The 141,995-nt window shown below is 33.3% G+C and overlaps 17 protein-coding genes and 2 long non-coding RNA genes across 21 annotated transcripts in view; 5 read left to right on the top strand and 14 right to left on the bottom strand.

Annotated features, from left to right (window-relative positions):
- LOC125832379 (uncharacterized) overlaps positions 1-8,499 on the bottom strand; it is a 44,000-nt gene extending 35,501 nt beyond the window's left edge. Inside the window, exon 1 of the long non-coding RNA XR_007443225.1 lies at positions 8,360-8,499. This is a non-coding gene — a long non-coding RNA (uncharacterized LOC125832379). The remainder of the gene's footprint in view (positions 1-8,359) is intronic.
- A 71-nt stretch (positions 8,500-8,570) lies between these two features.
- Positions 8,571-9,711, bottom strand: LOC125832378 (uncharacterized). The gene is made up of 2 exons (XR_007443224.1): positions 9,184-9,711; positions 8,571-8,705 (listed from the first exon to the last, which is right to left on the bottom strand). It is a non-coding gene; the product is annotated as an uncharacterized LOC125832378 (long non-coding RNA).
- A 375-nt stretch (positions 9,712-10,086) lies between these two features.
- Positions 10,087-10,823, top strand: LOC125832491 (uncharacterized). Its single transcript, XM_049511643.1, is given in 3 exon segments — positions 10,087-10,114; positions 10,117-10,167; positions 10,303-10,823. Coding segments are annotated over 3 exon segments (600 nt in total).
- Positions 10,824-20,464: 9,641 nt separating this feature from the next.
- Positions 20,465-23,539, bottom strand: LOC125832631 (uncharacterized). Its single transcript, XM_049511828.1, has 3 exons — positions 22,893-23,539; positions 21,019-21,090; positions 20,465-20,770 (listed from the first exon to the last, which is right to left on the bottom strand). The coding sequence occupies exons 1-3, from the start codon at positions 23,481-23,483 to the stop codon at positions 20,768-20,770; spliced, it is 666 nt and encodes a 221-aa protein (XP_049367785.1). The 5' UTR covers positions 23,484-23,539; the 3' UTR covers positions 20,465-20,767.
- Positions 23,540-24,362: 823 nt separating this feature from the next.
- On the bottom strand, positions 24,363-31,017 carry LOC125832369 (protein ALTERED PHOSPHATE STARVATION RESPONSE 1). Its single transcript, XM_049511513.1, has 4 exons — positions 29,763-31,017; positions 29,343-29,518; positions 25,653-25,876; positions 24,363-25,284 (listed from the first exon to the last, which is right to left on the bottom strand). The coding sequence occupies exons 1-4, from the start codon at positions 30,841-30,843 to the stop codon at positions 24,495-24,497; spliced, it is 2,271 nt and encodes a 756-aa protein (XP_049367470.1). The 5' UTR covers positions 30,844-31,017; the 3' UTR covers positions 24,363-24,494.
- Positions 31,018-32,175: 1,158 nt separating this feature from the next.
- On the bottom strand, positions 32,176-37,465 carry LOC125832434 (uncharacterized). The gene is made up of 9 exons (XM_049511585.1): positions 37,269-37,465; positions 36,511-36,588; positions 35,464-35,537; positions 35,061-35,163; positions 33,955-34,005; positions 32,988-33,138; positions 32,715-32,853; positions 32,429-32,534; positions 32,176-32,336 (listed from the first exon to the last, which is right to left on the bottom strand). The coding sequence occupies exons 1-9, from the start codon at positions 37,399-37,401 to the stop codon at positions 32,176-32,178; spliced, it is 996 nt and encodes a 331-aa protein (XP_049367542.1). The 5' UTR covers positions 37,402-37,465.
- A 237-nt stretch (positions 37,466-37,702) lies between these two features.
- Positions 37,703-40,958, bottom strand: LOC125832433 (uncharacterized). Its single transcript, XM_049511584.1, has 6 exons — positions 40,675-40,958; positions 40,447-40,579; positions 39,734-39,837; positions 39,150-39,294; positions 38,899-39,039; positions 37,703-38,706 (listed from the first exon to the last, which is right to left on the bottom strand). Exons 1-6 carry the CDS (start codon positions 40,713-40,715, stop codon positions 37,840-37,842), a joined length of 1,431 nt encoding a protein of 476 aa, XP_049367541.1. The 5' UTR covers positions 40,716-40,958; the 3' UTR covers positions 37,703-37,839.
- A 6,874-nt stretch (positions 40,959-47,832) lies between these two features.
- Positions 47,833-51,492, bottom strand: LOC125832329 (G-type lectin S-receptor-like serine/threonine-protein kinase CES101). Its single transcript, XM_049511469.1, has 7 exons — positions 50,282-51,492; positions 49,756-49,863; positions 49,464-49,672; positions 49,188-49,398; positions 48,868-49,105; positions 48,634-48,784; positions 47,833-48,220 (listed from the first exon to the last, which is right to left on the bottom strand). The coding sequence occupies exons 1-7, from the start codon at positions 51,441-51,443 to the stop codon at positions 47,909-47,911; spliced, it is 2,391 nt and encodes a 796-aa protein (XP_049367426.1). The 5' UTR covers positions 51,444-51,492; the 3' UTR covers positions 47,833-47,908.
- Positions 51,493-52,466: 974 nt separating this feature from the next.
- LOC125832253 (mitochondrial arginine transporter BAC2-like) lies at positions 52,467-53,754 on the top strand. Its single transcript, XM_049511398.1, has 2 exons — positions 52,467-52,711; positions 52,947-53,754. The coding sequence occupies exons 1-2, from the start codon at positions 52,478-52,480 to the stop codon at positions 53,613-53,615; spliced, it is 903 nt and encodes a 300-aa protein (XP_049367355.1). The 5' UTR covers positions 52,467-52,477; the 3' UTR covers positions 53,616-53,754.
- A 224-nt stretch (positions 53,755-53,978) lies between these two features.
- On the bottom strand, positions 53,979-55,245 carry LOC125832251 (pyridoxal 5'-phosphate synthase-like subunit PDX1.2). The gene has a single exon (XM_049511397.1). It carries the CDS (start codon positions 55,022-55,024, stop codon positions 54,107-54,109), a length of 918 nt encoding a protein of 305 aa, XP_049367354.1. The 5' UTR covers positions 55,025-55,245; the 3' UTR covers positions 53,979-54,106.
- Positions 55,246-57,825: 2,580 nt separating this feature from the next.
- Positions 57,826-63,610, bottom strand: LOC125832382 (periodic tryptophan protein 2). 3 transcript variants are annotated; one of them, XM_049511525.1, is made up of 8 exons: positions 62,302-63,610; positions 61,672-61,923; positions 61,458-61,550; positions 60,921-61,292; positions 59,011-59,355; positions 58,608-58,835; positions 58,315-58,512; positions 57,826-58,140 (listed from the first exon to the last, which is right to left on the bottom strand). In XM_049511525.1, the coding sequence occupies exons 1-7, from the start codon at positions 63,517-63,519 to the stop codon at positions 58,342-58,344; spliced, it is 2,679 nt and encodes an 892-aa protein (XP_049367482.1). In that variant the 5' UTR covers positions 63,520-63,610; the 3' UTR covers positions 57,826-58,140; positions 58,315-58,341. The 3 variants fall into 3 exon arrangements, with proteins under 3 accessions (XP_049367482.1, XP_049367481.1, XP_049367480.1); XM_049511524.1 differs by having other exon boundaries at positions 57,826-58,068; XM_049511523.1 differs by having other exon boundaries at positions 57,826-58,055.
- Positions 63,611-66,151: 2,541 nt separating this feature from the next.
- LOC125832496 (pentatricopeptide repeat-containing protein At5g24830) lies at positions 66,152-69,702 on the bottom strand. Its single transcript, XM_049511650.1, has 4 exons — positions 69,608-69,702; positions 69,373-69,518; positions 69,111-69,269; positions 66,152-67,682 (listed from the first exon to the last, which is right to left on the bottom strand). Exons 1-4 carry the CDS (start codon positions 69,614-69,616, stop codon positions 66,257-66,259), a joined length of 1,740 nt encoding a protein of 579 aa, XP_049367607.1. The 5' UTR covers positions 69,617-69,702; the 3' UTR covers positions 66,152-66,256.
- A 3,587-nt stretch (positions 69,703-73,289) lies between these two features.
- LOC125832335 (cytochrome P450 734A1-like) lies at positions 73,290-76,726 on the bottom strand. The gene is made up of 5 exons (XM_049511476.1): positions 76,394-76,726; positions 75,829-76,052; positions 75,195-75,439; positions 74,625-75,003; positions 73,290-73,817 (listed from the first exon to the last, which is right to left on the bottom strand). Exons 1-5 carry the CDS (start codon positions 76,668-76,670, stop codon positions 73,392-73,394), a joined length of 1,551 nt encoding a protein of 516 aa, XP_049367433.1. The 5' UTR covers positions 76,671-76,726; the 3' UTR covers positions 73,290-73,391.
- A 13,097-nt stretch (positions 76,727-89,823) lies between these two features.
- Positions 89,824-93,421, bottom strand: LOC125832571 (uncharacterized). The gene is made up of 3 exons (XM_049511752.1): positions 93,298-93,421; positions 90,797-91,312; positions 89,824-90,478 (listed from the first exon to the last, which is right to left on the bottom strand). Exons 1-3 carry the CDS (start codon positions 93,374-93,376, stop codon positions 89,952-89,954), a joined length of 1,122 nt encoding a protein of 373 aa, XP_049367709.1. The 5' UTR covers positions 93,377-93,421; the 3' UTR covers positions 89,824-89,951.
- Positions 93,422-98,684: 5,263 nt separating this feature from the next.
- Positions 98,685-99,188, top strand: LOC125832315 (protein AGENET DOMAIN (AGD)-CONTAINING P1-like). Its single transcript, XM_049511454.1, has one exon. The coding sequence runs from the start codon at positions 98,685-98,687 to the stop codon at positions 99,186-99,188; it is 504 nt and encodes a 167-aa protein (XP_049367411.1).
- Positions 99,189-99,844: 656 nt separating this feature from the next.
- On the bottom strand, positions 99,845-103,804 carry LOC125832596 (boron transporter 4). Its single transcript, XM_049511787.1, has 13 exons — positions 103,698-103,804; positions 103,241-103,323; positions 102,953-103,145; positions 102,722-102,860; positions 102,321-102,486; positions 102,066-102,232; positions 101,813-101,986; positions 101,614-101,709; positions 101,396-101,512; positions 100,900-101,228; positions 100,294-100,573; positions 100,051-100,185; positions 99,845-99,923 (listed from the first exon to the last, which is right to left on the bottom strand). The coding sequence occupies exons 1-13, from the start codon at positions 103,802-103,804 to the stop codon at positions 99,888-99,890; spliced, it is 2,022 nt and encodes a 673-aa protein (XP_049367744.1). The 3' UTR covers positions 99,845-99,887.
- Positions 103,805-111,449: 7,645 nt separating this feature from the next.
- On the top strand, positions 111,450-116,364 carry LOC125832145 (uncharacterized). Its single transcript, XM_049511294.1, has 7 exons — positions 111,450-112,104; positions 113,637-113,772; positions 114,058-114,139; positions 114,796-114,971; positions 115,255-115,392; positions 115,496-115,635; positions 115,822-116,364. Exons 1-7 carry the CDS (start codon positions 111,987-111,989, stop codon positions 116,100-116,102), a joined length of 1,071 nt encoding a protein of 356 aa, XP_049367251.1. The 5' UTR covers positions 111,450-111,986; the 3' UTR covers positions 116,103-116,364.
- Positions 116,365-117,361: 997 nt separating this feature from the next.
- Positions 117,362-123,983, top strand: LOC125832144 (BRAP2 RING ZnF UBP domain-containing protein 2). Its single transcript, XM_049511293.1, has 12 exons — positions 117,362-117,645; positions 118,331-118,446; positions 118,536-118,644; positions 118,767-118,881; positions 119,509-119,606; positions 120,427-120,533; positions 121,689-121,938; positions 122,073-122,126; positions 122,297-122,446; positions 122,586-122,650; positions 123,455-123,509; positions 123,611-123,983. Exons 1-12 carry the CDS (start codon positions 117,499-117,501, stop codon positions 123,641-123,643), a joined length of 1,299 nt encoding a protein of 432 aa, XP_049367250.1. The 5' UTR covers positions 117,362-117,498; the 3' UTR covers positions 123,644-123,983.
- A 284-nt stretch (positions 123,984-124,267) lies between these two features.
- On the bottom strand, positions 124,268-128,650 carry LOC125832134 (uncharacterized). The gene is made up of 7 exons (XM_049511276.1): positions 128,317-128,650; positions 127,448-127,755; positions 126,476-127,153; positions 125,877-126,005; positions 125,393-125,596; positions 124,776-124,976; positions 124,268-124,657 (listed from the first exon to the last, which is right to left on the bottom strand). The coding sequence occupies exons 1-7, from the start codon at positions 128,582-128,584 to the stop codon at positions 124,538-124,540; spliced, it is 1,908 nt and encodes a 635-aa protein (XP_049367233.1). The 5' UTR covers positions 128,585-128,650; the 3' UTR covers positions 124,268-124,537.
- Between the last annotated feature and the right edge of the window lie 13,345 nt (positions 128,651-141,995).

Below are 141,995 nucleotides of genomic sequence, written 5' to 3'. Positions count from 1 at the left end.
ATACAAGAACCTCCATTATCAGCAAACGTAAATTTCTCCCTCTGCCTCTTTTTTTTTTGTTGCTTTTGTGTTCTATATATATATATCACCTCTTCAATGAAATGGTATAATGCGATATACATATTCGCTCAATATAGCTTTTCTCTGGAATGAATGTATTTTTTTCATTTTGCTTTTTTTTAACACAATGCCTATTTTTGGTTATGTTTAATTAATGTACCTACCTCTTATTTCTTTATTATTTGTGCATATCTGGCTGAATGTGTTTGATTTCTCCTATTTAGTACTCATGTTATGAAGAAAAAAAAAACAGTGTTTAATAGATGGATTGGCTGTATGGTGATATGATATGTACTGTCATTGGAGAAGAAATGTTATGGTATGTTTATCTGTGTATCGCTTTAAGTTCAGTTTGTTTTTTTTGTGGTGACTTCAAATATCAAAGTGAAGAGAGCATAATCTTCGAATTTCGAAAATGTTGGAGAAAGAATCTTATTCCAAGCTATACTTTTTTTCAATGGTGTAACAATAATATATGGATGAAAAAAACGTTTTGAGTAATTGAGGCAGTTGAGTTCGGCAGAGAAAATATTTATTTTGCATTTCCTTATTTCATCAGCCTTGGTACTAGCTGAAACTGAAATTTGATTATTGCTATATGTGTTCTTGCGGAACATCAAGTTCCTTGAGTCCATTTTGGGTTTTTGATATAATAGAAAACAACTATGCACGCATGTTCATTCCGATCTAGTTGCTTATTTATAATACTAGCTACAAGTTTCTGAATTTTTAAGTTTTATTTTCAACAAATAAAATGGGATTCGCCTTAAGACATTTATTAAATTGATCATTGAAAAGCAAAAAGAATAGTATAATTTGTATTTTCATCAGTATTGAAGTAATTGTGTACGTTGTTATCATTGATTTCTTTTACCCTTGCTTATTCTCTTAATAATTTTTAGATTGCTGTTTTTTCTTCTTTTTATATAATGCTATTTTATTTTTTTACAGTTAATTACTACCATGAATTTTTTGTATCCAGTTGAAGACTATGGAGTGGCCATTTCCGTTGCCGTAAGATATTTACTAAAACTCCAAATTTAAGTTTAATTGTTGTTAACTTAATACTAATTTTTTAAATTTTTTTTTGAGCAACTTTTTTGTTTGGCTTTATCTTGTAGGCAGAGCAGTCCTTCAAGGGCAATAGATGCATGACGCCAGTGTCCCATCAATTTGGCATTAGTAAGTAGCTGCTAGTCTTTGCATAACACATTTTATTAATGAATAGTACCCACGGGTATATATTATTATCTTTTTAACACAAAAAAATCCGATAGTTTAAAGTTTCAGGTTAATTGTGCAACCTGAACGAGTTAATACGCACACAAAGAAAACTCGTTGACCTTTGAAAATTCTCGTTCTTAGAATAATGTGTTTAAATTGATATATTCTGTGTATTTGTTATAGGCTCGTGTGTGCCATTTGTCGTCTGTGACGCAGTTAGTGCAGTATCTGCACTGGAAGTTCCTGGTCGTTTACCGTGGAATGCAATTCCACTCTCTAAGCAGGAGTTAATGGATTGCGTTCCGGTTGAGGAGGACGGGGTTCATTTTGAACATGTTTATAATTACGTAAGACAAAGAGGTTTACATTCAGAATTCAACTATCCTTATAGGGCTCAGTATAGACTTCCTTGTCTGTGTTTTCCGTTACTGGTAAGTATAAAATAAATAACATTTTATCTTCAAAACGCTGATATAAATATATAATGATTTTTTAATATATATGTCTATCAGGAAAAGCACAAAGTCGGTATTTTGGGTTATGAACCGCTCTTGAGCGATGCAGCAGTCATAGATGCTTTAGATACTGCTCCTGTGACCGCAACAATTTGTGTTTATGAAAGCTTTTTAAACCGTGGTCGTACTATGATAAGTATCTAAATACTCAGATTATATTTTTCATTTTTTTGTTGAGGAAATTTAAATCAATCCAAGTTTCTATTCCTCACTAATTATTTCATTTTTTGTTTACTTTCCTATGTTACAGGATGTTTATACCAATTTGGAAGGTGAACAACCAAGGTTGAATGCACTTGGGGGTGCATTAACACATGCCGTACTAATAATTGGTCATGGCATGTACCAGGATAAAAAGTATTATATAATAAAAAACTCAATGGGGATTCAATGGGGTCTTAACGGCTATACACGCGTTTCACCACATATGCTATTTCATTTTATTTGTCCGAGAGGTATTGTAATGCTGTAGTTGTTTTAGAGTTTTTTTGATATATTTAAAAATATCTTTTTTTGAGTTTTTATTATTTGAATATAGGTAATTTAGTGCCGCAATTGTTTCTCCTTTATAATTGGGGGTGTTTAATTAGCATGGTAATTAGATTTTAACTTTTCAAGATGAAATTGTATTTACCAGAGATAGAATTTATCAAGTTTGCTCTTGCCTCAATCAAGTAATTTCTTGTTCTTGATTGTTGTTACTGTTCCTTTTCTACCAAAGTAATTCACTTACACTACAAATGAGAAAATCTCGAGCAAAATTACATAATCTACAACTATAACTGTTAATATTGGAGATTTAGTGAATCAGGAAACTCCATTAATGGAGAATATCTGGAACTCGAAGTAAGAGAGAAGAGATGGTTTGTGAAATTTCCAATTCTGATTGATTCTTACTGTACATCAATATTTATACATAATACAAAAGGAAGAGTAAAATATCTAAAACTCTAACTAACTATTAACTAACATGACAGCTGTACATAATAATAAATTCGGTTAACTAACTGACTATACTTTAATCTCAATAATAACGATGAAATCTCAAATGGTTCAAATTACACTAGCAAAAAGAAAAACAAATTACACGGGAGCCTTGAAATTGTCTATATGTGCAGGTAATTTGAAAAGGCCGATCACATTTTTATTGGGCCCCCAACTAAAAGAGAAATCGGCCGAATATGAAACAAGCCTGGAACTCGTCGTATAGGAGGTATACCCGGAGAACACGACACATAGCACAGAGAAAGAAGGGTCTAATTTTTATGTTTCTAAATTATTACTACAGTAATGTTTCTTTGGATTTGGTTATCTCAAATATCTTTACTGTCAATATTTTTATCACATCTTCTTACTCTTTCATTTCTTTCAAACCATTTTTTGAAAAACTCATAGACTTATCAGAAACAATGTCTCTACCTCATAAAATAGAGATAAAAGTCCAAGTACAATACTCTCCCTAAAACCCACTTAGTTGATCACAACCTCAATTTATTTGTTAATAATCATCAAAATTACACTGTTCCATACATGTATCTTAATTTTCAAAAATCACAAGGGGTCTGCAAGATACCCCTTGCATGTTATAGTTTACCAAACAAATGAATAACCAGTGTTAAGATGCTGCCTTCTCTTTTGTGCAGCCTTGGTGCTGATGAAGATAGCTTTGGTGAAGATGATGTAGTTGCAATTCATACGAGGTATTAGAGATACAAAACTTTCCTTTAATATAGATGTGTCATCTCCCTTTGATGTGCATATGTGATCTGAGAGAACAATTGACGACTTTTAACAGAATTTTAGTGGGTAAAAACAAAAAAATGCACCTTAAACTCTGTGAAATCACTGTTCATGTTCTGTTTTATCTTGAACTACAATGTTGATTGTTGCACCAGGACGTGGAATGGGCCTTCTTAAACGGCAAGCAATTTCAGTGCATCTGTTCGTATCTCTGTGATGTTGTTCTGCAAAAGCAAAATCGAATACGGGCTCCTTACCTACTCATATAAAAATAGGTAATACATCAATATACATGATGTGAAATTTTAAGTCATCCTAGGCTGCTGAACTGGGAGACTTAAAACTTAAAAGTAATGCATCCTAGATTATTTACATTAAGATGAATGCCAATGAGAGGATCTTGACGTGGAATCTTATCCATCAACCTGAAGATATCTCAGACACCGGGATGATATTGGGACTTCAGACATAAGATGGTATGTTTTTCCTTTCTTATTTTATAAGCAAAAAATGATAAAAGTTGGTAAATATAGATAAAACATGTTGTTATGGACAAAGTACTCTAATGTCATGGGCAGAAGAATATAAAGTTGCTTACTTTGATACGTCAGACCTCAAAACCTCATAGACATGAGCAAAAGCCAATTCAAAAGACAACTGAAGACATATAATGCTCAGTAAAACATGGCATCATTTCTGAATCTCATGAAATGACCAAGCCATTCCTCTCTTTGGAATGCTTCTTTTCCTCTTGGCTTATCAGTTTTGTCAGCTCCCTGTTTCTTCATGAGTTCCACAGGGGACTGAAACTGAAACCATTCACCTTCCAAGAATTTAGATTCATTGTCTACACCAGCCGGATATTCATCTGCCACCTGCACTCCAGGCAGTGAAATACGAAAGGAAGATGCCAATCCAAATAACTTCAATAGCAGATACAAAAGATGTGACAGAAACGAACAGAATAATCATGTTGAATGTGTCACCTGACAAGAAGCGCCGAGTTTTTACGTTTCCAGAATTGGAAAAATAACACAGACCAGGAAATTATGCTTATAAAGAAAGCAGAAAGGACATACAACTGCAATGACCTGGAGAATATATAAGAGCCTGTTCAGAATCAGAATTAAAATTAAAACAAACTTCGAAAGTAAAAAGGAATGGAAAGTGGGATTGACCTAATCAAAATCCACTAACTGCACTGTAAGTCCAAATGCAGCTGTGAAGAGCATCCATCTTGTGTACATCCCAAAAAATGCGAAATAGGAAGCTATCTATTGTTGACATTATGTATTGGGTGTTAAGCAAGTAGAAAATGTACATCGTAGAGAACATGGACACAAATAACAGTGGACCATAACATAATTAGAGAATGGCAAAAGACTCCTCCAAAAACTTCACCTTCGTTCCATAATAGTTACAAATATCATCTATAGGTTGCCAGTAGAGTCCCACCAGTTCAATGCTCAACTTCTTAGAAGCTGCTTCCTCTTTGTTTCATCTGCAAAGTAAATTTTAATCTTCTATGGATGTTTCTAGACCACTGTTAACTTGAACATATCAGAGAAAACATACCATGTACAGGGAACACTTCTTTTTCAATGCCCATAGACTCCAATGTTCGCAAAAGAGGCTTTCCTGGCTCCCAGTGCACCTCATTTCCATCAGACTTTAATATAACTGTTGAGGTGCTTGTGTTCACCTGTAATTTTGGACTTAGCAAACATGAACTAAAAATATGTGGAGGAATACATTGAGAGATATTACATAACAAAAGAATTTTTATATACCAGTTTAGATTGCAATTAAGACACAGACAACTCCTTTTTTGGAATAAATTAAGACAATCAGATTTATTTCTGATAAAGGGAAAGGAAATAACAGTTGCAAAGATGGAACAATTAAAGAGCACTGGAAAAGTTGGCTTTAGACTTGCCTAATCTGATATAGACAATCAAATGAAGGCGGGAATAAACTTATGCATCCATTAGGAAAAGTATTTACAAGATCTAGAGTAAGCTAGAATTCCAGTTAACTCACAATCCCATATATTATGTGACGGTGGCAACAGTAGCGCTCAAACCAACTAAACAAGGAGCCATCTGGCTGCCTTTCAGATGCTTCAACCTTATCCCAGTGAAATTGCAAATCCACTGCTGAAACCAAAATTGTGTGCTCAGAAATAAGCAAAAGCCTGTAATTTTTTTTGATAGGTGAATCGGCCAGTAATTACTCAATAAATACATAAAAATGAGCAACTAGTATTTTTTACGGTAAAAGAACCTATTGTGTTATATGCTATCGTTCAAACTCTTTAAAGTAAGAATACTAGTTCTTAGCTCGTGACAACTATGAGTGTTTGTTCTCAATCTCACGGATCCAAAATTCAGTTCTAAAGTTTTGGGATCCTTTCTATCCCACAAAGAAAGACATTATGTCTACCACCCTAATCTATGTGAGCCAAGCGTAATACTATGGTCTATGCTATTCTTACAAGCTTGCTTATCATTTTTGTTTTATTTTTGAGCAAGGTAAAGTTCTTGCTTATCATTTTTGTTGCCACTAAGAAGACGACACTACAAAATCCCTACTAAAACTGGAGTATATCAGCAGGGCAGCTGAACTCTATTTCAGTTCTTGCCCATGAACCCTCCATCCATTCGGGATATCTGATATAATTCTTTATTGTTACACACAACAATAGCATCATACCCAGTAAGAATCCCACAAGTGGGTCTGGGGGGGTTAAACAATGGTGATTTCTCTAGCAGTACTATTCAAACAAAAAAACAAAAATTGATCTAATAATAATGGAAATCGATCTCCTGTAAAGCTAAGCACAACCGTAACGTCAACCACAGTATATTACAGCTGTATTTAGAAGAAAGTTGCAATGCACCCTGAGGAATTCATTCTGAAGGCCAACAACTCTGTCAACAATTAATCCCGCTTTTCGAAATTCATTTTGCCCAAGTTCCATTCTACTTCACTTTTAAGCAACTGTTTGAAAAGGGAATGTTGAATTCTCTGGATTAGTATAACGCTTTCGATAACCTAATTAGCCCTCTTAGGTTATTTTTAACGTAAGAAATACAGAATAAGGAATGTGAAGTGGGATAACTTTTGAATCTCTACTGTAAAAGAGAAATAAATTATGAGATATTGAATGCATCTAGGAATATTGTAGAAAATAACAGGCTTGCTAAACCAAACTGAGCACAACCTAATGATGTAGAACGTGGAAGAGGCTATACATAAAACTTACCCTTCAACAAGCAACTCATATGTTTCCCCATTGACATCATTTTTATGATCTTTTTGTTGTTCTTTGTTCACCACAGCCCTTTGAACTGTAGTAATACCCTGACATCCCAAGAATATTTACAAATGTAAGTCAACAGAGTAGTTCAGATAAAACTGATTAATCAATTCTCAACTGAAAACCCACAGATTAAATCAAATTCAAATCTTGATGATTGTCATACCTTCACAACAACAGCAGGCAGCTTATTTTTCAGTCGGTGCAGTTCATCTTTTTTAGCCTGAGGGAAAACTTCCAGCTACCTGGGATTCAGAACTTTTACTTGCTGCAGAAAATAGGAATTTCACTCAGCAAGATGCCATTGATTGATAAGAAGCAGAAACAGAAACACAACTTATCTTACATGTTCCTTCAATTTTATTTTTAAGGTCTCTTTATGACTTTCTACTAACTCAATCTTCTCCAACAACTTCTATCTCCGACAACTCCTTCCCATCTATGGAGCTCAGTGACATTAGGTTAGTACTATACATATCAGCTTATCCAATAATATGCTATCAATTTGTGGAATTATTCTTGGACATGATATTAATGACGTCTTAATCTTCCCAGCCAAATATTAGCACAAGGAAAGGAAAAAATCAAAACTTTTATGATCATTGAAATGGTTTGAGGTGATGAATTTGGCTTCATCTTTACTTCATTAGTAACCATGCGGGGTATACTAGCCCCAATGGAGACCAGGACAGCAGAACCAGCTTTAGCTAAAAAGGCAAGGGACCTAAGAGAGGGGATAGTTGAAGGTCGTGCAGCTCCGCAAATGCTTCTCACCATCACCAGGTAATTACAGAAGATCTTCAATTTCTTCAAGCTCGGGCAAACGCATAGAGCCAAAAATATTAGGTACTAGGAAATCCATTTTTCCATTAATACATACTTGTTAAATGTTGGTCGTACATACAAGGGTTAAACAACATAGAAAGACAAGGCCTCAAAAAAATCAGAAAAAAGATACTTATATACGAATGCTGGCTAAAGAAAATGCCGCATAACCTTTTTCATTCCCAGCTTTAGAATATCAAATACTTCAATTAACTAACATGTCAGATCATTTCTCAAAGTAAAATACAGAGATTGAAATGTTCTCAACAAGCACTAACTAAATCTAAAAAAACCATAGTCCAACGGCTAATAATTCAGATACTTCAATTAACAAAGGGGTAAACTACAAATGATAAAATCTCAACCAAGAGCCAAGTTACATAATTTAAAACCATAATGATGAAATCTCAAATGGTCCAAATTATGTAACTATACTTCTTCAAGTGCCTTTTCCTTTTCTCCCTGGCACGCCTCTCCTCGCAGCTTACGAAGACAAAGATCGCAATTTGCCAAACCAACAACTGCCTGTGAATTAGTTTAGAGAAAGAAATCAAAATTAAAGTTAGTTATCAAGTAAGTGCATTGTTCATACAAAGAAAAATGTAATCCTTATTAGGTGTTCACCTCTCTCTTAGGCTGACAACAATAGATTGCTTTTCCACCATCATCGCGACACCTTTTACCAGCATGAATTTGGAAAGTCTCAATAGGAGTAACAAGAGTGAGATTTCTGACTTTCACAGTCATAAAATAATCAAAGTAATCTGTCACCGTAGAATTCACTTTTTCAATCTTCAAAACCTTGTACTTGAAAACCTGTAAGGAGAGTTACTAATTATCACTTAAAAGAGGAAACCAAGCAGGAAAAAAAAGAGTCAGGAGCATACATTACACTCTCTCTCGTTATATTCCTGAATGGCGCGGTTAGCCAGTTCCATCATTAACTCAGCATCTTCATTGAAGTTATATACTAATACTCCAGCACCCAAAGACGAACCGGGATGGACATCAATGTCAAAACACTATAAAACAAGCCAACAGGGATGAAACTACACAAATTGAAAGAACAAGCCAACATGGATGAAACTATACAAACTGAAAGAACAAGCCAACAAACCAATTGGGATGAAACTATACAAACTGAAAAAACAAGTCAACAGGGACGAAACTATACAAACTGAAAGAAAGAGGGGATCATAATGGAATATCAAATTCGAGCGGGGACATCACGGGAATCAAAGGTTTAATGACAAAGGGAACCAAAACAATTCATAGGTAGTAGGATCAACACTTTACCCTCCAATACATATATGAAAATAATTAGTGAAATAGATTGGTTCAACTTTGATAAATTTGACATGACAACATGAAATTATTATTGCACCTAAGAGATTGATTAGCAAGGAAATTGATACGTACAAAATTAGTTAGCAATTACTAAAAGATATATGAAGCTACACAAGAAACATAAATCAAATCGATAAATAAAAGGAAGCAAACATGGGTTTGACGAAGTTGACTGATGTAATGGAGCCAAATAGGGACATAATGATCGGTATACTCCTCCACAGCACCCATGGGAGTATCAAGAGTGAGTTTATCGAATCCAGGGCATGGGTGTGAAGAGCAATTGCAATAGGGGTCTAAAGACATCCCTTTGATGCACTTTCCTTGTTCAAATTGCCTCTTTTCCGGTGGCACAATCACATGTTCTTCTTCTCCTTTTACTTGTGCTAGTTCTTCTTGAGCTCGTTTGATCTCAAGAAGAATGTATGCTTCCCACTTGTCTTGTTGCACATCCTCACATCCTTGTTCACTTCTTTCTTGCTTAGCCTTGTCGAATTGTAAAGCAATCCATTCTAGACTAGGTTCTTTAGTTTTTTCTGGTTCTGCTTCAAGCCGAGGTTTTTGCCACTCTGGTAATGGCGTCGATGCTCCTTCTCCTCCCCCGAAAGGTGAAGGTTTTGCCTCTTCGATTCCACCATTTTTTCCAATTGTTTTTCCCAAGTGTCTTCAAGTTCAAATAGGCCCTATTTAAATTTTATATAATACTAGTAGGATGCCAAGTTAAATTAGGAACCAAATTGCTATATAGTAAGTTTTTGTCTACTTTGTTCAATTATATTCCAAAGTTACAAGGCATAGGTATTAGTTGACGACAATTTAAGGAAATTTTTATGTATTACTCCTATAGCTAATTAATACCAAGATTAAACTTGCAAAAAAAATAATTAAACTGGGGCCTTGAGATTGTCGTAATTTGAAAAGGCCGATCACATTTTTATTGGACCCCCAACTAAGAGAGAAATGGGCCCAATATGAAACAAGCCTTCAACTAGTTTGTAGAGGAGGTATACCCGGAGAACACGACACGCAGCACAGAGAAACAAGGGTCTAATTTTTATGTTTCTAAATTTTCTAGATTGAAAGTCTGTCGAGATAAGTTTGATATAATGGAGATTCATCATTCACATTTATCATCAGGTAATGTAATAATCTTCCTTTTCATATGTTATCATGAAAATGGATTATGGGAATTTAATTTGCTGAAATATGGAGTATTAAATATGGGATCATAATGAAGAAACTAAAATCATCCTATCTAATGGGGTTTTGCAGCTAGCTTGGAAGATGATATTAATGAAATTTCTCAACCAAATATTTCTGGTTTACAAACTGAAGAAATATCTGCAAAACAGAAGGAAGTAAAATCATCAGCTGATGTGGTTCCAAGAAAACGCTACAATTTCCTTAGTTTATTTTCTCTTAGAGATATCAATTCTTGCATTCTGATTTCGGAGAATAAACGAGTAATTTGTTCTGTCATGATTTCGTTATTAGTTGTCCTGTCTTATGCCCATATACCACTTAGTATAGCGAGGTCAAATAGCTTTGTTGCCTCAAGGCCACTTTACATATTGTTGCTAACTGATTTTACAATAGTGATTGCACGAATAGTTCGCAAGGAAGTAGTTCCTGATGAAGAAAGGGCCAAAGACACAGAACGAGGGAAGGATAATTGGGATGGAGCTCTATCCATATTGGAGTATGGTTTGGTTCTCTATCAGTCAATTCGATCAATCTTCATAGACTGCAGTTTCTATTTGGTCATTGTAATATGTGGTCTGTCTCTCATATAGCTAGTCTTTGTAATTCTTTTGAATATGGTGAACGAGTAGTCCAACAGAATTTGCTTTTCACCATTTATTCACTAATTTTTTGCTTCTATATCTATAATATGCCATGAGACCTCGTGTATAATACACTCAAATAGTATTGTTAATACAGACTCTTCTAAATTCACATATGAATTGTTCATAGAGGTGATTCAACAAGGTCTTTTTGAATTTTTACTAAGGGGTTCAAAATATGAATAAATAAACATATGGAGAAGTTAAAGGATTCAATATCTAGTATATATGTAATTTTTTTCTAAAGGAGATTCAGATGAACCCTCTTGACCCTACCTAACTCCACCACCACTTGCCGTATCTTGCATTCACAATTACGAGTATATGACATCTGTGAGGTAGTGTACAGTGGTGGATCCAACCACAGGTTATTGAGTTTTGTAGAATTCACTATTTTGAGGTAGTATCTTATATAATATGTGAAAAACACAAGCATATATATAGTTGGATATACATTTTCTCAATTCTAAATTTACAACGTCTAAATTCTGCCTCTAACGCCACTGGTAGCGAGTCAACCGTTATTTTTTGCGCTTGAAGAGTTGTTGCTACGTAGTGTACTACTATATGATGAATTGATAGATCAGATTGGTGGGTGTCAGGGTTAGTTGCAAGTGTCAGAATTGTATAAGAGGACAATATTGTTGGTATTATTTCCAGGTTTCATTAAATGAAAAGGGGACCATTAGAAATTAAATCTGTAGGACGATTCAAGTTGAAGAATGTGTACATATATAATATATTACTACTTTTTTTTTTTACATATATATTAAGTTTTTATTACTTCTATTGAAATAGTTATCTTATGTGGAAATCTAAATAGATGACTGATGATATTGATAAAAGGTGGGAAAATGGTGACATTAATGCGTGTAAAGTTGTTGGTGAAAAGTAGAATAACAAGTTCACACATATAAAAATGCCTCGACAACAAAATATAATAAGAAGATCACATATTTATTCTTGGTTAAGCAAAGTGCAAAAACATTTCCCTGGTGACATGTGATGTTTTATTATCTTAGGACATGAATGTTAAAAACACATTTCAAGGGGGGAAAAGGGGGCAATCAAAGCCTTATCTCTAGCCACATAAGGCTGAAATATATATGAATACTTTATCATATGATATAGATATCTTTTTAATGATCGAAGGTTCATCAGAAACTATATATCTAAACTTTCACAAGGTAGGGATTAGTAAGGTTGTGGACTTGTGGCACATACATTCTCTTTCACCGACTCCACTTATGAGATTATACTTGTATATTATTGTGGTATCTTTTATCACTTATCATAACTAATTAATATGTTTTTGCATCCAATTATTACTTAATCATGGTCAATTCATGTGATTTAGTGTAAATCACCTGAATATGTACTACACCAACCCAACATATACATAATATACGTACGTCTTTGATAACATGATTATCGCAAAGTTATAACTGATGAAGACATATTTTTACCTTGATTTCTCAAGTTCAAATTGATTTTAAGATGCATGAATAAAGAGATTGAGGATGTCACATCTTATCAAGATTGTTACCTAGTAGGTTGATAAATGATTAAATATAAGAATTTTCTTAACAAGAATTAACACTGGGGTCATGTCTAAATAGTTGAATAAACCTATTCTCCAAGGAAAAGGTCAAGTTAAACTGAACTTTTGTTTGTTGCCTGTTGGTCCCATTGTGAAACTGAATAACCCTTGTCATATATAATACACTTGTGTTTTTTATCCCTTCAATACATACCAATTTCCTCAATTTGAACCATCTTTGTGACTGGTCATCTCAACCTCAGCCACCTATTTTGTCACTGCCCCCCCCCCCTCCCCCCAAAAAAAATAATAATAATATCAGTGTTTGATACTTGGACAAGAGCTGAACTCCCCCCAAAAAAAAATAAAATAATATCAGTGTTTGATACTTGGACAAGAGCTGAAATTCCTGATTTGTGCAGGATAGAAATCCGCTCAGGTGAAAGCGTTCTCTACAAAAATATTTTCATACTCAGGACTTGCACCGAAACCTTTGATTAAGGAAAGACCAACCCCATTCACTGCACCACATCTTTTGATGGTGTTCGATTAGTCAATTAAGTTGCAATTCCAAATTATTTTCTAACCGTTTTACTTTATTAGATGTTTAATCTTTTAAAGCAAACTAGGAATTAATAAAAAACTAAATATTCTCTAAATTTACTAACAACCAATTTTTCTGACTCTTGTTAGATACTCAAAGCTAATGTCAGTGTAACAAGAACAACAATAACTAAGTTTCAATCTCAAATAGCTAGTTAATCTCATTTTTTCCTATTATGTATTAACTAATCTATGATTTTATCTTCGTGAAACTAAAATGATCGAAACGTCATACTATTAATACTTTCATTTTCAAACTCTTAATTATAGTTAGTTAACTATATGCTATAGTGCCACTATTAGATTAAAGGGGATATACAATTTAGTTAAAGTTCCTCACATAGTTGGTTGTATGTGACGTATTTTAACTTAAGAAATTAAAAAAATAAGAACAAATTAAAATTTTATGAACTCATATAAAAAAAAAAATCAAAAATGTAGCAAACTATCTTTTAATTTTGTGACTTGTAATACATCCCAAATTGTTGTATTCTTATTTTTTTTGGTCTTTCAATATGGCCTTCACATGCATACAAGCACTTGTTTGGGATGAATTTGCGGCTTGGAGGGCCCACCTTGTCCCTTCTCCATTAGCTTTCTATGGGCTACTACTAATACCTATAATCAACACCAACTATAATTGAATTCTCAATTAATCATTTTTTCCAGAAGAATTCATTCCCCTCTTAATTAAATTAGGCTCTATCCTATATGACTATGAGATAAAACTAAACAAATAGCTTAGATTAATACAAAATTAATCACCACGACTCGTGAACGAAAGATTCCATCATCACCTAATCTTGTTGAATACTTAAAAAATAGGCAACAATTCTTCTTTCCGCCGGATTAGTATTCCTTCTGTTTAGATTTCAAAATAAGAAAATGAAAGTGAAAAGGCGGATGCCGATATCTAAATTATCGATTCTCGTGAATTCAGTATTTTTTTTCTCTAAATTATATGATAAACGAAGTTTTTCATCATAATTTTTTATAAATATCTTGAATAATAATTATTATGATTTATAATATTATTTACGAAATTCTCAAATATAAATCTTATATTTAAATATTATTATCAAATTAATGATGACTCTCGAAATTAGGACTATAACATATAAATTAAGATTAAGGAGTAGTTTTAAAAAATTACTAAAAAATTATATTATAGGAGTATATATTAACTTAAGTTCGTATTGAGAATATAAGCTTTAAAAATATCTCATTGACGTTATGAGTTGGTACCTTTACATAAATTAATATAAAGAAATGTAACGACCAAGAAATACGGTGAAATCTACGTGATCACTTGACCGAAAGGAAAAACTAAGGAGTTGTTTTCATCCTTTAACTGATTCTACACTATACGAATACGAATTTGGATTACTCTATATGAAATTGAATTAATTGAACTAATTAAATTTAGATTATAGAAATTTGAATTAATCAAACTAATCAATTGAGAGGAAGAATTAAAGATAAGAAGGCCAAGTCAAATGTCTGTGTAAAAGCATCGGGTGGTAGTGCATGAAGACAAAAAACAGAGAAATCAAAAGCAAGATTTTATCTGCAAAGCATCTTTCTTTACTTGTGAATTAAGTACCTCCACCACTAAAACATAAACAAGTAAAACAGAGTCAAAACACATTTTCTAAAATATTCTCATGTAACACTGAAATTAAGGAAGAATTACATTTTCGGTAAGTTTGTAACAACAGAATAGCAAAATAAAACCTCTAATTACTTCATTCATTTTTTGCTCCATTAAGCAACTAAGTCATTTTTGGGGAAGATTCTAGAAGGAACAGCAAACCGAGCAGAGAATGATCTAGAAAGTTCATCTTCATCAGCAAAAATAGAACTCTGATCATCGAAATTCTGGGAATAAGAATGAGGATCATAAGTAAACCGCATTGAATTTGAACAATCGAAAACTCGCCTTTTCTCTTTTCTGATCTTCCTCCATAAAAATCTCCAGATCGGTCCTTTGCTCGATCTGTTCACCGGCAACTTATAGGAGACGAACGGATCGTAGTCTCTGCCGGAGTAGCTCCGCCGCCAGCTGATGTTTCCGGCGTCGGAATCGCACCATGAGCCGATCTCCATGAGAGTAGACAAAACAGAGTGAGATTTTGGGGATTTATGAGTTATGACTTGTGAGTAAGCGTTTTTTTATGGCTTATAAAAGAAGGTAAATGCAAGGTGGGGATACAAAGTAGACTATTTTTAAAGAGGAAAACGATGTATCTCTACAGTCCAACTGTATAGTTGTTGTATAAAATGGTCCAACTCAAAAAATGGCACGTGACATGTTCAGGGGTAATATAGTCATTTCGGTTGGTTGTACTGGGTTCGTTTGGTTTAAAATAAGATTATTTTGAAAATATAATCAAACTTACCAATCTTCTATATAAGATTAAGATAAATAATCTCATAATTGCAAATATAAATTTTATCATGTTTATTGATATCCTCAGCCAAACACAAGATTAAAATATCGACATGAGTAGATAATCAATCCACTTAGTCCTCCTTACCAAACGATACTTTAGGAGTAATTATTTTTTAATTAAATCAGCTGTAATAAACTGATGATTAGTTTGCTGATTATTTTAAAGTTGTTGAGTTTTAATAGATCTATTATCGCTAATCATGTAGATATCATGCAATTAATTGAGATGTTTGACTTGATCATTTGATGAGATCACATGGTCTTTAATTTAGATAACTCAAATTGTGCACTAATGTTTATGTTCCTAACAATATCAATACTATGTCTCGGTCTAATTTTTTATTTTATTTTTAATATAAAAATAGCTTTCATATTTTTCCCATTTCACTTGAGCTCATAAATATATTAATAACCAAAGTTATCTAGTTGACTCTATGAATTTTCGCAATTTGTATCACTTCATTTAGCTCAAGCTGATTCTGATGCTCAAGTTGATTCTCATGATGCTAAAATATTCGAGAAAAGAAGTATTTGTATCCTGCTACTATTATCTTCTAATTTAAGCTCTTGAATTTTTATTTTTATTTTACTATTAAATTCAGAATAAATCTTCTAAATTGTTCGGTCTCTAATACAAATAGTCGAATACATAAAAATTCAAAAATAACACAATAGTTGAAACGGAAAAAGGTCAAAATTGCCTCCGAACTATATGAAATAGACCATTTATACCCTTCGTTACATTTTGGGATCAAAAATGCCCCTGTTGTTTTCCTAAGAGACCACAAATACCCTCAAGAGTTAACACCCCAAATTTTTGTTGACGTGGCAAGTCACGTGGGACTAATCCTTCTACCTAAGCGTTGCCAACTAGGATTCACTACAAAAGAACTAGATCTTTAGTGGCAACAACAGTTGCCACAAAAGCCTAGAAAATCGTCACTAAAAGTTTTTAACATTAAATTCTAATTTTGTGTTTTTTTCTTCATTGTTTTTAAAAAACCAAATATGAGATCGATTAAGTAGGAGTTTGAAGACATTATATATTTTATTTTTATGTCATATGTAAATGTATAAAATGTACAATGATGCATTATATATATATATAGTAGGAGATTTGAATCGAGAAGTAATTTTGATTATTTTTCGTAATAATATTGGATGTTTTTAATATGGATATTGCAAGTTATTTATTTTAGAAAATTAGGTCGCAATCGAAAATTAATTATCATATTTTTTTGTTGAAAAATAGGTTTTACTAGCGAATGGTTGTTGGAGCCTTAGTTGCCACTAAAAATCACTCATAACCTTTAGTGGCAATATTTTGGAATTTTGTGGCGACTTTGTCACCACTAAAAGTCAAGTTCTTTTGTAGTGAATCTTAGTTGGCAATGCTTAGGTGGAAGGATTAGTCCCATGTGGCTTGCCATGTCACTAAAAAATTGTGGTGTTAACTCTTGAGTGTATTTGTAGTCTCCTGGGATACTTGCGGGGATATTTTTTATCCCAAAATGTAATGAAGGGTATAAGTGATCTATTTCACATAATTCAGGGGCAATTTTGACCCTTTTCCGTAGTTGAAAAATTGAATAGGCCAGCGGACGTGGTCCCTTGCAGAGAGCAGAATGCATCAAATCAAAGTAGACATAACAGTAGCAAAAATAATTGTTATGTGGGCTGGTGAGAGGTGGGCCCAAATGAATTTAATAGGCTTTCTCCTACTTACCTGTGTTTAGGCCCATTATCAGCATATGAGCCACGGTAAGATTTGCATATATAGCATGTTTCAGTAGTAATTATTCCTACTAATTAGATTTGTGGTTAGTATTAGGTAGTAAAATTTCAACGAACGCAAAAAATTTAAATTGATAGATAAAACTTGCCTTAAACTAAAAATTATCAATTTTTTTGTTAAATCCTTATGACTTGCCAGAATTTGACCACAAATTCTGATGATTTCAAATTGATGGGCAAAACTTATTTTAGCAGATCACTAGGATTTATGGTCAAATTTTAATAGATTGCCATAACTTTGACGAATCATCAGAATTAGTTGACTACAAAATTTTAATGGATTACCAAAAATTGGATCACAATTTTGACGAACCATCTGAAGTAATTGACTATAAAATTTTAACAAATCACCAAAATTTTGACCACAACTTTGACAAATCATCAGAACTAATTGGCTACAAAATATCAATAGATCACCAAAAAATTTGACTGTACCAATGGATTGACTCTAATTTTCTTTAACCAACTATAAAAAATAGAATAAATTTATCATCCATTTAAATAGATTTCAAATACATACTTCTCATTAAAAAGTATATCCAAATTTAAACAATCTACAATGAACTAATTTACGTCGTTTTTTTGACACGTTAAAAAAAGACAAAATAAATTACTTCAAAAATATTTTCTTAGGAAATAATTTATCCATCAAAATCTTTTTATGTATTACTTACTTAATACTCAGACATATATCCAACACAAACTTGTATCAAATTCTAAACTAATCAGTCCTATCGATTGTATGTATGTTGCTCCCTCTGTTTGAATCGATTTGCTCGATTCAACATCTAATATTATAATTAGAATGTTTAAAATATACATAAACACTTAGATTATTATTTATTAAATTATATACCATGTAATGTTTTATCAAGGATCGGATAAGCACGTGACTACCCTCTAGATCGTACAAAGTTACTATTAACAGAGCACAAACGAATATAAAACAAGTGGTTGGAATCTTCGGCAGCCGCGTCACTAAAGATTTTCAGTGCCAAACAATCGAAACCATGCCAAGTGTACTTCAAACAGATAAGTCTTCTTAACAAAAAAAGAAGGCACTTGATGATTCCATTTCCATAGTCTTTTTCTGTAGCTAACAAAAAACAAAACCATATTTCCCACTTGCAAAAGCTAAAGAGAAAAAAGCAAACCGCCCAGTCCTTATCCGTGATAATAAATAGGAATCAATCTAAAGCTTCTTTTAACTAAATTTATTTAGTAATATACGTTTCCACTTTTTTTCTACTTTTCTTCTCATCCTTCCCTTTCCTTTTTCGATACTCTATAGTTATATATTCGTTAAATGTCAGTCAGGAATTTCATCATCGAATAGAAGATGTGCTACTCAGGGATTCCTTATTGGATTGAAAAAAGAGAACGATATGTTCTTATTGCAAGGGAACAGGTTCCTCTACAGGCAACTGCAGAATCATCAACTGGAAGCAGAGGAGTAGTTGCTGGTGCTGGAATGGCGAAGCAGTGTATTTGTTCACCAACAATCCATCCAGGATCGTTTAGGTGCAGACATCATCATGCTGATTATAAATGGGTTGTTCCACTAGGAAATAAGCAGAATCACTTTGGTGCTTCTGTCGCCAAGGCTCTATGACAATTCTGCTGTACACATTCGAATTGTTTTTTCGTTTTTTAATAAGATGTAGATGATCTTGTTCGTACGTCTCAAATATTTACTATGTAGAGATTTGCAATTATTATTGTTGTGATATGTGAATTTAGTGTTTAGTGTTCAGTGTACAACCTCTCAAATAAGAGAGGGGCCTCACAAAATTTTACAAAAGGATTTAAGAAGGTAGGGACAATAACGTTGTGCTCATCATTTTGCATTGGTGAACTACTGAAACAGCCCCCACCACCACTAATTTCTTTCTGCTCAACTTTCGTAAGCTAATTCAACTTTATGTTCCAAAATTGTTGAGCAGCTGGAAGAAAACATTAAAGTTATAAACATATTGAACATACAACAAGAGTAAGCAAAAAGAAAAAGGAGAAAATAAGTCAAGATAGTTATTCTAAACCTCAACTTCAATTTCTTCCAAATTTGGAGAGTTTCTAATCAAGCAAAGAATACATCAAACTTCAGAAAATAAATTCCTTAATCCGTGAAAAGTATGAATCAATCTAAAGCTTCTTTTTTTAGTTATACGTTTCCACTTTTCTACTTTTCTTCTCCTTCCTCGCAAATTACGATACTAACATGGTTATATATTGTTGGTGCTGGTGAATTATTCTCCACTATTTCATCATATACAAGATGTGCTACTCAGAAGTTCCTTATTGGGATGGTAACCTTGACAAAAGAGAACATCGAGGACGATATCTTTCTCTTGTGCAGGCACAGGTACTTATAAGTAGAGACGGATTCAAGATTTAAATTTTTTGATTTCATATCTAATATTTATTGGATTTTTACACATAATGTGTATCCGGTCCTGCAGGTAAGCATAAGAGGAGCTGGAACGAAGAAGTTTGAATGTGTTTGTTCCCCCACAATCCATCCAGGTTCATTTAGATGCAGGCATCATCGTGACGATTATAAATGGGTTGCTCGACTCAGACACAAAGCCTAATTACTTAGGCTACTTCTGTCACAATTTCGCTGTACAAATTAAAATTATCCTTGTAATTTTTCGTTTTGGATTTCATTGAATTGAACTTTTTTAAAAATTAATCAGACACTCTTTTTAACTTTTTGTAATTTATTTATTGAATTGAAGATATATCAGAAAAATAAGCTCTTAAAAGCCTGTTATAGATGTTGCAAGATTTTCATTTAGGACATGTGAGTTAATGTTTGTGTACCACTTGCCTAACATAGAATCATCTCAATAGGAGAGGGGCCTCATGGAATATTGTAAAGGGATTTAAGAGGGTAGGGGCAATGTCGTGCTCATTGTATTGCATCGTACCCTCAAAGCAGAGTGTACTACCTCAAATTATCTATCGTGATTTTAAAAAAAATGTACCTTAATAAACCTTAATTAGGAGGAAGTTTAACTATTTTATCCTAATTGAACAATCATAACATCACTGCATAATTGAGGTATATGTAGTCTTCAAGTACAATTACTATAAAGGTGAAATCATGAGAAACATGATAAATTATCTTGAACTACTAAAATGATAATTTCAGACGATTACTTTTTAGAAAGTACGACAAATAATTTGAGACACAGGGAGTATTATGTCGTTATATTGGCATGGTTTTCCTAGAACAAATGGTACATGCTACTAGTATTACAGAAAGAACACGTCAGACGTGTGAATGTTGTTCCCCACAAACACGAAAAGCCTTGATAATTACAATAATGGGGAGCCCAATATGCAGTTCACTAAAACTTGGGATAATCGAAACCCTTGAAACGTAATCAAACGCACACCAATTCCATAAAGATCATAGAGCATTTACAAGGCCTCGAGCAGAGTTTGGATACTTGTCCTCTTATCCATTTCCATTAATTCACAATTCCATCACAAATCGAGTCACTGTTAGCAAAAGACAAACAATGTTTATTTCCGGGCAATTACATTATAAATATGATGGTACATGAGCAACAGCTATCGTACATTTTGGCTTTCACATAACAATGTGGGGTTCTATAAGATAGCAAAGAGTACTTGAGCAGAAACTTCTGGGAAGTAGCTAAAAGCTTAACAGTAATACTCCTATTTTGATTGATCTACGACAAAACAAATACCAGCTAGACATTAGGACACAGAACAAAATATCATACCTCAGGGTAGCAGTTCTGATGAGAAATTGTTTCATTGCGTGTGTCCACAACAATTTCACACACCACTTTTCCCTGAAAGAACACGATGAAAATATATTAAAATCTTATTTTGATTTACAGACTAGAATATCTCAATGAACAGTATTGACATGCACTTTCAGGCGTGACTGTGTCCAACTGACCATCACCTGAATACTGCATTTAGAAGAAAGGGAGCTTTGGAAACTTGGGTTCCAACCAAAAAGCGATCCCTCTCACCAGAAAAAAAGTTTTAAGAGCTTAGAATATTGCATAGTCAACAAGTTTAGGAGCTTCTGATTTGCCAGAATCTAGAATACTTCTTTTTCCCTCCTGATAACTTGCATGTCTGTTAGTACTTAGTAGCATTGGAAGAATGTGGAAGTCCATTACTCTTCAGTTCTATTAGATTCTTATGCTGGGACTAGATTACTACTGTAGAGAAATGAGATGAAGGAAATTCCCCCTTACTAGCACTACAGAGCAGAAAGCCTGTCAGAGACGGAGTTTTCAAGATCATCAATTAACTGGTGATCCAAATATAGTTTATCATTAAGGATGAAAATTCTCGCTTACTGGCACTAAAGAGCAGAAAGCCCATCAAAGACGGAGTTTTTTCAAGGTCATCAATTAACTGGTGATCTCGATAGCATTCATTGTTCAAGATGAGATATTTGAAAGAGAAATCGAGCCAACAGCAGCGAAGAAGATGCAGAATACAGAATACCGACATGAAACAACCATTAATCCTGTTAGAATCAGATCCATAGAAGACATAAATCTTACGACCATTCTCTTGTACCTAGTACTTCTACAGTCAGTAGCATAGTTTATCCTCCTGATAAAGCTATTTTCTTAGTTGACATCAAGTAGACAATGATAACATGTGGGTTCACTACAGTATCTCAAAACAATAACACCATTAACCATGGGAAACGAGAAATTTTAGAAATTAATATGTCATGCAAGGAAATGATCAACCATGCTACCATGTAATGTCAAGTATCAAATCACTTCTTCTGGTGCAACAAGGTTGTTCACTTCTATTATGCATGACTATTAGGAGAAGGGTTAAAAATATGAGAATTTTGGTATTAGTTGAGAAACACATAAGGGCGAATCATGGTTTTTATTGTAAAATTTCATAAAAGATGAACTTGTATGGAGAAAAAGTTAAATGAGGCTCTTGAAACTTTTTTTAATGGTACTTGCATATGCAAAAACTTTTCTTTTAACAAAATTAGACAACAGCATGGGATAAAGAACATTTTGGGACAAAGAGAGAATACAGGAACAAGGGATCTTTTAGAAGACAAAATAAGCATTTATCAGACTGAAGAGTGCCATTCTCAAGAAATACCTCAGATATCCTAACACACGAAAACAAAATCATGTATTGACATAGTTCCCCGATGTAAATTACTCACTAAAGTTTATTCGCTGTCTTTTTCTTTACCCATGTATATCTACACATAATGAACTTCCAATCCCGTTAACCCAAAAGACAGTTTCTCCACGCTAACACTGTCTAATTTTTTCTTTTGATATACGTGGTATCCAGGCCAGTTAGCACGCACCCTGACTGATTCCAGGGATACGTGCCACCTCCCACCACAAGGCTAGGACAGATGGAAAAATCCACCTAGTGCTTTTGTCACTGTTGGAATTTAAACTTGAGACCTCTTGATTCTTTAACCCACATCATTGACTACTAAGCCACATCCTTGGGTGCTTCGGGTATATCATTTATCAAGCAAGTTTACACAGTAGCTAAACTAATATCCAATCCGAAAAAATGATGGAAAGAGATATCAATTAAGTTATGCAATGGCAATAGTAGAGTTGAAAGAATATACCTTTATGGGAATATCAAAGAGGACCAAGCCAAGCTCACCACCAATCTGAGTAACAGTATCAAAAGTAATAGAGCCCCTAGCCAAATCCTCAATCAATGGAATTAAATCAGAGAAAATGCTAATATCGGTTAGCTCAAGCGTAGCGTTGACATAGGAAGATGCCCTAGCCTTAATACGACCATAATCAGATATAACGTGCCCGAGCTGCTTACCCCTATACCCGATAGAAATCACTACATAACGGAAATTGACGGAATAAAAGTCCTTATTACGAATCTTAGCAGTGACATCCAGGGTAACGTCGATTGCAATTTTGGGGAATGAATGGACTTTAAGGTGCCGGAGCTTGAGCCGAGCAATGGAGAGTTCCGGATCAGAGGGCCATAGAAAAAAAAGTGCGGCGGAGAGGAGGATGAACACGGCGGCGCAATAAACGTAGCGACGGGTAGGTCGCCGGAGGAATTGTCGAGGGGTACGGTAGTATTGAGGTAGAACGATAATGTATTGGGGTTGTTGGTGTGGTTGGGGTGGATAGGAGGGGAGGGGGTCGTAGGGGATAGGGGGTTGATCGGAGAATTTAGATGAAGCCATTGATGAGGGGTTTTAGGAGTTCAAGGAGAGAATTAGGACCGGAGATATAAGGAGGACGAGGAGTCTTGTATAATACAAGAAGTTAGTATTTTACCCAACTCATGTTGGCTGTTGCGTGGTGGTTTAATGATGTATGCCAATTGAAATTAACTTGCACTGATCACGGAATTTAAGAAATATGGAAAGATTTACATGTTTTAAAATTACCTTTTAAAAAATAAGAAACATAAATATGCGTTAGTCGGATACAGCTATCAGCTATTATAAAAGGATAGGAGAAATGATAAAATAAGATTGTAAAATAAAGTATAGTAAAAAATGAGAAATAAATAAGATAACGATATGATGATATACCGAATAGATCGTTTTACATTACAAATGATGGATTTAACGATATAAACAATTAAAACAAACTTTGCGCAATACAATCTGATGTCTAAGTTGCTTTCACATTTTCTTTTTTCCTTTTTGCAACTCAACATCAAGCACATCCATCATTTGTGGCATAAAACTGGCAAAATCCAGCCTTCAAAACCAATAAACCATGATTAAATCAAATCAGCCTGCATCTACCTGAAGCGAGAGGCAAGAAGATAAAGTTTCCTTAATTAGAAATCTCTGTAATTTTACATTAGCTAATCAAAATTCTCAAGCATTTATTTGGACCTCTAATTTCTATAACTTTCACATCCTTTGAGATGATCTATAACAAGAATATTTTAGGCCAACGTCATATAACAAGAATATTTTAGGCCAACGTCATTCATAAACGAGAATGGTGAAGTTCCTGTTGCTCTTTCAAGTTCTTGGTAGACTTGAATTGGCACAGCTGTGTCTACCGAGAGCACATAATTTTGAACTTGCTGGGTTCTTGACAAATTCTGCCGTAAACTCAAATCTTCTTTGATCCATATACGAGAACAGTACAAGCAATGAAATAAACTATCAATCAAAGGGCAATGCAAACGAGTACACGGTTTATACTACAACTTGTATACAGTGTCATCAAAATCATGTGTTGCCATTTCTATTACGATGCTTTGCGATAGACCTTAAGTCTCTGTACATATCTGCACAGGCAAGAGAAAATTCTGACATTGCCCCGAAAAGCTCAGGCAAGCGGCTTCTCAGGCTTGTCAAAGACTTATCTCTCACCTGAAGACATTGCCTCTGGTATGAGTCCTCCTCGTCCTCAAGCCTCTTCCTCAGCGCCTCTAATTGTAGCTGCCGATCAACCACAAGAGTATCTTCCTGCGCCGATTCTGGATCTATTTCATCTGGGGTTCTACGCTGCATATGCTTGCGATACCAATCCTCATATTGCCTAGTCTTCTTGTTGAGCTCTCTCCGAGTATCCTCACACCTGTCCCTCAGCTTCATCTCCTCCTTTTGGTATTCAAAGATGGTATTTATGACAGCTGAAAAGTTATAAATAGCAGTTCTAGCCAACTCATCAGGAAGCTTCTCAAGATAATCGTGCCAGGCATGTATAAGTGCCAAAATTGGTGGATTTTGGGGTCTTTGTGGCGATGAAACCTTTTCTTTCAGATTTGTGTCTATAGGGATAAGATTTAGCTTTAACCAACTGTTAAGAGCTTTGATATACTGTTTTTGGTAGATAACCAATTTGTCAAACTGTGAATGCCACTCTTGGACAACAACATACAACTGCAAAGTTCGTTCATGATGGTGCTCAGTTGTTTCTTTAGGGGATTGAGATATATCCAAAGACTTCAGCGCTTGCACAATCTTAGACTGACTTACATGATATCCTTTCATGGTCTCCCACATTATAGCCATCCTGCAATTGATAACAAAAATTTTCAGGACAACCTACGGATTAATCTCTGAGTTGACAATTTTGAGTGGCCAAAGTGGAGAACTGAACCAACATTTAAAAAGAACAGCTGCAACAACCGTCTCATTTTTATCGACACAAATTACAATTGTTTGGGGACATACTGACATGGTAACGGATAATAGACCTTGACTCAGAACTAGCCAGTCAGCCTAATCATCTCAGATGAAAGAGCTTTTTTAAAAAAAATTAGAGAAAGTTCAATGGAAGAAAATTTTGCTTTAGGAAACAGATTGTCAAATAGGCGACGTTCCATCAAGAACAACAGATTTCAATATGGCTTTGCCTATGCACACATCTAAAAGACTTACCCATTAACCAAATCAACCAATTTTGGATAAAGTTGCTCATCACGTAACCGATTTATCTCTGAAACAGTAGAATCCATCGACTGCATGTCGACAATGTATCTTGTGTGTAGATGACTTACTGTAGCTTTCACTCTCTCCAAGCTTTCTGTATTTGTACCACGTTTCTTGAGCTTATTCAATGAAGCGACCTTTCTTTGATATTCAAGTTTCATTTGTTCTCCTGCCTGTGGAAGGATCACCAGAAATCCATGAGAAACATGCACATCAGCTAGTAGAGTTCAAACCCAATAGCATTATATAATTTCCTTTGAAACCTTCATAATATAATTTTAAATGCCATAAGTAAACTTGAATTCACTAACTTCCGCAAAACCAAAAGAAGAGTTCCAACACAGAAACAGGATCATGACAAATAAGGGAATATGTCCTTGATGACTGAGATGCTAATTTAAGTAAACACACAGCACCAGAGGACATTATCCTAATCCGAAGGGGCTTCTACTAGGGTACTTGACAGAAACCAAAGATGATTCTGAAGTGACAGTTGATAAAAGATAATTTGTTGAGAAGAAACTAGTTCAGAGAACGACAATTTGTTGAGAAGACAGAGTTGAAGGAGAATTATGCTTTACAACATCGTCTTTGACATTCATTCAGGGCCTATCATACTCATTCAACATCTATGAGTAAAGGTCAAGTTTGCAAAACCCCCAAAAAGATTAGTGACTAGGTCAAAACTTGTTCTCAGAAAAATTGCACCTCACAAAGAAACTTTCAACAGTGAAACCATGACAACTGTTGGAAGTTTCTTCCTTCATTTCCTACATCTCCACATTACCAACCCAGAAACTCAAGAGATATTTAAAAGAAAGTGCAATAATAAATAAACATCAGTTTTGCAGGGTTTGTTGGATTCCTTGGTAAAACAGATGCAAACATAGAAATTTCTGCTGGAGAGAGAGAGGCAGTGTTTTGGACGGCGAAAGGCGACAAGTGTCTGCCTCAGCGCACGCCTTTTTGAAGTGCAGCGCCAATTAATACCAAAAAATTATAATATTTAATTGAAAATATAAATAATCAAAATCTCAATAGCAATAACATATTAGCAAATATTTCAATTCCAAAACTGAAAATAGATTGTACATACCAAAAGTCTAGAACTTGAATGAGAAAAGAACATAACAAAAGCCAAAACAGTGAGAGATAAGACAGAGGTAGAAGTAACTCTGAAGAAGAAGGAAAAAGAAACAGAGGAAGAAGAAATCTGAGGAAGAAGAAGAAGAAATTAGAAGAAGAAGAAATACGTATAGGTTGGACTTTGGAGTCGCCGGAAAAGTCTAGCTGGTCGCCGGAGAAGTCTAGTCGAGACGACTAGTTGGAGTCACAGTCGCAATCTAAGAGTACAGCCGTGCAAATTTGGAAAGAAAACCCTATAATTACCTTTTAACATTTAAAACCCTAAATTGGTTGCCTTTTTAAAAAAAAAAAAAAAAAAATACAAAAGGTGATGCCTTTGTCACAATGGTCGCCTCTCACCTTTGTCGGCATGGCATCACCTTTCAAAGATTGCCTCACCACAAAGCTAAAAGGCGATGAAGGGTCGCCTCGCCTCGCCTCTCGCCATTGGCGATGAGGTGATCGCCTTTCACAACAGAGCATTATTATTCTATGCCTTATTGCTGTAGTAGATGGATTGAGCAATAGATAATTGTTTCACTTGTTCACTGCATATGCTAACTAATTCCAGATTTGAACTTCTCTGGAAGAAGAAGGGTAACAAAAGATAAGCCTTTGTTTAACTCTAGTGGTTGCTATTCTAGCCATAATTCTGAACTTATCCGGAATGGGAAGGGTACCATAAAGAAGACTTTGTCAACTCTAGAGGATGCTATTCTAACCCATAATTTTGTAACCCTCCCAATCCATCCAAAATAGGGCGGGTTGGGCGAGAAACTATGAGTAGATGGATCAAAATAAGTGAACTCAAAATGACCATCAAACTATTGGTTTTAATGGCTTAACCAATGTAAACCAAGGATTAAAAACCAACTAAAACCCTATGGGTTAACCAACCACCCAGACCCAAATTTGTCTCCATCAGTTCATCCCATCATTCTGCAGACCAGAGCCAATGCTTTCTCTTCCAGTCTCTATCTCTCTTCTCAAATTCCTCTGATGACTCCTATGCTTGCCTCACTTCATCATCTTGATGAAAATCCTGGTACATTTTCTTTAAAAAGTATGGTAGCAGAACTCAACTCTTCTTCTTCAACAATTGAATTGCACAGCCAATTAGGTTTTTGACTGGTTAAAGGAGCAGACACTTAAGACTAGTGTCTATATTTAGTTAAAGTAGGATACACTGCAGTTGGAATTCAATCTGTGTTGTATTAGAAGCACAGTTTTCTTTTTAAAGATTCTAGTTTGTTTATATTAATAACTTTGGTCTGAACTGTAAGGTTAAGCTTTGATCATCTTAAGATCAATACTTAGAAATTTAACGAGAGTCGAGAAAACTTTATGGTCCTTCCATTTTAATATGATTAGGTAAGTCTTAGAGCAATTGAATCAGTAAAGGACAACTCTGGAAACTGTTGAGAACATTCTCAATTCAGGACAACTTTTGAAAGCACAATATTGCTGGTATGACCACGTTTATATGGATATATTACATCATTCTTTGAAAGTACAACTATATATAAGATTTCTGCATGTATTTCGCTTTAAGGCACTCACCTAAACCCAATCAAGCCAATAATATCTAACAATTTGTTACACTACTTGAAATTTTTTTCCTCATACAGTTACAACTTACAAGACTTTCAATATGCTTCATAGTTCATACACAAGTTGATTGAATTGTTCACATTGGCTATCTAGAGAGATAATATGCCGTTATGGGGGAGAACTCTTGAATAGGAAAGAGGGGGGAAATGGACGACGAGATCATTTTAGAAAAAAAATAATTGAAAAGATGTTTTAGGTTAGCTGGATTGGGCTATAACCATTGTTTAGCCCATGTTACCCCAAGCAAACTTTGGGATGGTTGGGTCATTGACCCGTTTATTAACTTAGCCATTCTGTCCAGCCTACATTTGGTCCACCCTCCCATTTTATACCCCCAATCCCACCCCCACCCCCACAACATAAACTCTGTGTTCTTGGATACCCAGATATAAAGCACTCTATACAGTATCAACCAAAAACAGGATAGCAGCTTTTGGAAATAACTCTATGTGCTTTATATTGAGTATCATTACCAGAGGCCAAAGCATCAAGCTGACCGGGCATGTTCAACCTCAATATAACAGCTAAGAATATATTTGAGTGGAGCTGCTTCTTCAGATCTTCTATTAGGATACCTTAGTTTAGCAGGAACTCCATGCTACACAAATGCTTCATTTAGCACTTATCAACACCATGGTGTAACTCATATACCCCAATATTGATGTGACACATAATAAGAAGTTTCAAATTCTTTGAAATGTTGACCAATGTTCTCGAGTCAGAGGTCTTTTTAGTTAAATTATCACCTTGAGGTGCTTTACAAGTGTGTATAGACTCCAACAAGAAACATTCAGAAAAATACCCCTAAAATCTCATAGATGAAGCCACCTGGAGCTGGGAGGGAAAAAACGAGGATCCAATGTATTCAGACATTGCAAACCAGGAAGTGATAAATAAACACACCTTCACTTCATCATACAGTTTTTTCTCCCAGGCAAGCATCTTGTCTAACACAGTAGCATGAGTTTCATGTTCTTCTGAATCAAAGTCATCCAACTCATCATCGGCATTTGGCAAACCTCTAAAGGACCTATTCCATGTTATGACGCGCATGACCCTTGCAGAATGATCAATGTGTCCTAAGAAGCAAATATTACAGAGATTTAAGCAACAACAACATACCCAATTGTGTATTGACAATCATTGAGAAAGTAAAACATCAAATTTTGTGTTTAAAATCACACTAAAAAATAGCCCATAAATTAACCACAACTTGATCAAGGCTTGCAACTTTGGGAACATTTGAGTAACAATGAAGCCAATCCTGCATAAAAAGAAACTACTAATTAAACTGAATATTTCTTAGAGAGATCTTGAATGTACCTCTATTATCCGCAAAATTTGAGTGATAATGCAATCTATTTGCCTCAAGCATCTTAGATACTTCGTGAGCACTCTGGGACGCCTTAAGGAAACAATCATCCAGCTCAGAGAATATCTGAAGAAGGTTAAATTGGCCTCCTTTCTTTTTACTCTCTACTGGAACAACATTTTTCACTCTTTTCACAACCTTCGTAGCAGCCTGAGGCGGAGGAGGTGGCTGTGACAGAGGCTCCTCTACTGTTTCCATCACCTCTGCCTCCTCTGGCATCTCATTTTTCCTTGCTCTTTCACTTTCATCAGTGCGGCGATTGTTTTCAGTCCTCTTGGCCCTTTCCTCCATCATCCTCCGCTCAAGTTCCTCTCTTTCCATCCTACCCTCGTCTACCTCTTGTAGAGTTGGCCCTGGTACATTTTCCATTGAAGGAAAGAAGAAATCCCATGACATGGAGGCCATCTCTTTGTTATCTGGAGGTGGTGGGGGAGGCGGCGTTCGATTATTCTGCGGCAGTGTCCGAGGTGGAGAAGGAGGCGTCGGCAATTCTTCATCCTCGATTCCCTGTCGATGAGATGCTGAACCTCTGCCCCCAATTCCGCCGCCGCCTCCGCCGCTACTTTTACTACTACGATGCCTTAAACTATGCGTGCTTTCAGTCTCCATATCATCTTCGTTCTCCTCCTCGATAATCATATCGGATCGTTTCGGGTCGGGCGTGGGGATAGAGATTTCGGGCATGGTGGCCGCACGCTGTAGAGGAGAAGTTGGGAAAGAGGTGTTGGAAAAAGGCGGTAAGGGAGGTGGAGGAGGCATGTCTATAGGGGCGGAAGAGAGGGGAGGAGTACCACCGGGGAGGGGAGAAGAAGAGGAGGAGGCGGCGGCAACGGCAGCAGTAGAGGGAAATTGAACCTCACCGTGAGCGTAATCGCTGAGGGCAGCACCAGTGTTCTTAAGGGACATAGTATAAGCAGAGTGAGCTGCAGCAAAGGCGTTGCGGGCAGATACAGCCTCTTTCATGAACTGCTTTCGCTCTTTGCATCGATTAACAGTTTCTTCATTCTCGATCTTCGATTGCGTACACCCCATTGTAAAGAAGAAGCAAACAACACTAACACTCCATATATATGCAAGAATTTACAGAAGAAGAGATTTCACGAAGAAGATGATACCTGAAGTGGAGAGAATTTAGATCGGATCAGCTCTGAAGAATTGTGCAGAAATTGAAAAAAAGAGTAATAGACATGGAAATTCTGTACACAGAGAGAGAATACTCTTTTGCTTTTTGTTTCTAAAGAAAAGGCGAATCCATTAAGCAAAACTACATAAGAAAAAAAATGAAAATTTCACGTTTAACGGCGCCGTCTACTTAATCCTCAACAGCGACTTCCCCGTTTACGTATCGGTGATTTGTTCGGTAACCCAAAATAAGCTCCCTTCTATATAGTATTTTATATGACTTCTTATAGATACGTATCAATTTTTTCGACATATCTTTTACATAAAATGAGTTTTATTTTGGGTCTGATATGTTTAATTGTTAAGTAGGGAAAATGGGACCTAGAACTCAGTCACTCACTACAAAAGGCAAGAGGGCAGTTAAGATTAATGAGTCTTGGGCTCCAGTTGTTCAACAAATATAGGAGCAACACTTTATCATAAACATGTATTAGAACAATACATGTTTTCTACTTTTACTTCTCTTTTCCTTTTAATTACTTTTTCTAGTGTTGGAGGGGTTGAGCAGAAGCTTTCAATACAAGTTTAGGTAGGAATATAATAGTGCAATTATTTAAAGAAGCAATTCCAGTATTTGCATGCAGTTGTTTTGTTTATTAGTATATAGTTGAAAATTTGGACTTAACTTTCCTTTTAGTGACTCAAGGGACACCTTAATCAATTGGCGATTATTTTAATTCGGCACTTGTGCCGGTGGCAAGTACATAACTAATACCTTATACAATAGTCGAGATATATACAAATTGGCTCGGAATTCTGCTTTCAAATAAAAAGGACAAAACTTCCCTTAGTAAGTAAAGACAACAACAGAAAGGAAAGGTGAGGATTGGATAACTTTTTGCTAGCTTTTGCACATCAAAAGTATAAAGTTGGTTCTCAATTAAAAACAGCACCATTCAAAGATTCTAATATTGCATGTGACGCGTCTTCGAACATCTCAATTCTATAATAAAATACTATGGAAAAGTCGAGAAGTCATATTTCTGAAACCACTACTATTCTTATTATACCTGCAAATTGCTTGCTTGGTGCTTTTTTCCCTTTCTCCACATGAACAAACCACTTGCCGGTATACCAATCTGTTTTACAAAATTGACAGGTGATGCTAATAGAGCGTGAATATGAATTTCAAGTTCATTGCTGCTGAAGATGAATGTAATCAATAAGAGGTGTTTACGCAATTCAGGAGAGTGCTTTATGATTTAACTTAATTTTCCAAAGTTCAACGTCATTCCCTCTATTGTAATTCCGCACATAACATGGAATGTATCTCAAATCAATCTGTTCACCAACAAAGAAGGGCTCGGATGCACTATCGAGCTGCTTACATCCTGCATCATCGGCTGCATAGTAACATATCATAAACATATATTAGTGATGAATTACCAACAATTAGTGAAAAGAACTTTTTATCCATTTGCAGCTTCGTGCTGACCTTGTTCAGTGATCAGGTAACTACGGAAGTGTGAATATCCATTTGCAACAACATCAAGATCATCAAGGGAAAAGTTGTAACGCTTTTCCATAGCCAAGTATAGCACCTGAAGTAAAGGCCAACAACACAATCAGTCAACCAATATGCTTTTATGATCTTCCACTCTTGAAGGTGCCAACAACATAATGTTTAAAAGGTTTTGGATGACTAGAGGTACGTGCAAGTTGGTCCCGACACCACCATCACCAAAAAAAAGTGCAGAGTACTCCTGATTCATTCATGGTACCTTCTCCGGGTTGTCTAACATTAATTTCTTCAAGATGCTGAAGAATGCATCAGTCAGATCATCACTGTAAATGACATCAGCAGCCAGAAGCAAAGAAGCTTTCTTGAGTTCTTCGATTTCTGATTGGGTCCAGCTGTACCTGGACAAATTTGGCTAATCTGCTTTAGTGCTTATATTCTAGTTATACTTATCATTGCTAGAACCACCCAAAAATGTTAGCAAAAGGTAGTTATCAACTCTAGCTGTCTCTTATAGTACAGACAAATCAATTACCTTCCTTTAGATGGTGAAGTATTCTCCTCTTGAGGAGGCCATGAATCTTTCCAATCAAGTTCACGTACATGAACAGAAGCCTTCCCATGGAATATTTCAGCATTAAGATCCACATTTTTCTCACAGTTCTCAAGTACTTTGTCTCCATGGTCTGACACATACAACTTGGGGATTAAACAGAAAATGTGACAAAAGCATGCCATCCTTAGTGCTCTAACTTAAGGATAGACGGTTCATAGTGCTCTAACTTAAGGATAGACAATTCATAGCAATTGCAACAGAAAAAAGAAGACAACGATAAAATTGATGGTGACTGGTGTAAATTCCAAAATATGCTAAATGAAGTTCTGATAGCAGATGGCCTTAAATTAAAGGACCTATAACCAAATAACATTTCTATGCCTGGAGCTCTCGCCACCTACATGTATTGCATGGGAAGTGCCAATTACTAAGTCTCACTTATTTACTTGCACAAAAAGATAAAATAATAAGCAGCCCCCTAAAAGCAGCAATAAGATTCACCCTCCACTGTCGCTAAGTTCTTCATCACCAAGGTCGGCAACCTACAACTAGACGTAACCGCAGCCTCAGAGTGACAAGGATGAGAAATCATAACAATGATGGTGACCACTGCAAACTTTTGAATATGTGAAATTAAGATTAAAAAAAAAGTTACCGATGATAAAAAAGTAAAATGCATAGTCACACAAAAATGTAGGATAAAAAAAAAAAAGTTACCTATCTCCCAAGTGATTATATATGGGAATCCAAGTAATATGCTTGAAAAAGACATTAATGCTTAGAAAAGCTTCTGAAGCCATTGATAAGACGTATGGAAAAAAAAAAGAATCTACAGAGTAACTTGAGAAAACATGCTGTGCATGACACTACAGACCATAGCACATTGATAAATTGTTATCAGATGAAAAAAAATAGAATAGAACTTCAGCATTTCAATGCTGTATACCTGTTATGAAGACAGTTTTAGCAACACGGGCAAGCAAAATACCAACTAACCCTGATAAAAACATTGAAAGAATATCTTGTCATACAGCAGATAATAATTCTTTAAATTTGAATAAATCTAGATACTTGAGGTCAGTCCGAAATTTTTTGATGTAGCTACAAGCAAATGAAAACCTTAAGAATACAATTTCAGTTATTCAGTGGTAGCGATGGCAGCAGGGAAGGTATCACCAAATAATAATGACTCTAAATCCAAAAGGATACCGAGCTGATCCCGATGTTTCTGGACCCAATAAGATACCATTTATTGATCCCAATATGGTTTGCAATAAGAGGTACCTGATAGGCTCTGGGATTTAACACCAGGGTCCTGCAACTGCAGCCACATATCCTTTTCTTATCAAGACCCACATGGTATATCATACTGTATTATAAGGAGAAATTTAAGCATGAATTTGTTGATAACTGTTTGATAAACGGGAGTACATACTATGTGATTAGGTGTCCATTAATTAAAAACATAAACAAGGTAAGAAATGAAATGGGTCCACAGGAAGCGGAATGGAGAGTGAGATACATATAGCCCACCTCAACTAGCTGAGAATTGAGGCATTATAGTAGTTGTTGTATTTTTGGAAAAAAAGGTACCCCAAAATCCAAGGCTTTGGTTCAATGGCAGAGAGTACAACATGCCAGGCATAGTAATGTGCACACTGCACACCACATGTTCGAAACCAGGTTGTTGCATCAAGCTAGGTATTAGAGTGGAGAAGGGTAGAAGGCTGGAATGATTGTCCTCAAGTATCAAGTTGAAACAGCACTCTTCGTCATCAAAATAATTCAAGAAAAAAGGTTTAGGAAAAAAAATATGACCAGAAAATTTGAGTTTCTTTTTTGTCCTAGAGTTTTTGAAAAGCAATATTAACAATTTATTTGTCTTTTCCATATTAATTGTTAAATTGCTTATTATGGTTTTAGGAAACTTTTGTCAGGCAAGTACAGATCTTGGCATCACTACTCTGTAAAGTGGGGACGTTTTCAATGAGTAGAGGTAGCAATGCTGATACTATAAACAGAACAAAACAAATTAAAGGTGATGAAACTTACCTGTACCAGCCCCAAGCTCCAATGCAACAACTTTATCAAAATCAGATGATGTAGACATAAGATGCAACACAAAATCAGTAAGCACTAGTTCTGCTCTCCAAACCTGAATAGGAAAAAAACAACTAAATGAATAGCACATAAAGCACTCAACTTGAGATAGCATAATGAGGATAATAGTGATTACTGACATTCGGGACATTTTACACTTACGGAAAAGAGAAGATGTGCTCACACAGTTTTCAGCTATTGTATTTCCTCGTACAAATTGAGGAGCAAAAGCATATGGAAAATGTCATAGACTCATAACATACTTCTTTTAAATATTGGGGGGAGAAGCTGAATGGAGAAATGGTAGATGAAGACAAGACATAAGGACCAACGAACTCTGAATTTTTTTGATTACCTGCAAACCAACTCTACGAATCGATGAAGTGATATTATGCTGGATGGTTAAGACAAGATTATGGCTAGGTGGTTCTGCAAGTAGAAGGAAAACGAGGTATTACGTATATGGCATTTGATATGAAATGTTGGTGGAAGGAGTGATGAGAAGCTTGGATACATAATCAGTGACTCCATGTTACTATTCAAGCCATGTAGATGTGATTTTTTCTTAAGAGCATTCATCTGAAGGTAATTTAGGAAATTCAATAAATATCCCCAATTTTATTATAAAACCACTAAGAGAAAAATGCACTTCTCGTCTAGGAAAATTTTGTGCCTTCTCTCAACTCTTTCTTCTGAATTCCCTGAGCATGGTTGAATACTGAGGAAATCAAGAGAAGAAAACATGAGCTGCTGCCTATTGGTATTAGTTAGTTTGTGATATTAAAGTAATCATGGAATACATTGCCATTATTTTCAATATGGACTAAACTAAACAGTTAAAACAAAATGTGATGAAGGGAGTACTTTTTCATGATGGTCTTGTTCACTCTACTTATAAGGAGGGAAAAGAGAGAGCTTATGTCTGTTCACTTGAGATGAACTTCAGACGCTTCTATTATGATCAACATAGATCAAAGGTTCACAAACTCAATGATTTTCAAACCGATCGCAGAAATAAAGCCAGAAATCATTTACTTGTAGGCTAAATCAGCTTAAGTTCACATTAACTACAAATTTTCATGTTTCGTACAGTTCCATTGGAATACCTCCACCATTTTAATCATTAACCAGTAATACTGTTAGATTACAAAAGCAGATGAAATAACATGAAAGAGTACGCACCGAGATGAAAAGCTCATAAACAAACACTGATTGACATTAAAAAACAACTAGTAAATAGATATTAAGATGAAATACGACAATGGCTTAAAAGTACAAAACCAAATGAAGGTGCTGAAAAGACGGGTGCATTGTGTAACTTTTAATATATGGTGGACAAAAGTTACACTTACAAAAGAGAGTTCTTGATAAAAGCCTTCCTTTTTAGGTGCAGATAACTTACTTTTGCGCCGTGTTAGAATAAGATCACCATCTTCATCCAAGTCAAACATGGTAGATGCAGAAATTGACATATCCTCAACTGCATCAGTATTTCCTCTCAAAATGGAATTTTCTACAAAGTCGAAAAAAATACAATTTCTTTTAAAAGTTCTTATACTATCAAGATCCTTAACACAGTATTCCTAGTATGTACATACACTCCAACAAGCTTCTGCAATCGCTTCAGATTTTTAGGCTACTCTAACAACAAAATTAATAGTGCTTCCAGCTCTCCATTTCCTATAAGAAGCCAGCACACGAGTTAATTTCATCCCCTGTTACTAATTGTTCAGATCAAACAATCCACTCAGTTCAATAGTCACTCTAATTTGCAAATTACAAATGACATCCGTGATGCTTACTATTATCATTTAAAATCACCAGTTTAATATTATATAATCAAAAGAAAATAAAGAAGAAAAGTGTAAAGAACAAGTAGAAACAAAGGAATTTCAAAATTCTCCAAGTAAGTTAGACATTACTGTTGACTATTCGTGGAGCTAAAAATTGGAAATAAGAGTTCCAATCAAAATGAAACTTAATAATCTAACACAATTACGGACATTACTGTTGACTGTTCACTGAGGATGTGTTTCATTCGAGCAATTGTCATGACAAAAATAATACAGTAGTAGACATTTTGCTGCTATGAATTGTTCGTCGGCGGCTCATGTTCAACTCGGAGCTAACTGAAGAAGAAAATAGGGAAATTCGGCTTACCGTGGCGAGGCGGTAGCGAGATGGTAAAATGGGAGAGATGGGGACCGGAGTGGTGAGGAGGGCAGCCGAGGTGAACTTCACTCATCACTTGCTCCGACGACAATGGCTGTTGAACGCCGTCTTCGCGCTCCATCGAATCAAAATTGTTGTAAACGACGCACCCACTTGGGGGTTTTCCAAACGTTATTTTGGCTATAGATGATTTCACTTCTATATATTTTAATTTAAGTACTTAATTACAAAATAAAAATATAACCCTTTTCGATTTTGACTACAAGAAAATGACTTTTTCCGACCTTATATGTGTAAAATGAATATCTCTCCGTGATAAAATTACAAGTGTCTCGAATCTGATTAGTGAATTAACGGGATGTAAATAATCAGAAAATTCTACAGAAGGACAGTATATATTAAAAAAAAGAGTTTATTTAGCTGTTTATTTACAATAGCATGAGATGGGCTATTTATATACTGCTTACAAACAACAATCCTAACATGTAAACGAAGAATATGATGACAAATGAACTACGAAATGTAATATGCAGGAATATGAGTTCATCTAATTAAATATCTATTCTCTTGATTGTTCTCTGAGAGACGCTAGTCGAGCCACAAAGTCATCATAGTCTGGTAGCTTAGGATGGACATGTCTATTTGAACCCAACATATCAGGTTGAAATGAATTTGTTCGAGCGTGCCCTCTTCTTTGATCCCTTGGACTTGTTTGTTCCCTTTCTGCTGGAAGGGATAGCGTCCTGTTCCCCATACTTCTCCGCCTTGACACTTCACTAGGACTGTCAACTGCAGCTTCTTTTGGTGTGTTAACTGATTGTTGGTACTTTTTCCTGCTTAAGTACATCAATAGCCTGTCGATCAGTTTTTCCTCTTCATCCTGAGGTTCCTTATCGTCACCAGTTGTGACTTTTGTGCCACGTCTCGTCCTAGCTGATCTTGGCTTGTCCTTGGCTTTTTCAGCTGCATCATCCTTGCAATTTTCTTCTCCAGTGGAGCTAGTAGGAGAGACAGTATCTGAAGTGTTTTTTGTTAAACTCGGTTTGATATAAGGAGGGAGAATTGACCTATAATGCAATGGCTTCTTGTCATCAGACTCTTCTTCAGGAGCAATCTCAATCTCTGGTTTATTTTGTTGCCTTTGGATCACTTCAATATCTTTGACTGGAGGCAAATCGTCAGTTTTTCTACTAAGGCTATCTCTTCTCCTTCTGTTACTTCTCTCCCTCCTTCTCATTGACGAACTATGTTCATCATCAGGGACTACCTTTCTGCCATAAGATGAATTATGCTCCAATTTATCCTTGGACAGTTGCCTCGCGTTCTCATGATCAAACTTAGCAACTTCAGAATCTTTCTTCCGAGGTGATTCTTCCATCTTACCGTGCAGATTGTACTTCTGATCATTCTGACTCTTGGTCCAGTCCTGCAAAAGAATCAAAGAAGATCCAGATGAAGCCTGATTAAACGTGAAACTCCAATCAGAAAGGATAACAAAATGTAAAAAATTGAAACAACTTTCAATTCTTTATATATCAAACTTACTTTTAGCAATTCAAATTTCAAGTTGGCTTAGATGCAAAAATGAGGATACTATGAGGTTCTATTGAAGGCTTACTTGTTCAGACACTAGTGGATTGTATAGCTTCTGCTCCAAAGCCTTTGAATTCCATTCTATACCAGATTCTGATGCTATATCTTTCATCAACTGAAGCTTCATCTCCATTGTAGGTGGCACTGACTTTAAGTTCTGGAGAAACTGTATAGAAGAGAACGCGTTTATTTTCCAGATCACGATAGAAAAAGTAAAGTTGCATTTGTAAATTTTGTAGACAAATATTATCTGATGGAGAAAACATGAGTGACTACCTCTTTATTGACATGACATTCTAGGAAATTTCCATATCTCTCAGTAAATACACTTCTTAGTTCGCGTAATTCTGGCACATCCGCAAATCTTGCTGCTGCAAAGATCAAAGACGCCACAGCTTCTCTGCACTCCTCAGGACATTCCCTATAAGTAAAAATTACCCAGAAATTGAGGAATACTCGTTTGATCACACCATATTCAGCTCAAAATATCTGAAGGAAGCTATGTGTAATGTTTCCTCTCATCTCGCAATTATAACATACATGAATGAAATGCTAATAGAATGTTATATTGCTCAAACTCCCCAAAAATATCGCCAGACTCGTGTCAGATCATCCAAAATGCACAAGATTTGAGGATCTAACATGCACCAAACAACATTTTTGAAGAGCCGGGCAATGTTCAAACAACTGCACCTAATTGGCCTAATTAAACAATCTTGACAAGCCAACTAATGTAAACACATGTATCAAGTAAACAAACTGCCAGAAGATTAGCAGCAACTAACATGAATTTGAGTACACAAAAATCAAAATAGCACAGAAAAAAGCAAGATATAAATAATTATTTTAAAAAAACATACCTCTGTTTATACATTACAGATAGATTATTTAAGATGTGTTCACAATACTGCTCCAAGAAATCATAACATCGAGAGAGATTCATCTCAGCCAGGAGGCCTTCAGCCTGTAGCAAATAACAAAGATCACAAATTAGAAGAAATTGAGCTATTCACACTTTGGGGAAGAAGAAGAAATTCAATAATTAATAGACACTTAAATTTCTAGACTCGCGATTACATGAAATAAATTTAACTCTGCCAACTTCAAGGCAATCACCGGTTCATCCTACACAACAATTTTTCCCTCCAAAATCCATGTTAGCAGTCATATTAAACCCCTGAACAGGTACTCAATTTCGTTTATAGATGCCAAGTGAAATGCAGTAAGACGCCGAGCGTGTATGGGAAACAGCCTATCTACCCAACATAGGTTTGATAAGATCAGCTTAGGCTACTTGTGGGATTACAATGTGTATGTTGTTGTTGTTGTTTAGTATTTTCTGGACGGAGATCTTCATTATATTTGATGAGAGAAAAATCCATTACATCAAAATAAGATAAGATGCTGATCACAACAACAACAACATCCCTGTGAAAGTCCACAAAACAGAGTTTCGGAAGGCTAGACTGTACGAAGACCTTACGAGAGGCTAGAGGCAGATTTCTTATACCAAGATACTTCAAATTTCAAGGTTCAAATCTCAGAACTTAAAGAAAGGGAAAGAAAAACTTACCCTGCTATAGGCGTTAACATCCAATCCAGTTTTAAGGAGGTCGGCTATATCATTCTTCAAATACTTCAACATTGCATTCCTCTTCCTTTTCACCATCTCGATTCGAGTCTTTGTGAGCTTTATTGTTGATTTGCTGTACCACATAAAACAAAAAAAAAAAATTACGAACAAATTCAAAATCCAACCCAGAAAAAAAACAGAGCCTCCTTGCAGAATCATGGCTATTACCTTTTAGCATAGAATTTGCTTTTCAGCCATGCATCTAACATCTTGAATTTCTTCAAGTTCCCCAAACGAAAGGGATCACCAATTTATACAAGATGAAAAAAAATGCAACTGAATTCACGATAAGAATCAACTTCGAAAAAAGGTAAAAGAAAAGAAGCTGCTGCTTTGTTTTGATAAAAGGGAAAAGAAACCTTTATGGAGGTGTCTAAGTCTAATACAAGTTCCTGCTTATCCGAAAATTTTGAAAAAAAGAATAAAATTTATCTTGCTAAGATTGAGGCCTTAAATATAAACATACACAAGAACTATATTTATGGAGAAAAAAAATAAGAAAGAGTTTATATATGAGTAAATGTAGCAGCTGGGTGCTGATTGCGAATCTTTAGGTGCCCCGTCGGATTTTACTGTCAGTAATAATCGGGTCTGACAACGGTAAATAATGAGGAGTGGGGCAACGTTGTGGCGTAACATGCGCGTATAGAATACGAAATTGGCGGGTTCTTAAATATATACAGGAGGAAATGAATGATCCACCTTTTTTATTTTCACCTTAATTATTACTCTAAATTAGCGGGTTAAATTAGATATTTATATCAAGTCAATAAAATAATATGTATTTGTGCATAAACTTTTTAACATTGTCATCACATTACATTACTTAATTAAAGTGAATTTACACGATTTAGTGTAATCATCTAATGCGAGTAAATATTTATTATTTCAATAGCGGTTCAATTAATGTTGGTGAAGTTGTTGGTCAAAGTAATTAATAAACGGCGTTAAGTTTTTTATTTAGAATATCGAGGAATAAATGAATTGAGGGTAGCTACAATCATTCAAGGTTGATCTGTTGAAAACAATTTTGTCAAAAATAAATAAATTATATAAATGAATTAAATATGGATTTAATTTAAATATTTTAAATAAAATTTCTGATTTCACTTTTGTAAACAATTGACGGATTGTATTAGATTTTATATCAAGTCAATAAAAAGTATGGTATGTGTTTGTACATAAAACTTTTTATGTCTAAGCATGTTAGTTTTCAAGCATTATATTATTTAATTATAATAAAATGGCCTAATGAGTATAAATATTAACAATTTTTTTATTGTTGTAGTAACAGTTCAATTAATGTTGATGAAGTTGTCCGTCAAAATAATTAATAAAACGGTGTTAAATTTATCATTTAGAATATCAAGGAATAAATGAATTGAGGGTAGCTACAAATTATACAATCATTCTAGGTTAGTTTTCATGTATTGTCACCACATTACATTACTTAATTATAGGTAAATTTACACGTCATGTGTAATCACCTAATGCGGGCAAATATTTACAGTTCTTTTTTGTTGTTGGTGTAATAACAGTTCAATTAATGTTGGTGAAGTTAATGGTCAAAATAATTAATAAACGGTGTTAAATTTATATTTGAAATATCAAGAAATAAATTGATCGAGATAATTATAATAATTCAAGATTGATCAATTGAATATAATTTTATCGAAAAAATAAAGTATACATATAAGACAAATACGTATTAAATTTAAATATTGTAAATAAAATTTCTAATTTCACTGCTTAAATAAATATATGTAATTTTAGGGTAGATTTAAAAACTACATATACCCCAAAACTACAGTAGTAGATGTCTATTGAGGAATATTTTATTTTTAAAAAAAAAAAGATGTCTATTGAGGAAGGAATTAGAGAAAGAAAGGGTCATATAGACTCATAGGCGTAGATGTAGAGATTCTAATTTAGTGGTAAAAAAAGATTTATCGATTGTTTTTAGGAGAAAAAATAGAGGTGTTCCTTGTTTTAAGGTACAAAATACAAATTTGTGAAAGAAAATGGTCTTTATTGTCCCCACCGTTTACTAGCTTAAGTCCTAAGCTTTAATACTATACTAGTCCTAAAATGGCAATTTTTTTCTCCAAAAAAATACCTTTATGTTGAGTTGTTTTGCGTGTTTGCTCACGGTTTGTAATGGCAGAATTTTTAATTTCTAAAATATGAGTACACCATTATAAAAGCGAAAAATGTATAAAGTTAAAATTTATTCCCATTCCATTATATAAATAACTCAATTAACTGCACCATTGTTATAAAAAAATATTAGAATAACTAGTTGTTTAGTTATGGAAGGAGTGTAATATTTGATTTACTAGAATATTCAGTTCTAAGTTATAGTTTGAGTCAAATACTTCAATTATAGGAGTATAATACTTTGTTTTTGCAATTTACATCCATACTTTAAATCTTGATGCTTGCATCTTTTTGGACAAGTTATTTGATAGGTGATTGAATCTGCAGTATTTGTCTTTAAACCATAGAAAGATTAATATATGTGTGAGAAGTTAGATATTGATATGTCATTGAATACTAATTATGAAATTTTGAAAGTATAATAAACTTATATTTTTTGACATATATATAATTCAACATATTTAACCTGAATTAAAATATATATTTTGGTCTTTCAGGTAAGAAAATATATATGTTATATTTAGACTGAAATATGAAATAACAGTACAAATATAGCATACCAATAATTACTTAAAGGTTTAATATGTTTAGGTAGATATCACATGAACTACAAATAAAATTTACCAATAATTAAGAGACCAAAAATATAACAAACAAAAGGAATCAAGATCGGCAAGAAATTAAACGCAGAATAATTCAGTTATTCCCAACTGCGATGTCCAAGTGGCCCACTGCCTTGTTTCGTAACTCGTAAGCAACCAAGCGCCGCTGCCAAAAGGCATTCCTTTTTTTTTTTAAATCCATCTGATATCGGATAGAGTCTAACTAAATTTAAATTTATATATTTTGAAATAACTGTTTTTAATAAAATTCTTTTCATTTTCAAAAAAAACTTAAATTTCTTGATTAAGAGCGAAAGAATCTTAATCATCTCATCAGCATGTGTGATAACCTTCCTTGACTTAGTGACTAACTATTTATGATTGTGCCAAATAGAAAGGTGCAGAATATTGGTCACAGCTGTATATGATTAATTAACTGAGCTGTACCTAAATACAGTTGTTTCCCGTGTTAGATTTCCTTCAACTTTACAAAAAGTGTGACCCTTTTCTTCATTTTTTTAAAAAAAAGGGACAAATAGAAATTGTTGTCCATCCTCTTCTTTTTTTTACGATAAATTGATTTTCAGAGTGATGATATTCTTGTGATCTTATTTAATATATCCAAAGAACTTGGAAAATAAAATTTAATTGTTTCATAGCATAAATTGAAGGGATAAAGGTCTGAAAAATATCTCAACTTTGGTTGAATTTGTTGTTGCGATACTAAACTTTCATGAGGATTTATTACCTCCCTAAACTATTTAATACCATATTTTAAACATATATATTTGTCCACATGGAAATAAAAAATAATGCAAAATTATAAATAGTAATGTGTCCACGTGAGCACATATATACCTTTAAAATACACTATAACATAGTTCAGGGGTAAAAAATACGATATTAAATAGTCTAGGGAGGTAATAGGTCTTCATGAAAGTTTAGTATCACAACAGCAAATTCGACCAAAGTTGAGATGTTTTTCAGACCCTTATCCCTAAATTAAATGATAAAAAGAGAAAGTCACTTGAAATGTTTGTTTGGTTATGTTTTGTGTCATCATATGCAAAATTATAAATCTTAGACACACATTATTAAAAATTCACTATTTTCTTATTGAAATTTTCCACCGAGAATCATAGTAGTATTATAAATATTAGAGAAGTGATACAATTTCAAACAAGCCCCATATTCGTTTGTTTGATTATAAGAAGCATAAAAAAAATATTCATTGTTGATGGACAGAGGTTTTATGGTCAATTATATTAGTCAAATGATAAAAAAAATTAAAAATTTATATCCAGCCTTCCCTATATTATACACGCATGATCACTTGTTTTAAAGTGTTCTGTGGTTAGTAGATATCCATGTGCATTGTTTGTTCATTTGTAAATGCTAATGAAGATATATTGACGGCAACGAATTGAGAATTTAAATTTTTTAAATGATACATAATAATAATAATAATCATAATAATTAAATTCATAATTAAATATTATACAAAATTTGGATAAAAACTAGTGAGTTCAGATGTATTCACTGATAAAAGGCTAGATCCTTGCCTCAATTTATAGCTTGTTTAGTTAAACTTTTAAGATTTGAAAAAATGTTTTATGTAAATTGTTTTTTCGAAAAAATATTTTGAGAGTAGTAGATTGTGTTTGGTAATTAATTTGAAAAACATTTTCTCCAGCATTAGAACAACAATTTGTTTCTTATAAGGTTCGAAAAATACTTTTGAAGATAAACTATTTTATTCAGTCTCCGTAACTACTAAAAATTACTTATTTTTCCTAATAATTTGACCAAATACATCAATATTTTTTTATTAATAAAAAGTAAAAAAAGTTAATTTTCTATTTTTCTAGATGCTTGGCCAAACGAACTATTCATAAATATTATAAGCATGGATTAGAGAATCTCCTTAATTAGTCCAATCTATTAGTATTACTTAAACGCCAACCGTTCCTTGTATTGCTAAAGTGATGATTCTATTCTATCTTAGCATGATGGAATTATTATAATTATTAATATTGACAACCATTAATCATAAGGAGAAAAGTAAATTTAAATATAAAAGTATGGTCATGTTCTCCCTAAATGAATATATACTTAATATTCTTTTTTCCCAATCTTAAATATATGGTAATAAAGTAGTAGAATTTTTCTAGTTGATGCTAATCATATACATTAAGATCTACCTAAATTCTCCACCATACTCATTTAAGAAATTCACTTTCTACCCCAAAATTCCATAAAATAGATAGAAAAAGGAAAAGTAACTAATTATTTATTCTTTCAACGCTAACTCTTTCTAGTGCGTGTTAAAAGTGATGATTCTAGCTTCCCAGTATAGAATTATGACTGGCAGCCATTAGCTTTAAGCACAAAAAGAAAATTAAAATATATAATATTTGTTTTAATCAAATAATTAAACTAATCCACCCAAGGAAATAATGATTACTTTTTAGCTTAGGATAAGGAACTGGTTTGATCAAACAGAGGTTTTGTTAAAGAGTTATCGTCGTATTATCATAATTCATAACGCGTTTTAAATCTCCATTCAGTCTTCCCCCACTGAATCTCGATTAGTTGAAATCCTAATAATTATTACAAAATAATCTATAAAATATCCATCTTGTTGGAAAAGAGTGTGTTACTGCTTACTGGATCTGTCTAACGTTGATCTGAATTAGTCCAGTGAATTTCAAAAACCTAATTACTAGTAATACTTAATTAAACAAATAATATTAGTTAAATTTGTTGTTTCTCCTATTACTCAATATGACAGTGGGCCAATGGACACTAATGGAGAGGTTAAACCAATTTAATTCATCTGGATTTATTTGGAGACAAATAAAAGTACACCGACTTTTATTCTAATTACTATTATAACCAAGTCAATGGCAATAATGCATAAGGAATTGGTTAACTGTGAATGAAATGACACATTATATTATTGGTGGTTTTGGCGACATAATTTGTTTACCTGATGGAGTTCTCTGTAAGAAACAAATTAATTAACACAAAGAAGATGGTACATTCACAACAAAATGACTAGTAACGTAACATTATTGTCCCATCAATTATTAGCTAAAGCTGTGAAATTAAGCATTTCCAAGTGATTTTGGTCACTCTTTTGTCGATTGTGGATGTCCACGTACAACAACTTGATGAGCTGCCTAAAACTCATTAAGAATTTAAGATAATTACCTTTTGCAAGAATATATTTTTTTGACGAGTTTACTTGTTTATCTCATGTATGGGTTACTATGAAAAAAATAAAGCAAAATATGTTGACAAAAAGAGCTAGTTTCTGGCGCTCAAATTAGTTGTGGCTGTATTTTAAACGTTTTGCAATACTGAGTATTTCTAAATGTCAGAGAAATTAAATAACGTTTACTAGTCATTTTTGAAAATATATTATATATGATGTGTCATATTTTGTTATGTCTTTTTAATTTATGACATAATGTGTACGTGGGATACTATGATACAAACATATAAATTTAAGCTGCAAAAAATATTATTTATTTTGGTGTTTGGCATAGGACATAACTTGTTATGCTGCAATAAAATATTATTTGTTTGTCATTTGTATGGCATAACTTGCAAAAAAAAATTATAATACGAAATATCAATTTATGTTGTGCAAAAAATTGTTTGTTATTTTGAAGGGATATTTTCGATCACTTATTCATTACTTAAAAGTGCTGTAAAGCAAAAATTAAAGACCATAATTTTAAGGAGCAAAAGCTAAACACCATCCCAAAAATAGGGCATTTGCGAGAATGAACCAAAGTTTAACAAGTTATACGAGGCTTGTTAAATTTTGAACAAGTGTATTTGTGGACCCAAATATCCCTCAAGATGTGTATATTTGTGGACCCAATTTCTCTCTTCCTCCTTTATTTTTTTTTTGGAAAAAAGAAATTGTGAAACTTAATGTATTTTTCTTGAATTATTAGATTAAGTTTTTCTGAATTTACATAAAGTCCGATTACTAAATTTGATTTTGTATGTTCACATTTGGATTAATTTTAACTCGTTGAGTATAACCAACTTCAACTTGAAGAGTTGAGCAGAGTGTTGTTCTTGTCATTATAATTAATACTCTTATTGAATATTCACAATAGAGTCCGTAGACACTATTCTTTGGATGCATGTGAGGTAAATTTGCTCCAGTGTAGTAGAAGCCCACAATTGCACTAGGCAAGTCTCATACAACCAAGAAAGTGTGTAGGAGGTTCATTTGCATGCGTCTAACTATTTTTACGCAGTATAGTTTGGACAAGCAACAAAGGAACGTGGGAAACATCTATTTGATTTCTAGTGTACAGATACTAATCATCTTTGCAAAACTAGTAACAATTACTACATTTATGAGTTCTGATTTCAGTAACAATTGATACTCTGAAAACTCATTTGCATTCAAAACAAATGTGTAAAAATTGTTTAGACACAGTATAATCTTCAAAAGGCTCTAACAAGCTTACTTTATTTTGTCAACAACTCATACTTAATATCGACGCTAGATAAAGTAAAATCTGGATGAAGGAGACAAGCAGTGGTTTTTATTTTTTATCATTAGGGAGATTGCATATTACCATTTTTTACAATTTTGAGGGGTGCAATGATGAAAGTCATCTCGCTACCATATCTGAAATTGATAGCCCATTTGTGGAACAATGTCCAACTTCTTCGCGAGTTTCAGTCTCAGTCATAGCTGTCTCAATGAAAAATGCTGGTTGCTTGGGGACGGGTAGTTGTAGGCTATCATTTGTGAGCATCATAACCACATTTGACATGGATGGCCTGTCCATAGGATTGACTTGAACACAGAGTAATCCTACATGAATGCATCTCATCACTTCGTTCGTTGGTGTTGATTCATTTGTCAATACAGGATCTGTTAGTTCTTCAAGGACGCTGCCTGCTTTCCACAATTCCCATGCCTGAGACAAATTGAGCATATCAAGTTTGAAATTTCCTTGTTCAACTCAGTGATCATGCCAGGGCGGATCCAAAACAATGTAAAGTTGACAGGTTGAACCTTTAAAGTTTTTAGAACTAGACTCATTATACTTCAGAATTTTATAATTCAAGTGATTTTCACATGTAGCTCAATGTTTCGTGTCTTGAGTCGAGGGTCTATTGAAAACAGCCTATCTGCCTTTACTAGGTAGGTAAGTCTGTGTGCACACCGCCCTCCCAGACCCAACTTGTGGCCTGTGGGATTCCAATGGGTATGTTGATGTTGTATATTTATGTTTTGTTTCTAAAGTATTGGGTTTAGTTGAATTCATTGAATAAACACTCCATCCGCCTCTTGATCATGCTATATTGATATTTTACGAGAGGAACTTACATATCCGATGAGGTTTAGTGGGCGTTCTAAATGATAGCAGCTGTTGTTTCTTTTGCCACTCAAAATCTCGAGTACTAGAACTCCAAAACTGAATACATCTGTCTTCATGGACACAATGCCATTCATGGCATATTCTGGAGACATATAACCACTGAAAAGGTAGCAACTTAGCACATAATAAAAAGGACACAGTGAATCACCATTGTTAGATAATTATATCTATCAAGGACTTACTAGGTACCAACAATTCGCTCCGTGTTTGCTTCAAATTCTTGCATTCCAAATATCCTGGCCAACCCAAAATCTGAGATTTTGGGGTTCATATTGTCATCAAGCAAGACATTGCTGGCTTTTAGATCTCTGTGAATCACCCTCAGCCTTGAATACTTATGGAGATAAAGTAGTCCCTGAGCAACTCCTTCAATAATGTTCATACGCGTATTCCATTTTAGTGAATCTTTTCTGCTAGGATCTGTTCAATCAAAATGGGAAGGGGTATTAGTTATCAAATATGATTAATTAAGCAATTTAGGCATGAAATTGGAAATCCATACCAAATAGGAAGAAGTCTAAGCTTTTGTTCATCATGTATTCATAAACTAATATCTTCTCTTCCCCTTCAATGCAACATCCTAAAAGTCTGACAAGATTAGTGTGCTGGAGTTTAGCAATCAGCACAATTTCGTTTTGAAACTCAACCAATCCTTGCCCTGAACTTCTTGAAAGTCTCTTGATGGCTATCTCTTGCCCGTCGAGAAACATCCCCTGAAATTTTTGCTACTTAGCAAATCTAAAAATCAGCTTAAGACAAAAAGCTTCTAAACTTTTACCTTATAAACAGGTCCATAACCGCCCTGTCCCAACTTATTGGAAGACGAGAAATTGTTTGTGGCCATATTCATAGTTTCTAGGCTGAATATGTGTATATCATGCCTGAACTTCTTCCTTAGTCTAGCAGTCTTGTTAGTATTGTACTGGCCAGAAATGGTCTTAGGATCTTCAAGCTCGTATAATATTTTCTCCATTTGTCTGACTTTGCCTAGGTGACAAATGCAAAATTGAAGATTTCAAAGACAAATAAGTGTCACCTTAGACTAATGCTAGAGCAGATGTATTGCTCACCTCTTGCTCTGAGTTTTCCTCGTATCAGACAGAATAAGGAGCAAATAAACCCAAATACCATTAGGGACACTGCTATTGTCAACCATATCCACCATTTCCGCTTCCTATCTGTCAAAATTGCAAGTCAGTGTTTATGACCAAAATTCCACATATTTACCTTGGGAATACACTATGATGCTATCATAATTGTCGGTATTCTAGAAATACCAAAAAATAATAATTTAATAGCCTCCAAAACAAGATTCTCTATGGTATGGTTGTTCATTTGCTCGAGTGTATTTTTGAAATGAAGATGACACTCTTATTAACTCAAATCCTGCAGCATCGCGATCGGAGAAAATTGCTTGTTCGAGTACTAGTAATTTTTTGAATGACGTGCAAATGAGAGTAATGCAGATTGGTGATATTAGTGTGATACCCTCACAAAACAATTTATCTTGAGCTGGATAAAGTAATCATAATATGAGATGCAACATTATTAACATGTCCTCTCACTCTATTGAATAACTTTGTACTCAAGAATTACCTTTTCTTGTAAGAAAGAAAACATCTCTGGCTAGACTGTTTTGTGCTGTCACAAAACTCGTGTCATTCCCCCAAATTTGACAGCCAATTCCGGTGTCACTATCGACTGAGGCATAGGCAACACACGAGCAGTCATTCTCACACTTGGCCTTGCAATCAGAGAGGCTCAAAGTATAGTTCTCATCAAATTTAACGCTGTCTCCAAACATGTAAACTTGTCTAAGCTCAAACCAGTACTTTTTAGCTGTCCTGCACTGGGGCAATACCTGCTTTACGCAGCCAGCATGGGGAGTCTCATTACTACAATTACCAAACGCTGCATTTCCTTTAAAATCACCCTGAATTATTCCAAATGGACTCACAAAGTATCTTTGATATTCCAATTCAACAGTATACATAAAGTATTTCTCATCCTCATTTGAGACATATTTAAGAGCAAGATGGCCAGTAGGCCACGGGCCACTCTTCCAATAGACCTTTCCCATCCACAAGATCATCAGCTGATTTGTACCATTAGGGTCAAGACCAAAGGTAAAAGACCCTGAAGCAGGTGCTTGATCATTTACCCATGAAGTCAGTGACCATTTATGCCCCGTTCGCAAGTTAATCCCAAGCTTCATTCCAGGCAGAAGTGTATCAGTTGGATAATCAAAGCTTTGCCACAGCTTTCGATTTACCAAGCTATTGGTATTCAGTTCCCTCAGCACAAAATTCCCATTTTCGAGTAGTATAGCAGTTAAGTTAGTGGCTGTTGTTGGTGTAGCACTGAACAAAGTAACATTACCTTCTTTATGAGAAATTATTAATCTGCCATCAGGAGCTATCATAAGACTTCCAGATGTATCCGTTATCGGATCGTCTCTGTTAGCTATCCATAAAGCTTTTTCATCTCCTCCTCCGTTAACATCAGAGTACATATCAAGACTTGGCCGAGTGTAAAATATACCCAAGTAGCGGTTCCTTGACTTGCCTGGACTGAAAAATTGCATTTTGAAGAAGCCATTTGCTGAGACCAGCTGTTGGTAATCAGCTAAACTTTCTCCCTTCAATATTGAGTTGAAATTAGCAAAATCTGCACGCAAAAAGTGACAGGATAACACGAGGATGAAAGCAATTAGAATTCTGTAGGTAGCCATATGAGAGAAGCTCTCTAATCCACACATGAATGTTTTCAGTCAAAATAGAATGACCAAAACAGAGACAAGCATGCTGTTGGCTTTGATTTCTTTTGTTGACCAGGTTTTTTTCTATTTGCTTTAAATTTCAAACCTGTCACCCTCTTTTAAGTGGAAACTTCTTGTATAATTGATTACTAAGAATTTTTAACAGTTGACTGGGTCATTCTGCTGTTTTGGATTACTCCAAATATACCACTTTTTATGATTTAGTTTTACATACAAGAGAAGGATCTATCGGAAACATCTTCTCCATCTCTATGACGTAGGGTAAGATCTGCATATACTCTACCCTCACCAGATTGCACTACCGTCTACAATGAGTATATGTTGTTGTTGGATTTAGTCTAAGGAAGTTATCCATTTGTTTATTTGAAAGAGCAGTCTTGGGGATATTTTTCAGGTCAAAACTATCAGCTTGGGCTCTTACCCTCGTTAAAGAAACGAAAGTCTCTCTCAAGTTATTTTTCAGCCAACTTTACAGTCCTCATATAACTTACTTCGTAGCTGGTTATCAATTGCAAAATTTTCTGATTGATTTTCAACTTACGATCATTAAGAAATGACATGCAAAATTAAGAATGATAAAATATTTTTAAATTGGACGTTCAAAATTTGCCAGCTCTGCTAACCTTGATTGTATTTGTTACAGGTGGTATAATAGTGGATTTCCTAAGAAAGAGGTGGCTGGCCGCTTCATTTAGTAGGCCTCTACCAACAAAATACCATTGGTATTTGGTGGCACTAAAAGAAAATCAGGTTGCAATGTCGCACATTTTCAAGATTCAAGGCCTCATCTCTTTAACTACCAAACAGAAAGGTGCAATGCATTTTTTTATATCACACATATTTAAGCAGAGGTCAATTTTTGTATTACAGAGATATTCAAGGAGAGGTCGTTTCTTATACTAGCAAAATTGGGAAAACACATTGATTGCTGTCCAGAAGAGAAAAAAAATATTAAATAGATTTGAAGGAGGAAGTAAGGTATTTGTGGGTGGGGTCTTGGGGATGAAGGGGGCATGGATTTTTGGCCAGAGTTTCTTGCAAGTAGTTGGGGAAAAGATTTTGTGGCTGGTGGATTTGGAGGAATAGCTGGTCTCATTTCTGGTTATCCACTCGACAGCATCAGAGTTCGCCAGCAAAATTCGAAGAGTGGTTCTGCTTTCAACGTTTTCCGCCATGTAGTCGCCAAAGAAGGCCCCCTGTCTCTCTACAGGGGCATGGCGGCTCCTCTAGCATCCGTCACTTTTCAGGTCATTGTTGTATTCCTCCATTTACACAACTTCTGTTATAGAATATGGATATGATTTTCTGTTATCGCGATGATTTATGAGATTAAATATATAAATGTACACTTGATTTGAAGGAATCATCGGAATCATAAGGCAAAAATAAAGTAGATTCCTACTTTTGGCAAATATCGTATCAAATCAAAGTTTCAAAGTTCATTCCTACAATATCAAAACACTAGTTTGCTCCCTATTGCAGAATGCCATGGTATTTCAGATCTACGCAATGCTATCCCGAACATTTGACAGACAGATCCTAGCAAGCGATCCACCCTCATACAAAGGAGTGGCTTTGGGTGGCATTGCAGCAGGAGCAATTCAGAGCCTAATTATCAGCCCTGTAGAACTGGTGAAAATCCAACTACAATTGCAAAGCAGGACCAATCAATGCAACAATCAAGTAACTAGACTCAAGGGTCCAAGAGATGTCACAAGAAGAATTGTCAAACAGGCAGGTTTGAGAGGAATCTACCGAGGATTAACTGTTACTGTCCTCAGAGATGCACACTCTCACGGTCTATATTTCTGGGTATATGAGTATACTAAGGAGCAACTTCATCCTGGCTGTCGCAAGAATGGCCACGAGAGCTTCCAAACAATGCTCCTAGCAGGTGGTCTTGCAGGGTCTGTTAGCTGGATAAGCTGCTACCCCTTAGATGTTGTTAAGACCAGACTCCAAGCTCAATCACAGTCTAAAACTGCAAAATACCATGGTATTGTTGATTGCTTCAGGCAAAGTGTAAGAACAGAGGGATATGGTGTGCTTTGGCGAGGCGTGGGAACTACAGTTGGCAGAGCATTCATAGTGAATGGGGCTATATTCACTGCCTATGAAACTGCACTGAGGTTCCTTTGCAAGCCACAATGACAATGATCATACAAATGTCCAATCTGAAAATGCAATTATAAAACAGGACTAAAGAACTTCTTTAATATGCATCATGTTGTTGAAAGAGAAAACATCCTGAGTAGGGCTCTGAAATACTGATCATTCGTTCATTATGATAGCAATTATTTAGCCAATACATCCAAATGCAAGAATTGACTGGATTCGATTTGATCATCCGTCGTCTCTATATTCATTACAACACACAACTATAAACATGTAAACAATATCTAAACAAATTGATCAACATGCCTTCACAATATTGTAATATCCAGAGTCATTTCAAGTCAATGTTGCCATTTTCTTCTGATGCCACAAGCATGTAAACAAGCCTAAAACATGGTATGTTAAACTCATCATCAAGTTATTGCAAAAGCAAAACCAAGAAAAGATATTGTTCACAAAAGCTGAACTGCAAAATACATGATACTATGATCAACAACAGACACAAAAACAGACTCAACTTGATCTCATCAGTAGGTCTCATCACTAACAAATCGCTCGACCCTGTTTTCGTTCAGATTTAGACCGCCCATTGCTTCCTCCAAACCACTGCTAGCCGCGGCCAAAATATGGGGATCGTTATAGTTCCTGACAGCCTGCACAATTGCCCTAACTTTCTTGTAAGGATCAGAGCAATTGAATATATCCGAACCAATAAACACACCATCACAACCCAGCTGCATCATGAACGCTGCATCTGCAGGCGTGACGATTCCACCAGCAGCAAAATGAACCACAGGGAGCCTACCCATCTGCTTCGTCTGTGCAACAATATCATAAGGTGCACCGATCTTCTTTGAGAAAGTGAAGACCTCATCATCATCCATGTTTGATAGAATTCTAATATCTCCCATCACTTTCCTCACATTGTGGACTGTATCAACTATACTGCCCGTACCCGCTAGATCCCCTTGGGTCCTAACCATGGCAGCGCCTTCTCTGACTCTCCTTAACGCTTCTCCAAGATCTCGACATCCACAGACAAAGGGTGCCCGGAAATTATGTTTGTTGACGAAATGATCTTCGTCTGCTAGTGCTAAAGTCTCGCTCTCATCTATATAATCAACTCCAATAGCTTCAAGGATCTGGGCTTCAACAAAATGACCGACACGGGCTTTCGCCATTACAGGAAGCGCAACTGCCTGCTTGATCTCCTTGATTAGAGACGGGTCGGGCATACGCGAGATTCCGGGTCCTTTAGGCTCCGAAACTACAAGACAACAAACTCCGGCCGACTCGGCAATCTTCGCTTGGTTGACGGTGGTAACCTCCGCAATCGCTCCTCCTCTAAGCATTTGAGCAATTCCAACTTTGATCGAGAACGTATTCTTCTTGGTATCAGTAATGGCGCTGCCACTGTACACTGTAACGGCACCGTCTTCTTCCATTTGCAAAAACTGTTTGTGAAAATGCCTGAACCAAAAGTAGATAACAATTTCTCAAAACAGTAAAACTACGCCGGCGAGATTGGAATATGTTGGTGGAAAAATGATGGTGAAGAATGATATAAAGAGAGGTTCGGTGGGAGAATAGGAATGGGGCGGTGAGATTTAGTTTGTTCTAGAAACTGCTAGTAGGTGTCTGCGTGTTTTGGTCGAAAATGTAAGAAAGTTCGGATGGTTTCGATTCCACCGTATCAAATCTAGGCTTCTTTTACTTATTATTATTATTTCCGTAATGTGTGGGGTTGGCTCAACATAATTCATACTCCGTTAGTCTATTTTTAAGTGTTCAATATTGATTTGATATATTTTTAAAAAGGATAAATTGAATGAGTATCATTTTGTTTCATTACTTTTGGAATATAATAAATTAAAATGTTCTAAAAATTGACTATAGTTAATATTCTTTCCGTCTCAGAAAAAATAATCAAGTTTGATTGGCACGAAATTTTAAAAAAATAAATATAGAAGACTTTTCAATCTTGTAATTTAGAATTAAAGTTATGTTAAATATAATAAAATGTCTTTTAATTTTTTGTAGTCTTGAACATGTTACGTAAAACTGAAATTAAAGTGTTATAAAAAAGAAAAGGTTCATTTTTTTAAACAAACTAAAAAAAAAGTAGGTCTATTTTTTAATCAGAGGGAATCACAAAGATAAATTAGAAACTATTCCTAAATAATAAATTATAAGATAATTACTACTAAATTGGAGGAACAAAAGTAGACATCTATTTATAATATGTGATAGACGGACATAATAAAAATTAAGTAAACAAGATTGGTGTATCTTATGATAAGGTAGAATTAAATGAGTGATAAGATATTTAGTTAAAACGACAGTTAAATTCGAGCAGAAATAACTTTATAATAATAATATATAAGTGCAACTTTTACAAATAAGATTTTAGAAAGATATTGTATACACCATAGTTATTCTTACCTTACGAAGGTAAAAGAAATTCAATAGACTCTCGACTAGGGGCAGCTCAACGCAATCAGAGGCCTAAAGCGAAATTTCAACTAAAGGCCGAAAATCTAAATAAACTTCATATGTATTAATTTTTTTAAAAAAAAAAAATCTTACACTTTTAAATGCAAAGTATACTTAATAGTTTTTTATAAATGATTTATTCGATTCCTTTTTCAATTATTAGCTTTAGATAAAATTTTATCAATTCAACATTGAAAAACATTTTCTTACTCGGACAATTATTATATGAATTGTTAACATAGAATTTGATTCAAGAAGTTGCTAATTTTGTATACCCCACATTTTACTATGCTTGTTGTAATGCTTGAAAATCTAAGAATAGAAAAAGAATTTATAATTCACTTTGTTCAACACTTTTCGACTATTGATTCATATTTTTGATAGAATATTACTCTAACTTATCAAAAATTTAAAGAAAAGAGTGTAAAAGGAATTAAAAAGAATAAAATAATGTGAATATTAGCATAGAGAATGTAAGAAAATAAAACAATTTTTTTGATTTCTTCTATTTAAATGAGATTAAAGAGAATAAAATATTGTTTTAAAAAATATATATTTTATCATAAATAATTAATCTTTTCTATAAAAAAAATCAACACATAATTTATTATTGTTAAGAAATTGAGGCCCCCTAAAATTGGGGCCTAAGGCCAATGCCTTATTCAAGGAAGCATAGAGCCGGCCCTGCTCTCGACTCAAAATATTAGTAACTTATCTTTTCAAAAGATATTTATCGAAATAAACATATTAATTGGTCTGAAAATCATGATTATCAAAAAATTAAAGTAACATTTCTATAATTATATTTTCTTTTATTCTATTGTTTTTACTGAAGACACTAATTGTTGTTTTCTTTTGATTTTAGATTTGTTCACTACGTATTTTTTGCACTAAAAATTTCATCTTAGTGGTCCCAAGGTCAACTGATAATTGCTTTGAATTTTGTACCGTCAAAATTTTGAAGTATATAGAAGATCAGAGTATAAACTCAAATTTATATCGTCTCTTCAAACTCCATTTATAAATTACATATATACTCTGCTCTTTTCGGACTCCTTTCGTAGATTACAATAATGTTGTAGTATATTATATTACTACAGTTTGTCGCAGTTATTGTTACTACAGTTTTACCCGATGATTCAGCCATTTGAATCAAATAAAAATAAACTGTGATCACTTATGGACCTCAAGTTACTGTCAAATTTTGACTTGACACACCTATTAAGAAAACAATAATTAATATAATAAATTACTATTTTACCCCTCTTAATTAATAGAATCCCAAACATATTTATGCACTTCATTTTTCGAAGACTTTAACTCAATGTTAATAAATTGAGGGTCTAATAGAGCAATTTTTTATTATTATTTCTTGATTTGTCAAAAATGGCAAGTAAAAAGAAATCAAATTAGGAAATATTAGATAAGTAAATCCGAATGGAGGGAGTAGTCCAAAAGGGAATGACTCATAGATGTTATTTGCCTTAAAGAAACGAGATTGCTTTAGTTAGCTCATAAACGAGAATGAATAAATAAGATTTTGAATTAACTTGGGCATTTCAAGAAGTGCCCTAATCTAGTATACAATGACTCATTCCACATCCTAAACTTGAAAACCAAAACTTCCACATCTAAACCAAAAACAAAAAATGGCATACAAATACAATGCCCAAAATTTTCATTTCTAACTAAAACCAAAAAAATGAGACTGCTTAGGCAAGCTGGTAGTAACTCAGACCATCTTCTAAGACAGAATTAATGTGCTTACCATGTAGGTCCAATGAACGGTTCACGGTTGAGTAAGCATCATTGTCTGAAGCTTGATTTTGCAATAGTGGATGAATTGTGAGCCTCAATTATTCTCCCACCCAGATACATGCATCTGTCTCCGGTATAAGACAATAGTGTGGAACTGGTTGTCTTCACGTCACTTAACTCTGGGAAGCATAATCAAATTGTTACAACCAGATTTCCAACGTAGTCCTGCAATACGTCACTAGAACATGTTCACAGTGGTTTCAATGACACCAACAGAAAGATTCAGGAAGCATCGAGATTGGCCAAACAACTGGACAGGAGGCAAATGAAATCATATATAAGCTATTGAAATATCCTGAAACTAGTGAGCATTCTCAAAATTGAGGTTTCTAAAGCTATAGTACTTCATAAAAGCAATTGTCATAAACATCCTACACTAGTTGACGAACAAAAGCAAAAATCCTAGAATTTAGAAAGAGCTTACCAAAGAGCAACAACGCAAAGAGAACTGTCACTTTGCATCACTTGCAGAACACAAATATCGGAGCATATATTCATTAGAGTTGCATGTATCAGCCAAATCTTGATGCAACCTGGTAATTGCCTTCTGTAAGGATTTTAGAGCAGGAAGCAAGCTTCTGGATTTCTGCTGAATAGAATTGCCGTGGATTTTGCAAAGTTCCTACCAGACATGCAAAAGGATTAAAAGCTGACAAATGTGTACAACACTTGTCAAGGTAAGAAAGAGCAAAGAGGAGGTTGTATTTGATAGGAAACCTGACACCATCTGAGGATAAACTCCATGTGTGGGCAGTTCTCCAGCAGAGATGCTAATGCCTCAACTAATCTCTGAATATATTTAACAGGGACTGAGGATGCTACAGCTGGTATATCTGCAGGACTGACACCAATAATGCACTTCTTAATCAAACTATCTTCATTTAAACGTAGACTAAGAATCACTGCTCGACTAGTCTGATTTTCCTTTAGTGCTGCATCAACAGCCTGTAAAACAAAGTACATACATAAGCGTATGGAAATGTGTCTATGCACAGATGCCATGATGTTTTTAAATTTGGAAAAGTCAAGAAACAAGAAATCTAAAAGTTACTTCCTTCAATCTCATTCCATAACCAATTCCTGGGTTTCAGGACTTTATTCTAATTAAACAAGGGCTTACTTCTGGTGTAAGATCTATGTCTAGATCAGTCGGGTCAAAGATAAAAGACTCATCCATAGAATAAATCAAGACCCCTTCTGTAGTTGCAGCTGCCCAACTCCTGCCAGTCGGGGCAATTCTCAAGCATTTTGTTCGAATAACTGCTCTTCCATGGTTGGGCATTGACCCGGGCAAGTCATATGCCAATTTATTTCTCACTTGCTTATCAACACCTTCTTCAGTGTCACTATTATCATCATCAATCAGATTGAGTGGACCACTCTCTGTCATGTTTTTAGAGTTCAAAACATCCAGCACCCCATCCAAGGAAAGATTGTGGGTTATCTGGAAGCGACGCAGCAACACCTGCAAGGCAATATGTTTTCTTCTTTTGGTCAAGCAATGATGCACTCGAAAGCAAGAGAATAAATTTTACAGCTTCATGGCACAAAAATACCAAATCGGCTAGAAAACAGTGGGACCAAATAAGGAAATGTATAAGGGAAGATTCCATCCATCTCTAATCACTAGTGTAGGGAGAAAACTTTTCATAGTTGTACACAAACCATCAACTATTAGAACATTATAATGATTCTCAAGCTTTCTGATTTTTAGAGCACTGATGTGAAGAAGGAAGTGTTGCGTTACTGTGAACATCATGATGACTACAAAGACTATCTCCAAGAACAAACAGACCAACTTTTACGAGGTCATCACTGTTAATTATACAATAATGTAAATCTAACAAGAGCTAACATGTGTTTTAAGTTTGATCAGTGGAGTCCCTGTAAAACTCATTCACCAGTACCACCCAATAACTACAAACCCCAGAATTTTCCTAGGAAGAAGATCAGAACCATTCCCCCTGTTTAACTATTCACCAGTAGCTCAAGTACATGGAAAATAATTAAGCATCTCAAGTGCAGGTTCTTATAAAAGAAGCCAACACTGTTCATGTTTTTCACTTATTCACAGTTTCTAGGATTTAGAATGTAGGAGATACAATACACAAAGTAAATTAAAGGAATCCAACTTAAACTACCGAAAGAATATGTTACAAAAGAGCCAATTTGCATTTTTTTCAATTGGCTATATTGTCTGCCATTTTTTCCCATGACCAGAAAAAATATAAAGAACTATCCCATGTGCTCTTATTCATTATTTGAGAACATTACCAAAATGGTTCCAAGGGGAATTATCTACTTGTTTGCTTATCTAGTTGCAGCAGGGGATACTGATAAAGATGCCCAAGATTACAGGAGGTATTGACTTTTGTGTATCACATAATTCATTTTCTACCAATTAATTAGGTATTTGTTCAACCATGCGTGATGCAATTATCATTAATCAACAAAGTCATACTTTAGTACAAAAATATTCTACTCATCTACTGTAACCTGATGAGTGCCATCGCATAGCAAATCACAACACAATTATGTATTGGGTCAGTGAAATGGCCAAAATAATGGATTGTAGATATACCAATTCAATGGCACCTCAGCTAAAGAAAGAGTACTGTGATATGAAGCTCCACTAGAGAGATCCATCTCTTTTTGTTTTCTCTTTCACGAATACCCATTTCTTTCATTCTACAAAAACATATTTTCTGCTTTCGACCTTATTTAACTAATGTAAACTATAGTTCATTTTACTGTAAACACCAAGTACACTCAAAGAGCAACATATAATCAAAGAATTTACAAACTTTTGAGTTCAAGTTCAAAACAAACCCACTTACGAGATGAAGATGAAACTAACTCACCACCAAATCAAAAGAGAGAATGAATGCAATCAATAAAAAGTGTTATTTTTTATGTCACATAAAAGCATATTACTAATTAGGAGAGAATCGTAATTCACCAAGAGCACACATTATATGTAATACCAGCATTCCTAAGCAATAATACGTAGCATTGAAAGAAGCCACAGACCTGATCAGCAACATCATACATACAAATATATTTACTATTTCCACCAGCTAATATATAGCTCCCATCAGCGGAATAACACAAAGTTGTGAAGCACTTCCCAGATGTCGAGTTAGCTGCTGATCGACGATCAGTCATGAGACGTCCACCTGCAATATCCCTACGGCCTTCAATTGTGTACATCAGCAGACCCTCAATTGGATCCCAGAAATGAATATGTCCATCCAGGGTGCTACATGCCAGCTGCTTGCCATCAGGACGATAAACAACCGTGAGGACATCATGAGTGTGAGGAAATGTTTCAACTGCTCCTTTTCCATCAAAAACATCCCACAAGCGGACAGTTTTGTCCCATGATGAGGAAGCCAAAGTAGCCTATAGAAAACCAGAAAAAGTTAACCAAGCTCTACAAAATTGTTTGACTATATTGATTTATGAAGCTTTAGTATAATGTTGTCAATGCCAGTGTAGAGGATTGAAAAAGGGAAGAAACCTGACTTAAATTATTTCGGGAATCTTAAAAATTAGATAAAGACTCACATTAGTCGGAGAAAATACTAGCCCATGAACAGGACCCTCGTGACCGCTAAGAATGTCTAGCAATCTGCCCGTCTTCATTGACCAGACGAAAATCTATGAAGAAAAACAAAGATAGTATATTTGTATCAACAGCGAAGTAGAAATTAGTATTATAATCAATTAACAACAAATGATGGTACAAGATATGATCAAAATACAATCAGAACTGCACTACCTCAAATGAGTCAAGGGTTCCGGCACATATCACTTCACCACTCTGATCAGCTGCTAAAGAAACAAATTGCTTAGATGTAGGGGTAGTAAAAGTTTTAAAGTTTCTATATCTCAAGAGATCCCATGCACGAACTGTCCCATCCAAAGAGGCGCTTAAGAGACAGTGGTTGCCAGGCATGAAATGGAGTGCTGTAACTGCATTTGTGTGCTCGGAGAATGTTACAAAGCAGAAACCGGATGAAACAGTCCAGACCTGCAAAACATAGACAATGAGTTTTTCTGCTTTAGCGAATACCAATGTTAACTGAAAATGAAGATGCGGAAAAATGGGAACTTTTTTTTTTCCGGAGAAGTGGTAATTATTAGGTAAAAAGGGAGGCATCCAGCAATCTACAATAGATACAAAGTCATCCAGTATAAAAAATTTCAAATTATAACCGGTAAGAAACAGTTGCTTCAGTAACTTGATGTATTGAACTCTACATGAGCTTATAACTATGGTGTCCCTAGCAGAACTGAAATAGATGCAAACTTCCAAGTTTTGCCTAAGTGGTCATAATTACTACTTCTGAAAACCTTTAGTCAACTTGCATAAACTAGTTCACATAAAAGCAACTCTAAATCCTCTTACCTTAATTTTGTTGTCATCTGCTCCTGTGGCAACGAGCTGAGAATCTGGTGAATATGCAAGGCAGTTTACATCAAAATAGTGTCCCTGTTGCTTCAGTATGTAACTCTCTGACTTCCACTCCCATACAAGCAACTGTCCAAGCCTTGCACATCCGAATGTCAACCAATTCCCAAGATCATTAAAAACAGCCGTAGTTATCTTCTCTCTCGAGATGGACAACAAGTGAATGCACACAAAATCAGGCATTTGATAAAGCCCAAAAATGCCATTAGAAAAACCAACTACAGCCATATCAAGACCCCTATGATAATCACAAGCTGTTAACTTTGCTGGTGCTTGCATGAAGAAGTCTTTCTTTATCAACTCCCATTTCAGTTTGTGCAACTGAAACCTATCATCTAGGTCCAATGTATCATCTTTCCCATCAAAGTTCTTTCTTTTTTTGACCCTGCTATCACTATCACCTTCTGCATTGTTCCCTTGCCCTTGCTCTGGTGTACCTGGTGATTCTGGCTCTGAAGCAAGTGATGGTTCATCAAAATTTCCATCCATTTCACTATATCCCCAGCTAAAAATGGCACCATCTCGGGATATGGTATAAACTCTACAAACCTTATTAGTTTTCTTATCAGTTCCAAAGAAAGCACCTACAATCACATCCCTATGGCCTAAAAATAGAAACGGCTTGATATATTTAGTTGATTTTTTCAAACAAAAAAGCCTAGCAGTTAGGTCTTTAGACCCCGCCAACACATAACCAGAATCTGGGCTCCAATCTAGTGACGTAATTCTATCATTACAATCAGTAAACGTCCTGATCAACTCAAACGGAAAGAACTCTTTTCTAAAACCAGGTGAGCGCCAAATTTGCAGGAGCTTACCGGCGGCAACCGCAATAAGTTGTCCATCGGGGCTAAACTTGGCAGCCGCCACAGGATGCTTGAAGGTGATGCGATGGAGGACGGCGCGGCGGAGGAGGTTGATAAAGAGGCAACGGTTGTTTTCGTCGATAGCGAGGAGGAATACGCCATCAGGAGAGGCGGCGATGCGGCGGAGATTGGTGGAGGACTGTGAAGGCAATGTAATAGTTTCGGATTTGATGAGGTCAGTGACGGCAACACGGTTACCGATAGGGGAGATAAGAAGACTATTGTTCACTACTAAAGCGTTGCCGCCTCTGTAAGGAGCTCCGAGGAGATTCTGGAACCTGTAATTCATGGCTATGCAGTACTTGCAGAGAGTGTAAGAACGAAGACAATGGCGAGAGTAGCTCAAAACGAGGCCTTTCTTAAATCCTGCAAGAAGATGGGCGTTTCTTAAACCCTAAAAATTGCCGGTCCTGTTTTTGTTATTTTTGGTCTTTTGGGTCAAATCCGGTTTTTCCTCAGTTGTTATTTTTGAAGTTGAATATTATAAATAAATATTTAGCCTGCATTGGACATGCAATTCCATATAATAATAGTTTGAATCATATTTCAAATCAGTGAAAAAAAATAGAGCATGATTTGAGATTTTAAATTATAATTTGATCTTATAAATTTATATTTGAAAAAAAAAATCTACCATTTAAATCTTACAAAAAAAAATCAATGTTTGGCATTGACTAGTGATTAAGCATGTGTATTTAAAAGATACGTAATTACAATCATTTAATTATATAAAGAATATGGAGATATGTGATTTCACAATTCATTGTCTTACAATATTTTGAAATCTTATTTATGAAGTATGATGGCTTATTTGTTAAGATTGAAATTTTTTTTGGTTGTATTTATGTTTATGAGAAAAAAAAGACAACTTAAAAAATTAAAATTACATGTCCGAATAAGACTTTTAACTTCATAATCATATTAACTTAAACTTAAATTATGATTCCATATCACATGCCAAACGGACCCTTAGGAGCCAATTTTACCATGAAACTTTTTCCCTTCTTTCCGATTCTTAAGTTGATGCTGTAAGATATATGCCACGGTTCCTTCAGTATACAGAACACTTGTTGTGCCAATCAAATCAACTAATAAACTATGGCTTGTATAACCAAATTTTACATCAGTCACTACTAAAATTCATGATATAGTAGTATTTCTTTTAAGAAAAAAAGATGACTGGCTAGATTAAAATTAGAGATAAAACTGGACAGAAGAAGCACAATTTTCTTGAAAAAACGTTAACATATAAAGATGTCCGCAAGTAAATTATAAGAGAACCAGAACCAGAACTTTATCTTGTAGAATGTTTCCAAGTCCTAGCATTCACCAAAGGCATCTATCAACCACATGAAAAACTGCGCGTGTACTTCTCCTGTATAATCGTATTCCCATGTTCTTGTCAGGGGTCAACTTGAACATGAAAACGTTGTGGAGTTCATCATCTGGAACCCTCAAGTCTGAGCCTTGGACTTAACCAATTACAGATCACGTGCATCTCAAATGGCACTGTGTAATGATCTAGCCTGGAGAAGAGGCTAGTAATATACATAACACTTCCAAAGCCACGAAAAAACGACTTTGAGAAGAGAAACACAAAAGATACCCGTCATAGTTTCTTAGTGCAAGATTCTGAAACTAGCTGCAGACAGGACATAGATAGACATCTCTCCATATCTATAAGGAACAACTTCATCACCTATAAATGATCAATTAACTAGTAAACATAAGTTCAGATGATGTACAATTTGTTCGTATTACAAGCTGAAAGCAACAAGAGTCCTTTTTTCGGATCAACATCAACATAGCTTTGTTTGTATGAGTTCAACGACTACTTGAGATGTCTGGTATAAATAAGTAGGATGCACCAAGAATGGAAAGGACAAATAGTTTCAACCTGATAGGCCAAGTTTTTAGTCTGGTTTCTATAAAGACGAATAATTCCAAATTTAAGAGTTTTATATCCTTCACAGAGTAAGAACACTATAAAATGCAGTTTCTTCATCAATGGTATCTCTTACGTGGTATGAAAGAGTGAAAAGGAGATTAAGGTAGACTCAGGGAATTATGTATTTGAGAGCAGAGGTTAAGACCCTAGAGAATTCAAGTCATACCATGAATGAGGTAAGCATAATGAACAAGGTTGCAATACTATAAATAATTAAATGGTTGATATCAATAACTGCAAATACTGACATATTCCATGACAGAAGAACTGGCAAAGATACAGCCTGTATTGAGGCCTCGTGTGATCCATCAATTTTAATCTTCTAGTTCCTACAGAATACTAGTTATGTACTACATACCAAGTATGTTAATCTTCTCAGAGCAAGAAATTAAAAAAGACCAACCAAATTGACTCTCTGTGTGTGTGTTTTTATCCATTTTTATAGCTATTGAAGAGCAGGTCATCCAAAATCTCTCCAAAACTTATTAGTTAGACAAATATCTGCATGATCCGTAGAGTAAATTTGCATTATCTCGTGCAGATAGTACACACATCACTACTTGGATAAAAGAGAATAAAGATATATGGGAAGAATTATTGTTTTAGAAATAATTAGAAAGCACACCTTCAACTTGGAAGCCAACCTCTTAGACATACAATAGCCCTTAAGTTGATGGGGTACTGGTTTCCATTTCCATATTTTCCCTAGGCAAAGCAAGTTGCTACGTAGCACGTTCAGTTGACAACAAGCTCGCGACATGTGAAACCAAAGCATTTAAGCCATCGAAATCTGTCATCAGAAAGTTGTCCTACGTCAAACCCTGGAATAAGATGCAGACCATGTCAGAGTTTTCCAGGTTCAATCTCACATGCAGTGAAGGGAATCCAACGTGCAATGCAAAGGTAACAGCAACTAAACATACCTCCGGGAGACAAAGACAGCTGCTGCTACTAGGCCAATGCTTCTGGACATTAAATCTGTAAGCCAACTAGGTGCAGAAACCAGAGTAGCTTTCTCTTCTGGAATAAATATATTTAGAGTCGCCCTTAACATCATAATAATTCTTGGGGAAACATCTCATCTGGGCATTGTCACTAACCACTTTTGGTGAAGGTCAAAGACTTTATTAAATTCTCCCATTCTGCAGTATCTTTTCATGAGTACCAGAAAGGGAACATGGTCAACTGCTAAACCAGATGCCATTAACTTGCCAAAGAGCTTGTCTGCCTCTCTCATCATACCTTGTACACAAAACACCTTAAGTAGTTCCGTGTAAGTAATTACATCTGGCTGACAACCTTTTCTCAACATTTTATCATGTAGTTGAAGTGCTGAGTGAATCAGGCCAAGATTACAAGCAGCACCAATCAACAAATTGTAAGTGACTGAATCAGGGGTAAGACCATATAAAAGCAACTCCTTCTCCAAGGACTGAGCTGCAGAAAGATTTCCTGACTTTATCTGAGCATAAATTAATGCATTATATGTATATATGTTTGGTAGAACACCACATGCAACCATTTTTTCTCTAATATATGAAGCTTTTTGTATATCTCCACATCTTCCATAACCATTAATTATAACATTCCAAACAAGTGGTTCAGGTATAATGGAATTCTCTAACATGTAATCAAGAAAACAATTGGCTCTATCTATCTCCCTGTTAATACATAGCCCCTGTATTATCATTCTGTACGTGATTTGATCTGGTACGACACCCATTCCAGTCATAACATCGTAGATATAACAAGCATCACTGATCTTTCCTTGTCTACAGAGTGCTCCAATGAGAGTGTTGTAAGAATAAACATCTGGAACAAAACCAAGTTTTAACATTTCACAACAATACTTATATGCAGTGCCCAGGTCATGGCTCAAACAGAATCCATGGACAACAACATTGTAAGAAACTTTATCAACTTGGATACGCTCTAATAACATCCTCTCCCAAAAAGCAAGAGCTTGATCAGTATCTCCATTTTTAAAGCAGCCATCCATCATAATGGTTGATGTAATCAAATTTGAGCTCCCCCCATTATGACTTTTGCTTAATAATTTGTGGAAAAGATTTTTTGCCTCCTCCAACAGCCCCTTCTTACAAAGCGCATGAACAAGGATGTTACAAGTTACTCTGTTTGGTACAATTCCATGGTTGGCCATGGTAGAAAAGGTGTTTAGAGCATTATCGACATCATTCACCACGCAATAACCTCTTATTAAAGAGTTGAATGCAGCACATGTGGGAGAAGGACCCCTATATAGCATACCTCTAACAATCCATTCTGCCTTCTCTAACTCACCGTTTTTGCAGAGTGCATTGATGAGGTAATTGTGTGTGATAACATCAGGAACAATACTATTCTGTATCATGTTCCACCAAAGCGATAAAGCTGCTCCCAGTTGACCATCCAGACACATGGCTCTAACAACATATGCATCTTTATTGAAATTTATTTCCCAGGTGCAGTAATCAATGCCTGCTTCAGCCGACGATATTCTTTCCCTGCAAAGTTCAGGGCAATTACCTTTAAAGATATTAGGGACTTTAAAAAGAAGCCAACAGGCTCAAATTCAACAAGAAACAGTCTACAGGCACTGGATAGACGTTAAAGTTCCATTGACATTACAAAACAAAAGAAAGTAAATTTTCTCTCACATTAACGACTTGTCCTCCGAAAGAAATGAGAAAAGGTGAAATGTGGACTTAAGCGTCAATACAGAACTAAAAAAAAGTTATATGGAAAAAACACAACAAGTCAGTTGTTTAGACATCATAAGCATATTTAATACAAAGTCTAGTCAATGCAAGCAGCAAAGGGGAGGGGGGACAACTCTTCCATGAGCCCTCCTCTCTCTAGCCAAAGCTCGTGGAAAGTAGTCAGGATGACATTGTTGCTGACATTGTTGCTGATGTTTTCACTAGCATCCAACCTAATGGATTACTTCCCTTGAGAAAGTCAATCACATTGACACCACTACAGATTTATTTCCTAGGGGATCATCCTTGAATGCTTTCTTCAAGAATTTGATATACAGCTGCTGGTAATGTTAGTTCTCTGAATTATCCTTTCTTTTACATTTTGGATTTATCGACATGACTTTAAGTGGATAGAGCCCATTGTTAGAGTTTAACTCCTTTAGCCACTTAACTACTGCAGAGGAAGCTAATAACATCCAAAGGTAGCTTTTGGCAGGGAAAAAACACAAGTGAGGAATTAAATTCATGCTGAATATTTTAACTTATTTACTCTAATGCTACAGTGCAGTAGACAAGTACTTAACCAACAAAATTACTTGTTTGCATCTAGTATATAGTTTATGAATGTTATTGTCCTAATAAACTATGACAATATTAGAAAGTAAATCTGGAAATTGTAAATCTGGAAAAGTCATTTCTTCTTAATTATCAGTTTGTTACTCTTTTCAAAGGTCTCACTTTATGATCAGGCGAGATACAGTCATGTGACAGGAACAAGAAACAAAAAAGCATAGATTTTAAACAAATGATTCTTGTTACATTTGCATTATCAAGGATATGAAACCCAATATTCACTTGCAAACTCTGTGAACTAGGAAATTATTATTTTGCTAAGCATCTTTGTGAATTCGTTTAAGAAATTTGCCATCCTTCAAAATGTATTATTTAATGATCAGCTTAAGCAGGGCACATAAGAAATGACAGGAGAAAACAAATGATCCCACATGTAAGTTAGCACATCAACTCAATCAATCACCAGGAGAACTCACATTGACAACTATACAGTTGCCTAATATCCATGTTCAAACTTCAGAAATATTCTCATATTCAAATCGTTGTGATATGTGCAATCATATGCACTTGAAACCATCAATCATACAACAACTAGAAAGAAATAATTTGCCCTTTAAGGCACAAAAACTAGTCTATTCTGACTCTAAATACAAATCAAACCTCATACTCTTCAGACGATCCAAACTGCGCTTTAACATTGTATCCAACACACTGAAACCCGCTGTCGAATCACCTTCTGGATTCGAATTGTTCCCCTTTGATGACCAATCTTTGGATCCCAGCTCGTCCCGGTTCACACTATGCATTACATTATCTTGTCTACACATAAAATTACAAAAATAAAATATCAACATTTGTTAAAGCAAAATGAATTGGAAAAAAAAAAAAGACGATAGGCATAAGTATATAATGGAAAAAACACCTCATGTCAATAACATCCAAATTCGCTTTCGAGCAGAATAAATTGGCAAAATGGTGAAAAATGCGGTCCTTAATGATGTCTAGGGTTTGAAAACTCCCGTTCAGTATCCGAAGAAGAAACTGAGATTCCTCCGAGACGAGTAATAGCTGAAAAATAAAAATAAATAATGAGGGCAAATGTATTTTAAGGGGAAAAACTGAGTATTGAATGAAATTAGAGATTCTAGAGGACTTACGGGCTGCATTTCCCGATGATTTGGAATCGATGGGCGGAGGACGGCGGACTTAGTACTAAAGTGCCGATAGACAAAAGTGAGCGACGACCGGAAAGCCGCCTGAGACGGAGAAAGTGCAAATGAAAATAAAGGACAAATTGGACCAGAAAAGGAATACAAAGGATAAATAGGTCAAATACTTTTTTTTTTTAATATTAACAACAAATATATTTAAAATTGTTATAGGAAATTAAAATAAAAAGATAAAATCATAAATCACAACTAAGGTTTACGTGTAGCAGTTAAATTTGGAAAAAAACATATGTATAAGTAATTGATAAAAAATAATTATGAAATAAATAATAGTACACGCTTCAAGAATATAGGAGTGTCGTTGGTACAAGCTAGAGGAAAACTAGAGCCTTATTTTTCTTTGTTTTTATTTTATACTTTATTGGTATATTCAAAGTCTTCAAATCACGATTTAAATTACTATTATATAGCGATATGATAATTATATTTATTAATTATTAAGATTATGATCAATTCAAAAAAGTTATAATTTAGTATGCACAAAATTTGTACTTACCTCAAGCGGTAGTTCGCTTTTTTACATAACTTTTATGGTTGATGAATATATGTGCGAATACATTAGATATATTAATGGTAGTGCGACATTATCAAACGTTTTAATGTTGTAGTATGACTATGAATCTTTTGGTAGAAATGTAATGTCTTTACCACTTCAAACAAAATTGGCAATTAAGTATATAACTTTTACATATTTAATTTTTTAAATTATTAACAATTAAATTATAAACCTTATTCACATTTAGCACTTAATTTTTTTATTTAATTTTTTCAAAAGAGCTTAAAGTATCTCATAGATTTTTTTAAAATTTAAAAAATTAAAAATTGCAAGTTTAGACACGGGCCCATCCGAAAAAATGGCATAGCATGACAACCTATAGACTTTATTGGCAATAAATAGCCCATTTAAAATTATTTAGCCAAAAAAGATTTTTTTAATATTTATTTGCCATTAAATAGCCACATTCTTTTTTTAAAAAAATGATTTTTTTCTGATTTTCTCTCTATTTCCTAGCAGTTACAGAGAGAAAAAATTTCTCTCTCCTTATATTTGTTCCTTTTTTCTTTTTCCTTATAATTTGTCAACAAATTTTTTTTTACGTGTTTTTCAATTCTTTCTTTCTTTCCTTTTTTTTTCTCCTTCTTTCAAGTTTAGGATTTCTATCTTCTTCTTTGAAATATTTTCATTAAAGATCAATCACAATAGCAACTTTTCACAACAAGTAACTCAAATCATACTAATTTTTTTTATATTGATTGTCTGGGTTATTTTTTAAAAAAAGTTGAGATTTCTACATTTTTTATCTTGTAGTTGAATGCAAGATTTTTTCTTTTTACAAATTTCCGTATTTGTATTATAATTTTACAACTTTTCTTCTCCCAAAAACTGCAACGTTTCGTGATTTTTGGAATTGACGTTTTTTCAATTTTTAATAAATAATAAATTAATATATTTATGACAATTTTTTGAAATATTGAATTTTGTTGATTGAATTTGATAATGAATATTTATTTTGTCTCCAACAAATGCATCTAAATTTATTAATGAATACAAACGAACATATAACAATGTAAAATTATCTAATTTGTTAATGAATTTCGTCGATTGCATCCCAAAATAGTAATGCAAACAATTGTATACCTATGTAAAATTAGAAAGATACTAATGCAAACAAATGTATACCAATTTATAAATGAATATGAACGAATGTATCCAATACAAATGTATACCAATGTAAATTTGAAAGATATTAATGCAAATAAATGTGTACCAATTTATTATGAATAAGAACAAATGTATCCAATACAAATGTAAAATTAGAAAGATATTAATGCAACCAATTTATAAATGAATATGGACGAATGTATCCAATACAAATGTATACCCATGTAAAATTTGAAAGATATTAATGCAAATAAATATAAATGTATACCAATTTATTATGAATACGAACAAATGTATCCAATATAAATGTATGTCAATCTATTAGATGAATACAGATTAATGAATACCAATGCAAACAAATGTATACAAATTTGTTAAATGAATATGGATTGAGTTCAAAGGCAAAATAATTGGCAGGTAATGAATTCATAGGAATACCTTTGAAATAGGAATAATCATAATCAAAATATTATTTGCTAATTTTAAGAAAAATATAATTCTAGACAGTACTTTGCTAGTTTTAAGTGAAAATGGTTGGAAGATAGAATAGAGATGACATTAATTTTCTTTTATTATTTTTAAAAATACGAAATAATTTGAAAGGAGAGAGTTTTGAATATTTTTTGCTAGTTTTAAGGAGAAATGGTTGGAAGTTAGAAGAGAGATGAAATTAATTTTCTTTTATTATTTTTAAAAACACGTAATAATTTGAAAGAAGAGATAATTCTAAATAATCTTTTGCTAGTTTTAAGGAGTAATGATTTGAAGTTAGAAGAGAGATGATATTAAATATCTTTTATTATTAAAAAAAATTGAAAAAATGTTGATATATTACTTTTAGGCTAATATGTGCCAATTTTTTATTTGTTTATTAATTGCTAATTAATAGTGGGCTATATGTTGCCAATTGTATGTAGCACTTGTCTATCTGTGTCAATTCCTCGGGCCATCCTAAGGCCCACTTATAAGTGGGCCTTGTATTTTTAGTCCCTTTCAAATGAAGAGCTAAGCTGGGCTAGACTGTTGATGTCTTCAGCCCGCTAGGACTGGGTTTGGTTAGGTTGGGCCAGTAGTTTTGTGTTTAATGGGAAATTTTCAGAGGATACCATTCTTCAAAAAATTTACTTTACCATTTTCAAATTATACAAATCAAACAAATATTATATTTTTCTGATTTATATGTAGGTAAGTTTAACTGCATTTTACCCTCAAATTTCCAGAATTTATCATCTACATTTCGGAATGCTTTGGTAATTCACGTAATTTAATTTATTTACGCATTTTTGTCTAGCAAAAATTATTTGTTTCCTTTTGTTGCTAATGAGAATTTGATTCTCAGACAAAATAGATGAATGATTAAAGTTGACGAAGTTAAAGACGAAAGCTAAACTATTATAAGTGGGCTCTCTGGTCAGGTTCAAGAAAAGTCAATAAATCTATCCTATTTGCCGGGACTCAATTATTGTAACATTTCATTGCAATATTTTTCATAGATTCAAGTCCCCATATAATTTTTATGTTTCTATCATCGGGACTATTGAGGGGTAGACAGTGCATAGCCACCCTTATGACAACAATATAATGTAATCTAGTGATTCCAAGCGCCTTGAAAGAGTAAAGACACACGAACTTAAAGTGTTTGTGTGTTCGAATCTCACTAGTAAGTAGTAACAATTTTCTTTCACTTTTTAAGAAGAGCGGGTTCACTTTAACACTTGGACACCCTTCATGAAATTTCTGGCTCCGCCACTGAAGGTAGATACTATTTTAGAGTCGTCTTAATAGGCTTAGCCTGAATTGACCCGTTTTGATAGCTCTACAAAATACTAGTAGGGTAGGGGCTCTCTTGTTGTTCCATATATATGTGGGACGGTTAGGGCCTACTAATTGAGGCATTGAGACTCTGACATTGCAAAATAATTGGACTACTATAGTTTACTAAGAAAAAAGAAATTGTATTGTAGACACAAAACATTTTTGATCTGGAAAATTTTGTTTTGTACAAGCATGCACATACTATATATTATATATAAGGATGCATGTCTACCTCTACAACTTTTGGAATATAATAGGAGCACCATATTGTGGACATAAGAGCATCAAAATAGTAGGAGCATGTTGGTAACTTGGAGAAAGATCAAACGAAAACCGCTGCAAGATCATAGCTATTGCTAATTTAGCTTGTAACACTGCTAAATTTTGGCCAACGCATCGTCGGGCGCCGAGGCCAAAAGGCATGAACGCCATGGGGTGTTTTGCTGCTTGTGCCACTCCTAGACCAAATCTTGCTGGATTGAATTCGTTAGCGTCTTGTCCCCATAGTGTTTGATCATGATGAATTGCTATGATTGGTATAAGGAGTTCAGTCCCTCTAGGTAATGTGAAATCCCCTAATTGTGTATCAACTTTGGCTCGTCTGATTGCTGCCACTGCTGGTGGATATAGCCGGACAGATTCGTTAATTATCATTCCTAGCTGCCAAAATCAAAAGTTGTACTACTTTAAATATGAGTGTATTAATAAGACTAGTTAAGATATAGAAAATTATAACACAAAAAGTATGCATTTAATTAATTTAATTCAAAACACATACAGTTAATTTTCTTTTACATTGTTAGGTCCATGCAGTTATGAACCGGTGGTATCAGCTTGTAACAATTAGCATGGATTAGTAACCTTCAACTTTTGAAAAGTAAAATTATACGTATAGGATATATCATATAGGGAGCTCTAGGGATTCATACAGAATTTGTGAAACAGGTGTAAATTAGTCAAAGTATAGAGTAATATCTCGAAAGGGCACTTAATTATGGAGGATCGTGAATGTATAACTTTTCGTAATTGAAGGATCTTTTGAGATATTTACTAGTTAAGTAAATTGTGAAACTTGATAATTCTACTTTACTCTTTACATGTAATAAATATTTAAAGTAAGAATTTTACTTACAATCCTATACATGTGTATAATAAATATTTTTACCCTATCGGTGTGGTTAAGGATATATAATATGTTACGTCGATATAAAACTCCCCTTCTTAAACTAAAAGGCTAAATGATTCTTAGTATATAAGACAAAACACATAAAAAGCTTCTCTAAATTAAAGTGAAAAATTATCTGATAGAAACATTCACCATGCCTACGAGGCATCGAGTATTATTATGTTATCGAAGAACAAAATTAAAGTTGGTTCGGTTCTTTTTGCCTTTATACCACATGCATAATAATGTTTAGTTGTTTAAGAAAATGATAATTACGGTGAATAAAGTAATTAATAACATACCGTCTTAAGCTTGGAAATTTGGTGTTTAGATGGAGGATCACGTGCTCCACAGACAGTTAAAACTTCATCACGTGCTAATTCCTGCCACTGAGGATGCATGGCGAGTAAAATGGTGGTCCACGTGAGCAAATTAGACGTGGTATGTTTGCCTGCAAAGAAGATGGTCTTGCATTCTTCGACAATGTCATTAACTGTGATATTATTTCTATATTCATCATCACTACCTGCTTTGATCATTACTTCCAATAAATCATTCGGACATTCTTCTGACAACACCGCCTCATCTATTTTTCTCCTTTCTTCAATCAGCTTCCTCAAAGATTTACGCACTTCTTTATCCAATCTCCAACATATTCTATTCTTTTTACTAGGCAAAAACCTGTCCAACACAATACAAAAACATTCAAGATTCTTGCACAAACCACTAACTACCAAATCATACATAACGCGTTATTCTCATTCATTAATATGATTATACTACTATATTTATAAATAACATGAGATATAACACGGAAAATCAATATATAGGTATAGAGGATGATTATTACAGAGAGATTTAACGATATAGACCTGTATCCGGGGATGAATACTTTTTGATAAGCTTCGGTGGCATAAACCATTTGTTGTGCTTGTAACTCAAAGATGGCTTTACCATCTTCGTAGCTGTTTCCGAACACAATACGCGTAATGACATCTTCTGCTAATGTTGAGAACATTTCTGACACTTCGATCTCTACTTTTCCGCTGGCGTTTGACATTTTTGACCATTTGTCTAACATCTCCTTCATGCTCTTTCCCATCATGGGAATCATTAGCTATATGTAGGAAAATGAAAGATAAATAGGAGTTGAAATTTTTCTATAAAATAAATAGTGATATTGCTTCGATTTTTCAAAAATGTTCTACTTTTTGAAAGAACTGACACAACCTCAACAATATTTTTAAAGATTCCAAAAAAATAGCAAACAAATAGAGGTGATTGTACATAAATGTAGAATTAGCAATAAGTTAAAAAATAGAGTTTAATTTTTCAAATGATCACTCAGTTAATAGTTATTATCTTAAAATCACCTTTCTTCTTGACTCCAATTTTCTTTAACAAAAAAGATGATAGTTGAGTGATCATTAGAAAAATCAACCTTTCCGAGTACAATAAAAAACCACAGTGTTAAAATTCAGTTATTAGTCGATATTTAAGACTTACCCTGAGATTTTCTATGTAGAATGTAGGAGTAATAATCTTCCTATGGTGAGCCCATTTTTCACCTTTGAGACTAAGCAAACCATCACCTTCAAGCTTCTTGACAAGCGCGGGCGACTCATTTTTCTCAAAATTATCTGATTTCAGAACGAATATATCCCTAATTAAAGCTGGATCAGAAATGGTGACACGAGCCGTTGGTCCAAACCATATAACAAATATTGAACCTGATATACACCAAAAATAAGTTAGTAGTAGAAAATTAAATTAAAAAGATGACAAGTACTTGACAAAAGTCTATTTTAAGCTAGAAAACAAACAACGTAAAACGTTATTGGCGTGAATACTCCCCAACTCAGCCAATTTGAATATATCGAACCAAACAAAGGATTGTGAATAGTTAGTTAATTAGCTTCCAAAATATGCATAGAGTGATAGAAACGGAAAGAAAAGTTGAGATAAAGGAGGCGTTAAAGTTTGAAACAAACATCTCACATATTCCGGTAGATATGTTTCAGATAAATATTATTTATACTGACGATATAAATTTGAAAAAATAGGTACGTACCATAGATTTTCTTCCAATGATGGTAGAAGGGGAGAACATTGGGAAGAATGTCATGAGAGGTAAAAGTGGAAGGCCAAGATGGAGTAGTGAAACTTGCAATTTCTTTGAGGTTACCAAAGAGAAAATGATATTTAGGACCAGTGATTCCTTGCTTCTTGAAGTGTTTTTGAATTATTTTTGGTGTCCACCAAAGATGAACAAACGCTTTCTGTGTAAACAACAGTAACACATATGAAAATACAATAACACATAACCATTGAAAGCAAAATCCTTCCATATCAGCTAGCAATTGCCTCCTCTTTTGGCTGGCTCTAGAGAGAGAGAGCTCTTTAATTTGTCTCTCTTGTTTATAAGACTACAAGGTGAAATATTGAGGTTGTCCGGTTTTATAGCTCAATATTTCAAATTAATTAAAAAATTAGTCAAGTTATATATGGAGTTTAGTGAGGGTAGTACGTAGTGTCTATGTCTAGCGAAGTTAGGGAGGTTGTTCACAATAGACCCCTGACTCAATTAAAGCATATAAAAACAGTATAAAAATGAAATACAATAATTAAGATGTCATTGGAAGAAGTGGAGAAAAAAATAGTATAACAACAAATAATATAAAACACGGAAAAAAACAAGTAATCGAATTCAAATTATATACATGTACGTAATATATAAATATATATATATACACATACTATCAGACCGTTTAAAGTATATTTATATGTAAAATTTTGAAATTATAAAGATTGCTTACTAAACAAAAAATTATCTAAAAATATAAAATTTTCTTATACTAAAAATGTATATAACTTAAATTCAAACTTAAAACAATATGCCTGTCCCAATTCGCATGCGAGAAGCCGGGTGCATATAGGCTCGTTTAAGATAATGTGAACTAAATGCAGTTCAAATTGATTTATGATTTTTTTTTAAAAGTACTTAAATAAATTTTTTATTTGATTTATATTTAAAGAAGATTTTTAAAAATTGAGTTAACATGATAGTTAAATAGATAATGAGAAAATCAAATTTGGTAAAAGTTAGAGCGATTTGCACGACTGATTATTTAGATCATCTTAATTTAATCGAACGATTTATTTAAGCTCAATTAACTTTTGAAAAAGAGTTGAGTAATGATCAAACCTGCTCAAATTTAGTCCAAACCGTTTTAACAATTTAGGATGTAATCCCAAATTTAAGCAATGTTAACAAGGGGCACGCATTGACCCTAGTTCCAATAGCCAATAGGGGGTTACGTTCCGCATTTTCAGAAAGGATCATGTGATTCTTCATCCTTATGCGTGCTAGTAATACAGTAGCGCCTCTAGACAACTTTCATGAATCATTTCATTTTCAAAAAAAAGAAAAGGAAGAAGATATATATGAAATATGAATCAATTATTAACTAGGGGTACTCCACATATATATATTTCTCAATCATTTTCATTTCATTTCATTGAAACTACTACGATGACTTTAGACCTAACCTATTATCCCCCACATATTATTGATCACCAATAAAAAATAATCCCTCGAATAAATTCTTTACCTACCTAATTAATTAAGGTTTTGAACCCTATTCCTAGAATAGTAGGCAATGTTTCAAGTACCGTAAACAAGAAAAATATACTACTAATATACTAGCTATCACAATTATTGATCAAAAGAGATATCATTTGCATTTATGCACGCAAAAGCAACTGACATCTACTACTACTATACAGTTCACTTTCACTTGATACATGAACTTTTATATAATTTGGAATTTGGATTGTATAGTGTGGGGTTACATGGAGGTAATATCCAATTTATAGTCAAAATGCGGGACCATTCATGTGGATATATATATACGAGAGTTTCACGAGGATAAATAAATTTTTATCAGTGTTGTGGTATAGTGGTAAAACTATTTCACCATTAATTAGAATTCTCGGGTTTCAATCCTGGGTATGGAGAAAATATTGTTTGGAGCGTCAACCCTTAATGGACCCTACAGTGTGCAATCTGGATTTGATAGGTTCAATGTGAGCTCCGGACACCGGAGAAACAAAAAAAATTAAAAAAAATCTTCATGAATTCTAGCAACATTATGTTTTATCCCTTTTTTACGTTTGAGGCATCACACCCTTTTTTCTTCCCTGTCTCCCCAAAATCCATAGAGCCAATGCTGCTATAAGCCTGACGGGCGGATTAAACTCTTCACGTACGAGTTCTCGCGAACTTAATAGCTTTTGCTCAATTTTATATCTGATTATATAAACCCAATTACTATTATAAATTAATTTGAGATTACTCTAGAAACACAAGAACTTCAAATTCTAAATTTGTCTATAATACTTAAGCCTCACAGGAAACTACAATTATTACGTGTATCAATTCTAAATAATTTTCATTGATCAATTGTTTCATTTAATAAGACTCACAGGAAACTACAATTATTACGTGTATCAATTCCAATTAATTTTGATTGATCAATTATTACATTTAATCTCATTTGAAACCCGCAATAAAATACAGTACTTAGTATCAACACAATTCTCGTAGTATTTTGTTCTTCAATTTTTTGTTACCACATGTGTTACTTATGTTGCGGTTATCATATTATTTTATTGTTACCATTTTTTTTTCCTTCTAAATTAATAGTATTGCTTTCCAGATCACATTTTTTCATTCTTGTTACTATTTCTAACTTTGCATCCTTTTTTCCAACTGCTTTGAAATGGTTTACTCAAGTTAGGATCTATAAAAAATAACTTCTTTATCTCAATAGGCCAGGTAAAGGTAAGATTTGCATGCGTACACTCTAATATCTCCATACCTCACCTAGCTATAGAGTTACGTTGCACTATATATGTTGTTGTAGAGTATTAGAATAAGGAAAGTTCTGCATATTTTCTACCGCCAAATAAATCTCAATTAGGACAAATTGAAGTCTCTAGAGGACGTATAAGACCTACACATGATCAAAACATAATTAATCTCAACTAAATGTACCAACATGATCTCAAAAACATAATCTCAACTTGTTTTTCGATTAATTTAAATGCATTCATAGTGATTATTGGTATTTTGAGACAATTTCCATATCATGATGATGAAAAACAAAGGAACAAAGAAAGGTTTCAATTTGGTTTTATTCGAAGTTAGTTTTTGGTTGAAAAGGAGCGAGGTAGCTGGCTGAGGGGTGAGGGAGGAAGAATTGGTTTTTGGTTTTGGAAGTTTGCACATAAATTTGGGCACATGGAAAAGAAAAAAAGGCTGTCTTTTTTAATTAGCACTCGATGTTAGAGGGGGGATATGCCTTGATTGTAACAAACCATAGGTGCCCCACTCTATAACGTTTCCCTTAATCTTGTCTTGGTAGTAGCAAGCCATGTTGGGTCCATTTACTTCTCATTGGTCCACCTCTCCATAATGTTCTTTTATCTCCTACATCTCATAACTATTCTATATTCCTAACGAACTATCTTCCTTTTGGTTTCTTTCTAGTACTAGTAGTTGGAGATTAGATCCTTTCAACTAATAAGATATAATATATATATATATACCTTTTCCTTATCTTTTGGTAGAGTTTGTTAAATTGAGATATAATCTATTAAAACCACTTTAATGCTTCTAGGTATGAATTACGATCCAAAAGAAGTTATTGGTTGAGATCGTATATTATATTGCTCAAGAAATACGAAGATAATTCTTGTTTGATCATAAGGATTAGCAGTTTTAATAATTAGGTTAGGGGTGATCACACTGAGAGTTACTCGTGATTGATATTGGCAAAACCACAGGTTAAGCACGGATATAGCAGGTCATATCTATTTCGGGGTACAGAGGTGATCACAATGGGTGCTAAGAAAAACCACCAAATCCAACAAGTCAGGGACACTGGTCATAGGTTGATTTCTCATATAGTTACTCAACTAATAGTTTGAATCTCATAATTAAAGTCACTTCCTTTGTATAAAAAATTGAAATCAAGAAGAAAGTTGATCATTTTTTGAGATAATAGAATAGAGTGACCATCGATCTAAGAAATCAACCCTAACGTAGCAAATGTTTCACTTTAATAACTTAAATTATTAGATTAATTTGGACGCTACATAATTCAACATGATTAGAGGATACTAAATTATTTTTTTCACGTATTTGGCTCATATATGAAAAAGAATTAAACCAGCACATATTTAAGTACTCCATATGATTTGAGACATAATATGTATAATTAAATGAATAAAAGTGTGATTTCTTTATCAATTTAAACTTGTAGATGAGATATAGATAGTCAAGCTCGCTTGAATAGATCACCTAAACATAGCTCAACCTAGCATTCCCTAGCTAATTACTGTTAGTGCTAAAATTGTAATTAATATTAGTGGCCAACTTATCTGCAATTGTGTTGAGTGGAAATGATGCAATGCATATAATACATGAAAGTGAGTTGTAGACAGTGTAATAAGTAGCAATTCCTCTTCTGTTGGTTTGGACCTGAGCCTATTCAAAAATTGGACCGTCAATAGGTTGTTTTTGAAGGTGATGTCACATGCTCATTTCTAACAAAGAAAGAATAAGCATTAGCATTTGGAGATGTCACCTTTGTCCAATGGAAGTGGTTAGTACATTAAACATGTGAAAACTATACCTATTTGCTCTTTATTGGTGCTTTTTCTAAATTGAGACCTTGCAAGGAAACAGTTGTTCCCCTGACCTTGTAGTTTGTGTTCAAATTGTAATAACAACGTTAAAATAGCATATAACTTGGTCGATCTCTAGTTTTGTATCTGCCACTTCCCACCTTTTTGTGTAACTCTGACCCACAGGTTCTCGACAGGGCAATGACCAATGTTCCCTGTACTAAAATTTAACTAATATAAATGCAATATCTTTTCATACCACAAAAAAAAAAAAACGTAAATATGTGGAGGAAGATGAATCTAGTTCAATAGTATAGTACGTAGTTGCAGCCAGGGGTGGAGCTAGGTGCAGGGGATTTGTGAGTTCGGATAAATTCAGTAATTTTTTCGTAAATTTTGTATTTGTACTAGAAAATTAAATAAATATATATGTATATTAATTTGTGAACCCCTATAAAAAGTGGTTGATGACTCAGTGCAGGGCCGACTCGACAAGATTGGGGGCCTAAAGCGAAACTTAAGAGAGGGACCCTAATATTTTGTTTTTTTCATCATATATACTTTTATTTAAAATATACTTTTCGAGTTTTTTTAGATGCAAAGTCATTAGTTACTATTTTATAATCAATTTATTTTAAATAATTCATTTTCAATTGATAATATAGCTAATCCATTCAATCTCTGTTGAGCCATTGTTGATCTGAAATTAGATTTAATCAATTTTAATTTCAAAAAACTTCTTTCGGCTGAGGCAACAGTTACATGAATTGTTAACATTATTCTATAAGCAATATGTGTATTTGGAAAAGAATCAAGTCTTTTTATTTGATTGAGTATTTTTATTAGATCATTATCTTCCATTTGTATTATTTATCTTGACACTTTTAATTCAAAAAATAAATTTAAACCATCAATATCATGATAACTATTATGTGTTAAATAAAGTTCAACGTTAAGACAATGTTTTTTCTAAAAAATTCTCATCATCTAATGGTCTCAAATTTACCACTAAATAAGAAACCAAAAATATTTCCATATGCTTCAATTGGTTCGTATCTATTTTGAAGTGAAAAAATAGCTTCATCTACTATAAGTAATCAACTCTAATTTCAAGAAATTTTGTGATTTCGTTATCAATATTTTCATTAAATTGTTTCTTACGAAATTCGGGTTCTAAATTCATCTCATATGTAATATCCTTAGTAGAAATCATAGCACTCGTAGTAAATATTTTATTTTTTAAAAAATAACATTTATAAGTAATTTTTTTTTAAAATGGGGTCCCCCAAAAATATGCGGGGCCAAGCGATGGCTTTAGTGGCCTAGGGGTTAAGACGGACTCGATGATAAGTAAGAGCCATAGAAATTTAGAACCCGCAAACTCCTAATTTTAGCTCCACCTATAGTTGCAGTAATTGAAATTTGGGCTGCTTACTAGATGAAGGAAAAATAACACATAAAACATGTTGTGTATAGGCATACGTTGTATTATTTTTGTTAACTTAACGTGTGTCTATAAAATTTAACTAAAACGCACGGACAATGATACGTTCAAGTTAAAATAATGTGAACTTATATATTGTCGAAAAAGAAAAACTTATATATTGTCACTCGCGTTAACGTAATTTTGTTGTGACACTTCTGTAGATTGGACCAAGTTATCCTTTTTTTTTTGTTAGTCTATTCGGCATATTAAAAAAATAATTGACTTGGTTAATTTGAATTTATTGTCAATCCCGCGAAGGTAAGGGTAAAGTTTTTGTACACCCATCTTCTTCACATCTCACTTATATGAAATTTTACCGAGTATAATGTTATTGTTGATTAATTTGAATTTATCCTATATATGACTAATTATAGGAGGAAGTTCTTTGAGGCAGAGCGAGGATATGAAACTTAGCTCATGAATTTGGAGTTTTAGTCCTTTTTCATAATTACCGGATTCTAAATTAATAATGTGTACAATATTTCAATGGATTTATTAAGACAAATAAATACATGATCTAGACAAAAATTGTTGGAGTCAACAAAACACGTAGTTTGTAATACACTAGTCCGACCCCTAAATTTACTCTCTACTTAAATTTCCTTTTTGAAGACTCGAAATTAAAACCTTTGATTAGATATATCAGGATCCTATCTATTTCACCGCATTATCCTGTGACGGTGAATTGAATTACTTGAGTGAAAAAATGACACAGATGATGTGTATGAGACGCAAAGCCAACGTTAATTAGGCATGTAAAGAATGTAGTGCTTGTTCCTTTCATATGAGCAGGAGAAAGCTGGGAGTTCATGAACCTAACCTAACACATTCTACAGCTGTAGTGGACGAGACGTGCAGATTATAAGAATATCTAATCCAAGAATTTCAATTTATTACACAAGTTAAAGTAATATTTCAGGTACTAACTAGTCAAGAATATACACAATGTGCACATCGAAGAGCCTTGCAAATTAAAAATTTTGAAAATCAATTGTCGCTGGTTTTTTTTTTGTTTCCCACGGTGTTTGGAGCTCACATTAGAGCCCTGACTAAATTCAAATTGCGCACTGCAGGATCCACTAGGGGAGCACTCCCAGCACGTTTTTCTCCATAACCAAGACACAAATCTGAGATCTCTGATTAAAAGTGAAGCAGTCTCTATAACATTATTAAGTCAAAATTATTATGCATGTTGGGCACAAACCAACAAGAGCATAACAAAGTACAGCATGGAAAATCTAGGAGAGTGTACGTAAGAAATCAAACAAAGAAAAAATTAAATTTAACTCACCAAACTAAATAGTTGTAGCTAGCTCCAAAATTCTTAATAACGTTAAGGCCTAAGGGTGAGAACTAAGGTTATTATTAAATTAAAAAAAAATGGAATAAAGTTGGAATATTTGTCTGTTTCTACCGACCAGGGTAACAACTTTGTTTTTGCATCATGTTGTCCCATTTTCTATGTTACCTTTTAATTATCACCTTTCTCAACATGTCTAAAAATATTTATTTTTCTAAAAATATATTTTATCTTTTACATTTACTATATTACACTACCTAATTTGTACCTACTCCTAGCTTAGGACCCTTTTACTTATTTCTAGGCAGAAAATTTGATAATTAAAAAAAAGGAAAAGAAAGCTGCTGTATATCTGAATGTTTTGTCTCATGTAAACCATCCTTGCTGTAATGTCTCTTCATTTTAGGCCGTGTCTTCTGGCCTGGAGAATTTAAATATTTTTAAATTTCTCAATTAGTTTGTAATTTTGCATGAAGCAATAAATTAATATTAATGTTCACTTCTTGTCTATAATATAATTCTCTTGTTTAGATACGTACGTTATTAAAGATAATTCATTTCACGGACCAAATTAAAATACTTTGTCTATACTAAAGATATCTGTTTTCACGGACTAAAAGAAAATAATTAAAACAGTGCAAATTTGATTAAACTGATTAATCAATTATCTAAGGAGCGTGGAGATTGTAAGTTAATGGAAAATCTTTGTGAAAACATTAATCGTATATATGTCAAATAATTGAATGATTGAATTTGGTGGATGTTTTTTTTCAGTCTTAGTAAAATAGGGGATGAATTTGACCTAAACATAGGGTCAAATAGAATTTGAAAGGGTTACAACCAAATTGAGCGTGTAACCAATTAATAACAGTCCACAAAAGATTCAATAGTCCCTTGTTGACAAAGAATTAATAAGAAATATTTCAACGCGATTCAAAAAAAGAGACTATTAAATGTTGTTTTGAAATACAAATAAATATTTTTTCATCTTTAATTAGAGGTTTCTTGTTAGTGCATAATCGTTTTCCATAGGAAACATTATATTAGATATTTTTATGAAAATTCAGATTAATCGAATCTCAAAATGAATATCGACGAAAGGAGATAGTGAGATGAAAAGAAAGAATGTAAGTGGTCCATCTAGTTTTGCCGGTTTGGAATTTGGAATGTCAAATATTGCGTGTTATTTATTCCCTTTAGTCCCCGCGTTTCCGGGACGCCAACTTTTTATCCTTGAACATGCTATTGAGTATTCAGTATGACTTTTTTTTTCTTTTCTTTTCCAATTCGTTATGATTAATAATTAAAATAGGGGTCACATAGTGGGGATTTATATGAGAAAACCATACCCCAAATTGTCAAAAGTGGAGCAGTATTTCCACAAACATTGATCTATAGATACTTTCCCCTTTGGCATTTTTTGTAGTCAGAAAGCAAAAGTTGCGTATGTAGCTATAGGAGTTGACGTTTTAAAGACACAATATTGTGTCTATCACTTCTTTCATTCTATCTCATACTTTTAAAAAATTACGATTGAATTTGAGTGAGATGGATTTAGTCCCTAAGGTGTGAGTTCACGTGACTTTAATAACTTTTGTTCATATCATGTATTTGTTTTAAGAAATTAACAAAATAATTATATATAGTTAATTTAAATCTTAAAATTATTCTATGTTAACTTAAAATTATTATACGAATTCATAAACTTCAAAATATAAATTCGTATAGAAGCTTATCTGTCGATCAATGCTGGAGTTCCAGATTCGTTTCGTTGGACAGGATACATTATTGATACAAATGACTTTTTTTGTGACAAGACATTGCAATTCAATGCTTCAAGTACATTATGAGATAAACTGTAGAAAAGGAAAAAGTACATTTTGAAGTTATAGAATGTTGTCGCATAGCCTATGGATTGTTTTTACAACAACAAAAAAAGTGTATACATAGACCATAGTAAAGTAGCATGGAAAAAGGAGAACTCGAAATTAAAGGTAATACCTCCTTGATCTATTTCAAAATATATATCGTCTTTACTAAGGATACATTATTGATAAAACTTTTTTGTGATAAGACATTGCAATTCAATGCTTCAAGTACGTTATGAGATAAACTATAGAAAAGGAAAAAGTACATTATGAAGTTATAGAATGTTTTCACATAGCATAAAAGTGTATACATAGACCATAGTTAAGTAGCATGGAAAAAAGAGAACTCCAAATTAAAGGTAATACTTCCTCCACTTTAAAATATATATTGTCTTTACTAAAAATATTTACAATTTTAGAAAGTTTCGGAGAAAATTAAATAATTATTTTGGAGCAATTCAACTCCAAACACCTCAATTATGATTTATGGCATATAAATATAGTAGCAATTAAATAAAGAGAGATTATATCTTAAGTATAAATAAGAGTAAAATAGCCAAATACTTTTCCTACTTAATGTTCTCTTATGGAAGATGTAAAATGTTGCTCTCAATTGCACACGCAAGTGTACGCGGTCGCGCAAGTAATATAGTAACTCTTAAAAGAACCAGATTATCGAACCCAAATTACTAGTCAATTAACTATTTTTATTAAATTATATTGATCTAATTATTTGTTTAAGAGAGCCAAAAGAGAAGAATGCAAGAACAAAATAATAAAATTACTTACAATAGTTGAAAAATCACAGGGCTGCAACATGTATTGAATTTCATGTATCATATTATTGGCTTAGAACTAATTTCAGTTGTCAAGTTACTGGTTTACAGGATTGATGATATGATCCGGGTTATATGCCTCTCGTCGCCTACCCCAGTTAACTATCTAACTACATCGTTGAGTGGGGATAAATAGACTAACTGGCGAACATTTATATTTCATCATATTTTGTAACCAAGCAAGGTGTTCGTCTGGGCGTCACTCCTGAACACTAATCACCTTAATTTAATGGGTGGACCGAGCTCTCTATATTCTTTGGTCCATCTAACCTCTTCTCTCCCGATTTTAATATTAGACAATAGATTTATCTCATGGTGATCAAACACAAAATACTAAAACAAGAATATAGAAGTAACTTATAATGACAACCAAGAATTAATTCAAAAACCTTAAATAATCAACATTGAATCCGTACCTACAGCCCCAGAACAAGAACTTTAGCTACTAATGTCTAAGAAAACAAGAAGAAGAAAAGAATCCTAGAAAGTATTGATGACTTTCTCTTCAAAAGTGCCTCCTCCTTACTCTATATTAGTTGTTCAATAATTATTTCTATGAACTATTTATAGATGTAGAAAACCTTAAATAAAATAACTGAGACCAAAACAAACGAGAAAACCAAAAACCAAAACTGAGTTGGAATTATTGTACGCATTCTTTCCGCTGCCTTCAAGATTGTGCGCAGCTCCTCAATTGGCCACTGCCTTCAAAATCTGCCACGTGGCTGGCAGCAACATTCTCCTTTCAACTTTCCAATTGAATGTGCACTTTGAGCATATAATTTTATATATTATTATATTCAATTTAATCTATTAAGCTGCTTGCTTGATTTCCTTCTATAATCTTTCATCTTTAATTTATTTTAGCTTAAATTTTTTTTAACGTTACGTCAATTTACTCCTACAAATAAAATACACTATTTAGCACAATTCATAATATTAATGCTAAAAAAAACAAATATAACTAATAAATATGAAACAAATAATAATTAAAAAAATATATTTTTGACCTCACATCATAAAACAAATACGATCAATATTTTGAGATAGAGAAAGTAATGCTTTGATAGGCTGGATGTCATCTTAGTAGTTAGCTTGTGCGGAAACTATTTTCCGATGGTTGGCGGGTTAATTGTTGAAAATATTTCTTAATAAATATTAGAGATTAATAATATGAAATTAAAAGTTACAATAATTATTTAAAAATTTACTTGTGATAATTATTTAGTAAAGGAAAAATTACACGTATAAGCAAATATATACTAGTTAATTAGTTAACATAGTTATAGTTTCCTTAATTACAATTCGCGATCTACTTTTAGCTATAGTTACGCGGCTCAACTTTTTAGTTTTGTATAATTCGGAATTTGTATAATATAATTTGTATAACTTTTGTATGATTCAGAATTGTATAGTATAATTTGTATAACTGTTTATACTTCTGATGTTTGTAATTGTATAAATTTGTTATTTGGGTTTATACAAAAATAACTGAATTATACAAATGTACTCGCAAATTATACAAACCTGCTAATTATATAAACCCATAAATTATACAAACGAGATAACTTAAATTGTAGCTACAACCCGTAAATATGCAAACTATAGCTATAGAGCATAATTAAGTTTATTATAATGGCTATTTGCGAAAGTTCCCGTAAATTACGTAAATTAGCCATATCAAAATGTTGCAAAGCCCATAGGTTTGGTTGGATGGCCTTAATATAACAAGTCCAGTTACATATAACATTGGACCCCCAGTGTAGCAATTCGGCCCATGTTTAAGGAGTTAGCGGGTTATTAAAATTGACCCGAATCTGATTGAGAGTCCAGGTTTCACTTTAGCCAAAATTTGATTCTCTTTAATTTTTCAGTTCAGGATTTGGATGAATCAACTCTGTAGTTGCCGGAGCAACATGCCGGAGAGACGACTTCAGCTTTTGAACACGGTAAAATATTCTTGAATTTTTTTTGGCCTTGTGCCTACAAAGTTTTTTAACAATCCATTATAATTAGATCAATAAAAAAATTTCGGAACCCTTGCTATGAGTGAAATGGTGGGAATCCTTGTTTGATTTTTTTGAGTATCCTCCTTCCTTGGATTAGTACTGTGACACATATATCGGAAGTTCAGTTTGAATTTTGAATGAGATATATCTTTTACTTTTCTTTTTTTTTCCATATTCCAAAATTTTAGTAATCCCTTTATATTCGAAGCAGGAGTAGCTTGTTAAGAAGAGCAAGTGCTATTGTTTTGCTAATATATAGAGAGTGTACACTCCATTCATCATTTAAAGCAGCGGGATAGTTCTGGCTTCTACTTAGGTAGTGGTGTTGTTGTCCTTTACATTGGCATAGCTGCTTTGCAAATTATATTGCTATAGAAATATGCATGGTCCAACTAGATTGTTCTATGATTTGTTACAGAGCATGAACCTACATCCTTGCTTGGATCTACTGGGCTTAAAAGACTTTCAGAGCATTTGCAGTTATAGCCTTATAGGTGCTGAAGTCCTTGGGCTCTGTAACTTTGCAAACATTGCTTATACTGGATAGGATGCATCAAGGTCACCAAGAGCGTGGATATTGCCACTTAAAGTCGCTAATTTCTGTTGTGATCTTGTTGAAATGGCATATACATTGGGGAATTGAAGAAGAAACTAAGGCCATGGTGGCAGAATTTGAGGATGAGGCTAATGATGAAGGTTAGATGTTCACTCAACCCAGAAAACTGAGTGATCGAGTTCCACAGCCTTCGGCTAATGAAGCAGCTGCCGGCTTTGATAATGGAGGAGCCTATCCTCCTGATCTATGTCTTATGACTTAGGTAATCTATAGAAATAAGTAATTCAATTTCTTCTCTTAGTGAATTTTGGACCAAATCAAGTGAGTTTCAGTTTTAGATGACAGAACAAATCAATAAGAAAAGAAATTGGAGTTAACTTGCATTATCAGATAAGACATATCAGACTGGAATAGCAATTTAGAATGGATAAAGAGTAAGGAAAAATGTGTGTGCCCCTTGCTTGGTATTTTAACCATACTTTGTTTAGTATGTGGCAATGATTTGTTTAGAGTCATCTCTTCTTTGGAGTCTAAGATAGAGTTTGCCAGTTTGGATTACCTATATATTAAAAAATAAGGAAGATAGAGTTTTTATTGATTTAATTTAATATTGACAGCGAGAGCGGATTCATGAAGGTAATTTTATTTGATTTCTTGAAATTTTGTAGGTACATGTAAGATATGACACCGAAGACTAAATGATTTAAACCTTCTAATTTCTTTTGCAATATGGAGAAAGGTCATGTCTGCTATAGTAACATTACATGGAATAGTAACTGATTCCCTCGCATAAGCAATGCTGTAAGAAGAAAGAAAAGGCGAAGCAAATAAAGTAATAACCATCAAAGCTTCTATATTACTAGTAATTAATTGATCTATGGAATTTATGGATAGCGAACTCCGACTAATCTCACATCATCAACCACAGGACCACACAAGGCGCCAGAGTGATCACTCTTCATGTGGTAGTATGTGCTCAAGAACCTGACTCTGGTGCGCTCAGTTACTGCGGTGAACCGAAGCTTGGCCCGTTTGAATCCTCCTTTACCTGCAGATTCATAGGGGACTCGCAAAGTGATATTTCCAGCAAATGCCTCTATAAGCATAGACCCTTGGCAGGAATTGCTCGCATCTCCAACTGAGAACATAAGGTCATACACTTTTCCCTTCTGAGTCCTCACTATTTGTGCTATTGCGCTTTCTCTTCCAGCCACAAGCTCGATGGCGCGCTTACCCTCTGGCACGGTGAAGTGTTCAGCATCAATGTATTTTACTGCCTTGAGAGATTCGATCATCCATCCAGGCAAAGGTGAGTGATCATCCTCAATGTTTGGAGGAATTAGAACACCCCAGCTTGTGTTGGGGAAGATATATGGACCCTCTTCAAAGTTTCCATTCTTCAACATGTTGCCTGCTTTCATTTTATGTATTAGCATTTGAAGTATTACTTTTAAACACACTTAGGGGTCGTTTGGTGTGAGGGATAAAAATAAATAGTGATGGGATAAAAATTTTGTATCTTGTTTGGTTGCCATGTTTGGGATAATTGATCCCACCATTTATATCATAGTGATGGGATAAGATATCCCATATACATGGTGGGATAAGTTATTCCAGGATAGCTAGCTTCAGGATAACTTGTTCTGAACCAAACGACCCCTTAGAATAAAAGTTATACGTGGCCTCCCAACTTAAATGCACATGGACAAGAGAGATGAGGGAAAATTACCTTTTGGTCTATGTGGGGTTTTCAGAGCCTTGAGAGCGATGAAATCAATGAGTGGGCCACAAGCTGGGTCCTTCTCAACTGCTGGATTGTGTAACATGATTTCAATCTCATTGGCTTGGGCCAAGAAACCCCATGAATATGAGTCCCAACCATCACTACTATACATAGTCTGCATAGGAAGCATTGCCCAGTCGTTAGGCTCATTATTAGGCGACACCGACACATTGAGTTTCTCTTCTTGAGCACAAGTCCTAGCAAAGTTGAAAGACAGAGAGTAGAAAGTCCCATTAGTGACATTCATGACTCTGGTCTTGATGTAGGCGTCTTCCCCAAGCCTAACAGCAAAAGCTCCTTCTGGCACTGGAAGCAACATGTCACCTTGTGTTTGTCCAGCTTTAATGTATTCTACATAGCCTGATATTTCCCAGTGAGGTATTGCGTGTGGGTCTGTCACTTTTGTCCCCTTCATTTGTGATGCTTTTGGACCTTGCTCGAAGTTTCCGTTAGGCAATAATCCTGATCAACCACAAGGTCGAAAAGTTACATATATAACCAATTACAATTACGTGTGGATTTATAACTTACAAGACATGATAAATGACCTATTACAGCAGGTATAGCTACACTAATATGTGAAAAAAATGTTGTGTTATCTGTGTATATAAGTTGAGATTATATCATCAAATGTTCTGTAACATATCAAGTAGCCCTTGCTTGTTCGTTAATTGCCATTGGATGATCCACATCACATGTTGTGTTTCAGTAATCACGTGAACAAAGTAAGACCAGCTCATTAGGTACTTTTGTTTTCTCATTTTTGTGCCCTATTAACTTCATGTAACATGGCTTGCATGAGGAATAAACCAAAATTGGTAAAGCTTACCAGCTATGTTTTCCGGTTTGGGCTACTGCATATCAATTACAATACTACTATTTATTAGAAAAAATCTAAAGTGGGGTAGAGAATATTTATGTGACAACTTGGTGTCGGGAGATCGGTGGCAACTGGCAAGGCTGGATCTTCTAATTAAATATGTAAGGTAAAAATCTAATGGTAATTACACATTCAGGATGTAATTTAGGAAATTGTTGAGCGACATTTATACTTTATAGGAAAATGAATTGATTGTTCTATTTCAATTTCAGAAAAAGGAGGAGGATATATATGTAATTCTATAAAATGTTTATTATTGTGACAAAGACTCTGATACTAAAAATACCTTGATGTTAGTGATCAAAACCTTAGTGAAAATCAAGTCAGTCGTTTTTGGTGGGGCTGGAACTGTTACAACTTATATATGGATTCAGTCATATATGCCGTATGCCACTGACATTTGACAGTTAAATATGTAGGCTGTAGTAATTATTTTTTATTTTGATCCCGGTGGTTCACGTAATCAAGAAGGTGTTAATAATTTATTTTTTTCATTTTACCCCTATTTAGATAAGTAAATTTTTATGTAACCAACAAACTAAATTACATAGTTATTTTGTTTATTCCATATTAGTTGTCTAGTTTCTTTTTATTTTCTGCACATTTTAAAGAAATTATGAATAAGAAGGATGGTTTTATCAATTTCCCCCTTAAGAGACTTTTTTGAAATTTTAAAACTTGTTTAAACTTTCAAAAAATAATCAATTGGAATGGTAAAATGATTTTTTAAAAATTAATTCTGTTTTGATTTTGTAAATTAATTTACTCGTGGATAAGTTAATAAAATACTTTTTTTTTTTTTTTTTAAGGCTAAGTAGATTTTTTAAAGTCTTTATTCTTTAAGGCCGGGCAGATTTTTCAAAGTCTCAAACTAAAAACAGAACTCAATTGAAAACTAGAAATACCTCACTTATGACACGTAAAATGTAAATAGAGTACATTCCGATTCCCAATTCTTAAGCAGTTATTGCCCCAATCGTCATAAAGATTCATATGTGCAAAAAGCTGAAACTTATTCATGAAAACAATACCCAAAATCTCGTATGAAGATATAACCCCTGAATCTATTTTCCTAGCATTAATTGCCTTCTAAGTAGGACGGTCCATGATAATTTATTTAATTTCATCACACCATCATAGTATTCTTTTCTTCGTTTTTTTCCATCTTCTTTCCTCTTTATCTGTCTGTGCGATATTCAATCATAGATCTTCTAGGAAACTATAAATATATGTCACTCATTTTTACAGTGAATCATAAGAAGTTGATTCAGAATTGAATAGACAATTTGTTGTGAATGAATGGTTTAAGATCTTTTCTTTCTCTATCATTGCTAAAGCTAAATGAAGAATTGCAAGCAAGAGCCAATGAATCAAATTTGCATGTAACAGATACGTTATCATACATGATAACTAAACTTTCAACATAAAGCAACATTTGTTTTACCATCTCACTAGTGTTTTCTTATGTTTAGAGATTACACAGCTTATATAAAACGGGACTTTTTTTTTCCTATTTGCACAATATAATTACATACTATCATGTTAAGTAAAATTAGTAAGAACATACCGTCTTGAACAGATAAAGCAACATTTATGGTGGCAAAGAGCAGCACTATATTCAGTAATTCCATTTTCTTCATTTTCATATACTGTGAAAGAAAGAGAGAAAAAAAAGATATGTTTGATGAAAATTCACAAATGCTCGACTGCCTTTTATGAATTTCTGTAAGTTAAAATGCCCTTTAGATCGAAGGAATTTACGGTGACTGCCACCAGCATGTTGCTCTTTCGTAGCTGGTCCAAGGAAGCAACGGATTGCACGTGCACTTCCCATGCTGAGGAACAAACAGAATTATGAAAACATAAATTAATTAAATAGAACTAATCAATATCCTTACTAATCGTAAAATGTTGGAATATATAATGTCTCAATTCATTTTTTTAAAAACGAATATTATGAAGGAATAAAGGTTTCTGATTTCCATTAATATTTTTAAAGTATAAACTTATTTCATTTAAATAAAAATAAAATGTCCAATAATGTTTGATTTAAGCTGAAAGTAATCTAGGGAGATAATTTTTTGTTCAAGCATCTAGCACGTTTAATGACAGCCATGATTTGATCTTAGGCAAATGGAATATCTTGAATTAAGTGATACTACTATTATTGTTGCGTGCTTATATATAATTTTCATCTTATTAATTTATTTGTACCCTCCTTGTTTCAATTTATTTATCTTAATATCTTTTTTAGTCTGTTTTAAGAAGAATGTCTCTTTTCTCTTTTAATAATTGTTATATTGTAACATTTTATATGACTTGTTTAAGATACAAGATAAAAAAAAATTATTTCGATACATTCTATATATTTTTAGTTTAAGATCACAAAATTTAAAAATAGCTTTTACTTTTTAAAATTTTATATCAATTAAATCCAGATAAATAAAGTAAAATGGAAGGATATTACGGAATTAGAGTCAAGAAAAGTAGTATCTGATGGAATTGGCCTTGGCATTTTCATTCTTCTTTTGCTTTTTCAATGTAATAAATTCAAAAAAATTCCATCAAAGTAACATTATCCCTTTACGTACCGACTTTCACTTGATTCATTGAAGTTAAATTTATCATATTTTGATTGCAAAATTAATTGACACTATAAAGTTTTGGTATCTTATGTTTCTCCTACAAGTAGGCAGAAGTAATTAATTTATAAGGTTTTGAATCATGATTTTTTTTTTCGTTTATTAAATTTGGATAGATTATTAATGATATACTAATCTCGTATTTCCATATGAATAAAATGACACTACAAAAGTCTTATATATTTTATTTACAATTTTTTCATGAAAAAAGATCATATAATGAAATAGTGTTGTAATGGGAATATTGCAAAAGAAGTTGATGAATTACAAATGGATACAAAGAACCTCAAAGATGGCACCCTACCTTGAGCACATGGCTTGTGGCAGCTAGACAATATTTGGTTAGGTTCATTAATTAGAAAGGTATTTTCAATCTCACAAGCTGATGATGACACAAATATCCTAGTAGATATATCGTATAGGTTAGAATATACGTAGATTTTATTTCTATCCTTTTCTTTGAGGCGTAAAGAGATAAAAAAAAAAAAAAAAAAACTAAAATCAACCTAGCAAAATAAATAAATAAATAAATAAATAAAAAAATAAAATAAGTAATAATGAAAATGAAGAGAGTAAAATATTATGCATATACTAATTAATGATACTTGACTACCTATTACCATTGTATATATGCTACAAATAATAATGATACTAAAACACAAAACTGAGTACTATATATATGATGATAGATGTGGGAATTGGGATTGCAGTGTCAGTCAAAATTCACATTCTACTTAGGTAACATAATTTTTATTTCAACAAATTTTTCTCTTCCCATTATTCACAGATTTATACTCAATTTTAAAAAATAAAACAACTGTTTATAATGGACGTGGCAATCAGAGAACAAAATAAGGGACGTGACATTCAAGATCTGATACTGAGGCAAAACCCATGTGCAGCCTTCAGATTGAATATTTTTAGGATTATTCGCACCGTATCACCATTTTTCATGACGCTATTTAAATTTTGTCCCTATTAATTTAGGGGATTAAAATATTACCTTAAAAAGTTATTATATAAATGTTTCTTCTGTGATTGGTTGACTATTACACGGTGGGAGGTTTGTCTAGTGCGCACAACGTACTCATCATAGAGTCCTCTCTCAAAGAACAAAAGCCTGTGACAGAGGCCGCAGTGATTGCGGATTATCCAGGGCTTAACAAAAATACTTTTTATTTTCCCGCTAATAAATTTATCATAAATTTTAATGAAAGAAATATAATCAATAAGAATTTATATAATAATTTTTAATTTATTTGTGATTAATGCGTAGTCATTGAGTTTCCACATCGATAGATGATGAATGATTATTTGATCGCTTTGTATGATTTTGTGCGATCATCACATCATATATTATCTTTTCAAATAAATTAGGTCAAATCACTCATTCTTCTATAATATATATCAGAATCATGCTAATTCCAAATTTTGATAAGAGAACAACCTTCCCCGGCCCCCAGCGCCCCCACTTCCAAATGCCAATGTTGTTATAACATGATTAACGTCCAATTAGAGATTTCAATTATCTTTTTTAATTATTTGTCTCCCTGTCTCTCCCTTCGAATTGACACTTTGTTTTGGTCGGCAATAATCGAAAAATGTTTAATCTCCAAGACATGTGCAATCGATAATTATACAAAGGAGTAAGGTGGCGCATGGTGATCGAGAATCATGATATTTCAGATTTGAATAAAGCTAGAAAAAATATGGACAAATTACTAAACTACACTCCTTTACTTACCTTAATATCCATTTATCCCTACTTATTTCAAAAATTTCAAAAATCTCTTATTTACCTATGTATCCCGCATATATCCCGCATGTATCCCGTGCACAACGCTATGTATCCCGCTATGTGGAATGTATCAAACGCTATGTATCCCGTGCACAACGCTATGTATCCCACATGTATCCCGTGCACAACACTATGTATCCCTCTATGTGGAATGTATCAAACCTAATGTATCCCGTGCACAACGCTATGTATCCCGCAAACATCATTTTTAAGGGATTTTTGATAAATAGAAAACTAGAAGGGATAGGATGTTATTTAGTACTTATAATATGTGGTTCCTATAATTTATACAAAAAATATTAAGTAAACTTTTTTCATTTATTCAAAAACTTTGCAGCTAGAGTTAGTCTATACTTGTGTCGGTAAAAAATAGGTCGGAGCAGAGCTAGAGTATGACTTACAAGTTTGACTACCAAACTTTTAAAAAGTTCAGTAAATATGTATAATTTATTAATTTAGAACCAATATTTAAGAAAAATAGAATGTTAAACATATAGGATCCAAATCTGCCTTTAATAGCAAGCATCTCGTAAAATTAATTAAAATGTACGCTAGCTAGCTCAAAACACCGCGGTTATTAAGGTGGGTATATATGTGTAGTATGTAAGCAATTTTCCATCTTTAGTAAGTATGATAGGACTTAGAACTTAAAAGTGTGTCATGTAGGGCATTTTGCAAGAAATTCAGGGATGAAACGTTGTTTTGTTTTGTCTATTCAAATTTCAAACAAAAGAATCACCTTAAATTAGGACAATATTGTTGAAGTCAAGGCGCAGTATATCAATTAATAAGTTAACATATTCACTTGCTAATACTGCTGGAGTACATAATTTGAAACGTAAAATTTATATGAAAGTATAGGTAATTTGGAACGTGAAATCTTTATAAAAGTATCCGTTATATTTGAATTTTATCTTTCCATGTTCAAAACATGCTTAAAAGTCAAAATCACAAAATTCAAGAGTATTTTTTATATGTTATACACACATTTAGCTTAATCATTTGATTTAATAGTCTTCTATGAATAATACTTAAGCTCCATTTGGACATGTGATGTGAAATTATGGTATTAAATCAAATGATATGGATTTGAAGTTTTGATTGGACATGCAATTTGAATTTCTTAAGTTGTATAATATTTTTTTCATAAACATGAAAACCCCAAAAATTGTAAAGACTATCAAAATTTCTGCAATTCTTACATAATCTTACTAAATGAACAAATCATAGTTCATAAACAAGATAACAATTATCCTAAGGCTTTACATCGATAAATCATATATCTCCATATTTCTCTTATAAGTAAAAATTTGTGACTACAAGCTTATAAAACACTACTAGTCAACAATAATAATAACTAGTTATTCTTCAATGTAATTCTTTCTACAAACAATCTCTTTACACAACGTATATCCCAAATTATGATATTCACATATTCATACGCAAGCTTAAATCGCGTGTCTCATCAAACTAAGACATAAAATGTAATATGAAACTAATTGAGTACATTTATGATGTTAGTTGCCATGCCCTAATATTCATTATTGGGCTTTACAAAATCGCGGGAAGGATGTCCTGGAAGCGGCCCAAATAATAGATCAAGTTTGATGTGTACAAAAGCCCAATATAGTTCAGGCCCTTCCAGTCATGCAATATTTGAAATCTAGACAATAAAATGTTGCATAAACCACACAAATCACATTAGTTTAGTGCCTAAATATGTGCCTTTCCGTGAATTTTCAAAACTATCATTTGTGTCAGATTTCAGTCCCCAGATACATATATTTGCCGCATTCAAACACATGTATCTCATATACATGATGTCAAAATTATGTGTAATTTATCCTAATGCATTGTATTCAAGTGGATTACATGTATTTGAAATACACTGACTCTCTCACTCACCTCCATCCTCTCCCGCTCACTCCTCTCCCTATGTATTTGTATTTCAGAGTGTATCTGGTAGCAAAAGTACATATATCTAGGTGTATCTAACTTGAATTTTGGTGCTCAGTTATTAATTAGTGAGACAATATGTAATTATTTCAAATTAGAGGAAAATATTAGTAAATGTGATAGGAATGTTTGAGTAATTAAATAGTTTCTCCTAAAATATTTTCAGTTTGTGCCACATAGGATGTAGGATAAAGTTCTAGATCTATAATCCATAGCTCTACTTACATGGGCCCATTACAACCGTTGTTTAGGGAAGTTGAACAAATTAGGCAAAACATTAGTATTATTGCACAAATTATTTTTACAGTTTCTTAAATAAAAAAGCGCGTACTAACAAATTATTATAGAAATAAAATAAACAAAACCGTATTTCCAATTCCGAGTCATATAAGGAAACCAAAAGAAAAACTAAAAGTGGAAACAAATTCCAATTTCTATTCACTTAAGAAATCATTTTTTTTATCTCCTTATAAATTCATTAGTAACGCCTCATTAGTTCTCATCATTCAACTAAACAAACCAATCCTTTTTTTTTTTCCTCTCTGTCTAATCACAATTATGGCATCCAATTTTGAGAAATCTCACTGCTTGATTGACAACTTAAAGGCAAGAATTAACAAATTGGCATTCAAGACACAAGACACAACAAAATTGTTTCAAAGGGGTGATCAAGTTGAAGTTGCAAGTCAAGAATGGGGATACATTGGTGCATATTATACCGCGACTATAGTTTCTCCAATTGGAAATTCTCACTATAGAGTTCGATACAAGAATTTAGTAAACGACGATAAGTCTGATTTACTAGTGGAAATTGTCAAGGCTTCTGAGATCCGTCCTGTACCACCTAAACACGAAACGTTATTAGTGCCTGAAGATATTCATATGTACGATATAGTTGATGTGTTCGATAATGATGGATGGTGGATCGGATTTATTTCTGGAAGACATGAAGAAAATTACAAGGTTTATTTCCCTACTACTGGGGAGAATGTTGCATATTCTCCTCATCTTTTGAGGTTTCATCAAGAATGGAATAAGGGCAATTGGATTTCTTCAAACTAAAGTCAAGATTTAATGTGATTTAGCTTGTAATTATTTTGGTTTCAAGAAATTATTATAGTTAATTAGGGAGTATTAATCTAGTCAAGTATTTTATTAAGTTCTTAATGTGTAGGTTTTACTTTTTATGTTGTGGAATACATGGAATTATCAATCTGTTTATGATATATTGAAAATTTTCAATTATTAGCAGAGTTATTATCGTATTAATTATCCAGATCTTTTCTATTCAAGGTTCTTAAAAACAAACATCAAAATATATCTTTCAAATTCTTTTATCCTATATCATTAGATCCTACTTTAAAATGGTCTCATTACAGTTTTGTCTGCTAATTTTACTGTGATTTAGTTGAAGCAAACTTGTAGAACTTCAGCAGAGTGAAACATAGTACATCCTATTTAAGGTCTTGGGTTCGAGCCCTGGAATAAAAAAAATCTTGTTTCAGTCTGCGCAGATTTGGCAAAGAATATCCATATATGCTAATAATTCAAAATCATCGAAGATCATTGGACTATCAAACACTTTACATTCTCAACACGACGTTTGCTTACAATTGTAAAATACTTCTATAAAGTACATCTTATACTATAGTAGAGTACTAACTACACCTACAATTTGTAGTATTATACACTCTACATGTATGGACACATACAAATGGTACCAACTCAAGATTCAATACACTCTAGAGCCATGTAATTTGTTCATTCAGATTCTGTGTCTGCAGTTGGATGAATAACCTGCAAATAGGCATCATTAACATCCGTCAACAATTAAGACTTAACAATTTTTTTAAAATATTGACCGCGCATTGCACAGGTTCTAGTACTAGTACTAGTAATTGTGAAATGAATTGTCAAGAGGTACCTGTGGGCGCTTATCCTCACTAAAGCTGACAGTCCGGACTTTAAACTCTCCTCTGCTTGTTGTAAGTTCATCCAAAATCTCAGCATCACAAATTTCTATCTCGCCTTCAGTTCTAGGAAGAGTTGTCTCCGTTTCCTAATCATATTATTTGGTGACAGTTCATTAGCTAAGTGAGCGTTGTGGACTTGACTAATGAAAATCTGAAAATTAAATGGAGTTGACAAATGACAATGTTAGGATTACCCTGAAAGAGATGCTAAGTGCGCGTTGTGGAGCACCAGCTATTTCCTCATACTCGGCTGCATCAAGCTCTTGTAAATGACGAGGGTGTAACAATTTGGGAAGCAAATGTTGTCTTATGCTTATGAGGAGAATAAATGGCAAGGGGAAGAGAATGCCAGCTATAGGAATCCAAGTAACTCCAAAGACAAAAAGTAGGTACACAAATTGGAATATTGTGAAGATTGCAATGTATCTGAATGGTACTGATTCCACAAAAGATGCATGAACCCCTTCAAGGACCCTGTCATCATTATCACTCTGGTTAGTTGAACAAGTCACATGTTTGCGTATCTTAATTTGAGATCAAATTTGTAAAAGCTGGTGGCTGAACTGTGTAAAGATATGGCACTTGGCCGAATTCAACCCAAGTGTCATATCTTTACATGGTATCAGAGCAAGGTTCATCCCTATTTGGGTTCCCAGTCCACGCTCCAATTGGGATTGAGCGTGAAAGGGCGTGTTAGAATGGGTTAGAGTCTCATATGTAAATGTTAGTCAAAAGGAACAAGACTTGATGATCTATTTACTTAATAACTTCAATGATCATATGCCAATAATGGAACTTACTTAAATCTCCTGCCAGGGGAGACAAATAGAAGCAGTGTTCTTTCCCACAGTTGATTTCCTGGAAGGCTGTCAATAGCCATGTAGGCGAAATATCCCCAAAGAACTGAAGTTGGTATCTTTTTTATCACTGGCATAGCACCTACTGATGCTGCTACCAGTAGTGACTGCAATAGATTGCTGACTCTTTGTTCATTTACTCGAACCGGCAAGTAAGCATCAATGTACTTCTCAGGATCAAATATACCATTAGACTTTTCGCCATTTGCATTTTCACTTTCACCTTTCATTATTGCCTCTTTCAAATGTTCCAACTCTTTAGCTACTGCACTCTGCATAGCCAGGAAAGATCAGTTTTATAAAGCTCAATATTACTCTAGATATTACCATAACGACATGTAAGATGTTCAGTCTCATTGGTGTAACTTGTAAGTATTGGACAAATTGACTCATGGTGCAATTTTTGGAAGTGTTAAAGAAACTAAGAAGATGGACTTACAATAGGAGAACTATCTATCTCTATAAATACAGCTTGCATATTGCCATAGATTTCAGAATTGCTAGCTTTTCGCCTGATACTCTCCTTCGCACTTTCAACCATCTTCTTCCGGATAAGCTAGTTAGCAATACATAACTGTTTAGATCTCAATGTAGCAGCACCAGAGGCAACATAGTAATAAGTATCATAACAATCATCGACAAGTAAATTATATTTACCTGTTTCTTAAGAATAGCCAAACTTTTAGTATGCATTGGGGACTGTGGCAGGACACCATTTGAAGGAGGCAATCCTAGTAAACCACAAAGCAAAGTCTGGACAGAAGTATCAACCCTTGTCATTGGTCTTGATTGTAGAAACATCGACATATATAAATTGAAAAAGTAGAAGAAATCAACAGATGATAGGATAGCATACCATAAATCCCAAGAGTAATATATCGTAATGATAAGCAGAAGGATTCTTTAAATTGAACTCTTTTTGTTGTGCCATTTGCGAAGCAACACTGTGATCGAAGAAATAGAGTCCGGCTATCATCACAGCTGGTATTATGGCAGCAAATATGTATACTGGAGGAACCTTCACCATGTCCTGCAGTTTACGTATACATTTAAAGCTCAAGATTTCTCATTGACTGATCGAAGAAAGAACCTTTCACAATTTTTCACACCTTAATTACAGTCCAGTGATATAAAGATGCAGACTCCCAAGGAAGGGGACTATAGAGAGTTCTAGGAACTCCAGATGGAACATTGCTTGGCACGATAAATGAGAGAGCTGACCACATGAGAACCATTAAAGGAACTCCATAGTCGGCGATGAAGCTTCTAATCCAGCCTGATTTAACGTAAAAAGGAAGTTGTGAGACATGTACTTTGATGAAGTGACAACATATTGACACCATCAAAATGCTTGGATTACAAACCTGTGCCGTACCACCATGACCTTGCTTTCCTGCTCTTTAAGGCTGTGTAGAGAAGACCAAAGGTGAATATGATTCCAAGTAGTCCGTTCGTGTAAAGCCAATGGAATTGATATTTCTCCGAACTTGGGTCCTCAGCTTTAGGAATGCTGAACTCACTTACCAATCCCTACAAAGTTACAATAAAAAAATCCATTCTGATCAAGACTTCCTTCAGATGTCACCAAGAGATGCAGAGGCAGGATCACAATTATTGTTTTGCTTACTAGGTTATTGAAAAGGATTATTTGTACATAGCGAATTAGTTTTGTAACACAAATACAGAGTTTGAACCAGAGTTACTGGGTTCTTCCGAACCCATAACTACTATCAAAAGAATTCTTGTTTCTGCAGCTAAAGTGTACCTTAATTGCCTCTTGAATGAAAAGTACCGCGATAAGCATTCCAAAAGTTTCCCCAGCAATCCTTGTAAATTTACTTATGATAGAACATGCATTGAATATTGCTAGAAGAAATAACATGAGAGCTGTCCAGACACAAACCCTGCAGCAAGATTTCATCATAGACATGAGAAATCATGAACGTCGTCTATCATCAAACAACCTTATATGAAAATCGAACATATTCTAACATACCATCCGGCCCAAGCCAAGTAAAGGGTCTGTCCTAAATCTTCTCTCCCTTTAGCAAACTTGTACAAGTAACTGTACATAATAATAGTAGGTTCTGCAACTCCTAGTATCATAAGTGGTTGCCCCCCGAGTATCGAGTGAATGATACCACAAATTGCTGTAGAAGCTAAAGTTTCCACAGTGCTGAGGCTCCCATCTAAAATGCAAATTCAAGTTATATAATAGGAAAACTTATGATCACAAATGCATTTGATTGCCTTTAGACATCGAAAGTTTAAAATGTAAAAGAACCTGTTTCTCTGCTCAATTGTTCTCCAAAAGCAATCACTGGAAGAGCAGATGCAAAAAATATGTAGGTAGTTGGAGCTAATATCCTGGCATATACACATAGAAGTAGAAGTTAGAATACAATCAAAGGAACATATAAATTTTTACTCATTTACAAAAATTGTTTAAGAACAACTAAGAAAAATAGCCTCAACGGGCAAGTAAACACTCCAACTTTGAGGATGCACATCTACACACCTCAATTTGTCTCCACTATGTGAGTTGAACACTCCAACTGACAAAATGATCATCCAGACACTTCCAAAATGTATGTGTCATGTCAGCATTGGGTGTCCACGAGACACAGTGGGGAACGAGTTGAGGTGTCTAGATGTCCATACTCAAAGTTAGAGTGTTTAACTGCCGGCTGAGACCAAACTAAGACCCTATCAATGTAATATGACAAGAAAAAACATATTACCCTATTCCGGATCTAATTCCAGCAATCCAATCCTGCTTGTAGCAAGATACTCGTCCTCGAATATCGTCTGAAATGCCTTTGAATGGAGTTCTGGGGAGACTCTTCATACCTGGTGTACCACAAAAAATATAACAGAAAAATAAGTATTCATGAATCAAAATACAAAAGATGTATAATTTTAGAACTGTTACTACATACTTCATACTATTAGTAGTATTCATTTATCATGGTATTTTTTTCACAGTATACAGGGCATGTATCGCTTACTAAACTCTAGTTCTCTACAAGAATCAAAGACGCAACATGCATTGATAATCTTGTTCTTCACAAGAGACTTGCTTTTGTTGTTTTGGGCCAGAATTTAAATTTGATGGATTCAATCCTTGTGCTGGACTCAAAAATCAAGTTAGACAGGTTTAACATTTATGTTCTTACCAATGTCGAAAATTTGTATAGAAAAGGAAAATATCAGAACAAGATTAATAATTTCTAGTTCAGGGTGTGTTTCAATGCATTCATCTTTTGTTCAGGGTGTGTTTACGGAGTTCTCGACCATATTTTCTGCTTATGTACCAAACACACAAAAGAATCACTTATTTTTCAAGAAAATATTTTTCTTCGCACCAAACACGAATAAATGATGAGTTGAAGCCATGTGAAAGAACCATTAGTTACCTGATATTTGTCTCACTTTCTCAAGAAAATAGCTTGAAATTATATAGGGTAAGTTCTTCAAGAGAGTTATATTTGTGAGTGCTAAAACAAACGTTCTTATATAGGTTAGGCAGGATTTGTTACTTGCACCTAATCAAAACTTGTACTCTTGTGCCTGAGCTTTCTAGGACAGAAAATCTATGTATCAATTGGCTAGCTGGCCACGTCTCTTAGAAGAAGACAATTATATTAGTTCAAAACAAAAATAAATAAATATAACTCATAGGTCAGACATGACGATCTGAGCTAATTATTTTAAGTTTTCTCACAGATTAAGAATATGTTAATTATTTCTTTAATCTAATGTAATTGTTTGATAAGATTTCACTGCCCAAGGACAAAAATTCTGCAAAATCATGGTCATTGCATAACAGCATATATAAGGCATGTAAATATATGGAACCTTGTGGCACATGAAGACTTAAGTAGTTTACAAGCTCTCTTTATAGGTTTTGTCCACCCATATGTATTAAGAAATTCAACAATATGTTAGGGTGTACGAACAAAGTCAAACGTTGATATATAGTTGAAAAGATTGGGAACCTATATATAACGTGTAGATATACTCGAAAAAAAATCTTACGAGCTTGAGTCAGATAATATCATATTTTAAGTATCTTTAAATTGACTTAGCCCAACAATTAGTATCAGAGCCAATGACTCGAATGGACGAATATGGTGACAGCGGAGTGATAGTGGGAGGCTTGATTTACTACTGTTACTATGCCAAAAGTTTCTTGGAGTTGGAGGCAAACGTACAAGAAAAAGCTAGTTATGGGCCTCAATAGTCATAAATGCTCTATCATATGGGTGACTCGCTCTCAATCTAAAAAATTAACTCATTAGTCATAGTAATAAGTCACGTGGAACTTAGTTGAGCTCATGAAAACATTACAAAATCATACTCATTACATAGTATTTTTAAGGTGTATATATGTATGATAATGTTCAAGTATTTCTAGTGACAAGACCACCAGGACATTTGGATATTCTTAATATCACGTTGAATTATTAATACTATACTATTTATTTATAAGTACGGAGTAATAAATTGAAGCTGTTTAAAGAAAACATTATTTGAACATATGATTTGCCGGTTATAAATTCTAGGGCCTTCTAAATAACGCATGTATACACCATTTTAATACACATATATATATTATCCCATATGATGACGAACAAGATCTTATTTATATCACCATGGATGTTTCATTCATTTGTTATTTATGAGTTGTACGTACATGAAATTTATTTGTAACTACTTGTGACTAGCACAACCCAACACATTATGCCAGATAATATATGTTCCTGTACAGCTTCTTAAAGACAAAAAAAATAATTATATTATTACACATTTTTTTATAAATTATTTTCTGGCTAGGAATGGAGTATTTCCCAGTTCCCACACCAACTTTTTTGCCTGCTCTACTTTTGAGTTTTGACTATCACATACCAATGTCTTGAAAAATATAGATTTAGATGAGTCTAGAAGAAACTCATAGTATAATGATGAATTATATAGTGGTATTTCTAATAAATCTATCATTGATTCCTTTTTTTTAAATGAAAAGAAGTTGTCAAGAAGAGAAGTAATAATAATGTACTTGAACATATGATCCAAAAACTATTTGTGGGTTCAACTTAAGCGAGATGTTATTATGATTTGATCTTTGTTTATTTCTTTTAATATAGCGTTACTTTTAGTTTGGACGCACTCTTTAAGATATTGTTTTTTTGTTTTTACTAACTTAAACCTAATTAAATGTCTTGAAGAAAGAAGTGATTCTTTATTGACGTAAGACTAAGTATATGTATTAAAACAAGGGTAATTTTGAAAGAATAAGATCAATTCTTTTTTTAAATTCTAAAACACCATTTATTTTGAAATAAAATTAAAAGGTTGAAATACCAAATTCTAGGTATATGTTCGTTTGTCATGACTCATGACCCAACTAGGGACTAATAGCGCGGGTCGCACACTAATATATGATGCATATATATATATAAAAAAATTTTTAAGTTAACGAATATCCGTGCAGCCTAATAGATTGGTCCGCCCTATTGGGCAGCACTCAATTGGATTTATTTCCATCTTCAATTTTCGCAAAGAGAAGGAAATATTAACGCGACACAAATGTTTATCTTCTAATATGTAAAACTTTTACAGGCAGGGACTGTGCTATCAGTGAATTAAATCAAATTCCAAATATATAAATGAAATAACAAGAGAATCAAAATGTGAGCAACTTGAATATTATCGATTGGGGACCATTTCCCTTTTTCAACTGTAAGTCAAAAAACAAATTAATTTTGAAGGGACCTGTTGATTTTTGTTCGAGACTATTAAGGTTTTTTATTATATTATTTTAAGAGACTCTAAGGTTTGATACTTGTTCTCTATTTTGCCAATCAAATAATTGGATGACTAATTGGTGTGGATGGGAATATTAGTTCTACATATTATTCTCCAGTAGTTATGGTTAGGAAGGCACAAGCATTTGCTTCCTCTTGTTCATGTTATTTATCATTATTGATGAAGACGAGAATTGAGTTATGACGAACGAAAACGGACTCGTCGGTCTAAAGCCAAATTTTATAAAGAGGTCTTATTGTATTTTTTTCAGTTGACGTATAACATATTCAATGTAATTTCACAAGTGGAGTTTGAGGAAGGTAAGATGTAGGCATATATTTAGAAGTAAGAATGTTAATAATGTAAATTTTCACTGAAAAACATAATATAAAATTAAATGATAAAATCTTACTTAAAAATTTGAGAAATTGATATAATGATATCAAAATAGTGTTGTTGGTGTATTTTGGTTTGTATAATAAAATTTTAAATTCAAGAAGAAAACATAACATTGAATAGAGGATTAGTTAGTGTTGTTTAAAATTCTAGTACATGTTCTAACCGAGGCAAATTTAAATATTGTTGTTACCTATTGTATTGTATCATATTGTTCCAAATATATTGTCAGTTTTGATTGTTACTTAAATTTTATTATATCATATTATTAAATTCATCGTTACGTAATAATAAAATTTTAATGACTTATTTGATATGGTCACATTGCTACTTTTTTTTTCTTCTCATTTTGACTTTGCTTGTTATTTAGTATTAATCATATTTTATTCTTTTTACCTACCTTTTAATAATAAGTCATATATATAAAAGTTTATTCCTTATATTGTTTATGTGTGGCGTTAGGTAATGACGTGAAACGATCGATACAATCATCTAATCTATCCAAATGTTATATTCATCAAATCAATATAGTATAATACATTATGAAACTATATGGGATAAAATTTACAAATAGCCACTTTTCAGTTCTTATAACTAAAATATACTTCCTCCATTCCTATTTATATGACGTCATTACTAAAAATGGATGTTCCTTAATACTTGTCATTTCACAAAACCAATGCATAAATGACACTATGCTTTCCATTTTACCCTTGAGAATTATTAGCCTTGAAAGTATAAATTTGACCAACATAGGAAAACTAAATAATTAATTCATGCTCATAGGTCAAATTAATTAATCAAAATAAATTAATTCATGCTCATTTATTTAAAACTTGACTTCAAAAGAACACTAAATAAGAGTATAATAGTAAATTTACCTAATTTCTTAAGAGACGTAAAACCTAAAATGATGACGCATAAATAAAAACGGGAAATGATTATTTCAAATTTTACGGCCAAAATCAACAAATTATGTATGAAATTTTACTTATGAAACTTTGAAACTCCAAAATACTAGCTATTTCATAAAGTTATGAACAAAAGTTGCCAACAAAGGATATTTGTATCAATATATGTATTTGCTTATGAAACTCCCCAAAAGGTTAAACTAAGGCCCAGGCCCATATATAGAATACTTGTTCATGAAAGCCCAAAGTACAAACTCCATAAAGTTTTGAGAAAATTACGTGAATTGGCAAATATTACTAAGTTATTATTCAACGAGAGTATAATTTCACTTAATTATTGTGGGTGATTATAGTTTAATATGATTTGCTTTTAAATAGGGGACCTATCGCCGGTTTGTATACCTAATTAGGAATAAAAACCCTTAACTTATTTGTACACTAATTTATACAAATCTAATGTTATCTCCTCTCTCTAATTCTCTATAATCACTCATATACTTTAAATTTGAATTCCAAAATGTACTTTCTCCCTTGTAACGTATATGCTCCGGCGATGATTCTCTGATTATCGTCGTCGGATTCGATTCAATCGCATTTGATCTAACGGTTCATATATATGTGCTGCAATTTCTTCTGTATTCTTACTTATTGCCTGCTCTCTTATCCTCTCAGTAAGATTCCTTCATCATGTACTAAATTTAAGGCATTTTCTAGCTTATAATTAAAAAAAATTATTGCTCAATATGTTTTTATCGATTTGTATATGATTTTTTTTTTTGTTTTATTTTGAACAGAAATATGTCATTAGTCTTCCTATTTTCAATTTTTTTTTAAAAAAATGGATGATGGAGGATCAAGAACAACTGATGAGGTTGTTTCTGATTTATTAGATCGGGACAAATCTAAAGAGTCTCAAATTTTTTGTTTTAACCCTAATTATATATAGCAATTTGTATATTTTTTGTTATTATTTATACATATACATAATTATGACTGATTACTATATATATACATAACTATGTTGAAGTGTATTTATATATTTGTATATGTAAATCACATATTCATTAAATGTATATACACATTCATATATATATATTATCTGACACATATACAATTCAAATATACATATGGAACATATACGTTCTATGACAAAGTCATTGTCATACAAACACATATACGAAATAAAATGTATAATCATTTCACAACTTTCGATAAGTGATGGATTTTAGGTTACAAGTGCAACAACTTTATTAGAGTGTATCGAATTTCTATTATTTAAAAGTAATTCTAAATTAATACATCTATTTTTATTTGTTTTTTTTAAAATTTAATTGAACATGAAATTTATAAAAACAAGGAGAGCTTTAAAATTTTATAATCCTAAACTAAAAAGATATGTAATGCATCAAAAGTCTAGAATATTATCTTAATCTAGTGATCTTAAGAATAACATATTTAGTTTAAAATAAAATAGAAAGAAAAAGTGTAATGATCGCAAAACAAATTTGAATAACAAGTATTTTCAGAACAATTTTCAATTAACTGATAACTAAATTAAAATACAAGCTAAGCTAATAACGAAATAACTAAAAGTGAGAAAGTCGAACATTAACTTCTAAGCTCATAACAAAAAAGTCGAACAATAGCTTAGAAGCTAATAACAAAAATAACCGAAAATGAAAAAATTGACTAGTTGATTATTCACTCAATAGATCTGCATAAAAAAGTAGAGTTTTCTCACCTCTGTTAGTTTGTCGAGTATTGTTCATTTTTTTAATTTACCGTTATATTGATTACTGAATTGGAGTATAAGCTAAGCTAATAACTGGAAATTGGAAACTTGAACAGTAGCTCCAAAGCTAATAACAAAATAACTGAAAATGTGAAATTTAAACAGTAACACCTAAGCTAATAACAGGAAAAACTAAAAGTGAAAAATTGAACAGTAACTCCTAAGCTCGATAGATCTATAGAACGGAAGTAGATGATACGTACAAGATTTGGAATAGATTAAGAAAGAAGAATTTAGGAAGAATGAGAAGAATTTCGAAAAAAATATATCAGTGCGAATTCGATGTCTCCTTTGCCCTATTAATCTGTTACATTACCATATCACCGAAATGAATGAACTAGCAAAACTAACTATTCCCAAACCCTAGATTTACAAAAACAAAATAGAAGATTTGAAATAGATTGATAATTAGAATTTGGGAAGAAGAGATGTGATAGGGTATTGTTCATCTTTTTCTGTTTACCGTTATATTGAAAACTGAATTGGAATATAAGCTAAGCTAAAAACGAAAAATAACTGAAAATTGGAAACTTGAATAGTAGCTCCAAAGCTAATAACGAAAATAACTGAAAATGTGAAATTTAAATAGTAACACCTAAGCTAATAACAGGAAAAACTAAAAGTGAAAAATTGAACAGTAACTCCTAAGCTCGATAGATCTATAGAAACGGAAGTAGATGATACAATATTTGGAATAGATTAAGAAAGAAAACTTTAGGAAGAATGAGAAGAATTTCGGAAAAAAGATATCAGTGCGAATTCGATGTCTCCTCTGCCTTATTAATCTGTTACATTACCATATCACTGAAATGAATGAACTAGCAAAACTAACTATTCCCAAACCTAGATCTACAAAAACATAAAAACAAAATAGAAGATTTGAAATAGATTGATAATAAGAAATTGGGAAGAAGAGATGAGATAGAGAATTGTTTATTTTTTCTATTTACCGTTATATTGATAACTAAATTGGAATATAAGCTAAGCTAATAAAGAAAATATATAACTGAAAATTGAAAACTTGAACAGTAGCTCCGAAGCTAATAACGAAAATAACTGAAAATGTGAAATTTAAACAGTAACACCTAAGCTAATAACAGAAAAGGCTGAAAGTGAAAAATTGTACAGTAACTCCAAAGCTCTATAGATATGTAGAAACGGAAATAGTACAAGACTTGGAATAGATTAAGAAAGAAGAATTTCGAGAAAAAAATATCAGTGCAGATTCAATGTCTCCTATGTCCTGTTAATCTGTTACATTACCATGTAACTGAAATGAATGAACTAGCAAAACTAACTAATCCCAAACCCTAGAAGCTCAATAACTCGTCATCAACCTGGATCCTCCAAGTAATGTAACTAAATTTCGAATAAACCTCCAACTCATTACATACCTGATTTAACGAAACTTTCTCAACAAATAACTTATGAGAATAAAATAAATAAGACGTGTATTTCTTACCCAATTACTTTAAATCATATTAATTTACTATATTCGAGTGGTAAATTAAGATTAAAAATCAAGATTAATGTATATAAAACTATACACTAGACACTAGGAGGTGGGTAGGTGGGGTTGGGGGTGGGGTGTGATGTGACTATATTACATCTTGTTTCCGCATTGTCTTCCCTGCGCCAAGCCCTATAGTTTCAGTATATTTTTATTTTTTCTTTTTCTGTGGTTTTTGTATTAGTTTTTTTCTATATATTTTGTTTCTTAATTTGGTAATAATTCGGAGTTGTGATCTATCCTTAGGGCTTCTTATATGAGTTGATAGGGTTAGAAAGGTGTGGATCCATCAAAGAAACATCAAATCTCAAAATTAGGGTTTCCCACCTTTTACAGTCGCGCCAGTTCCCCATCTATCTATACATACATATATATCTGATTGTGATTTTGTAGATCTTTTCAAATTTATGTTTTAATTCTATGTTTCTTTGATCTCACAACTCGGGAAAAGCAATTGTGCTTGAATTTTTTGTTCATCGGTCAATTGTCACTTTCTTTCATTTGGGGACCTTTTTTTTTTTTGATCAATTTCGATTCTATTATATCGGCGCTGGGTTGGGTTTCTCGTAGATATCATAATCTTTGTGAATTGATTTAATTAGAATTGGCAGCAATGGATAAGAAGAAAGTTGTGGCACCGCTTGTTTGTCATGGGCATTCTCGTCCTGTTGTTGATCTGTCCTACAGTCCAATCACTCCTGATGGATTCTTCCTCATCAGTGCCAGCAAGGGTAATTTTTTTTTACCGATGATTAATTTTATGCCTTTTTGATAATTTTGATAATCGATTTAAGTGTTGAGTGTGTTGCATTCCGATTGTCAAGAATGATCTAGTACATTCTAAATTATGGAACTTTCTTTTGCTAACTCCTGCTCCAGTATTTAAGATTGTGCTAATTACTTCTCAAAAATTCCTTTAGATTGTTTATGGTATTTACATCCTTAGAACCCCCACTCCTCCCCATTTATAGCATTTGATCTTTATGAGCTAGTTGCACAACCTTAATTATGTGAGATATTCTTGGTACTGTGGTGGTAACATTTACTATAGTTTACCATTGGTTTTGTGCGTTTTAATGTATTTTTGAGCAAATAGATTAGCATTGTAGTTTCAATTGTAGGTTTTGCTGTTGAACTTTAGGATTTCATGCATTTGCTTAGAGATTGTGGAAAATACTGAGTGGCAGCAATTTAAGAAAGCCAAAGAAGATTATTTTTCAATGTGAAGGGATTTCTATCCTCATAGAATTGAGGAAGACAATTGGGAAGTGTTTCTGTATTTTATATAGTGTAAGGCATTGATGTGAAATGCATACTTCATTTATGTGCAGATGTTATCAAACCTTGTTAAAGTAAACCTTAATTATTTTATCTGCATTCAATTCGATCAAATATATTACCAAGCTCAATGCATTCCATGGTAGGTGTGGGCATATATCATCATCTTAAGTATTAGGTATGCCTAGTGTTTTCACCAGATGCCATAATTGGTGGTAAATAGAATGATTGGCATGCTGCGGCACTTGGGATCTTTGTTGTCAGTAGCCATTGAGATTTTCTTACTATGTTGTCGGTGTTCAGGCATGTCATCACACGTATGCTAACTGTTCTCACCTAATTCTCTACGGTGGCCAGAAAGATGGGTAAAATCTCATTTGCCTCAGATTTTTCACCACCATATCGCAGGAGCCTGGTAAAGCAGAAAATGATATAAACTAAGACGTTCTTTAGTGTATCACACCATCGTCAAAAAATCCCAGTTCTTTTTCTTCTGAATTTGTTGATTTAATGCTTTTTGTTTTTTTGCCAAGCAGACTTGGTGAAAGATAATGCACAATTAAGAAATAGATTTGTATAGGCAATACCAATTAGTCCTGGAATATGTTTCAGTCATGTTAATATATATAGTTACTTTAGATTCTCTGTCCTATGCTTTATAGGAGTTGGACATATCAAAGTTTTTTATGCAAGTAGATAATATATAGAACTTTTACTACTTTTTTTTATTTTTATTTTTGTATAATGTTGGCTCGAGATGAATTTAAATGGAGAAACATGGTCAATGAGGATTTATGTAGCCTACACAACTTGTTTGGGACTTGGGTGTAGTAGTTGTTGTATTTGTTCATTTGCTGCTATAAGTTTTCATGTTGTATTTGTTTATTTGCTGCAATAAGTTTTAATGTTGTATTTGTTCATTTTCTGCAATAAATTTTCATGTTGTTACCTGTTCATAATTTCTAAATTGTTTCCATCTTGTAAGATTCTACACCAATGCTGAGAAATGGAGAGACTGGAGATTGGATTGGAACATTTGAAGGGCATAAAGGAGCCGTGTGGAGTTGTTGTTTGGATAAACATGCTCTTCGTGCTGCATCTGCATCTGCTGATTTCAGCGCGTATGTTATCTAGCGGCTTCACTTCAGTACTTTGAAAAGTAGCATTTAAGTGATATTATTATGGTGACATCTGTCTATAAATAAGTGATGTAGAACAAAAGAAGTACTTTTGTGGCATGTCTATTATTGGTCAACCTTGCATGTCATTTTATATACATAGATTTATTAAAATAATCTCTTATAGAATACGGTAGAATCTTTGTCATCCTTTTTTAAGAATTTTCCATGGCTCAACATTGTCCTTTTTTACCTTTCTATATTGTGATTTGTGTTGGTTGTTTTCAGGAAATTGTGGGATGCATTGACTGGGGATGTATTACACTCATTTGACCACAAGCACATAGTTCGAGCATGTGCCTTTTCAGAGGTACCTCCTGCTTTACTTCTATTAAAGTTCCTTCAGGTTAGAGCTCTTTAGAGCTCTTTATATCTTCACTTAAGTTGTAGTAACCAAGTTATAATATTGATTTAATAGAATACTGTTGCACTGACCATTTTTTGGTCTTTGTTTGACACACTATAAAGGGGCTAACAAATGCACTTTGTTCTTTTATAACTTTGCATCTCCTTGATGCCTTAATGTTGAAATACCTTCATAAAACAATAGAATACTGTGAATGTATATGCCCATCAAGGCTTATGTATATTGGCAGAAATCACACTTCATTGACTAGTAGGCAACACTCTTGGGTGCTTATGTAAAATCCCTTGTGTAGGTTGAAAAACTAAGAGCAGAGAATGCCAATTTCAATTATTGCTGAGTCATGAGAGGCTACTGCTATTGAAAGGCAAACATCTTTCATTATTAAAACTAATTTACATTGTTTCAGGCTTTGAGTTAAATTCTCTAGTCAATCCTATTTGACGGGAACTTTCTTTCTTTTCCTTTTTGGTTCTCTCTTTTTTTCCCCTCTCTTAATTGGTACAAAATGTCAAAGGGACTTCAATCCATATTAATCTTTTCCATTTGTTAACCTTTACATTCAGCTAATTTGTATGAACTATTGTGTGATGACTTAGCAGGATACAAATCTGCTACTCACTGGTGGTTTTGAAAAAATTCTTCGGATATTTGATTTAAATCGACCTGATGCACCTCCAAGGGAAATTGACAGCTCTCCTGGTTCAGTAAGGACAGTTGCTTGGCTGCACAGTGATCAAACTATTTTGAGTTCCTCTGGAGATGCTGGTGGATTGAGGTAGGCTTTCAAAGTCTGCTGAATCTAGTTGTATATTTTGTTCATTTTTTTCTTGCTGGTTGCATTAGTGATGTGGCTAGTGCTCATGGTCACTTAGACTTTGCAATTCATTGATCTACTAATCAACCATAAACTTAACCAAGTAATGTACAATACTTTGCTAAATATTATTGGATACTTGATACAATGGCCATACATGTGGTTCATATATCCGTATGGACTTTCACTCCCCAGACACTGTTCACTATCTTAAATTGGTTTTGATTTAATTGTTGTAAACTAGGTTATGGGACGTGAGGAGCGGCAAAGTTGTTCAAATCCTTGAAACTAAGTTTCCTGTAACCAGTGCTGAAGTAAGTCAGGATGGTCGTTACATAACAACTGCTGATGGTTCCTCTGTCAAGTTTTGGGATGCTAACCAGTATGTATTTTTTTTCATACTTCAATGGCACGCACATAAATGCTTTAAATAAAGAATCTTGCCACAGTTTACATTGCATTTTAACTTATTTCTTTACAAGCAGCTTTGGATTGGTGAAGAGTCACGACTTGCCTTGCAAAGTTGAATCTGCTTCCCTGGAACCAAAGTTCGGTAATAGGTTCATTGCCGGAGGAGAAGATATGTGGGTTCATGTCTTTGATTTTCACACTGGAGAGGAAATTGGTAAGTTGTGTGGGGCTCTGTAAATATTTAGAAATTCTAGTTACTCTGATCAATGCCTCTTTGTTTATGTGTTCCTTTTTCTGGTATTTGCGTTTTCTTGACTTAAGTAGGGGTTTATGCTTCTATTTTCGTTAAAGTAGGTCCAAGCTTTAACCACACGATATATTCTATTCTTGTACAACATAGGATGCAACAAGGGACACCATGGTCCTGTGCACTGTTTGCGGTTCTCTCCAGGAGGTGAATCCTATGCCTCAGGATCTGAAGATGGGACTATTAGAATATGGCAGCTGGGCCCTCTTGGTCAGATTGAGGACAACTCCACAGCAAACGGGTCTACTACTGCAAATGCCAATGATGGTATAAGCGAGGTGACCCAAAAGATTGACGAGTTGGCTGTTTCAGAAACAAAGAAGATGGAAGAGACACAGGTCGATGGTGTGGAGCAGAAGGTAGTTGATGCCTGATTAGGAATTTAAGGGTTTTGTATGGTTTCTCCTTTTGGAAAGCTGTAACTGGCTTGACTTCGGAGGTTTTTGCTTATGAAATAAGACTTAAGCTTGTGAGAGTGCTGGGTATTCTTTGCTTGCCCGAGATCATAATCATCAGTTATATAGTCTTTGGAGTAGTTTTCTCTGTAGAACTGAGAGAAGTACCTAGCTCTCTTCTCAGGTTCATGTTGTCCTTGGATTTGCAATTGCTTTTACAAACCAGTAGGATGTCCAAACCAGAATAGTGGCAAACCTAGTGCCTTAATAGTATGAAAAAGTAAACTCTGTAACAAGGCTTAAATTCAATGAAATAGTACTGAGTTTTGAAAATTTTAGCTCTGTGGCCGCTGATTTGGTACCTTAGTTTTTTGAGAATGTGTTGGATCTTTTAATGTCGTTGGTCGACCTTAGGATCACGATAACTTATGCAAGTCATGGGGCTGCTTTTAGTTAAAATCATATCTTAAATGGAACTAAGGGATGTGTTGATATCCAGCCTGTTTGATGATTATGATTTATGTTGAACGACCACTTTCTGTAAATGAACCTGTTTAGAGGAATGCCAATATATTTTGTAGTTCGATACAATGATAAATATGTGCAAAATGCATAATTAGGGATAGTAAATCACAGCATAAACTCCGGCGAGAATAATTAGAAAATCTAACACTGGGTAACATTAACAAGGAAGCACAACGTGGTCTGTCGCTGCATTTTTGCTTAACGAATGGAATAAGAATCAGCCGTGCCGATATAATAATTTCTCCTATGAGTAATTTCTAAATTCTAGAAGATCTCCAATAATGTATAAAATATTCGGAGTTTGTTGTTATAAAAATTATAATCGTGAGATGACTCCCTTTTTATATGAGAGAATTATTAATTTCATAATAGTGTAAAGAATTTATCATTAAACTAATAGCCAATCACTGTGTTTAAGTTTTACATAAATCAACTAAACAAGTACTCCCTCTATGAATTATCGATCTTTTTTATGGTTCAAAATGAATGAATTTTATAAAGTTAAAAGTTGTATTAAATTATTTCCCCCAAAAAAATTACTTCCTTTTAAATGGAATTTTCAACTATTTTACATTTAAAAAAAAAAAGTTAATGTCTAATTTTGAAAATAATGATAATATTGCCAAATTAACGGGTGTAGCACAACCCAAAATTCATTTATTTTGTACCGAAGGAAGTAACCACATATTGCGTACTATTTAATACACGTAAAACTCTTTCCCATCCCCAACCAAACGACCTATTTATAATATATTGACACCTCAAAATTGATCGTCCGTCTCACAGAAAAGAGAAATTGAGTGTCCGAATCAATTTCAACAAGTAACGTGACGATAGGAGGAAAATCGTGATGGGTTCTGGCGATTCTTCAACGTCCATGTCTAATTTGACTCAGGTGTTCCATTTTTCTTCTGGAAACCCTCGCATCGAAGAAACCAGAGGCGTCATGCATCTCTTCTCCAACGATGTTGCTTCTTATTCATCATCTCACTTACCTGTAAGTAAGCATTCCGATTCCAATCCTTCAATTCTTTGCTTGATTGTTTGATTAGGTTTTCTTCCATCTGAATTCAAAGGATATTTACATTCATATATCCGACTAGTTTCTGGTTGTTGCAATACCTGATTCGTATTTATTCTCTTTTGCGCTTCATCTGATAATGAAACCTACAATTATGTTGCCTTTTAGTATATGTGAGAATTACTGTGGAAGATGACCGCAGCTTTGCTTTACTATATGTATGTGGTGCTGAAGATACTGAATTAACAATTCTGTTGATAATTCTATACTTCCAAACCAACTTGAATCATGAGAGACTTGTTTGATTACGGCACTTGGACATGTTAGTAAGAAAATAGAACACAAGCAGATAAACCTAATAGCTTTTCATGCTCTAAGGCTCCAATTCAGCAACATTTTGACTATACATTCAAATTCTAGTATCTATTGAACTTTGAATATTCTTGTTGCCCTTAGTATACATCATTTTGATCTTATATTATTTTTCAAAACTGTAGATCAATAATAGGTCTATGTTTTGTAATTAACTGATGGTCAATATCTGTGAGAGATAAAACTACAAAAACGCCTTAGGATTGACTATATGAATCCCCACCATCCATGTTGATCCTTTAGAAATGAAGGCCAACAACTTATCTAGTGTCATTGCTATTGTCTCTAGGTGGAAAGAAAGCCTCTCCTCTGTGTTCTATGTGTTCCGAATCACATGACATATTCGGACTTTTGTCAGTTTTGTGGTTCATTTGTTCAACATATGTTGGAAATGCGAATTGTCAGGTACTCTCTCCTAGAATTTATGAGGTAATTGTTTAGCTGGTTACTTTTGATTCCTTCTGAACTTTGGTATCTTATGTGTGCTCCTCTAGGAATGATGGTATGGAAGATTGTTACAGTATATTGATCAGGTTTGATGAGCAGAAAGCTGCAGATACTTTTCACAAGCATTTTAGTGGTAGAAGATTTTCATCTCTTGAGGTATTGTTGCTCAAAAGTTCTCTCTTGCTGTGGCATCAATTATAGGCATCTCATAACATCAATTACCAGCTTGACAGCTTCTTTTCATATTCCGTTCTTTTTTATTGTTTCTTTGCTTGCAGGAAGAGACGTGCAATGTGTTATTTGCTGCTGATGTTCATTACACCGGTTCAATTGAGCACACACAGTCATTACCTGCAAGCTCTACAGAGCAACCGTTCTGTCCTGTTTGTCTTGGTATTTTACCTAATCTAGTTTCAAAATGCTTTATTCTATTTTGGAAATGCCTTCATCTTGGAGCTTACTTATTCAACCACTGAGCACATCTAAAGTGTGATTCGCTCCAAAATGTTAGAGATTTCCATCTTCATTCATTTTCAATCCAAAATGTTTGTAACTTCCATTTTAACATATAAATGTAAAAGTTTACCATTTGCTATCAATTACAGCATGTAGTGATTAAGGCCATGAGAATATCATATTAGCTTTCTTTATCATATAGCTGGTTAGTATGATCTTAGAGATAAGTTTTTCTTTTTGGGTTTATTGTATCTTTTTAGTTAAATATAGAGTTCTAGTAGGTTTTAAGAGTTCTAATACTAGGTCATCATTGAGTTCTCCACTAGAGCAAGGATAAAAGACTAGTATCAATGAGGAATGTTTTTAAGAGTTCTATTTTATTTTAGTTTTTTGAGCACCCAAGGGTGTGACCTTGTGGTCAATGAAGTGGATTGATAATCATGAGATCTCGGGTTCAAATCCCAATAGAGACAAGAACACTAGGTGATTTTTTTTATGTATCTTACGAAATTAAAAAAAATGGGTTTCCACTCATATGTATCTTAATTCCTGTGCATTTTACAGAGAGACTGGACCAGGATACAAGTGGAATTCTCACAACCATTTGTAATCATTCCTTTCATTGTTCATGTATTTCAAAATGGACAGATTCTTCATGCCCCGTAAGTAATACCGTACTTTTATCTTTCCACCATATGTTTGATATATTCTTCATATAACTTTTTGTTTGATAACGATGGTGTTTGGGAAAGTTTGCATACACCAAGACTATTTCGCTGGTACCGGCTATCTTCCACTTGCACAGGTATTGGGTAACGCTGCCCTCCAAGGCTTAGGCAGATGGGACAAAATAACCTAGCTTTTTTGTTGTTGTTGTTGATATTTGAACCCCGCCTCCAAGTTTTTCACCCACGTCATTGACTACTAGGTACACCCGTTGGTGCTTCTTCAGAATTCAGATAGCTTTTGGCTTAGAGAATGATTTTCAACATTTCCCCACTATATCTGATATCAATAATTTTCAACATATGTAGTTTCTTTCTCTTTACTTAATGATGAACTTTGAATCAGGTGTGGCTAATAATATAGGGTTGAATTTTGATTAAATTGGCACTACAAGGTTTTAAAGTTCCAAGAGTTTTGGTTCTATTGCAAGTTTTGATAACTTGCTTATCCGAAAGTTATTTGGTAAATTAGCAGTCAGATAATCAGGTTAAGTTAGACTGTTTGATGAATGTATATAACCCTGATGCTTAGTGAAGAAAAATCTCATATACTTGAGAAAACGTATACATCCAATCGCCGAAAACAGTATAAATAGGGTCATGTCACTTGATTAACAGTGAGGGAAGATTTTTTTTCCCTTCAGTTAAGCTGGTTTTTAGACATCATATACCAGCATTAGTTAGAAAATATGTATTTCATTTGAAGACTGAAGTATTAAAAGAAATTAGCTGACTCAACTAAAACAAATTCTCTCAGGTATGCCGATATTGCCAGCAGCAGCCTGGAAACTCAACATGTTCTATCTGTCAATCACCAGAAAATCTATGGATGTGTGTTATTTGTGGTTTTGTTGGGTGTGGAAGGTAATAATACTATCTCTCTTGTTATTTGACCAATTCTATTTGAAGTTTGATCTTCTTATACCAAAATAACTTTGCGAGTGAAAATTGTTTACATCCCCAACATTCCTTTAAGAATCGAACTCCTCCAAGTTTGAACAGTAGACATTTCTCCCCTTATTGAGTATTTAAAGTATATATACCCTCTATATTATCAACATACTCTCTTTTCTTTTGCGTTTTAAATATCACGATGTTTTTCTCGTTTCTAAAATCTAATGTTATGGACTTACCTATATCATAAATACATTTCTCTTTTTTTTCCTCAAGGGAAACATCTCACTTTCAAAGTGAAGAAAACAAAAGTAGTAATCAACAACAACATACCCAATGAAATCCCACTAGGTGGGGTCTGGGAGGGTAGATTGTACGCAGACCTTAACACTATCTCGAGGAGGCAGAGAGGTTATTTCCAAAAGAAACAAAAGTAGTAATCAAGCATATAAATTATTACATTGAATAATTAAAAAACTGAGCGGAATAAAAAAGATAGAATTAAATACTTTATTTGTATCAGTAATTTTAATAAATAGCAATTAAAACTAGAAAATTTATTACGCGATTGAGGATAAAAGAGGGTGAAAAATTTGTAAGCATATACTCATGCAAGTAATACAAAAATATGGAGTAATTATTAAAAATGGAGGTAGATTTTATAACAAATTCGTAAAATATTAGCTATTTATTCTTTAAATGAGTTTTAAATGATAACTTGCAAAATATTTTTAATGAAAACTAAAACTCAATTTCTATATACATGTTGGAGGTCTCAAGTTCCAGTGGTTTTGGCTTGGAACTTCCATGTTGGAGGTCTCAAGTTCGAAACCCCTTGCCAACGAAAGCAAGGGGTTTGCCTTCTGGATCGAGCTCGTCGTACCGGACTTGCCTAGTGCGGGTTACCTCTCCTATGGGGTTTTTACCTTGTGCGCACCGAAAGGGTAGCGGCTGGGGGTTTCCCTTGTCATAAAAAAAATATACATAATAAAGAATTCAAGAGAGAAAATGCTTGGTCGAGCTATATAAATAATTTTGAAGACCTAAAAGACAAGATCATCTTTTTGACTGCCAAATAAGTATAGGTTTTGGCAATGAATGTTCTTCATGCTGATTTTTCTATAGATACAAAGAGGCTCATGCTACAAGGCACTGGAAGGAGACACAACATTGCTATGCACTTGAATTGGAAACACGGCGTGTCTGGGACTATGCAGGGGATAACTATGTTCACCGTTTGATTCAGTCTAAAACTGATGGGAAGCTGGTTGAGCTCAACCACCATGGTCATCATGATAGTGATGGCTGCTGCAGCTGCGAGTGTGGTACAGATCCTGGATTCAGCGAGACTATTTTAAACAGCAAAGTTGAAGCTGTACGTCTTTCTTAATTTGTATTTCTTTCTTGTGTACACTTTTTCGTCTAGTCAAATGCTTAATTTTGGATTGCTTTGGTCATTCTTCTACCTAACTTGGAATCCTCGCTAATCTTCAAATTTTGTTACTGCAGATTGTGAACGAGTACAATGATCTCTTGACTTCCCAACTGGAGGATCAAAAAATGGTTAACCTTTTTACTTTTTAACTAGAGTATAAGTTTTCCCTTGTTTATTGATCTGAATGTCACAAATACTTTCGAGTCTGGTTACTCATCTGAATGTAGAGATACTGATTAATAGTTTAGAACAACTACATTCTATTTACTTTATTAATAGCTTCTGCTTTTGATCATAGTACTTTGAGTCCTTATTGCAAGATGTTGAAGAAGAAATTGAAAGGGAAACTAAGGAAGCTGTTGAGAAAGCTCTATGCCAGAATCCAAGGTTAATGAAGTTAAAAGTTCGTTTGGACAAATACGTTGAAGAGAAGAAATTCCATGATGATGTGAGTACTGTTGAAGTCTATTAATCTTTATTGATCTCTAAGCTGTTACCAGTTTATCACTATTTAGTCCACATTTCCTTTTTACACCATTTGATTTTTGCGGATTTTAAACCTGAATCTTTTGGCTTTGAACCTCTAGATCAATGACAATCTTACGAGAAACAAGGAGATATGGGAAGCCAAGATATTGGAAATTGAAGAAAGGTATTATCTTTCCTTGTTGTCATGTGTCCTCTTCTGAGGCAATGGCAGGAAATATATCTGCCAGAACTCTTTCACCCATCAACCCGCTTTTCTTCAAATGTTTGTTCTTTTATTTTCTACACAACTGCTAGTATTTTCACAATTCCCACATAGGTGGATCACAAGAACTGCGATTTTGTACCAATTAACATCAACTTTCTTTTTGCATGTTGTGCTTCATAATGATTGTTAAAAGGATCCAGTCACTGTAACTTCTCTGACTAGCATATGAAGTAGCAACGTCACGTCATATATATAGTAAGAAATAAACTCCAGGACACACTGGGAGTTTCTCTTTCTTATCAGATAATCATATTCTCTCATGGTTCCAAATCCCGCATAGGTATATATTGTTATCTTTTAAAAAAATTCACCTCTTGCCATTAAACAAGGCTTCTAATAAATTTAGAATTGCTTCTTTCAAATACGTATTGGTTTGGGAACTTGTTTTTGTTGCTTTGTGATAACTGCTTCTCAAAGATCTGGTTCTAAGAGGAAAGAATATGCCGCTAGTGCAAAATTCTAGATTGGTTTGGTTTTCTTGCAAAGTTGATATACTCTATGCATTGTAGTTTCTTATGAGGAAATGCTGGACTCAGCATAAGGCAGATTTTTTTTTCTTTTTTCTTGTGAGTTAGTGTTGTTCATGTAATGAATGATCAAGTACTTCAGACCAACTTCATGTGCATTCATCCAGAACTGCTAAATTACTTCCCAATTTTGTCATGTAATTTCCTATTTGGTCTTCTAACATCTAACTTTCAGGGAGAAGAAGGCGCAGAAAATGAAGGATGAGGAGATATCCGAATTGGAGGAACAGGTAAGTTGATATCGCCTATCAATTGGAATCCGTCAACTGGAGTTGCATACTTTAGTTGTTGTCTATGCGTAAATGTGATTGCTCTTATGTTTGAGCTGCAGATTGCGACTTTGATGGAATCCATCGAAACATAGAATGCATTTAAAGGGATGGCATAGCAAATGATGAAATGAAGGACGAGATAACCTTTAATATCAAACAATTCCATCGGATTGACAGCCTACCTGGAGTGTAGATGCCTCTGCAAAGCGCAGTGACAAAGAGACCTCGAAGTCAGAGTGTCGAGGGAAAGCAGCCCGGGATTTTACACCAGTATTGATCAAAGTGCAAAAGTGAAAATACATTTTTCCTCCTCCACAGTACAATATTAATAGTCTGTAGAGTAACCTTGTGTAAATTGTTTTGACAGTGCTTCAAACAACTATAAACTTTATTGCAAACAATAGATAAATCATAATACTGCAATGTGAAATTACTTTTAGTGGGAAAGTAGTTGCAAGATTGAAGTTCACACGCCAATTAGTTCAAGGATTATAATGGGGATGAACAAAGATTCTTGACACACATTTTCTTAACTTCTTTTTCCTCGAGAAAAATAGCCTCCCTGGAAAACGTGGCAAATCACACAAGGTATCATCGTAATAGGTGACTAAGTACATGTACCATCTTCTTGATGTAACAAATGAAGTGAGAACAACAATTGGCCTTCTACTCAACCATGGTTTCTCAGGTAAAAGAACACAAATAAAGGATCCACCTTGGTGAAATACGCTGCACCTTTCTGCTGAAAGAATGTACATAGAAAAGTTATCTCCACTCCTTATGTGGGGGATAACATAACCAATGATGACAGAAACTAGGAAGGTCAAGGATCGGTGAAACTAAAACTAAAAGCTCTAAAGCAGAGCCTCAAGCTATCAGCAAGACTACCTAAAGATTGGCTACCTTCTGAGTAAATTTTAAAAAAGAACAATACAAAAAGATATAAATCAATCCACAAGATGCTGCTTGACTTGACATAGAGAGCCCTATTGGTGTTGCAGCTGCTCTACTAAAATTCTATTGATGAAGGGTGACATAGCCGCTAACAATGCCTTGGGACACTCCTCATGCGGCAGATGACCACATCCCGATATCGCAACCAGTCTCTGTACGTTAAATAGACACCATAGTTAATAGCCTGAGACTAATAACTTTATGCTTTTATTCTGAAGAAAGCTCATAAAATGCAGTTTCGATGAATATACAGAGATTGAAACAACTCACAGAATTTACAAGTTTTGAAGCCATAGCTTGAACAGACTTTAAAGATACCACTGCATCTTCAGCTCCCCCAATCACCAAAACTGGTAAACTTTCAACTGCTTTTAGCAGTGCTGCTGCCCTTTCTGGGGAGAGGACCGTCTCATATGATTGTTTTCCTATCTCATGGAGTGCTTCATCCCAACCTTCCACACATAATGGTGCCTGATTAAATACACAAGCAGAAGGGATTAAGATTGGAATATGATATCTATAAAGAGTGTAAAGATGCCGAAAAACTATTGGCATATTGTATGCCCAGAAGTGGTAAGTACTTCCAGTACACATATATAAGGGAATACTGTACTGTTTAGGGGGTGTGATCTTCTAAAACTTTTCCATAATGGTTTCAGTTCATCCATATCAAAAGTTGAACCCTCACAAATTTATTTATGATCATTTATTGTTAAGTGGAGGTTAGGAAGAAAAAGGAAAGAGGTCTAATTAAAGAGGGCTATGATATCATGCATCCCAGATACACAAAATGAAGATACAAAATTTATAGACAACAGAGTTAGATGTTTCTTGTCAATCAAACAAAAAATTAGCACACTCAACATATCAAGAATAAGAACACATACCTTGTATAAGCTCAAAACCTCTGTTGTCAACTTTGTTGTGTCATACCATGCTCGTCTATTAACAACTTGAGTAATTTCTGTTCGCAAAAGAGGCCGCACCAAGTGCTTTTTTCCAAGTGAAGTGCGTAATAATACTCTTGCGAAGGCAGGAACCAGTTCTCTTGATAGGCTAACACCCAATAATACAATCCCCTTGATCTTAACCTATTATAGAAGCAAAAGTAGTAAAATTGTCAAACCAATGAGCAATTCTATAATAGATACCATAGTTTATCAGCAATTGATATTCAAAACTTAGGTTACCCAAGATTTCACATCACTCTTCTTCAACGAGGATATTAAATGGATAAGCATACGCAAAAAAGCGGGCTACTGACATATTTTCTCAAGACTGAATCATAATTTACCAGGTTACCAATTCATCCAGTGACAATTACACTCATGCCAACTAAAACATGTTAAAACACACACCCCCACCACTCACATTAACAAAATTTGTGGATGACTGGACTCTTTGTGCAGCCTTTAGTGCAAGTAATCCACCATCATCATGGCCAACAAGTACAACTGAAGTAAAACCCATCTCTGAACAGAAGGACAGAAGCATGTCAACCTGACAAGTGAAATTTCAACTGTCAAAAAAGAAAAGTCAAGACATATAAAATGAAAATAATAGCCACTATGATCATTACAAGTATCTGTGTGAATGAAGGACAACTATAGCCCAACAATCAGACTCTCTATTACTAATTGAAAAAGGATATGTTCAGATGTCATCTGTTCTCAAAGTTAAAAGAAATTCCCTACGTGTATTGCATATACAAGCATATAGATTACACACGTATACATAAACTCCTGGAATTAGAGCCTTGACCACTCTGTTTAACATATGTGCTAAAGTTTACAGACTCGTTCTTCCGGTACTTGCAGCTTAATGGGTAATTCAGTCTTCATCCCCCCACCCCTAACAAAGATCGGTAATTCCGCTGTTATTTATTTTCAATTCATTACTGTCACCTCTCTTGTTTGATTTCATGCTGACAATGGTTCCTTGAAACAAAAAATTGAAAAGTGAGCCATTACCTGAGCATCAATCGTGTAGGGATTGGGCAAATGATTCTTCTCCCAGTCTGTTCGGAAAGGCCTAGATGTCAATCCCCATCCTGGCCTGTCAAAGGCAGTGACTGCACAACCTACCTGCTGAGCTAGTACTCCCATCACATTTCTCCAAGAGAAGACCCCACCACCGAAACCATGCACCAGAACAATTCCAAACTGACCATTACCTTCCAGATCTTGAATAGGACAAGGAGACCCCGAACTATTAACTGGATCGCCATCACCAACTTCATCGAGGTTGAGACTAGGAATTTCTTCAGACAGGATTGGGGAAGTTTGAAAATCATCTAATAAAGGTGTGGAGAGACAGTTTGCAGGATATTGACTACTGTAGCTCCTCCGAATACAATAATCCACGTTTGATGAAAGATTTAGTGACCTGTTTACATGGGCTGTGGAGGACAAGGAACGGCAAGGTGATCCAGGCAACCTAAGTTTGTAATGAAGAGTAAGCCCTAAGCAAGAAATAAATAAGCTGTCAACATCAGCAAGCAGTTTGGCAGGGATTTCCCCGTCCTCACGAGCTGATCCTGCAAGTTTCCTCCTCATTTCAATATCACATTTTGATACTTTCCCAGCGGAAGGAGTTGGAGATCGTGGTACTTTATTGTATGCAGAGAAAACAATTTTACAAGGAAGGACCTGTCATTTCCAATAAATCAATTGTTACAAACTTATAGGTTCCATTAAATTGCTTCTTCAGTCAATGAGTAAATCAATAAACCAACGCCAGCGATTATCTTCACATAGTTAACATTTTCTTGGACAAATCACAAGTATTGCACTTAGATAAATAACTTTTAATCAGAACCCATTCAGTTGGGAAAATTGTTAGCTTCTTTCAAAGAATATGCAAATCAGAACTGTCCAGTCGGTGTCACCAATGATTAAATGAGTTTTTAAGAAAACTAGAGGGGGGGAAACATAAAAACTTACAGCTTCGGGGTCAATTCGGTGAAACAAGAGTTTCCTCCTAGCTCGGCAGCTTGTTCTATAGGCAACAACAATATGTCCAACAGCAAAGACTATAGATGATAGAAACAACACAGGCATCCCCCATGACTTGTTCAAATGAAGCTTTTGCTTTGAGATAGAATATGAAGCTTCAGCCTCCAAGTATGAATTGCCAGAGAAAACACTAGCCTTTACGGAAAGAAGAACAATGGATATAATGGAACAAAATGTAGCAGTTCCGAGATATGGTCCATGTGAGAGAGCAGGTCCATCACACATAGAATAAACACCTATCATCAAAAACTAATATGGATTAGCTCTGGAGGCAAAAATAGCCAAGAAACACAACCAATAAAAAGTACTACTTCCCTAAGAACCAATTCCAATTTGAATCATAAACGTCAAGACAATCCAAACTAACACAAAATCGAGTAAAGAAAAAAAAAATTAAATCTCCATAGAAGAAGAAGGGAAAGTCTAGGCGAAAATGATTTAACTTTAGAGTTGATTTCTCAACTAATTGTTAGTATCTCAAAAACTCAGCTTTCTTCTTGGTTCCAACTTTTTCTCAACAAAGAAAGCAATTTTCTGAGATAAAAATTAGTTGAGTGACTATGCGAGAAATTGACTCTTTTAACTTTCAGCAATATATTTCAATATGTTGCAATTGGAGTTCCTAATTCGATTTACCAACCTAAAATACACATCAACTCAAAGGATACTTACCTAAAATTCCATCCCAAAGTGGAAAAACAACAAAAGAACTAGAAAAAATTTACTAAAACGAGAATTATGTAAAATGCGCAGTAACTAGAAAACAATTGAAAGGGAATTTGTAAATAAGCACGTACAGGAGATGATAAGAGATCTCAGGATCGAAATGAGAGGAATATCCATCAACGAAGTTTTGAAGTCATATCTGTGCAAATGCTCTTTAAAACTGTAACACCTTACGCACGTAAAACTAGAAATCAACACACTCGGTAGCAGAACATCCCCTATTGCCACCATCACCGGCGCCGATAACATCAGCAGCGATACCAACATCACCACCATGAAATATATAGTCCTCAAACATCTCCTTACCTTCTCCAACCCTCCTTTCCCCATGGAAGCCATTCGTAACTCCAAGTCAAACAATGCAAATTCCAAAAAAACAGTTTTCCTCCTCCCTTAACAACTCATTTCGTAGTACATTTTGGTGAGTATTAATAGATCGCAGACGGAATGAAACCGGAGGATACGGCTGCTCAACGGACATATGTCGCCGGCGAATAAAAAACGATAACTATGGATTCTTATAGTCTCAGTATAAGACGTTTTGGTGCTTAGGGTTTCAGTTGTTGAAAGCTTAAAGCGAGGAAATGCAGAATATAACTGTTTTACTTAGCTATAACGAGCAGAAATATTTAAACAGAGAGAGAGGCGGTCGCCGGAGTTTTTGTTCTCACTTTTTTCTAATTTATTTGTGTGTGTTTCCAGTTGTATTTCTCCTATATCTTTTTTCCTCTTTACCACCTTTTATTTTATGGAAATTAAATAACGAGCTTGCTTTGAATTTTAACTTTTTTAATATCTTTTTGGTCCGATTTTGTTTGTATCGATTATTTTTCTTTTCAATGAGAAAATCGAGTTATTTTTATCCCTTTCTAGTTTCTGGTGTTATCCATTGTTTTATTTTTTTAATATCTTATTATTATACATTGTTTTCTTAGCTTCAATATCTCAAACATTTTGTATTGTTGTTTGTATTTAACATTTAGTATTGCTTCTTCTTTTTTCATCGTTCATTTGATTGAGGGTTTTTCGCAAATAATATATTTACCTTTTAAGGTAACATTTGTACATTTAGAATTACAATAAAATTGTTTTGTTAATCATTTAAAGTGAAATAGACAAGTCTAATTATGCGACACATTTGATAAAATTCAATAATTTTGATGTAAATTTTATATTTATTTCTAAAAACATATTAATTAAAAAAGAACTCTTTTTTCCTTTTGATATATGAAAGTAAATAAGTTGACACCAGGTTTGAAAAAGAAAAAAAAAAACTTTTCTTTCCAATAAAAATAAATAAATAAATAAAAGTTGAAAGTGCTGGAATTGGTTAACGATGGCCCATTTACCTGCCTGGCAGCTTTTTTTTCAATTGAATGAGTTGCCATTATCTTTACTCGTATCTTTTCTGAATTTCAAAAACATTCTTCTTTCTCCTTCACGTCCTCCTTTTTTTAAAAAAAATTCCCTTCTTTCCCCACAACTTTTCAATTAGCAATTTAGTACTATACTTTGAATGACAAAAGTTTAAAAATTCATAAAAAAAAAATGAAAGGCTTGAAAGACCAGGTAGTTTTATAAATCTTTGGTGACGATGATATTTGGGTATACGTATAAATTTTCTGAATTTTAAAGAATTGTTTATAATGATTTAATCTATAATGTGAGAGAGAAAATAATTAGTACTCCATCTGTCTCATTTTATGTGAGGTAATTTGACTCGGTACGAAATTTAAGAAAGAAAGAAAGACTTTTAAAAATTGTGGTCCAAAATAAATGGTAGAAATTTGTGTGGCTGCATTTTATAGTTAAATTGTTACTTATTATAGAAATGTATTATTCTTTTCGGACTGACTAAAACAGGAAGTAAGTTACATAAATTGGGACAGAGGGAGTAGTATTTTTATTTAAATTAAAAACAGAAAATAGTATAAGGTGGTTTAATGTATGAAAGGACAAAAGAGTAGAAGCAATAAAATCCGTTCCTTACAACGAAATTCAGCTGGTAAAGAGCAATCATCTTGTTAGGTGACAAATTTAATAATCTAATATTGAGATAAACTACTTTTTTAATACTATGTTAAGTGATTTTTGTCTTTTATAAGTTTGAATAACGGCTTAATTAGATGCTTTAATATGTTTGGAAGACACTAATTATTGTTTAAGAACGATTAGTACAAGAATGTTTGTTAGTGCTTATCATTTGCCAGGCTTGCATGGATATATAAATCACAGAGAGTAAGAAGAGAGAAGATGGAGTACTAATAAAAAACAAATTATCCATATCTAGCTAATCACGTGAGACAGATTCAGAATTTGAAGTTTATGTTACAGTTTCAAGTTAATATACAATATTAACCAGGTTGACAAACAAAATTTACAAATATTTAATAGATTTCTTCATACATATACAAAATTTAAATGCTTATGGTTCATCCGAGTCCACTTATTATATCGCGGATTCACCCCTGTTTCTAGTGTTTGTACCAAATCATAGTAGTATTATAGTGATAAAAGACATTATAATCAATCATAATTAAGTAACAAATTATGCATTCATTGTGAAGGTATAATTACTCACTAGTTATGAAATCAATTTTTTCAACTTTAATTTTCTCACAGTTATCTTCTCAAATATTTTAATTTCTAATTATGTTTACTTATTATCAAACTTAATTCTTTTATATAGTTATTAGATATGTAAAATTTCTTTAAAAGCTTAAAAAAATGTATGCTCGAGTTTAAACTAAAATTTAGTATTGTGTTTTGACCCTCAAATTATATATACCACTACTAAGTATTGTGTTGTCATGATGTGACGAAACACGTGAATAACAATTGTTTACAACTGAGTAGTATTAGGCGGCAAATGAGTTGAATTTCAAACGTACCACCACTGTAGAACGTGAGATGCTTTTCTTTTATTTTTTAATCGGTGCTAGATATAAATTCATTTTTAAAATCTGTGATTTTTTTAATTATTATTCTAAGTGGTTCGAACTCAAAAATTTTACCATTCCACGATGGTTTATATAGTAACGAGAGACCGTTAATTTGGCAGAAGATAGTGGGCGGTCGGGACCAGAAATATGTATAAACAAATACTCTCTCCGTCTTATTTTATGTGAAGTAATTTGATTTGGCACGAAATTTGAGAAAAAAAAAAAGATTTTTAAAATTTATGGTCTAAAATGAATGATAGAAATTTATATAACTATAAATCATTTCATTAAGAGTAAAATAAATATTTTAAAATTGAATTATTACTTAATATAAAAATGTGTCATTCTTTTTTTAACAAACTAATAAAGCATATACATTGAGACAGAGAAAAAGTACTATTTTGTGTGAGTCATCGTGTCCCACCTGTCTCTGCCACATTTCAATTTGTCCCGTAATAACACCAAATTAAACTTGTTTTATTATTTCAGCCCACAACGTAACGGCCATATCACCTAACTTTAACTTTGCCTTATTCTCTCTTTTTACCTATTTCTGTTTCATACGACATTTTAGGAAGAATAGAAACAGCTCGTACATATTCTTAAGAAATATAATATAATATTATCCACTTTAAATCTAGTTTATTTATTTTTTTCAAAATATCTCATACTATTAAAAATATACAAAGACTATATTTTATATATAGTTTGTTTTTTTATATCAACTAGCAATAGAGTTTCACATTACTCATTATTTCGTAGACTTATCTAGAGATGGTTTTTGTACCGTACTATTTATATTAATAAAGTATTTATCGCCATTAAAATATATTATGTGTACCTCTAAAACTATAAATAAGATAGTAAATCAGTCCGTAGACGAGTAAAGTTACGGGGCCTGCATCATCACTGATCATCTCCTTCATATCGCTATGCTCATTTATATGAATTATTGATTCTGATATTAATTGTTAGACTGAAATAACTCAAAAATACTCTTACTTAATTGATGTAATAACTTCTCCTACTTAGTGTCAAATCCACACGTACACTGTTTTCCCCAATATTCATAAAATTGTTCAAACAACGTCTCTTTCTTTATGAAGACAAACAATGAGTTTTACATTATCTTAGATTTCCTTCATTCTAGTAACTCGAATCTTTTCTGTCCCAAAATCTTTGCTTTGTGTACTCTTTAAATTACAAATGTTTCTTTCCCTATAACAATTCAAATAAATATAAACAATTAGTAATTACTTATTCTTTTAAACTTGACTTGTATTTTAGTTCGAATCATGTATTTATATTTAATAATTTACTGAGCATACATAAATAATATTAAAAACTCAATTAATTATATTTTCTAAAATTCAAAATTCTAACTTGGCTAGTGGTTCGCCAATAGCCACTTGTATAGAGGAGATAAATATTGGAGCAGATAAGGATTTCTGGGACCAAATGCCAGCTGATAAAATCCATTAATTGGAGATTGATAACTAGGCCCTCTTTAGTCTTTGTATTGCTTCACAAAAGTGAGACCACCAACTCCACAGTGACTCTTTTCTGTTTGTTCCAATGAGAAATATTAGTCAAATCTATTTTAAGTATTTATTTATCTACAACCTAATTATATATATATATATATATATATATATATATATATATATGTTGTGAAATCTTAGTAGCTCAATTGATTGACTTTCTAAACTCGCACTTTGTTAGCAACGATGCGATTCTTCACACTGTAATCCCTGTTCTATTTCCGCTGCCCACACTTTTTAAAAACATGCCCATGAGAAAAGTACATGATAATTCTATAACTTTGCAATTAAGAGATGATTCATTATGAGGGTGTTTGGATTGACTTAAAAATTGGTCAAATTTACTTTTAAGTCATTTTTTGACTTATGGAAGTATTTGACAAATATAAAAATGACTTAAAATAAGTTAGGAAGTGTTTGATAAAGTAAAAAATAACTTAAAATAAATCAAAAATCAAAAGTAGGTCTCCTTCTACGTTTTATTTTTTGATTTAAAAGTCATTTCAATTTGACTTTTTATTGTTAACTTAAAATTACTTTTTTAAGCCCGTCCAAATGGACTCAAAAAATCGCTCAAATATATCCTACCTTTTGTACAAATGACCATATATATATTATTTTCTACGGATGGAAGTAAATTTGTTTTTTATTAAATGAATTTCATATAAGGATATATTTGATTCTTCTTGGACTTAGTATGCCACCAACCACATAATAATAACAAAAAGAAAAAAAAAAGGAAGAAGCTAATTCTGTATGTAACCATGAATTATAGAGTCCGAAATCTAAATAAGCCACAAAAAGATAAAAATGATCAAAATAAGTCACTATTTTAGTAAGTAACTAAAATAGGTTTAGTGGAAGAAAAAAATTATGTTTTATGCAATATTTCAAACGTTTTCCGTTAGTCTCATAACATGTATATTTTAATATATAATAGAACTATTTTTTACACTTTGTAAAGTGGAAGTTTTTCTTATACTTTATAAAGTGGAAGAAAAAAATTTGTTTTACAAAGAGGAATATTTTTTAAGTATTGTTATAGGAGAACGTTGTTGACTAGTCTTAGGCTCCTTCCTAACATAGATTTCAAGTATTGTTAACTTGATTTGATCTATGTAGTCATTTTGAACCCTCAAAAAGTCGGTCAATGATTCGTCATTATAGATAATCCACTCTCCAAAATTTACTTGTCCTTGTGATAACAATGAAGTGAGGTATTTTTCGATTATAATCAAATTATAATCAGTACTATTTATACCCATTATTTTATAAATTGATCAAAGAAATTTATGATATCGGACATTAATTTAATATTTTGCATTGTATTTGGGATGACACTTATAATAAATGTCATCCCAATAAATCGAAACTCTAACTTTTGGTATAGACGACATCTTTTTGTGAGTGAAATGAAGAAAAATAGAAGACTAAAGATGTTGAAGGGCAATGTTTGAACGTCCTTAAATAGAGCTTGGAGGAGTTTTCAAAATAAAAAAATAAAAATACATAATGTAATAATTTTTTCCGTTTTTATGATATGTCAAATCAATATAATTGTATGACAAACACTGCAAAAGTTTCATAAAGAGATACAATTTAATGCAAAACGTGAAAAATATTCCTCTTTATAAAACATAATTTTTTCTTTTAGTTTACAAAGGGTTAGAAAAACTTTCACTTTACAAAGTGTAAAAAATAGTTCCGTTATATATTAAAATATACACATTATGAGACTAACGAAAACGTTTGAAATATTGCATAAAATGAATTTTTTTCTTCCACTAAGCCTATTTTAATTACTTACTAGAATAGTGACTTATTTTAATCATTTTATTTATTTTTGCTTATTTAGATTTCGGACTCTGAATTTTACTGGTTGACTTTTGAAGTGATTAAATATTCTGAAGTTTGTTTCATTGCTTGGCATATGCTGAGGCGTGAGAGTTTTGTTCAGTGTTCTGTTTCTTTCAAATTTTAAACTTTAGCTCTGATTTTTGAACTTTTTCCTAACCGTTTCTTCTTGATTGTTTCTAGGGAACATTATTCCTCTTCTTAATTTCTTTTCTTTACCTTTTTATCGTCTTCAAATTAATAAAAATTACTAATACTTTTTCTGTCTATTTTTACTTATTCGATACTGACTTGATATATCTCTTAAAAAAATTCGTACTTAATAGAATGATAATTTTATAATATCAACAATTGAATATGTAATAAATTCAATGCTCTGAGAAATGACTGTAGTTATTAAGATAGAGAAGATTATATCTTGATTTTCTAAATTAAATAAATAGACATTAACTTTTTAGTATAATGGACAAATAAAAAAGTGGACGGAGGAGGGAGTGGTTATCAAGGTTATTAAAAATATTTGTCGCAATTTATTTAATCTAGGTGAAATAAATTACTATTTTAATCTCATTTTACCTATAATATTTATTAAATATTCTTAAAACAAGATTAGCTTAGTCTTGTTCTAAAAATAAAGTGTGATTTAAAAGAGAAAGGTGACTTGGGATCGAGTACAAAGGTGGACCCACCTTTATTAGTGGGTGCACGTGCACCTATTAACTTCAGATTTTTTTTTTATGTGTATACATGTATATCTATCTTAATAGATTGACAAAAACTATGATATAATTAGCAATGTATCATGACTCATGAGGAGCGTTTGAGGGTTCTTGTGCCACTTGTACCGAGGCAAAGGAACAACCCGCGAGACCAAGATTCAAATCCAACTACAATGCTATTTCATTATTTTTATTTTAAGTTTAGTTTAGAAATTATAATTCGTGCACTCAAAGACTTCAAATCTTGGATCGAATAGTAATAACAATAATTAAATTCTCCATTCGGCGGTTTATAATATAACGGCTATCAATTGCATGGGAGACCTAGTCATTAAAATTCAAATATGAGACTGTTAATGACAATAATATATTGAGTTAATTTATCAAAACCATGCTTTTAAAATGATGATATTATTAAGTAATAAAGCAATGTAAATTCAATGAGTCCTACCTACCACGCATGACACCTCTTTTCATAATTTTTTGTTGTCTCGAAGATAAAAAGTACTTTACTACTATTATATACTCCACTTTAATAGACTGTTAATAAAATTAGGTGGTAAATATGCCAAGGCAATCTTTTTATAAATAAAAAATAATTTTGGTAAAAAAAACAGAGTAACCTGCCGAAAGTTCTTACACTTTAGTTATTATTTTTAAACTTTTCTCAGATCATTTCTTTCGATTATTGTACTTCTCGAAATGAATAATATTGGAAGAGAAAATGAATCATACAATGTTCAAATTCGAATTTAGTCAATTTTAATGCGTGTATTAAATACTAGGTAACATAATAAATAAATAAAATAATGGAGATAAAGTGACGAATAAATTAGAATTAATGAAACATTGATTTTATAATTATAATGGGAAAATGCATAAGTATCCCCAACATATGCTCGAAATCTCAGATACACACTTATACTATACTAAAGTTCTATTACCCCACACACTTATTTTATAAATAATTTTCTACCCTTTTCGGCCTATGTGGCACTATCTTCTGAGCCTAGCGCATGTTGACAATTTTTTCAAACTATCTGGTTGATAGTGCCACATAGGCCAAAAATGGATGGAAATTTATTTATAAAATAAGTTCGAGAGGATAATAGGACCTTAGTATAGTATAAGTGTGTTCTGGAATTTCGGGCATAGGTTGGGAGGTACTTGTCCCCAATTATAATATATAAAAGTGTTAAATCAATAAGCGATACGTGGATAGTATCTATTTTCGATAATGCATTGGATGTGTTTAGTATATATCTCTAATCGGCATTGACAAAAGCTGGCCAATATTTCAAAACAAGAAAAGGAGAGCCAAAAGAAATTGTTATAATTATAATAAATGCTCGTTAATTTATTTATTGTAATAGAAATAGATAATTAGTCTTAATTTTTTAGTTTCCAAATATCACATTTTATGGAGATTTATCTGTAAATAAATATTGAAATGATTTGATCGTATATCTTCAGAACTTTATGAAGATCGAATCTTTTACACTAACGTGCATAACATAAACTCAACTACGTTATTTTTAGTGAAAATTCTAATTTTTCGGTTGTTTCTGCTCTTCTTCTTCCCGTGAGTGAAAATATCCTCTTCGGGATTTCACTGCCGTTTCCATTTCCACATTTGTCACTGCACCTTTAACTATCCTTCTCAATATTTCTCTCAAAAAAATGGAAATGAAAACCAATAATTTTGATTCTTTTGCAGATGTATGTACAGTGTCCTTTTTTTTTTTTGGAACTGCTTTATTATGTTAATTTTTTTTATTAATAATTAAAAAATATGAACAAGGGCAAAATGACAATGAAACCTATAATACTAATTTCAAATATGTTTGGATGTAAAATGAGAATGATTGAATTTCACTAGAGTACTATTTTTGTAGATTAAACATTAATTTAAAATAGACTAGATAGATCCAGCGAGCAATGTTCATTATCGACTAACCTGCTTGGGTAATTTGCTACTAATTATGATTAGTAGGATATAATTCAAAATTTACTAAGACTAATTTCACCTACTTACCTAGTGTTTTTTCCTTTTTAGACAACTACCTAGTGTTATAGTCACGTAAATCACTGTTTTTAATTTGTCCCAACTTCACATTCAACTATTGAGCTAATTTTTGTATTGTATTTAAAGTTTTACATTTTTTTATTTAACGTTTAACTAGATGGTGAAAACTTTAGATCTCTTCGAGTTACTATTGCTTCTTCTTTTCTCAGACCTTTGTATCTTAAGTTTTAAAATGTCGAAGTTTAGAACTAAAGTTTGAACTGCAAAATATCGAGGTTGAAACTTGAGACCTCGGGTAAATTTTGACTATGTTTTAAATAGCGGTTTTAGGAGGTACTTTTTAGTGCAGCAAAGTAAATAGAAATCAGGCCCAAGTAGGGACTAGATTTCTCTCTAAGTGGGCTGGCTGTTTTCCTTCCTATAAATATGGTAAATGATTGGGCCTGTTTTTGTTCAAGAGGCGAACTTCTTTTGGGCCTTGTCGTTGTAGTTAGATCTATAAGCCTATAACCAAACGGGTAATCTTGGAATAATGATAAAATTATCACCATGTGATTTATAACTCACGAATTGAATTATGGGTTCTGCCATTCACATTTCATAGAATAAATTGCCTACATCATATTCTTTTGGGTGTGATCCTTCTTCAAATCTTGCATAAATACAAAATGTTTTGTGCATCGAACTGTCTTTCTTCTACTTAAATATATTTAAATAGAATATGGCACACTTTCGTTATATGTGTTTTACCTACTTTTCTTATGTAAACAAAAACACCTTAATGTTCTAACTACGCAATTCAGAAAAGAGATATTGACTTGTTGGATCTGCATTTACATTAGATTCCCATCGACTTTGGAAGTACTCTTTTTTTTTTCTTGTGTTATTTGTATGGAAACTATAAATGTTAATTAAAATCGTTCATACTTCACATCATATAATTATATTGATTTATACTCCTCACCTACCATGCGTGTTTTCCATAATTTCTTATTAGAAATGAGTTCCAGATTCCATGGATTGCATGTTGGTAGAGTTCAAATTGTGCAGCATGAAAAAACAAAGGGGAATATATAATTATATGAGAAAATAAATAAATAAATAAATATAATCCTTTATAATTTAAATATATATAATTTCATTGCACGAAATCCCACTCTTATATCAACATCATATACCCAAAAAGGTCAAACGAGAGAGAAACTAAGGGCGTGTTTGGCATGAAGAAAAATATTTTCTTGGAAAATAAGTTGATTTTTCATGTTTGGTTGGTGAGTAGAAAATATTTTTCGAAAAAATAATTTTTATTATTTGGTTAACGAATGAAAAAATATTTTGAGAACATAATTAGAACACGAAATAACACTTCAACATGTATAATCTCAAAAACATAATTAGAACACGAGATAGAAATTGAAAGAGACTAAAGTTGAGGTTAAAAAATACAACTTTTGAGCAGAGGCAAATTTAGGTTTTCGTAAGGATGGGTGCATTATTACGAAAAGATGCATCTAAGATATAAATTTGATCGGTTTAACCTTTACGTTCTTAACACTAACCATTAAACTTTAAAAATTATAGGTCCAACATATATAATACTACTAGTTTTAAATTTTAATATACACATTTGATTTAATTATATAAAAATTATACCAAGCTAATTTTATTTAGGAATTTTCAATGTTACACATTTGAAAATTTTGAAAGATAAAAGCAAAAAAATAAAAGAAAAATTGATTGAAACGCCAAAAGTGCTACCGATAACCACTTGGAGGGGTGTTAATAACAAAAATAAGATAGATATAAGATTTAAATTTCTATATTTGCTTAAAGAGGTGCACCCAATCTTCATCGTATTATTATATGTTACTTTTAACGTGGGTTCACACCTCTATATTTAAATATTTTTTAAAAAATATAACACTACTATATATAATCTAGAGAGGGGAGCATGGGTTCATGTGAACCCACGGAACCCCTCTAGATACGCCTCTGTTTTTGAGGAATTGACACAGACATACAACTATTATATATAATTGACAATATATAGCCCAAATTAATTAGCAATTAATAGCCTAAAACAAAATTAGGACGTATTAGCTTAAAAGAAATAAAACCAACTTTTTATAGTTTTTTTTCTTTTAATCATGCGCAACCAACTCGCATTAATTAAGGAGATGTGAGATTATTTTTTCTTCCTTGTTTTTAACTCCTATAATTAAGGAAGTTAGCTTTTCAATTTCTTTAAATTCTCAAACTCAACTTTATTTAACTGTCTATTTTAAAAAAATATTAATGCAATTTATAGAAACATAAAGATATATTTGATTGTAATTTTATGAATTATTATTTTTTACCAATCAACAATACTTAGTTTATTAGAAAACCGATTGCCTACTTTTAAGAAGTGAAATATATATATTTATTAATTAACTCATTAAAAAAAGGTTACACCAACTTTTAAGGAATGAATTTTTTTAAATTCTTTAAATAACTTATTAAAAGATTGTGACTACTTTTAAGGTAAGAAAATGTATTATTAATGCTCTAACGTATATTAATTATCATATAATCGACAATAATTAATCATATAATATTAAATGACATTTTATTAGAAACTGTAATAATACATATGCGTAAATTATACAATAATTAAAGTTGTGATTACATAATGTATACATAAAAAAAAATGTATTCACAAAAAAATATTCATAAAAATAGACGTGTAAATTTTATTGATGTATATAATAATTGTAGCATGTATACATAAACTTTATATTGTATACATAAGAATATTACCATCAATTATACGTATTACTATAATGAATACAATGATACATATAAAATTTCATTAATTGTACATGTGATTTTGTTTATGTATACGGTAACTGCACTATGTATACATTAGTTCATATTCATCATGTATTCAGTGATTTGTATTCACATAATAAACTTGTATACTTTAATTTAAATTGAGTTTGGAATTCATTGGTATACATTGGGTTGTATTCATTAAAATTAACATTCTAATTTTTTACGAAGATCTAACGAGAATCTTTCTTACCCATGAAATTGAGAACAAAAATTTCAAAAAACTATTACCTGAATTTTCGCCAATTTTTTTTTAAAAAAACTTTAGTTCCACAAATCACGAAATTTCAAAATTAATGGGGCAAGAAATGCTACATAATTATATATTAAAAGAAATTATTGGAAGGATCAATAGATAAACATACAGTTATATCTGATTTGCATAGCAAAGTAAATTAAGGAGAATAAGAGAAAATTTAGAAGAGAAGCAAATATACATATGAAAAGGATTTTAGAAAGAAAACAAAAAAAGGTTGAATAACCTAAATTTTCGCAAAAACTTCAATTCTATAAATCATGAAATTCACAATTAATTGGACAAGAATAAAATATATCTAAAGATGATTTTTAGAAGTATCCATGAAAAAAACACATTGTTATATCTGATTTTTATAAACATATTGAATTAAGGAGAAGAATTGAAAATTAGGAAGAAAATCAAATATACGTATGAAAAGAATTCTGGAAAGAGAAAAAGGAGAATAAAAAGAGAAGAATTCTATTTTAAAAGTGTTGACAAAATAATAAAAGAAATAGATAAAATAGGGATAATAAAACAATAAAAAAAATTTCAAGAAAAATCAAAACAACAATCAAACATATGTTTTAGAAAAATAAGGAGGACAAAAATACATTTTAAAAAAAGAAAAGAAAAATAACAATTCAATGCCAAATAAATAACACAAAAAAATTTTTCTTGCTAAAAAATTAAAAGTGAGCTATTTATTACTAATTTAGTCTATAGGGTGTTATGCTGTGCCATTTTGTCCTTATTTATTGTCAAGGCCGAAGGGGTAAGTGTACTTCTCTGGTTGTTTTGTTGGTGGAGTAAGAAACAACAATTACTTCCACTAAATAAAATGTGCAATTATTTTATTATGTGTTTGATTGATAGAATAAGGAATAACAATCTCATGAAATGTACTAAAATGATTGAATTAATTATTTCATACAAAAAGTGGAATATCTTTTTTTTATTAAAAAAAAATCCTATTTCACTAACTAAACGAGCCCCTAGTATATGTGAGACACTTTTTTTTTGTGTTTGAAAATGATTCCCTTCATTTTGACTTGTCATAATTATTAAAAATATTTATAATTTTATAAAATTAAATTAAAATAATTTTTAAAATTATATATTTTTCCTTAATTTTTTTTTTTTGCTTAAAATATCTTTAATATTAATTATTCTTGAAAGTAAATGATATCCTTATATAATGTAAGGCACATTGAAGAGAAAACAAATAATTAGTCAAACCACTTCTTCATTTTGGTTTTTAATAAATGTGCAAGTTGCAACAGAATATGACAACTAAAAATATATGTTTTTTGATTAAGAAAGTTGAAAGTGCATATAAAATGTTGACATATTGCTTAAAACTTTTGATAGTAAGAGTAATTTTCGCAACTCAGTATTTGATTAAAAGGATTTTGTGATCACTTTTTCTTAATCAAAAGTCTTAAATTCAAATTTAAGTATATATTACTCCCTCTCCGTTTTACAAAGAATAATTTAGTTTGACTTGACACAGAGTTTAAGAAAATAAATAAGAGTTTTGAATCTTGTGATTCTAAATT

Source organism: Solanum verrucosum, unplaced genomic scaffold, assembly GCF_900185275.1.
Source record: "Solanum verrucosum unplaced genomic scaffold, falcon-dt-bn FXZP01000009.1, whole genome shotgun sequence".
Lineage (NCBI taxonomy): Eukaryota > Viridiplantae > Streptophyta > Magnoliopsida > Solanales > Solanaceae > Solanum > Solanum verrucosum.
Note: the sequence above shows the minus strand (reverse complement) of the source record. Positions and strands in the feature narration are given on the sequence as shown.

What these genes read in the sequence shown, in the direction of transcription:
- LOC125832631 (XM_049511828.1), bottom strand. Translation starts at nt 23,483, where the DNA reads ATGGCTTCATCTAAATTCTCCGATCAACCCCCTATCCCCTACGACCCC. An exon ending in TCTTTGATATTCCCATAAAG is followed by an intron (nt 21,091 to 22,892) that starts GTATATTCTTTC and finishes GTGTTCTTTCAG; the next exon opens with GGAAAAGTGGTGTGTGAAAT.
- LOC125832369 (XM_049511513.1), bottom strand. Translation starts at nt 30,843, where the DNA reads ATGGGGTGTACGCAATCGAAGATCGAGAATGAAGAAACTGTTAATCGA. An exon ending in AACTGTATGATGAAGTGAAG is followed by an intron (nt 25,877 to 29,342) that starts GTGTGTTTATTT and finishes ATCCTTCCACAG; the next exon opens with GCAGGAGAACAAATGAAACT. An exon ending in TTGGTTGATTTGGTTAATGG is followed by an intron (nt 25,285 to 25,652) that starts GTAAGTCTTTTA and finishes TATCAATTGCAG; the next exon opens with GATGGCTATAATGTGGGAGA.
- LOC125832434 (XM_049511585.1), bottom strand. Translation starts at nt 37,401, where the DNA reads ATGGAGCGCGAAGACGGCGTTCAACAGCCATTGTCGTCGGAGCAAGTG. An exon ending in GGAGCTTGGGGCTGGTACAG is followed by an intron (nt 34,006 to 35,060) that starts GTAAGTTTCATC and finishes TGTTTTTATCAG; the next exon opens with GGTTAGTTGGTATTTTGCTT. An exon ending in TTACCTGATCACTGAACAAG is followed by an intron (nt 32,337 to 32,428) that starts GTCAGCACGAAG and finishes GTTACTATGCAG; the next exon opens with CCGATGATGCAGGATGTAAG.
- LOC125832433 (XM_049511584.1), bottom strand. Translation starts at nt 40,715, where the DNA reads ATGTTAGATGCATGGCTGAAAAGCAAATTCTATGCTAAAAG. An exon ending in AGCAAATTCTATGCTAAAAG is followed by an intron (nt 40,580 to 40,674) that starts GTAATAGCCATG and finishes TATGTGGTACAG; the next exon opens with CAAATCAACAATAAAGCTCA. An exon ending in ATGTTAACGCCTATAGCAGG is followed by an intron (nt 39,838 to 40,446) that starts GTAAGTTTTTCT and finishes TATTTGCTACAG; the next exon opens with GCTGAAGGCCTCCTGGCTGA.
- LOC125832329 (XM_049511469.1), bottom strand. Translation starts at nt 51,443, where the DNA reads ATGTGTGGATTAGAGAGCTTCTCTCATATGGCTACCTACAGAATTCTA. An exon ending in GTTATGGACCTGTTTATAAG is followed by an intron (nt 49,399 to 49,463) that starts GTAAAAGTTTAG and finishes CAAAAATTTCAG; the next exon opens with GGGATGTTTCTCGACGGGCA. An exon ending in CTTAGACTTCTTCCTATTTG is followed by an intron (nt 49,106 to 49,187) that starts GTATGGATTTCC and finishes TTGATTGAACAG; the next exon opens with ATCCTAGCAGAAAAGATTCA.
- LOC125832253 (XM_049511398.1), top strand. Translation starts at nt 52,478, where the DNA reads ATGGATTTTTGGCCAGAGTTTCTTGCAAGTAGTTGGGGAAAAGATTTT. An exon ending in TAGCATCCGTCACTTTTCAG is followed by an intron (nt 52,712 to 52,946) that starts GTCATTGTTGTA and finishes TCCCTATTGCAG; the next exon opens with AATGCCATGGTATTTCAGAT.
- LOC125832251 (XM_049511397.1), bottom strand. Translation starts at nt 55,024, where the DNA reads ATGGAAGAAGACGGTGCCGTTACAGTGTACAGTGGCAGCGCCATTACT.
- LOC125832382 (XM_049511525.1), bottom strand. Translation starts at nt 63,519, where the DNA reads ATGAATTACAGGTTCCAGAATCTCCTCGGAGCTCCTTACAGAGGCGGC. An exon ending in TAGTATTTTCTCCGACTAAT is followed by an intron (nt 61,293 to 61,457) that starts GTGAGTCTTTAT and finishes GGTTTTCTATAG; the next exon opens with GCTACTTTGGCTTCCTCATC. An exon ending in ACATAGATCTTACACCAGAA is followed by an intron (nt 58,836 to 59,010) that starts GTAAGCCCTTGT and finishes TTTGTTTTACAG; the next exon opens with GCTGTTGATGCAGCACTAAA.
- LOC125832496 (XM_049511650.1), bottom strand. An exon ending in TTGGATGTTATTGACATGAG is followed by an intron (nt 69,270 to 69,372) that starts GTGTTTTTTCCA and finishes TTTTATGTGTAG; the next exon opens with ACAAGATAATGTAATGCATA. An exon ending in GATCGTCTGAAGAGTATGAG is followed by an intron (nt 67,683 to 69,110) that starts GTTTGATTTGTA and finishes TGAACTTTGCAG; the next exon opens with GGAAAGAATATCGTCGGCTG.
- LOC125832335 (XM_049511476.1), bottom strand. Translation starts at nt 76,670, where the DNA reads ATGGAAGGATTTTGCTTTCAATGGTTATGTGTTATTGTATTTTCATAT. An exon ending in TCTACATAGAAAATCTCAGG is followed by an intron (nt 75,440 to 75,828) that starts GTAAGTCTTAAA and finishes TCCTACATATAG; the next exon opens with CTAATGATTCCCATGATGGG. An exon ending in AAATTTCCAAGCTTAAGACG is followed by an intron (nt 73,818 to 74,624) that starts GTATGTTATTAA and finishes TGATTTTGGCAG; the next exon opens with CTAGGAATGATAATTAACGA.
- LOC125832571 (XM_049511752.1), bottom strand. Translation starts at nt 93,376, where the DNA reads ATGAAAATGAAGAAAATGGAATTACTGAATATAGTGCTGCTCTTTGCC. An exon ending in TGCTTTATCTGTTCAAGACG is followed by an intron (nt 91,313 to 93,297) that starts GTATGTTCTTAC and finishes GTGGTTGATCAG; the next exon opens with GATTATTGCCTAACGGAAAC. An exon ending in AACCCCACATAGACCAAAAG is followed by an intron (nt 90,479 to 90,796) that starts GTAATTTTCCCT and finishes AAATGAAAGCAG; the next exon opens with GCAACATGTTGAAGAATGGA.
- LOC125832315 (XM_049511454.1), top strand. Translation starts at nt 98,685, where the DNA reads ATGGCATCCAATTTTGAGAAATCTCACTGCTTGATTGACAACTTAAAG.
- LOC125832596 (XM_049511787.1), bottom strand. Translation starts at nt 103,804, where the DNA reads ATGAAGAGTCTCCCCAGAACTCCATTCAAAGGCATTTCAGACGATATT. An exon ending in GGAATTAGATCCGGAATAGG is followed by an intron (nt 103,324 to 103,697) that starts GTAATATGTTTT and finishes TGTATATGCCAG; the next exon opens with GATATTAGCTCCAACTACCT. An exon ending in CACTTAGCATCTCTTTCAGG is followed by an intron (nt 100,186 to 100,293) that starts GTAATCCTAACA and finishes TAATATGATTAG; the next exon opens with GAAACGGAGACAACTCTTCC.
- LOC125832145 (XM_049511294.1), top strand. Translation starts at nt 111,987, where the DNA reads ATGGATAAGAAGAAAGTTGTGGCACCGCTTGTTTGTCATGGGCATTCT. An exon ending in GCATCTGCTGATTTCAGCGC is followed by an intron (nt 113,773 to 114,057) that starts GTATGTTATCTA and finishes GGTTGTTTTCAG; the next exon opens with GAAATTGTGGGATGCATTGA. An exon ending in AAGTTTTGGGATGCTAACCA is followed by an intron (nt 115,393 to 115,495) that starts GTATGTATTTTT and finishes CTTTACAAGCAG; the next exon opens with CTTTGGATTGGTGAAGAGTC.
- LOC125832144 (XM_049511293.1), top strand. Translation starts at nt 117,499, where the DNA reads ATGGGTTCTGGCGATTCTTCAACGTCCATGTCTAATTTGACTCAGGTG. An exon ending in ATTCATCATCTCACTTACCT is followed by an intron (nt 117,646 to 118,330) that starts GTAAGTAAGCAT and finishes TATTGTCTCTAG; the next exon opens with GTGGAAAGAAAGCCTCTCCT. An exon ending in GGTTTTGTTGGGTGTGGAAG is followed by an intron (nt 120,534 to 121,688) that starts GTAATAATACTA and finishes ATTTTTCTATAG; the next exon opens with ATACAAAGAGGCTCATGCTA.
- LOC125832134 (XM_049511276.1), bottom strand. Translation starts at nt 128,584, where the DNA reads ATGGCTTCCATGGGGAAAGGAGGGTTGGAGAAGGTAAGGAGATGTTTG. An exon ending in CCTACACGATTGATGCTCAG is followed by an intron (nt 126,006 to 126,475) that starts GTAATGGCTCAC and finishes TTCACTTGTCAG; the next exon opens with GTTGACATGCTTCTGTCCTT. An exon ending in AGGTTTTGAGCTTATACAAG is followed by an intron (nt 124,977 to 125,392) that starts GTATGTGTTCTT and finishes GTATTTAATCAG; the next exon opens with GCACCATTATGTGTGGAAGG.